The sequence below is a fragment of the Kogia breviceps genome, chromosome 1, assembly GCF_026419965.1.
Source record: "Kogia breviceps isolate mKogBre1 chromosome 1, mKogBre1 haplotype 1, whole genome shotgun sequence".
NCBI classification, from domain to species: domain Eukaryota; kingdom Metazoa; phylum Chordata; class Mammalia; order Artiodactyla; family Physeteridae; genus Kogia; species Kogia breviceps.
Genome location: NC_081310.1, coordinates 133536872 through 133681050, shown reverse-complemented (window position 1 = coordinate 133681050; position 144179 = coordinate 133536872). Strand labels below are relative to the sequence as shown.

Below are 144179 nucleotides of genomic sequence, written 5' to 3'. Positions count from 1 at the left end.
TACTTAATATATATGATTTTGAAGTCATCAGATGATAAAGGAGAAAAATGGCTAAAGAGTGTTGAAACATTAACATTTCACAGTTTTAAAAGTGCCTGGAAAATAAACTAGACTTGAGTATTTCAAAATGAGTTTATAATAGCCTTGAAAATATCTCTTTCCACTGTCCCACATAGAAATATAAGCAAATTCTATCTAGATTAAACACAGTGTTGATGGTTTGGGTCATCATTTTAGCAATGCAGTAGCCAAGTGGGTTCAGCTAGTTGAGAACAGACAAGTCTTATACTTGGTGTTATCTCACCATTGTGTTAAGTACACAGGAAGTGATGAGTGAATATTTGATGAATTTATTAACATTTCAGTCCCCTATTATAAATACCAGTTTTTGAATGCCAAATCTAGTTTTTCAGATATTCAAAATTGCTTCTGTGTTAGGTAAACATCTAAGAATTTATAGTCTGATTTAACTCTTGTACATTAACCAAATGAATCACTGTATATCAAAATCTGTATTTTATCTTGTGCTATGTAGCTTGCCATATTGTATAATAGTTAAGAGCATGGGCTTAAGAGTTAGAGTGACCGGGTTTCAAATTCCAACTCTAGCACTTAATAGCTGTGTGACCTTGAGCAAATTACTTCATGTGTAAAATGAGGATAATAAGAGTACCTATATCATAAGGTTGTTGAGAGAATAAAATGAGTTAATGCATGTAAAACAGCACTCTTTGAAAGACATTTTTACACATGTTGTTCTTCCTCCTCACCTCCATTTACTCTTAAACCTCTTCCAATCTGGCTTCTAGCCCCATCACCTATTGAAACTTCTTTTGTTAAATTCACAAATGACCTCCATGTTATATTGATTTTTCTTTGTTTCTCCTATGCTCAACATCTTAGTAGCCTTCCTCTTTTACTTATCTTTATTTCTTCCAAGGTTATTTCACTCTCACCTATGATTTTAAACACTGTCTACATGCCAACCATCTCCAAATGTGACCACATGAGAAATGTTTGCAATGTGGTACAAGAGAAAAGTAGTCTACACGATAGCACACAGTGTGATCCCAGCTTTGCATATTCACACAAATTCACACTTAGGGCCCCACTTGCTCCCTTTGTTGGGCACCTAAACAGCCACATACGAATGCCCTGCAGATCAAAATATTGTTGGCGCTTATCTATACATACTAAGATTATATAAATTGTATAAACAAAATTTTAGGTCTGAAGACCTGGGTTTGAACCTGACTTCATAACTCACTTTCCAGACTTTCTCATAATATAGCACAAAGAACAAATTACAGTATTTAGTATTTAATATATATTGATTTATATATAGTATGTAGTTCATAATATATAGTACTTAGTATAGTATGTATACTAATATACATAGTATTAGTATAATATAGTATATATTAGTTTAATATAGTATTTAGTTGTTGTTGTCAAAGTCACCAGATATTTCCACTTTCCTAAAAATCAATTCTTAGAACTTTATTTGACCTCCTGGTAGCACTTGTCATAGTTGATGACTTTTTGTCCTTACCTTTACTTTTTTTTCTTTACTTCCCCCCCCAGAATATCACATCTGTCTGGTTTGCCTTCTACGTATCTGCCGCTTCTTAGTTTTGTATTTTTTTTTTCTGTTCCCTCATCATCAACCTGAACTCAGTGTAAAAGCCCTTCCTCTTCTTACCTCTGTCTATATTTATTACTCCTTTGGTGATCACATTTCCCTAGTTTTAAGTATAATCTATAGGTAGACAATCCCCATATTTACATCTTTAGTCAGATCTCCAGGCTTATGTATGCAATTGCCTGATCAACACTTTTACCTGTAGTTCTAACAGGCATCTAAAACTTACCATATCTGCAACTGAATTCCTGTCTCCCTCACCAAACCTTCTCTACCCCTAGTCTTACTTTTCTCAGCTAATAGAAACTCCATCCTTTAGTTGCTTTGGCCAAGATCTTGGAGGCATTTTGGCTCTTCTTTCCGCTCTGTGTCAAATCCATCGGTAAATCTTACTGACTCTACCTTCAAAATATGTTCAACCATTTCTCACATTTCCACCACCGGGTTCCAAGCTACGATCATATCTTTCCTGAGCTAGTCTGGTTACCTCCAAACTGGAGACCTGAAGTATGAGAGGGAGTCGACAGAAACACGGTAAGAGCAGTTACACCAGAGGGAACAGCTAGTTCCAGGGCCCAGGTCTCCTCCGATTAGAATGAAAGCTCCCCAAGGGAAGGGATTTTGGTGTTTTGTTCACTGCTATATTCTCAGAGTGTTACCCAATGCCATAGCAATGCCTCAAAAATTATTTGTTAAGTAAATAAATTTTCACTTTTAATGATATCTTATGACAGGGAACCTACGGATTTCTGTTTTACAATTTTTTATAGTTATGAAAATTTTGCAAATAATTATTTTTGTCAATGTTACTTCTCTCTCTGCCTTGACTATCTTATTCTTTTTTATTCTACCTTCTAGTATGTTTTATATTTCTATGATCTTTCCACAAACTATTTTTTTACTTCGAAAAGGGAAGGAGAGAGAAGTATGGGAGTGATATTTTATGATCCAATTTTTTGCAACTTGATATTTTATTCTTAAGTGTGCATATTAAGATTTGTAATATTCATTAAAACATAATAGGATAAGTTAAAAAAATTTATCTTCATGAACATATTTTTTCTTCATGAACATTTATCTTGTCATTTCTTGGGAAATATTTTCAATCTAATCATAATATATGGTTTTATTTCTAAATTTTTGAACTTCTACTTAAAAAATAATAAGTAAAACATATTGCTATTAGCTAAAATTCCTAAATTTCCATTAGCCATTGATAAACTGTGTTTTTTAAACAGCAAAAAAGAAAATCTAATTAGAATCATACATATTTTCAGGTTTTCCTTTGATGAACAATGAAAAATGACTTTTTAAAATGGAACTTTTTCATCTCTTCCTTTTTTTAATCGGGGAAATGAGAGTGAGACCCAAGCATTTGTTTGGAACCTTCTGCACGTCAGTTCAGAGACGTTTAATACTCACTTCTCCCCATAGACCCTGTGGGTTGGGAGAATGGGACCGCTCAGTGCCAGACTTCTGCCCTGCCAGGTCAGCTGCCTGCAGCTGCTGGGAACAGCCCGAATTGGGGGGATCCTCCCAGAGTCTTTGGACTTCTGTTTTCTGTCCCTCTGAATCACTCGGTCTACATTCCTGAATTTTCTACAGATGCTGGTAAATGGCTAACATTATTTTTCATATTATCCCTAAACCTTTCTTTTCTGGAAGATGTCCAGAGAATCTAGGCTTTACTTTTTATAAAATTATCATCTCGAATCTCATAAAAATACCAAGGAAGAATTTTTTTTTCAAGGAAGAATTTTGAGAGCTATGAATCATAAAATCTGTCTTCAGTGCTTATAGACAGAAAATGCTGGTGAGCATAGTAATAGCTTCACAGTTAAGATTGTTGCTGCTTCAGTAATTAAAAATCTTTTCCTTAATTGTTATTTGGTTTTAAAAGAAAGTGAATTCATTTGAGCCATTGGTTGTTACTTCTTATTTGTAGCTGGTTATTTTATCGTGTACCAGTTTCAGCCTACCTCACCCTCCACACTGCACACACAAACGTATGAAAATTTTGTTTTTGAACTTAGATCCCTGGTAACCATTAGGAGAGAGAAAATGGTGTCACGTTATAAATACAGTTTTTTGAGTAATTTTAATATGAAATGTTTTTAAAGATTGAGCTATACAAGTCAACTTTTTTGCTCAAATATTCAATCTAATACTTAAAAAAAAACCCTCTCTGAACTATTATTTTAAAACTTTACTTTTTATTGGTGTTAAAGAGCTCTTACTATTTAATTAAGTTCTTATTGGACTCTAGAGAAAAGACACTTTAAATAAACATTTATTATGTTAGAAAAGATCATATTTTACACTCTGAGAAATATAACTGTATCTACACATACCAGCATCACTTGTTATTGGATGTACTCTTAACCCCTTCATATTTGTAATTCTAAGAAAAGCTATTTGTTTTGTATTATTAATATTAATAAGCTCATATATTTACAAATGAGCTTTTCTCAGAGGGATTCTTCTCACTGCTTGACTTTCACTAGTCTGAGAAGCACTTGCTTTGTCTTTCAAATAGCCTGAAGAATTGATGTTATGTATGGGTTCTGGCCCATTGGAATGGATTCAGGGCACAGAGCTGGAGCAGGGTAGTCAGGTTTCCGCTATTTAAAGCGTTAGCTTTTCAATGTTTACATTTAACGTTTCCGATATAGAGGCGACCCAGGGGGTGTGGCCTGGGTGGAGGCTGTGTGCATGGGCACTGCAATGCTTGAGTTGGCAGCTAGTTTCTAATGGCATGAAAGTATTTCAATGTTTTAAGAGCCAGATCTCCCATCCTGGTGCATGTTGAAGAGAATTAGTACTAGTGGTAGCTCTTTTATTATCCCCCAATTTGCAGTTAAGGAAATCAAGGCACAGAGAGATCAAGTACCTTGCTGAGGGTCACAACTAATACATGATGAAGCTGGAGTTGAAACAGGAATGTTGGTGCCAGGACCTGTGCTCTTAGTGTGTAATACAGCTTCAGAGAAATGTGTGCTGCTTATCCTTTTTTTTTCTTTATCAGTTTAAAATTTTGCTTTATTTATTTTTTAAATTGAAGTATAGTTGATTTACAATGTTGTGTTAGTTTCAGGTGTACAGCAAAGTAATTAAGATATATATATTATATATATTTATATCTATATATCTATATTCTTTTTCAGATTCTTTTCCATTATGGGTTATTAAAAGGTATAGAACATAGTTCCCTGGGCTATACAGTAGGACCTTGTTTTTTATCTATTTTGTATATAGTGATTTGTATCTGCTAATCCCAAACTCCTAATTTATCCCTCCCCCACCCTCTTTTCCCTTTGGTAACCATAAGTTTGTTTCCTATCTTTATGAGTCTGTTTTTATTTTGTAAATAAAGTCATTTGTATCATTTTTTAGATTCTACATATAAGTGATACCATATGATATTTGTCTTCCTCTGTGTGGCTTATTTCACTTAGTATAATGATCTCTATGTCCATCCATATTGCTACAAATGGCATTATTTCATTCTTTTTTATGATTGAGTAATATTCCATTGAATGTATATACCACAACTTCTTTATCCATTCATCTGTCGATGGACATTTAGTTTCCACGTCTTAGCTATTATAAGTAGTGCTGCTATGACACTGGGGTACATCTAACTTTCTGAATTAGAGTTTTTGTCTTTTCTGGATATTTGCACAGGAGTGAGAATACTGGAGCATATGGTAAGTCTATTTTTAGCTTTTTAAGGAAACTCCATACTGTTTTCCATAATGGCTGCACCAATGTACATTCCCACCAACAACATAGGAGGGTTCCCTTTTCTCTACACCCTCTCCAGCATTTATTTGTAGACTTTTTGTTGGTGGCCTTTCTGAATGGTATGAGGTGATACCTTGTTGTAGTTTTGATTTGCATTTCTCTAATAATTAGCATTATGCCTATCTTTTAAAAATAAATTTATTTATTTTTTGGCTGTGTTGGGTGTTCATTGCTGCACGTGGGCTTTCCTCTAGTTGTGACGAGCAGGGATTACTCTTCGTTGTGGCACGCTGTCTTCTCATTGTGGTGGCTTCTCTTGTTGTGGAGCACAGGCTCTAGGCATGCGGGCTTCAGTAGTTGTGGCACACGGGCTCTAGAGAACAGGCTCAATAGTTGGGGCACACAGGCTTAGCTGCTCCGCGGCATGTGGGATATTCCCGGACCAGAGCTTGAACCCGTGAGCCCTGCATTGGCAGGCGGATTCTTAACGACTGCACCACCAGGGGAGTCCCATGCTTATCTTAAGCTTCAATAAACAGCGCAGGGATTGAGTGGAAGGGAGACCAATGGACTCTAAAATGGACATCGAGCTTCTTGATTCTTTACCCCAAATGACGTCCATAAGAAATTCAGTGGTGAAATGACCTTCAGAAACCAAGAAGGAAAAAATTGCAATAGAATGATGTCTGGCATATATTTTTTTAGTTTGCAAAAGTATGGAAGACTATTTATAAGTCCATGTTTCACACGGAAACAGGTTGACTTAAAAAGAAGTGAGAAGGGAGGAGCTTCAAGATGGCGGAAGACTAACACACGGAGATCACCTTCCTCCCCCAAAATACATCAGAAATACATCTACATGTGGAACAACTCCTACAGAACACCTACTGAACGCTGGCAGAAGACCTCAGACCTCCCAAAAGGCAAGAAATTCCCCACGTATGTAGGTAGGTGGGGCAAAAGAAAAAAGAAAAGGCAGAGACAAAAGAATAGGCACGGGACCTGCACCAGTGGGAGGAAGCTGTGGAGGAGGAAAGGTTTCCACACACTAGAAGCCCCTTCGCGGGCGGAGACGGCGGGTGGCGGAGGGGGAAGCTTCGGAGCCATGGAGGAGAGCGCAGCAACAGGGGTGCGGAGGGCAAAGCAGAGAGATTCCCACACAGAGGATTGGTACCGACCAGCACTCACCAGCCCGAGAGGCTTGTCTGCTCACCCGCCGGAGCGGGCGGGGGCTGGGAGCTGAGGCTCAGGCTTCGGTCGGATCCCAGGGAGAGGACTGAGGGTGGCGGCGTTAACACAGCCTGAAGGGGGCTAGTGCACCACGGCTAGCCGGGAGGGAGTCCGAGAGAAGTCTGAAGCTGCCAAAGAGGCAAGAGACTTTTTCTTGCCTCTTTATTTCCTGGTGCGTGAGGAGAGGGGATTAAGAGCGCCGCTTAAAGGAGCTCCAGAGATGGGCGCGAGTCACGGCTATCAGCCCGGACCACAGAGGCGGGCATGAGATGCTAAGGCCGCTACTGCAAACACCAAGAAGCCTGTGTGTGAGCACGGGTCACTATCCACACCTCTCCTTCCGGGAGCCTGTGCAGCCCTCCACTGCCAGGATCCTGTGATCCAGGGACAACTTCCCCAGGAGAACGCACAGCGCGCCTCAGGCTGGTGCAACGTCACAACGGCCTCTGCCGCTACAGGCTCGCCCCGCATCTGTACCCCTCCCTCCCTGTGGCCTGAATGAGCCAGAGCCCCCAAATTAGCTGCTCCTTTAACCCCGTCCTTTCTGAGTGAAGAACAGACGCCCTCAGACGACCTACACGCAGAGGTGGGGCCAAATCCAAAGCTGAATGCTGGGAGCTGTGCGAACAAGGAAGAGAAAGGGAAATCTCTCCCAACAGCCTCAGGAGCAGCAGATTAAATCTCCACAATCAACTTGATGTACCCTGCATCTGTGGAATACCTGAATAGACAACGAATCATCACAAATTGATGAGGTGGACTTTGGGAGCAATGATATATATATATTTCCCCCCTTTTTCTCTTTTTGTGAGTGTGTATGTGTATGCTTCTGTGTGAGATTTTTTCTGTACAGCTTTGCTTTTACCATTTGTCCTAGGGTTCTGTCTGTCCTTTTTTTTTTTTTTTACTTAAAATTTTTTTTTCTTAATAATTATTTTTTATTTTAATTATTTTAGTGTAGTTTAGTTTATCTTCTTTCCTTCTTTCTTTCTATTTTTTTTTCCTCCCTTTTATTCTGAGCAGTGTGGATGAAAGGCTCTTGGTGCTCCAGCCAGGTGTCAGGGCTGTGCCTCTGAGGTGGGAGAGCCAAGTTCAGGACACGGGCCCTCAAGAGACCTACCAGCTCCACCTAATATCAAACAGCAAAAATCTCCCAGAGATCTCCATCTCAACACCAGACCCAGCTTCACTCAACAACCAGCAAGCTACAGTGCAGGACACCCTATGCCAAACAACTAGCAAGACAGAAACACAGCCCTACCCATTAGCACAAAGGCTGCCTAAAATCATAATAAGGGCACAGACACCCCAAAACACACCACCAGATGTGGACTTGCCCACCAGAAAGACAAGATCCAGCCTCATCGACCATAACACAGGCACTAGTCCCCTGCACCAGAAAGCCTACTAACCCACTGAACCAACCTTAGCCACTGGGGACAGACAGCAAAAACAAAGGGAACTACGAACCTGCAGCCTGTGAAAAGGAGACCCCAAACACAGTAAGTTAAACAAAATAAGAAGACAGAAAAACACACCGCAGATGAAGGAGCAAGGCAAAAACTCACCAGACCTAACAAATGAAGAGGAAATAGGCAGTCTACCTGAAAAAGAATTCAGAATAATGATAGTAAAGATGATCCAAGATCTTGGAAATAGAATAGAGAAAATACAAGAAACGTTTAACAAGGACCTAGGAGAACTAAAGAGCAAACAAATAATGATGAACAACACAATAAATGAAATTAAAAATTCTCTAGAAGGGACTAATAGCAGAATAACTGAGGCAGAAGAAAAGATAAGCAACCTTGAAGATAAAATAGTGGTAAATTTAAGAAAATTGAAATTGTATCAAGTATCTTTTCTGACCACAACACTGTGAGACTAGATATCAATTACAGGAAAAAATCTGGAAAAATACAAACTCATGGAGGCTAAATAATACACTACTTAATAACCAAGAGATCACTGAAGAAATCAAAGAGGAAATCAAAAAATACCTAGAAACAAATGACAATGAAGACACAATGACCCAAAACCTATGGGATGAAGCAAAAGCAGTTCTAAGAGGGAAGTTTATAGCAATACGATCCTACCTTAAGAAATAAGAAACATCTCAAGTAAACAACCTAACCTTACACCTAAAGCAATTAGAGAAAGAAGAACAATAAAACCCCAAAGTTAGCAGAATGAAAGAAATCATAAAGATCAGATCAGAAAAAAATGAAAAATAAATGAAGGAAACGATAGCAAAGATCAATAAAACTAAAAGGTGGTTCTTTGGAAGATAAACAAAATTGATAAACAATTAGGCAGAATCATCAAGAAAAAAAGGGAGAAGATTCTAATCAATAGAATTAGAAATGAAAAAGGAGAAGTAACAACTGACACTGCAGAAATGCAAAGGATCATGAGAGATTACTACAAGCAACTCTATGCCAACAAAATGGACAACCTGGAAGAAATGGACAAATTCTTAGAAATGCACAACTTTCTGAGACTGAACCAGGAAGAAATAGAAAATATAAACAGACCAATCACAAGCACTGAAATTGAGAGTGTGATTAAAAATCTTACAACAAACAGAAGTCCAGGACCAGATGGCTTCACAGGCGAATTCTATCAAACATTTAGAGAAGAGCTAACACCTATCCTTCTCAAACTCTTCCAAAATATAGCAGAGGGAGGAACACTCCCAACCTCATTCTACGAGGCCACCATCACCCTGATACCACAATCCAACAAAGATGTCACAAAGAAAGAAAACTACAGGCCAATGTCACTGATGAACATAGATGCAAAAATCCTCAACAAAATACTAGCAAACAGAATCCAACAGCACGTTAAATGGATCATACACCATGATCAAGTTGGGTTTATCCCAGGAATGCAAGGATTCTTCAATATATGAAAATCAATCACTGTGATACACCATATTAACAAATTGAAGGAGAAAAAACATATGATCATCTCAATCAATGCAGAGAAAGCTTTGACAAAATTCAGCAGCCATTCATGATAAAAACCCTGAAGAAGGTAGGCATAGAGTGAACTTTCCTCAACATAATAAAGGCCATATATGACAAACCCACAGCCAACATTGTCCTCAATGGTGAAAAACTGAAACCATTTCCACTAAGATCAGGAACAAGACAAGTTTTCCCACTTTGACCACTATTATTCAACATAGTTTTGGAAGGTTTAGCCACAGCAATCAGAGAAGAAAAATAAATAAAAGGAATCCAAATCAGAAAAGAAGAAGTAAAGCTGTCACTGTTAGCAGATGACATGATACTATACACAGAGAAGCCTAAAGATGCTACCAGAAAACTACTAGAGCTAATCAATGAATTTGGTAAAGTAGCAGAATACAAATTAATGCACAAAAATCTATAGCATTCCTATATACTAATGATGAAAAATCTGAAAGTGAAATTAAGAAAACACTTGCATTTACCATTGCAACAAAAAGAATAAAATATCTAGGAATAAACGTACCTAAGGAGACAAAAGATCTGTATGCAGAAAATTATAAGACACTGATGAAGAAATTAAAGAAATTAAAAGATATTAAAGAATTAAATTAAAAGAAATTAAAGATATTATAAATAGATGGAGAGATATACCATGTTCTTGGATTGGAAAAATCAACGTTGTGTAAATGACCGTACTACCCAAAGCAATCTACAGATTCAATGCTATCCCTATCAAACTACCAGTGGCATTTTTCACAGAACTAGAACAAAAAATGTCACAATTTGTATGGAAACACAAAAGACCCTGAATAACAAAAGCAATCTTGAGAAAGAAAAACGGAGCTGGAGGAATCAGGCTCCCTGACTTCAGACTATACTACAAAGCTATAGTAATCAAGACAGTATGGTACTGGCACAAAAACAGAAATATAGATCAATGGAACAGGATAGAAAGCCCAGAGATAAACCCATGCACATATGGTAGCCTTATTTTTGATAACAGAGGCAAGAATATACAATGGAGAAAGGGCAGCCTCTTCAATAAGTGGTGCTGGGAAAACTCGACAGCTACATGTAAAAGTATGAAATTAGAACACTCCCTAACACCATACACAAAAATAAACTCAAATGGATTAAAGACCTAAATCTAAGGCCAGGCACTATCAAACTCTTAGAGGAAAACATAGGCAGAATACTCTATGACATAAATCACAGCAAGATCCTTTTTGACCCACCTCCTAGAGAAATGGAAATTAAAAAATAAGCAAATGGGACCTAATAAAACTTAAAAGTTTTTGCACAGCAAAGGAAATCATAAACAGCACAAAAAGACAACTTTCAGAATGGAAGAGGATATTTGCAAATGAAGCAACTGACAAAGGATTAATCTCCAAAATTTATAAGCAGCTCATGCAGCTCAGTATCAAAAAAACAAACAACCCAATCCAAAAATGGGCAGAAGACCTAAATAGACGTTACTCCAAAGGAGATATACAGATTGCCAGGAAACACATGAACGAATGCTCAACATCATTAATCATTAGAGAAATGCAAATCAAAACTACAATGAGGTATGACCTCACGCCGGTCAGAATGGTCATCATCAAAAAATCTAGAAACAATAAATGCTGGAGAGGGTGTGGAGAAGAGGGAACCCTCCTGCACTGTTGGTGGGAATGTAAATTGATACAGCCACTATGGAGGTTCCTTAAAAAACTAAAAATAGAACTACCATACGACCCAGCAATCCCACTACTGGGCATATACCCTGAGAAAACCATAATTCAAAAAGAATCATGTACCAAAATGTTCATTGCAGCTCCATTTACAATAGTCAGGACATGGAAGCAACCTAAGTGTCCACCAACAGATGAATGAATAAAGAAGATGTGGCACATATATACAATGGAATATTACTCAGCCATAAAAAGAAATGAAATTGAGTTATTTGTAGTGAAGTGGATGGACCTAGAGTCTGTCATACAGAGTGAAGTAAGTCAAAGAGAAAAACAAATACCGTATGCTAACACATATATATGGAATCTAAGAAAAAAAAAAGTTCATAAAGAAACTATGGGCAAGGTGGTAAGAAAGACACAGCTCTACTAGAGAATGGACTTGAGGATATGGGGAAGGGGAAGGGGAAGCTGTGACAAAGTGAGAGATGGCATGGCTATATATACACTACCAAACGTAAAACAGATAGTGGGAAGCAGCCATATAGCACAGGGAGATCAGCTGGGTGGTTTGTGACCACCTAGAGGGGTTGGGTAGGGAGGGTGGGAGGGAGGGAGACGCAAGAGGGAAGAGATATGGGAACATATGTATATGTATAACTGGTTCACTTTGTTATAAAACAGAAAGTAACACACCATTGTAAAGCAATAAAGATGTTAAAAAAAAAGAAGTGAGAAAAGGTTATTAAAGTTTTCAATGAAATTGTAATGTGAGAAAAGTTATGAATATATAAAGTATATTAAATATAAATAATATACATTGCATCATTAAAATTTTAATGCGAGGAAATATTATGAATTCGTAAAGTGTTGTATATCATAAAATGGGTAACAACATGCAGTGATTGTGCTCTAAGTTTTGCTAGATCCTTTAATTCTTACTCCTCCTGACCATATATTATTTCATCCTTGACCCCATATTGGTTTTATTAGAGAGAATGAGAGTGCAGCTGCTGTGTGTGAGGTTAAGCTCTGAGTGAGCACCTAGCAGTGTCCTAGCTTGTGGACTCATTAGTTATGAGAGGACATTCTCATGTTCCATGTCTAGCACAGCACCTAGCTGGTGGGTGCTCTATAAATACTGGTTCCAAGTACAAATGTTTGAAAATTTGGGATGAACACAGAGGCAGATGAGCTAACCTTTCAGGGCACAATGTACAAATTCTTCAGTGAGAAGAATTCCATTCTTATATATTGCCTTTTTCTCTTTTGATCATTTCAGTTTTGTTAGAACAAAATGACAGTAATAATATATTCCAGGTTTTTCTGACATATTAGGTGTGGGGTTAGTTAGCAGAATTTGATTCAGAATGTAAGCTCTGGATATTACTGCCTGAATTTGTCTCTCAATCTACCACCTACCAACTTTGAGACCCTGGACACATTACTTATCCTCTTTGTAATTTCCTCATCTGCAAAATTGGGATAATAATAGCACTTGCCTCATAGTACAGTCCTGAGAATAAAATGTGTTAGCGAGTTAATATAAATAAAGTACTTAAGAAAGTTCTTGGGACCATAGAAAAGGCTCAAAAATGTTGATTACTTCTGAAAGTTCAAGCAGGCAGATGACCACCTAAAGTTTACTTATGAAAACAGGCAATGTTAAGAATTTGCAAAGTGTGCAATACTCTGTGAGAACCATAATTAGATGTCTGATGAATGATTGAGAGAAATAAAGAGACTGCTCTAATTAAATGAGATCTAACCATCTTGTTAATCGCAGAGCAGGAGATCAAGACAAAGTGGCAAAACAGGGGGCCCAGCTTACTGTGCTCCTGATGATTAAGGCTGTGCTTCATTACTAAGTTCGTGCGATAATAAGACAATGGCTCTGCCTAATGAGGAGATCAAATGAGCCACTAGAACAGAAGCATCACATTTAGTCAAACATTAAGTTTAATTAATTCTTTTCACTGAATTGTTTTTGAAGGTCAAGTGTATGCTGCAGCAGAGCAGTACTGGAGCCATTCTCCTCATACATTTGAATGCACCCACCAACCACAACTCTCCCAGCCATGGAGAGTTATTGGCTACCTCCCCACTCACACACTCTCCCCTACAGAGTGAAGATCTTTTTATGTTAGTTTTGCCATAATTACCTGAGGATCTTGGACAAGTCCCCAGTGTCTTCTGGGACTTCTTTCTCCATCTTTAAAATGAGGAGTTACATTAGATGTTCTCTCATTGAACTTTCCAGTCTGCTATTATTATAAGGTTATGACAATTTGTTCAATCAAATTAGGAGAGAACTAGAGTTATCAGTTACTTCCTTGTTGGGCTTGTTTACACAAGCTACTTAGACTCTCCGAACTTCAGTTTCTTTAACTGTACAATGAAGAACAGAATAGTATTTTCCTTATAGGGTTGTAGTGAGGATTCAATGATATGTTATGTGTGAATTACTGGGAACAATGTCTGGCTGTATGGCAGACACTCAATAATATTAGATATTACCGTTATTTATAGCAAAGTTGGCAATATATTTAGAAATTGTCAAATTAATTCCAGCCCATTGTTATTAATACAAAACAGTACACTAGAAACTCACATTTAACTTTAAGCTTCCAGTTAGGTTCCCAAGTAGGACATTTATCTTAGACATAAAATGCTAGTGGATGTTAATAATAGCCAAGATTGCTTGAATCTTTTGGTGCAGTGTCTATCGCTGTGCCTGACACACTTGCATCACTTAGTCTGTACAGCAATCCTTTAAAGTAGATATTGCTATCCATGTTCAATTGCTTTGCATGTAAGACATAATTTACTCTTTACAATAATACTCTTAGGTAGGGACTTAAAAAAAAATCTATTAACAGGTGAGAAAACTGAGGCTTACAGAGTTTAAGTAGTGGGGCCAGTTTTCAAACCCAGATCTTTATGACTCTAGTGTGCTTATTCACCTTTGCACATTACATGTCACATCATGTTATGCATCTCCCATCATGGTATTTCTCATTCATGTGCTAGGAACAGTCCTCGCCCCCCACCTTAAAGAACTGGCATTTCTCCCTTCCTTCTTTGTCTGAAACAACTATATGACTATTTCTTCCTTTACATGAGACCTACTAAGAAGCTTAGACCCAAATATGAGACTCAAATACAGTAACTCTATAATGCTGATAAATTGCATTAGAATGCTGATAAGTTTCCCTGGTATTGATATCCTACACTTTTATTTGTATTTTGCCCAGCCCTGATTTTTAATTCTAAGCTTGTCTTTTTTTTTTACATCTTTATTGGAGTATAATTGCTTTACAAGGTTGTGTTAGTTTCTGCTGTATAACAAAGTGAATCAGCTATATGTATACATACATCCCCATATCCCCTCCTTCTTGAGCCTTCCTCCCACCCTCCTTATCCTGCCCCTCCAGGTGGTCACTAAGTACCGAGCTGATCTTCCTGTGCTATGCAGCTGCTTCCCACTATAAGCTTGCATTTTTTATTTAACAAACTATTAGATATAAAATAAACTACAAAGATACATTGTACAACTCGGGGAATATAGCCAATATTTTATAATAACTATAAATAGAATATAATCTTTAAAAATTGTGAATCACTATACTGTACACCTGTAACATTTAATATTGTACATCAACTATACTTCAATAAAAAATAAGTTAAAAAATAAACTTGCCTTTTTATTAGCCATCTGTTTATTAAAACAACCCCCTTTAGGCTACAGTCAGATCTTTTGTGGAGCAAGATGAATGAATAAATAAATAAAGCCTATATCCATAGCTTGATAAATTGCTTAACAGGGTGGATTAAAGATTCAATAGTTATTAACGGAGAGTGACCACTGATCCTGGTTGTTTCCACAACATTTATGAGTCTCAAATAATCAACTGTAAAATATACATTTTTTAGAGTCAATAGTGTGGGTTATTATCTGGAGTTGGAATTCTGTGAGGTAATAAACATTTTAAGAGCATGCCAAGACTAATATGTCATTCAATAACTGTTGACTGGTTAGTTAAACATTCTGAATTAGTAACTCTGAATGTATGTACCCTGAGAAGTAGTACTTCACAGAGACTGTACAGTAGTACATAGACAAAATGAAAAGGTGGAATAATTTTTTTTAAAAAGGAAACAAAAGGGGGTCATATTTCAATCTAATCATTCAGGGGTGATTCAATTCAATAGAGACTTCATTTCTTTCACAGAACGAAATGTTCTAAGATGTGGCAGAGGTAAAGTAATTATGTGAATAACGCTAGGTAGTATGGCTTCTTCGGATGCCTTTACCACATTGTGAAATTCTCTGTGAATGCTTCTCAAGATCACATATGATACAGTCAAATTCTGAACTAAATATTTTAAACTACTTGTATGATTCCACCTTATACAGTTTAACTTTACTAATGCAACTGGTATTTATAGAGTCCTTACTGTGTTCCAGGTTTGGGTTGAGATAACCTGAGGGAACAAAACAGACAGAATTCCTATCCTCGTTGGGATAGGCTGAGAAATGCCCACCAAAGAAGTTGACATCATAGTCCCAGGAAGCTGTGAATATGTTACTTTCTGTGGCAAAGGGACTTTGCTGGTAGGATTAGGTTAAGGACCTTGAGATGAGAGGTTAGCCTGGATTATCCCTGTGAGCCCTAAATGTGATTACAAGTGTCTTTACAAGAGGGATGCAGAGAGAGATTTTCCTTCAGGAGAGGAGAAGGTGGAGATTGGAGTGTTGTGCTATGAAGATATAGGAAGGGCCCACAAGCCACGAAATGAGGGTGGCTTCTAAAAGTTGAAAAAGAGAAAGAGATGGATTCTCTCATCAGAGCCTCCCTGCTGATACCTTGGTGTTAGCCCAGTGAAACTGGCTTTGGACTTCTGACCTCCAGAACCATAAGAGAACACATTTATGTTGTTTAAGCCACTAAGTCTGAAGTAGTTTGTTATTGCAGCCGTGGGATACTAAGGCATTCACGGAGCTATCATCCTAGAGGGGGAGAGAGCAAATAACAGTTACAATAAAGAAAGAAATCATATATTATGTTAGAAGTTAATAAATACTATGGAAAAGAGACAAAGTAGTGCATGGTAAGAGGGATGGAGAGGGCCTGATCCATGCAGGGGTGCTGGTGAGGCAAGGGGGGAACAGTTTACAGTATAACTAGGAATAGAACTCATTGAGAAGGGGAGATTTGAACAAAGATATGAAGTTGGTAAAGGAGTTGGCTAAGCGGATATCTGTGGGAAAATTATTCCAGTTGGAGAGAACAAAAGTACACATGCCCTAAGGTAGGAAAAAAAGCCAGGGTGATTAAGATGACAAGGTAGAGAAGGATGATTAGAGAGGTAGTTGCAAGCTGATCGTGTAAGCCACCGGAAAGTCTATGGTTAGGAAAACGAAACCATTTTACAGATTTGCTAGGAGGTATTTTCTAGAAGATAATAAATATCTGGTCAGTTAAGTTAAATAGGCTTCAATTGAAAAAAATTATTGATAGGATAAACTAGGGGATAACCCTAGACCCAGAGACATCTTCTAAGTTAGTTTCGAAACACCAGTTTGGAAGAGTGAAATCAATTAATTGATGATGTGTGTGAGACAATAGTTTTCCATTGCTTTTGAGTGTAAATACATAAGGACTGTACTTAAACTGAATCTCAGAGGATATCACTGCCTGTTTTTAGTTTATAAAGTTTTGATTGATTATTTTAAGGTCAAACTTCACAATTCTGATGAAATAATTTCTTCTTAATGTTTTTCTTCTTCTAGCATATGGTTTTGGATTACAGTGTGCAGTTTTGGTGTAGTCCATATCTGGATGTAATGTACCTGAAACTGGCAGATTCCACATGTGAGGCAGGGGTAACTATCAATACATTTTAGTTGGATGGGTCAGCCACAGGCCCTCATGGCCGAACAGCCTGGACTGACCAATTTGAGCAGATGTCTTGGTAAATTGAAGGCACAACGACACAGTGATTGCCAGCCTAATCCTGGCCCAGTGGTTCATTTCATATTCCAAGTACCTTCAGGCTTTCAGTGGCAGCCTGGTTTACCCAAAGTGTTTTCCATACCACACCCTGATGTGGTTAAGTTCTAAAATCACCTGTAGATGTGGTGTGATTATGAGCTCAACTCCTCTTTCTTCTTCACATGTTATATTTGGGTGATGTCTACCATGCCAATTCTATCAAAGGTCTCTTGCCCACCTAAATTTTAGCTATATAACTTGATGGCAAACTTACTCCAGAAAGTCTGGAATCATTGCATCCAGAATTTTGTGCAAGCTAAACCCATAAACATTTGTTGAATAAGTTAGTAAACCAGTGGTAGAATTAACAGGGAGTGTCTGTCTTTGTTAGAATCTTCTCTAGCAGATTCCTGGGCTTGTTCTGATGGAGTCATCAGTGGACTCAGACCACAAGCAAAGGGGAACTGGAGTAGACCTTGCCCATGGGGTACGTGGGAAGAGTCCTAGGCACTTGCATGTCCGGTGGGCTGACTCACACTAATTCCACTTCATTCACCCACGCTTTACAAACAGGCTTTTCCCTTGGTTTCTTATTCTGTCCTCTAGTTCCTTGTGTGACTGGTTCTCTCTGTGGTATGCTATCTAACTGCTGGTGCCCTGACCACCCATATGGTGTATGGGAGGGTTGTTTTCATGTGGATGCCAAGCAGTAGGATTAGGATTTTGTATCAGGGTTCTCCAGAGAAACAGAGCCGCTAAGTTGTCTGTGTATATGTATATACATTGAACACCAGAATAGAACAAAAAAGCCAGGCGTCCCCAAGTGAGAGGGAATTCTCCAGCGGTCTGCCTTTAGACTGGAACTGGAGCATGGTCCTTCTGGGTCTCTGCCTGTGGGCTGAACACTCATGTAGTATATTACATATATATGTATATAATATATACTTTATATATAATTTATATATATAACAGGTGTAATATATATATGTAGTGTATATATGCACACACACACGCATACAACAAGTGCACACACACACACGTTATTGATTCTGCTTTTCTGGAGAACTCATACAGAATCCTAAAGAGTATTCTAGCCTAGTCATTTCTCTTTTCTGTTCCCTTGCCTGTTGTTCTCCAGTGTGTAGATGAGACATCTGAAGATCAGAGGAGTCCAGTGACTTGTCCAAGATGATCAGCTAATTACTGACTGAGTTGGTATGTTGAGCTATCGGTGGGGTAGGGAGAGAGGGGGCATCAAAGATGACTAATATATTGACCTGCTGGATACCTGGCATTGTCTAAAAGAACAGAGATGTCAGGAGAATGTTCACATTTTGGGACAAAGTTTGACCCTCATTCAATTGTGTTTAAACCATGAGCTGTGGCAGAGACGCAGAAGGCATTCAATGTGCAAGAGAGGTGCTCTGGGAAGGGAGACATCTCTGTCTGATGATTGTCCTACTGAGAATAGAGATTTATTCTCATTTATGATGATGTGAAAGAACAAACTCTCAGCATGTGTGAAAAGAGCCAAGTTTCTATTTGTCAAGGACGCGGCGTTCTAACAGCAGCGTTGTTCCCTCTGATTAGTGAAAAATGGCTCTGGCTGACACTTTCACAAGATGAGAGCCTCTTACAGTCAGAAAAGTCACACTCTGAAAGCCAAAATTTTTTTGAATTAAAAAAATTTCATGACCATACAGAGCTTTCAACTTTCAATTTGATTTAAAAAATTTTTATGGTAGAAGAAGAAACAATGCCAACCACATTAGAATAAGTTCTAACTGGCCTTTTTGAAAATGAGATGTGATGCCTCAGCTCTGCCTGGATAGGAAACATGCTGTGGAGAACGTGGCTAATTAGTTGTACAATTCAGTCTGAGAACGGCTTTTCCTCTCAATCTTTTTTTTCTGCCTTGTGTGTTGGATAACTTGAGAGTATTTTTTTGTTTTAATTTATTCAGTCTATAATTTTGATCTCCACTTCACATTGTCTAGAGAGATATGGTTACTGAGACAAGGGAAAACACAAATGTATGTGGTGATTCAATACACTCTAATGATCATCAGCAAAGGAAGTGTGCTAAGTTTTAGGGAAGATACAAAAATATAGATGACACAGCCTCTCTGTCAGTTTAGTAGGTAGAAAGCTTTTAGTGCTGTAAGGGAAAGGTTGTTACAGGAATTTATTCATTCACTTACCAAACGTTTATTGGTTGTATGTTATAGCCTAGGGGTACCCAGATGAGTAGGATCCAGTGTTCAATGTGTGTAAGCTGAGAAAGAAATGCAAAAAGCAGAAAAAAGGGCAAAGGTACTAAAATATAAAGCTTTTCCTTCTTTTGTGGTCTGTCTCTGGCCTTGTCTTGGTGTTGTTTATTTGCTATTTGATGTTCTAAGAAAATAGAAACTAAAATATTACATTACTAGCATGAATTTTATTGTTCTTTATATGGTACAATGCCAATGCAAATACAAATATCACATTTCACTTTGGGGTGGAGTCACCGAAATTACACAATTTGTATTTTGTGGCTTGTCCTTCAAGGGTGCCTCTAGCTGGTCAGAGACAAACTCAAGACTGAATGAGGAAGGTTGGAAGGAAGAAGAGAAAATCCGGCAGCCTGGAGCTGGCTGAGGGGAGCCCTCGGGGCATAGGGGCCAGTGCAAAACCCTCACAGATACCCAAGGGTCCCGTTCCGTGATTTGAGGTGTGTGTGCATTTGCTGGGGCCTGATGGCTACTGGGTTCCTCCTCCCCTCAAACAAGCAACCCATGTGCAGTGTCCCAGAAGGGGACTTGGGCCAAGGGAGTCTAGCCAGGTGGCTCCCTGTTTCCACAGGCCCACTGCCCCAACCCACGGTAGATGGGAGACCCCTAAAGATCTTAAACCTCTGTGCCAGGATGTGCTCAGTACCTGGTTGATGGGGTGAGAGGCTTGTCCTGCCCTGGCCCAGACAAGTCTCACCTGGAGTGGGAATGGCAGCCGCCATGCTTGGCCCAGAGATGCCAGAGTGCGTGCCTGATCTCCACCCTAGCAAAGCTCATGGCCAGGCCCCTTCCCAGGTAAAGAGGGGCAACAGTCACCTGCTGGGGCTGTCAGAGGAGACTGGCTGAGGTCTGGGACAGGGGAATGGGTGGCCAAGAACCCATCCCAGGGAGGTCCATCACAGGGAGGTGGGACTGTACAGGAGTTGGAGGTCTAAGCCCTTGGTGCAGGCTCTATTGTCGCACTGGACTTCACTTAAATACACAAGTTCAAAGATAAAATGATTAAGAAATTTCAAGGTCGCACTGGCTGCATGCCCAAGAAGGCAGTCCTACTCTGGAGTTCAGCTTGTGGCTATTGTTTCCACAGCTGAGATGGCTCCGTCTTTCAAGAAAAGCAGTTTCCCTTTTGTGCTGAGCTGGAGGAACAGTGAACCTATCACTGTTTTCTTCTTCAAGCTCTCTTCACTTAAAGTGCAGTTCAAGGGACTCACTTTTAATGTTTTTTTAAGGGGAGCTTTTCTTTACTTTAGCAAGGACGGTCGCATCATCTTGCACAGTGGTTTCAGACTTGCTTTGGATTTGGGTGCGGGTGTTTTGAAACTTCACTGAAGCAACATTCACGTGAAAACTCTGGACAAACACTGAATGCAGATGAGGAATCAAGATGACCCCTGATAACTACTTAGCCACAAAAGGACATTCCGTGACAGCTGCCAATACTGGGAAAACCCTGTGTGTCCAACCACAGCGTGCGGGGGCGTCTTGACTGCTTATCATTTTCAGGGAGGCGGTCGGGCCAGGGGTTAGGGTCAAGGAGTTGAACAGACCTGGTACTGAGTTCCTCCTCCGCCGTTAAGCAATTTAACCCCTTAATCTTTCTGTGCCTCAGTTGCCTCTGTGCAAAATGAAGATCATCATTTTGCCTTTTTTAATAGAGTTCTAGGGCAAGTTAATTGAATATATATGTAAAGTGTTTAGCATTAAGACACAGCCAATTCTCAATAGATATAAATTCTATATCTTTTCATATGCAAGCTTGCAAAAAAAAAAAGTGAAGGAGGCAAAGTTTCTTTGCATAACACTGTCTTCCTTTTTGGCCCCTGTGGGGTCCCCAGTGCCTTCAGGCATTTCTGTGATGCTGCATCTGGTCCATTCTCTCCCCTGATGCAAACTCTTGCTTGCCACTTTCATTTTTGTCAAACACTGTATGTCTTGTGTCTCACCTGCTCAGGGCCATTTAAAAATGATAGTTTACTGAGTGGATTAAATTTGCTTCTTAGTTGGATCCTAGCTATCTATATGAAATATTGAAGTCAAATAAATCAGGAAGAAAAGTATCAAAAGGGCAAATGGGAGCCAGGAAAAGGATGAAGGTGAAATGGAAAGAAAAGTGAAAAATCCGTCATTAACAAGAACTAGCATGCTAGTCTAGATTTTAAGTTTCTGGAAGGCAGAAGCTGGGGCTACATGATCCCTGCATCTGAAAAGTCCTAAGCATAACACCTTTCTCAGTTGGAGTCTAATAAATTTGTAGAATAAATAGTGAATGGTGATAGGCACCCAGGGCTCCAGAGGGACCAGCCAGGGGCAGGGTCCAGGCTGATGGGGAGGTGTGGGAATAGACAAGAGTTTTAAGAGGATCTGCATGGCCCCCTGTCCCTGAATGAAGCAGAAATTGCTGAGCATCTCATGGTTTGGGTTGCATCTCACTTTCATCATAGCTGTGTGATCTTGGACAAAGAATTTATGTTTTGGGGGCTTCAGTTTCCTCATTTCTCCTCTGTGTAATGAGGATAAAATGACCATCTGGTGGTGTTGATGTGTGCATTTAAAGAACCTGTCACAGTGCTGGGCACAGGGCAGGAAATCGATAAATATTATCTTTCTATTCTGTTTCCTTCCCATCTTTTCACCTCATAGACTTTCCATTCTGTCTGTCTTGAAGAGTTAACAAAAACGTCAGTGCTAAAAAAGTGGCATTGTGGTTCTTGGATCTTGTGAAAGGATGTAGATGGATTATTGAAAAACTTCTTGCACCAAAAGAAAAACAATACAGGCATCTGTCCTTCTGGTGGTAGGCTTAGCAGCAACAAACCCTGTGCATAAAGGACAACACTTTATGTTTTATTAAACCCAGAGGCAATACGAAGAGTTGGTAAGAGTATGGGTTTTGTGGTCAGACAGACTTGGTTTTGTCACATGTACTTGCCACTCTAATCAGGCAAGTTACTTCTTTGTGCTTGGGTTTCCACTTCTGTAGTATGTCTCCTTCATTCATTCATTCATTCATTCACTCATTCATGAGCACTTCCACAGCGTGTGCAAGGTGCTGGAAATACAATGGCAATGATAGACATGCAGTTAGCATGATGTACAGAAACCACAATAACTTTTGAGCACTGAAGCCTGAATAGGGATCAGGCAATGTGTGAGCGGTTGGAGGAAGATTGCTAAAGATAAAGGTGGCAGAAGGCCAAGGGACAGGTTGTAGGAGTTGAGGATGTCAGTGTTGCTGAGGCAAAGAGTTTGAGCAGTGGGGAATGAGAGTTAAACCTTGGGGCAGAAGTAGGGGGATAGATTAGGAAGAGCCTTGAAAACCACCCTTAAAGAATTCAGAGTTTATTCTAAGGATGACAATAGCACTTCCCAAATAGTACTTCCGAGGGGGACCAGAGTCCAGTGGGAACCACTGAGCATGATAGGTCTGTCAATGAATAACAATTTCCCCATGCATATATGGAAACTCGGTCCATGAGAGATATATATTTCAGATTAGTGGGGAAGGGAGGATGTACAAATTTGATAGGGCTGCCATAACAATGTACCACAAACTGGGTGACTTAAACAACTTAAATATATTGTCTCTCAGTTCTGGAGGCTAGAAGTCCAAAATCAAGATGTTGACAGCATTGGTTCATTCTGAGGGCTCCTGAGGGCAGCACTGGTTCGTTCTGAGGGCTATGAGGGTTATGATTCTCTTCCAGGCCTCTTTCCATGACATGTAATTGGGTCATCTTCATGTTCACATGGTGTTCTCCTTGTGTGTCTGTCTCCAAATTTCCCCCTTTTATAAGGACATCCAATCAGATTGAATTAGGGCCCACCCTGATGGCCTCATTTTAACTTGATTACCTCTGTAAAGACCTTATCTCCAAATAAGGTTATTTTCTGAGGTGCTGGGGGTTAGGACTTCAATATTTGCATGTTGGGGGACACAATTCAACCCATAATAGTGGGATTATTTAATAATGGCACCACAAATGTTGATTATCCATATGGAGAAAAACACTGGATTCCTACTTCACAAATACTCAAAAATAATTATCTGAAGGATTAAAGACTTAAATGTGGAAGGCAAAAATGTTAGAACATTTAGAAAATTTATAGTAGAATATCTTTATAATCCAGTTCTGGAAGGCGTTTTAAAATGTGACACAAGGGCTTCCCTGGTGGCGCAGTGGTTGAGAATCCGCCTGCTGATGCAGGGGACACGGGTTCGTGTCCTGGTCTGGGAAGATCCCACATGCCGCGGAGCAGCTGGGCCCGTGAGCCATGGCCACCGAGCCTGTGCATCCGGAGCCTGTGCTCCGCAACGGGAGAGGCCACAACAGTGAGAGGCCCACGTACCACACACACACACACACACAAAAAAAAAAAAAAAAAAAAAAAAAAAAAATGTGACACAAAAAATGCTAGAGTACAGCATAAAATATGAGATTAAAAATATTAAAATTTGACACCATTAAATTAAGCACTGCTTGTTAAAAAAATGATAGCAAAGAAATGATAGTAAGGAAAATGAAAAGGCAAGCTGTGATTTGGAAGAAGATGTTTGCTCTACAATTGATAGAGGATTAGTATCTAGAACACATAAGGAATTAATAAGAAGGCAATAACCCAATAAAAATTTGGACAAAAGAGACAAACAGATATTTCACAGAAGAAGAAACAGGAATGCAAAGAGAAACATAATTTAGTTCCCCAATGTGGTATCACTTTACAACTATCTGGTTGGTAATAATTAAAGAGATAGACAATTCCAAGTGTTATCACAAATGTACAGGAAAACTCTTAGGCACAGCCTTATCTTGGCAAGTTAGACATTCTCATATTCTATGACCCAGTAATTTCACTCTAGGTATATATCCTAGAGAAACTCTTACACAAAGTGATAAATACAAGATTATTCATAGTAGATTATTTCCTAAGAACAAAAAACTGGAAATAATCCCAATGGTTATTAATAGGATGATATTCTAAAAATTTGGATATCCAAACATTGAGTGACTATAGAATTTTGTAAATGAATAACTATTACTGCATACAATATGTGTGAATCTTATAAATCTTGCATTAAAAAAACAAGTTACAGAAGGTTAAGTTATAAAACAAGGAAAATTAAGTTACATACTGGTTCATCTGGTTATTTATGTGATAAAACAATAAAAGGCAAGAGGATGATGACAAACAATTCAGGATAGGGGTTATCTCTGGGGGCGGGATACAGAGGAATGAAATGGAGGCAGAAATATGCAGATAGATGTAACGATATTAGTAATGTTCTACTATAGCCCTTGTTATGGATGGAATTACTCCCCCCCCGCCAAATATGTTGAAATCCCAACCTCCGGTATCTCAGAGTGTGACTGTATTAGGAAATAAGGTTGTTGAAGATGTAATCAATTAAGATCAGGTCGTACCAGAGTAGGGTGGATCCCAAATCCAATGTGACTGGGCTCCTTATAAGAAAATGGCCATGTGAAGACAAAGAGAGAGAATGGCTTGTGAAGATGAAGGCAGAGATTGGAGTGAGGCATCTAAAAGCCAAGCAACGATAAAGATTGCCAGAAATTCATCAGAAGCTAGGCCAGGGTTATGGAACAGATTCTCCCTCACAGCCCTCAGAAGGAACTAACCAACACCTTGATTTTGGACTCTAACCTCCAAACTATAAGACAATACATTTCTGTTGCTTAAGCCACTCAGTTTGTGGTACTTTGTAACAGCAGTCCTAGGAAATTAATGCCATCCTTAAATTAGATAGTAAGTGCATGGGTGTTTATTTTATATTATAATTCACAACTTACAAATGCATTATGTATGTTACTTTTCGTGTTTCAAAGAGTTACATAATAAAAATAAAAAAACAAAAGAAGTTGTTATTAGTTTCATTACTACCAAACTGGGCGTAGTTTCTAGTATTAATGTCAATGGCAAGTTCCAGAAAAGTTTTCCTAGACAGTTTTATAAAAACTATAAAAATCAACTTCCAACACTTCCTTTAATTTTTATGGAGTTTTAATTTCAGCCTCAGTGTCACTGAGTCCCAGTTTCTCTGACTTTAATTATAATGTGCACACTCTTCTGAACAAAGTGTTCTGCATCTAATCCTGAATGAAGGTGATTGCGAGGTACACGCTTGTCATGGTATGTTATCTCCTTGTAGACAGGCTGACATCAGCTTTGCCTCCATTAAAGGGAAGCCACCAAATCACATCAGGGTTTTGGACACATGCTCCACAAAAGGAAGTACCCTCCCCTAGCCTAGAAGCCATACCGGAGCAGGGGCTTGGATTCTTTGTCCACACAGCTGTACCTCTGACACTTAGAAACAGTGCCTGACACAAAGTAGGTGCTCAAGAGATTTGTTGAATGAATGTATAAATTAAGAGTTTTATGTGCGTCCACTTAGCAGTAACAATACCAACTACCACTTTTCAGAAGAGTTTATCAGCCATCCCCTCCCCCCCACACACAGTTTTTGATCTGTTTGTTTCTCTCATCTGCTGATTGGCCAGCTCTTCTTCCTTATATAAACAGTCAGAGGCTGCCACTGGGAACTTGGAATAGGGGATCAGATTTGGGTGTGATAAGGCCAGACATATATTTTTTTTCTTTTAAGAGTAGTTAGTTAGTTGTTTAATCTTCCATATAAATTAGTAGTTCTCTACTAATACTAATACTTCTCTACTGATACTAATATATTCTTTCTATCTTGAGAAGAGATGTAGATGCTTTAGAATCTTTTATTGAGACTCAGGTGAAATGTGTCTTAATTAAGGAATGGATTCTAAAAAAGGACTCCAAGAATACATGTGAAGTAGATGCTTTTTTTAAAAAAATAGGATTTATCTAGTACTTTGAAAAATAAATTAATAATGTTTTGACTATATTACATAATAAATATTACGACTTGAAATTGCATTAATGAGAATTTTCTTTTTTTATCCAGTAGATTGAGCAGCTGTTAGTGAGATGTGCCAGTGAGAGATGGGGACTGTTCAAGATTTTGAAGTGTGATACTGGAAATGTCGGTTGTAACATTGATGAATTCAGACAGCGTTGGATAAGTGACCAGGCACAGTCCTGGGTGAGGATGGAGAGATGAATGAGACTTCTGCAGGAATTCAATTCAGTGGGAGAGACATAAATAAATAGGTAATTGCATCTAATGTGATTAAATGCTGTTAATCACTAAAGGAAAGAATAGTTCTCCATGTCATGCACATTTTCCATGTGGTTTATTACATAGTTGTTTTTTGGACACTGGTTATCCAGATGTAATATTTCTCTACTAACCAGAATAGTTGGTTAACCAAATTTTTCAATTCCCTGACCATACCTGAGTAACAGTTTATTTTATAAGTGATGATCATATCATTAAAAAAACCCCTCAATATCTACCACAGGGGAAAGCCGTGCAATCATTCTTTTCTATAGTTAATGGCTAATTTATTTTATCTCACTGTAGCACTGTACGATCCTTTCCAATTTCTAGGAAGTTAGAGGCCCTTTCTGATTTTAGAATGGAGAAAAGAGGGTTTATTTCCATGTGGCATTGGTTTTTCACAAAAGCTGTGGCAATATTTTACTGATAAAAAGAGCAAAGGTCAGTAATAGATTTCCATAAGTGATTAGCTATAAAAATGAGATCGTTAATAGGTACAGATCAAAACAATATTAGCAAAAAGTGGTTACAGCATTAAAATGGCTCAAATTATAATTCCTAATGAAGTAGTGGATTTTTCTTTACTTGATCATAAAATAATCTCCACAAAATTTAAGAGTCACATCTCTTTGGGTAAACATACCACTAGAAATTCTCTCACCATTGGGCTTTTTTGATCATTGAAATGTTACTAATGCTTTATCTGCATGTGTCCTGTGAGAATACTGCTTATCCCTTTCCCTTCTCACATTCTTTAGAAAGCTAGGAACAGTCCAGTCCTCTAAGTGACAGTGAATCCTAAGGCAGTGACTTTCCATTGACAACACATGGCCCGAATACCTGTTTTTAACTTCCTGGGGATATCGGTCCCTAAGCCCAAATACACTATCTCTTTCCTTCTACCTGGTTTCTTTATTCTTTTTTGAGCTGGATTTGGGATGAATTGTCTGCAAACTACAATCTGACAGTTCAAGACGCTGTCACGACAGCTTTCTGCAGGCTTTCCTCAGCTCTCCTGGTTCCTGTTTTACAGCCGTAGAAATGGCGCCTTTAGCTGGAGAATGAGTTTAAAACAAAACTTTTCCCTAAGTGGTCGGGCAGCTGAGAGGGCCACTCTGATGCTGAGGAGGGGGACGTAGCATCCTAGTGCGGTGCTCAAGTCTCTCCGGGTCCGGCTCTGGGCTCAACGCAAAAGGGGCGGAGAGGAAGGGGCGGAGGTCAACCGCGCCCTCCACCCCGCCCAGGCGGTGAGCGCCTCTAGGTGCTAAAGGATCAGAGGAACCCAGCGCACCCGCACCCGGCAGGTTCCGTGCTGGGAGAGCGCGCGGAAGCACGCGCGGCGAGACAGAGTCGGAGCCCGGGCCGGAACCGGAGCAAGAGCGCGGCGCAGAGCCCCAGGAACCGGCGGCAGCGACGGAGCGGAGCCGGGCGCGGAATGGCCCACGGACCCACGCGCTCTTCTGCTCCACCTAGAGCCCTGTTCGCGGCCCGGGATGCCAAGGTAAACACCCCTTCAGCGGCTGGATTCCCACGCGTTGGCCACCCGACTGAGGTTTAGCCACCGCACCTCGGACGCCCGGCGGCAGCAGCAGCCGGCGGCACCGGAGGGCACCTTTGGCTGAGCTGGCCAACAAGTTTGGACCAGATGCCCCAAGCTGGGGAGACCCGCAGAGCAATGGCTGATCCGTCTGAAGCCTGAGGTGCGCGCCTGGGGACCGGGTAGAACGGATCTCAGAGGAGGGAAACGGGTAAAGGAAAAGATCCCCTTCTCTCTCCTTGCTTCCCCGCCCGCAACACTTCGACTCCGGCATCCTGGCCGGCGCAGGCCTTTGGCGCCCCCCGGGGTGGGAGGGAAACCGGCCTCTGGCGTTTAAGCAATCGCAGAAAGTTTCAGGCATTTGAGAGGTTTGGGAAGGATGTTGCAAGCGGAGGCCTGGGGGCGGTGGGATAGTAGTGATCGAAAGTCGAGCTGTGAGTAAGACCCGGAGGAGGCGGCCGCCCTCCGGGCAGTCGCGGGCGGCCCCACTTGGGCATGTCCCAGGAAAGGCTGGCTCCGGAATTCCTAGCCTCCCGGAAAGCTGCTGGGGAAACGCCGGCGGAAATAGCTCGGGGCGGGGTGGCAGTGGTGGACGGTATAGAGGGTCTGTGACTCAGGCCTCAACTCACTAGGGAAAGAGCAACAAACAAATAATTCGCCTGGGATGTAGCTACCCTGAAGCTGTAACTTAGATCAACAGCATCTAGGCAGATGCTCCCAACAGTGAGGGCGGCCCACCTTCTTTGCTCTCATCAGCCAACATTTCTGCACAGGTGGTAGCTGGACCAGAAAATCTTCCTAGAGACTCAACACTGAGCCTTCCAGAGGTCACTGATGCGTGTGGTTTGCTGTTATTTGACCTAAATCAAATAGTTTTAGAACTTATTCAGAGAAGCCCCATGCAGCGTCAGTGGGCTTCTGGCTCCACTTTGCACCCTCCCAAAGTTTGGAGAAGATGATTTTGTTTGCCTGACAGTCATAGGTCCCAAAGGAATAATCTGCACTTTGGGGACAAAGCTCAACAGAGAAAAAAGCAGAAACTTTAGAAAGTCACCTAGTTAATAAAATGGACTATTATACTTTAAAAACTCAGCTGGGTTTAAATCTAGCCTTGTTAAGCGACTTCATAAACCTTACGAGTTTTAAGGTGTCAGTGAAGTGTCAGAGGCAGTTTAGGAGGTGCCCAGTGGCAGAGTAGCCATAGAGGTTAACCAAGGGGTCTCAATTCTGGTAGCTTCTTTACCTTGAAAATGAAATGTGGAACTGCAGGCAGATGTGTGCTGTTTTCAGTATGATTCAACCTTGCTCATGACAGTCCAGATAAATCTGATTCCCGCCACAGGGTGCTGGGGTGCTTTGGCCTTCAATGTCAGATGAACAGTTATCCAGGGCTCATAATTTCTCTGTCTTTATGCTACAGATCTCTGGACCGCAAGCCTGCACTGTTTTGAGAGGGAGATGACTTGAGTGGCCAGCTCTTAATCTCCACAACAATGTCCACGAACAATTCCAAACAGCCAGTGTCTCCTGCAGCTGGGCTCCTTTCAAATACAACTTGCCAAATGGAAGAAGAGCTTTCAATATCTTTTTCGATAACCTTCATGACAGTGGGAATCTTATCAAACAGCCTTGCTATTGCTATTCTCATGAAGGCATACCAGAGATTTAGACAGAAGTACAAGTCATCGTTTTTGCTTTTAGCTAGTGCTCTGGTAATCACAGATTTCTTTGGGCACCTCATCAATGGAGCTATAGCAGTCTTTGTATATGCTTCTGATAAAGACTGGATCCATTTTGACAAATCCAACGTCCTTTGCAGTATTTTTGGTATCTGCATGGTATTCTCTGGTCTGTGCCCACTTTTTCTAGGCAGTGTGATGGCCATTGAGCGATGTATTGGAGTCACCCAACCAATATTTCACTCTACGAAAATTACATCCAAACATGTTAAAATGATGTTGAGTGGAGTGTGCTTTTTTGCTGTTTTCGTAGCTTTGCTGCCCATCCTTGGGCATCGTGACTATAAAATTCAAGCGTCGAAGACCTGGTGTTTCTACAAAACAGATCACATCAAAGACTGGGAAGATAGGTTTTATCTTTTACTTTTTTCTTTTCTGGGGCTCCTAGCCCTTGGTATTTCATTTTTTTGCAATGCCATCACAGGAATATCACTTTTAAGAGTTAAATTTAAAAGTCAGCAGCACAGACAAGGCAGGTCACATCATTTTGAAATGGTCATCCAGCTCCTGGGTATAATGTGTGTCTCCTGCGTTTGCTGGAGTCCGTTTCTGGTAAGGACCTATGGTTTTGACAATTTTTGCTTTGTTCAGTTAATTAATATTCAATACAAGGTTTCTTGTCTTTTCAAAGTTGGTAGTCCTGATGGGCAATGCTGTTTCATCTTTTAAATGCTGGAATTTACTTCTACTCAGAACTTACTTTAGTTCTCAGCTCTGGCTTAGAATTAAGCTATTTATGACATAGATGGTTATTTCCCCACAAGCCCAGAATTAAATATCTCCCTAAACAATTCTAACCATAGTGTTACCTGTTGCAGTGTGGTATAAAGTAATTTTCACAGAAGTAACATAGTTTTAATATACTGAATATGATTAGTTTCTAAAATGTGAAAAAAAAAAGGCTATAAAACAATACTAGAATGGACTCCAGTACGTCTTGATAGAAAATCACATGGACTTGTAATTTATAGACTGGCTGCTTCTCAACACACAATGACCAGGTCTCAGCTTGCAAAGGGAGGTGATGAGTTGAGATAGTTGGACAGTGCAGGTGAACTAGATGGGTAGATAAGGTAAAGAATCACTAGTTCACTAACCCAGGATGATAGTAATGCAGGGAGGGGTATGATAGGCAGGAGAGCCAGGGATTCTTCTCTTATCATTTCATTCCTTCCTCTTTTTCAATTTAGCCAGCAGCTATATTTAACATCTTGGTATTTTTATTTGGAAATGACGGCTAAGTTTAAAGAATTAGCAACAAACATAAATCATTTATATGACTTTCTAGGTAGAAGACAAAATACTTATGATTGATAAGTATGACCATAACTCTCTCCAATAGTTTACTTTATGATGGAAAAAGTGATAACATACAACGAAAGAGAAAACATCCTTCTGTATGTAGCTCCTGATGGCAGTAAAGATTATTTTCATCCCTTTTTTTGTACCAGTGGGGAAACAGATTTGTATCCAAAGATAGTAGGTGATGCCCAGGTAGAGGTAAAGCAAAAGGGTGAAACAAAGGTAGACATAACACAAAGGTCACAGTCATACCTTGCATTGTGTTATGCAGGTGCTTGTTAATAATGCAGTTCTTTTAGGCCCCCTTAGGTCCATTGTCCAAGAATTGTTGCCAGTAGACTTTTAATAAACAATCCTGATGGTCCTGGTGAACAGAAAAGTCTTTGAGAGCTGTTGCTGCAGATAGATCCTATGGTAGTTGATTTTATTCTGCAAAAAGATTTCTACTTTTAAAATATTTCTTTATTTCTATCCCTGTTATTTCCTCACAATTTGAATTTGGCTTCTGGAAATTTTGTATCATTTAAATATTTTTTTCATGATGTTCCAGAACTGGTCCTAGGGGCCCAACCGAGGAGAGGATAGGCTACATCTGTCAATGGCAAGTCAACATTTTGAGGTTGGCTTATTGTCAATTTAGGAGGCCTTGGGTGACCCCAGTTAGGGGTCTCATCTGAGCTCATGGTTCAGTTGTTTGACTCTGAATAGCAGAGATGAGTTCTATCAACACTTCGAGTCATTTCAGTGTTCATTCTTAGAGAGTTGAATTTATGCTACTTGACAAAGGAAATTCCCTTAGAATAATGCTTCTCTTCTTAAACTTTTAAATAGAGTAGCTTTTAAAAATAAACAGTGAGTCTGAGCAAAAACAAAATTAATTTGAGGGTTGGAAAGGGAATACTAAGAAAGGGAGAAAAGAGGTAGCTGAAAATATTTAAAGAAAATGTAAAAATGAAGGTCCTAGCTCTGGAGAAAACCTGAAAACCATGAAATAGTGAACTTAATGAGAGACAGATAATCTGGACAACTGGGCTAATCACTGGTGTTTTGGTTTTTGCTTGTTCTGAGTCACCTTTAAAATTCTACTTAGTTCTGGCTTTTGACTTTGAGAAATAGGAGTTATAGGTTAACTACTGTAAGGGAATGGAAAGTAACAAACTTTCATCCTCACCGTGGATATTTTGAATTAATGTTTTTCTCTAATTTCTTTTCCTGAATTTTTGGTTTTCCTTACTGTTAAAATAGATATTACAATTTAATTCATATTTTGAACATATTTCCTAGTGGGATATAATTTTATTTTTGTGAAACATTTTCTGAGGTCTACGTTCTATTTAACTGTGAATTATTGCTACACCTATGACACCAATGTATCAATACTTCTAAAATGCTTTTTAGTGTGGAAAATTATTTCTGCATTAGATGTGTAGTAGGTCTACCACAGATACCCCTTGCTGGATTGATGTCTTAAGTTGTTTCAAGCATTATTTTCAGTTTCTCTTGGGTCTTCATGGCAATTTCTGGCTGAAGGATTTATAACTTGTGGCCTGGACATAAGTGCCTTGCACATTACATTAAGACCACCAGACAGCTCTAAATGGAACCTGAGTGAAAAACCCAGGCTTGGGAATGCCAAAATAACACCCAACACTGATTCCTCTGTTGATCCATTTCTCCTTTACTACCTAAGTGCCCGGGAGGAACTGCATAGGTATTAATGACTGAGCCATTATTCCCCACCCTATATTTTAAAAGCTTCTTAGTTTAAAAAATATCTCTGAAACCAACCTTCTAAATTCCCATAGATGCGCTATAATTGTGACACCTTCCATGTCAATGGCCTACTTTACACCATGTGCCTTCACTCTGTGATTGATGAGGATGAAATGTTGGATTTGTCATTTGAATGAACATCTGAAGACACTCTTTAACCTGTGTTCCCTGTCATTTTCAAGACTCAAACTGGAATGGGGTACAGGTGCATACACTAAAAGGAGGAAGTGAGTAATGCGGATGATGGTGTCTGGGTTTGGCAGGATTTACTGCATCAAAACATCAATAGTGGCATAATTTCTAAAACTTTAAAAATTTGTAGCTGATGAAAAGGGGGATACTTTATTAAGTTTGATGATTGACTTTAATACGTAGGTAAGATGATCATGATGTTTGTTAGAAATCTCTCTTTTAATAGACTTAATTTTTCTTTAGTAGTTTTAGGTTTACGGAAAAATGAGTGGAAAACACAGAGTTCACATACAGCTCCTCATGTCTCCATCCCTCCACCTCCCAGTCATCCTTATTATTAACATCTTGCATTGATGTAGTACATTCGTTACAATCGATGAGCCAATACTTGTATATTATTATTGACTAAAGTCTGTAGTTTATATTAGGGTTCTCCTTGTGTTGTACAGTGTGTGGGTTTTGATGAATGTATATTGACATGTGTCCACCATTAGAGTATCATATAGAATAGTTTCACCGCCCTAAAAATCCCCTATGGTGTTTTTATTAAATGTAATGTTTTGTGGGTTTTTTTTCCCACAAAGGGGGAAGTGTGTGTGTGTGTATTTTCAGGAACTGAAATTTAGAAATGTAGTACAATTGTAATATTAGTTTAAAATATAACTTGTTAATGACTTTAAAAAATTTTCAATATCTGAATTTTATAGTTTTAAACATGGTTAACTCATATAAATTCATTTAATTATAATCCCAACTGAAAAATCCAGGAAAATACAATAGGTACTTATGAGCTTACAATTCCATTTAGCAACAAGTTAATACAAAAATCTTTGAGAGTCAAATGGCAATTATAAAATTGTCTTGCATGCATTCTAGGTAAATCACTTTTTCCAAATAAATAAATCTTGAACATTTTTTCTGATGTTTCTAGAGTGACGGGGAAAAAGAAGACTTTTAACAGCACTTCTAAGTAACATTTCCTTAATAGTCTTTGCTTCTGTCTTTCTACAGGTACTGATTCTTTTTAATGTTCCATTTCTAGAATATGTAGTCCTAAAAGGAATTTATTATTATTGCTATGCTTATTTCAGTAGTTTGGCAGAGCATTAAATACTTGTTGACTGCTTGACTGTAACTTAAGTAGTATGAATGTCAAGAGATTGGAAATGATTGACCAGAATGTGGATTCTGAGTTCTGTAGGTGACCGTTAATTAAGCAAATATTGAAACCAAATGGTAATTTTTAATCTGTTCCTTAAGTCAGCAACTGTCGAGTTATGACACAATTAAACTTCAGGGATCTTTTCTGGAAGGCTGTTTAGTTTGTTTACCTTCTCTTCAAGGGTAGAGGTTCATTTTGAATTGGGAAGAGAAGTATAAAGTATATGAAGAGCAAAATGATATCTTATGTAGGTGAGTTTATCCAAGAAATGTGTTTTCTTGTGTAGGTAGAGTTTGAATTTGATTTTTCTAAGGTTGTTACTCTTCTGCTAGTATTTCTAGTCATATAGTTAAACATTTGGTCACTCAGATGTTTGTCAGATATAAATCAAAAAACGAATGGTTAACTGAATTCTACTGAATTACTAAAGGTATTGGCATCATAATGACCAGGTCTTACAGGGCTAGTGGCAAATGATGGAACAACACAACAGAATAGAACATTTTGACTATTAGTGAAGATTGCTTTCTTTGAGAGGCTGGCTCTCATTATCGTATGTAAGACTTGTGTAATGGAAATCTATGTATATGTCTTGTGCACCTGCCACTACACCGAAAGGATGGTGAACAGATGTATAGTTACATGCTTCAAGTGAAAAGAAAAATATGAAAATGTATAAATATGTATATACATAATGTGTACATGTTTGAATTATTTCCCAAACTAAAAAAATTAACTAATTTTAAAATTAGTTAAAAAATTTAACTAATTAGATCCATCATTGGATCTAACTGTACCAAATAAAAAGGGCTTCGAATGGGTTTCATTCTAAAATTAAAAACAAAATGGACTCTCACTCTCAAATAGTTTTATGTCAGATCTTTTTGGTTATTCTTGCATTGCTGCTGATCTTAGAGGTGATTTGTTGGAAATTGTTTTAGCTGGTTTCCTTTGTGAGGTGGGAGTGCTCCCTGGTTTGGAATGTGGAAGCAGCAATGATGATGTCTGGAGAAAGGACTGGTAAGACTTAGGTTCTACTTTTAGGAAACTCATAAACAACTCAGACACAGGCAGCTCAAAATTCATATCCAGAAGAAAAGGTATGTTTTAGAGATACATTAAATGTAGTTTCTATGACGGGAATTCAGGCTGCTCTTGTGTTTGGGTAGACATGGAGTACGTGGTGTGAGGTCAGTGACAGGAGCTGGCAGAGGAGCAGTTCTGAGAGATTTGGGAACATATTCCTGTCCCTGAAGCCTTGGTGTTCTCTTGCCTGGAGTACTCTCCTCCTGACATCCATGTGGCTCTCCCCCGACTCCTCTCTTAAATATCATGCTGTCTAGGTAGTCTATCTTAAAAAGTACCCTTTCTCTTCTCTCTTCCATTGCTCTGCTTTATTTACTCTCATAGCACTTAGCAGTATCGGATAACATGGGGTACATTTCTCTGTTTATTTGGTTGTTTTTTGGCTTCTGTCTCTAGCATGTAAGCTCCTTGAAGGAAGGGACCTCGATTATTGCTGTGTCCTCAGTTCTGAGACCAGTGCCTGGCACAGAGTTGAGCTCAGTAAGTATTTGCTAAATGAATCTCACATAAAGGAGGGCTCAGTGGGTAATGGCCCTCATTTCCACTTTGGAGCCAGTCTGCTGATGAGGTCAGGACTTAACTGGTCGGCCTCTGGAATACTTCCAATACTTTGAATTGGGATTTGGATTGGAGAAGTCCGAGAGGGGAACATGTTTTCAGAGGTTCCCCAGGAGTATTAGTTGGAAATGGTGTCCTGGAGAATCCTGAACATTCTACAATTTGAACTGGTGCTAGAATTTAGGAATTTTGTCAGTATCATGGATAAACTAGGAATGATATTATTTTGTTATGATGTTTACATGCCAATTTCCTCTGTTAGTCTCAATGGTCCTTGGTAGCTAGGAGCTATATTACTGGTTTGTGTTTTAGTTTCTACAAGTAGTAGTTTATAAATATTAAATATAAAGTATTGAAGGCAAAGGAAACACTTAGGTGATATAACTTATTCATAGTTAGTTTTGGCCCATTATTATCTTTAGCACCACCTTTTTCTCTACATGCACACATTTTTTTCTCCCAAAATGTATGTATTTTTAATTGGTGTTTTATCTTTGAGGGAGTCACTTCAGGAGACAGAAGGAAAAAAAAATGTCTTTGAGTAAAGACCTGCAGATACTGGTTGTACATTGTCATAAATAAAATCTCCATAGTAAATATTGAAATTTCTCTATAAAATAGGCTTGCTTACCTCAAGCCTTTGCCAGCTGACTGAGTGATTACATGGCTCAATTTGTATTGCTAATCAGACTAAAAGATTGGGTAGGTCTTATATTCATGGAGGATTCTTTCTCAGAGAACTCCAACAGACCTGCTTAGTAGACACTGGTGCCCCACCCAGATCCCCTTTGGGGTGAGTTTTGCCCCTGGGGAAAGTACCCTCAGCCAAGGGAGCTGCCTTGCTCATGGTTGTGCCCCCCTCTCTTTGGTCATTTTGTGTACAATGACAGATGGGTGTGGGGGTCCAAAGCCCTTACCCCCTTGCCTCATTTGGGACATTTCTGAAGGGTCATATGTGCTTCAGAGTTTGTAACTCCATTCCAGCTCCGCTCCTCCCTGTGCCAAATCCTGCTTTCCTCATCACCTCACTGTCCTCAGAAAAATGCCTGCATGTAGATCTCTGTCTCAAAGTCTGCTTCCCGCAGAATCCGGTTTAGGACCATTTTCTAGAAGTCCATTTGTTCACACATTATGTAAATATAAAGTATATTACACATAGGTTTACAGTGTGATTTGGTAAATATATTGAGTTATGCATAGACCTTTGGAATTGAACTCATTTGAGTATATGATCTCCCTTCATGGAAAAGTATGGTGCAAAATTGGACCAAAAGTCAATCAATTAAAAAAAGACACTGCTAGGTTGAGAATTTACACAAAAGTCTGTTGATTTAGTTGTGCACGTTCTCTGGAATACTTAGGTATTTTCAGTTTATTTACTTTTGGCAAAATATGGCTTCCTGTTTTTAAGGAGAGAGACATAAAAACGCCCAAAGATATCAGACATTGAGACGGCACTTGCAAAACACTACTTGAATGATTCAAGTGTAAATGAATCAGAAACATGTGGATTAAATTTATACCCTCATGGATCTAAAACTCTTCTGGCTTAATGTGTTTTGGGGTTTTAAATTAAGCCCCCAAACATTTCAGGAACAATTCAAGATGTTGATTTGCCCCAAATCTCTCTGGGTTGCCAGTTTTAACTTTATTTGCTTAGTCTCATCCTTACAGGAGGTATATAAAATGCATTTGCATTTATGTTTGCTTCAGAAATCATTTACAGCCACACCAGATTTTACCTGTTATTTCAATGCCATTTATCTGTATTTAGAGAGGATTTCATTCAATAGGAGAATTTTGTTTTTTGATATTTGCAAATATTACCTTTCAAAGCTTGTGTAAATTTGTCATTCTGTCAGTCCTCCGTCCTGGGTGTCAGGATGGTAATGCCACAGAGGAGTGGGTACAGTTGTGGCTTTATACAGACAAGGAGGTGGTTTTTCTCACTCCTGCTAAGCTACTGAATCCCCAAATTAAATTCAGACTGTGAAATGCCACAACAGAGTATGGCTGCGGTGTGATGGCAAAGGAGACAGAGACAACTGGATTGTGTAAAAGATTCCCTTTAGCTTTTAGTGCACAGTCCCAAATCAAGCGTTCCTTTTAGAATGCTCTAGTTATTTAAGCACAGGCCGGGGGCAGGGTCCTAGCCCCACCATCTCTTAGCTGTGACCTGGAGTTACTCTAAGCCAATTTTGTACGTCTGTGAACTGATTATAATAATAGATCTTACTTAAAAGTACCACTGGAAAATATGATTTGTCCTCCTTACAATCTCATAACATAGTGATTGGCATACAGTAAATGCTCAACACAATCCCCAGATCCTCAAGCATCTATTGCTGTTATTGCCACCTGCCATCTCAATTAGAAATAGTCATCTGTGTTTAGTCCAGATGTTTTCCATTTCTCCTCTCTTGATAAGGTTTGGTCACGCTGGGATCAGAAAACGTTCCTGAACAATTTCCCTCGAAGGTTCAGATTACTGTGCCTCATTTCCCTGTCTCACCAGAAGTAAAGATGTTTCGTGCTAATCTTTCACATCTTATTTGAATTCAAATAATCTAATAATGTAGTATTATAATTATAATAATGTATTAGATATTAACTTATACATTATTGAACCAAGCTAAAATTAGCAAAAAACTATTGAGACTGTTATGTATAAAGCACTACTGTTGGGGCTGTGCCCGTTCCAGGAGTTAAAAGATAAAGCTTTTTCCTCGAAGAGCTGACAACTTAGTTGGAGTAAAAGATATACTCGAGGAGCTAAAATATTGGCTCAGTGTCATGTAGTAGTTAAGAGCCTGGGTTCCCGTCCTGTTTCTTCTGGTTCCTGTGTGTCCCTAACCTCTCTGTGCTTCAATTTCCTCACATGTAAAATAGGTAGAGAAATAGTATCGCTTCATTGGGCTGTTGTGAGGACTAAACAAATGAATAGATGTAAGTTAAAATAGTGCCTGACATAGTACCATATGCTTCATTATTATACTATTATCGTTATGTTGCTATTACTGGTAAATATTAATGCTGCCGACCAATAAAAGCCAACAAAAGATCATCTGTCAACAAGCTGATCAAAGGCACTTTTTAATTAGTTATCAAATGAATAAGGGTGCTATAGTAGGAAGCTGTTACTTCCAATTTGGTGGTCCACGAGGAATTATTTGTCTACTTATTTGACAAATGTTTATTGAGCACCTACCAGGTGCCAGGCAGTGTTCTAGATGAAGAATAACAATCTCTGTGATTTAATTGGTCACTATATCTATGGCCTTAATTAACAGTATTTATAGAAAAGGAAAAAGGAAGACATATATAGAAAATTGAAACATGAAGATATTTGATTGTACTTTATGTTAGAATAAAACAGCAGGTGCATATCAATCCCAGACTCCCTAACTGTCCCTCTGCTATGTTTAAAATGGATAACCAAATAAATGCTTTTGCTTGAAAAAACTACAATAAAATAGCTATGGCAAAAAAAAAAAAAAATAGCAGGCATACTGTTATGAATGTAGTGGATGAGATTATTTTTGATAACTTATAAATATCTGTAGCATATCATTTAGAAGGAAATATTACTGGAAAAAATTGTGATCCAAAGTCAAGTAATGTAAATTGTAAGGTAAAACAAGGAGAAAAGAGATAATAATGTATATAATTTCTAGAGATATAAAAGTGTACAAATAACAAACTCTTTAATATTTGGAACAGGCTCATACAAGATTAGAATACAGCAGGTTGTAATAAATTAATATTAAAAGCTAGAAGATTTTTCAAGTAATGAAATATGAGTAGTAGAAAAATTAAATCAGATAATAAAAATTTCATAATTCAAAGTAGTATTTTATACTATCTTTTGACAAGGGAAGTGACTCAGGATATAGAAGAGAAATAAATGTTGGTGAAATGAAGCATCACAAAACCCAATAATTCCTTCCAAGAATTTAGGTTAAGAAAGTGTTAGCAAGGACTGAAGATAAAGAAAAACAAGTTGCTATGAACATTAATAATATAAATGAAGAAAATAAAAAAATCATTTATTCTTTAATCTACTTGTTAATTTACTCACTGATTTATTCTTTGAGCAGGTTTTTACTGAACAAAAGGCTGGGTGTTTCTCCAGGTGGAGAGTAAAGCATAGAGACAGACTTGACCTGGGAAAATTTTCCTGAGCCAAATTCTAGGAATCATATTTTCTAGCTCCTTCAATTTACCTAGAACCTTTGTGCTTGCTCCTCCAATCTCTCTTATGTGCGTCCTCCTTTTCCTTCTCTTTCTTCTTTTAGTATGACATAAATAAAACTATTTGTATTTTTCTGACCTTGCCTGGGAGCAGGGTAGAGGGTTAATTGCTTTAGTAATAGTGGAGGAACCTCTGGGCCCAAAGGTGTATTAGTATTAAATAATAAATAACATTGCTGTAGCAGCAGCAGCAACAGTAATCGTTGTTATTACTTTGATTACATCTTCCCCTATTTTGCTTCTCGCATTTTTGTTCATGGCAGAGGACCAGAAAACAAGGAAAATAAAAACCACACAAATGACAGAGAGACAGAATGCAGGATGGGGAGTGAAGCAGGGATGAAGCAGCGAAGGCAGCAGAAAGCTGGCATATATAGATGTGAGGGTGGAGAGGCACTCTCATGTTATAGGAACTCTGTTGGAAAGGAAAGACTTCCCTTTATTTCCACGGGCATCTTATCCTTATTAAGGAATATTAAATTTCATGTGTTATATTCCCTCAAGCTACTTTTAAATAATGCAATGTTTTCTTTAACTATAAAATTTTATTGTAAGAAAGTACAGCAAACTACAAATTAAAATTAAAAAAAAATCTTCCAAATCTGACTACTCAGCGATAAACACTGTTAACATACTGGGTGCATCCTTTTACTCATCTGATACAGAATACATATTAGTTTAATTTCTTTGATTAACGGAGTGAACTTTTTTCCTTATATTATTGGGCATTATCTCCTTTCTCTTGTGAATGTGTGAGTATCTGTAAATGATTTTCAAGAACTTTTTGGATAACAAAGACCAGATAATGCTAATATATAAAAATAATTATAAAATCAATTGTTATAAAAGCAATTGTTTTTCCATATTCATTGTTCGCCTTTTAACTTAGTATTTTAATTATACAAGTAGTGAATGAATCAATAATTTCTTTCGTAGTTACTGCTTTCTGTTTCATGTTAAGAAATACTTTTTCAGGGGCTTTCCTGGTGGTGCAGTGGTTGAGGGTCCGCCTGCCAATGCGGTAGACGTGGGTTCGTGCCCTGGTCTGGGAGGATCCCACATCCCTCTGAGCGGCTGGGCCCGTGAGCCATGGCGTCCGGAGCCTGTGCTCCGCAACGGGAGGGGCCACAACAGTGAGAGGCCTGCGTACCGGGAAAAAAAAAAAAAAGAAATACTTTTTCAGGCTAAGATGACATTGGTATTCGTTTCTTTTTTCTTCTAGCTCTTTTGCTTTTTCATTTTTTTGTATTTATGTTTTTAATACATTCATAGTTTGTGTTGGTTTAATTTTCAAGTTAATAACATGAATTTTCTTTTGAATGGTTAGCTAGTTATCCCGAATCATTTATTAAATGGTCTTTCTGCAGCTGTTCTAAATTCCTACCTTTATTATATATGAAATTCTTACATGTGTTTGGATCTTTCTATACTCTTTATTTCATCCTATTAATCTAACTTTAATTTTACGTACAATTACCATTTTCTTCACATTTTATTTAGACTTGTGTTCGGTTTATCAATTACAATATAGAGTGTCCCCTTTCGTGATCATAATCATGTTTTGAATAATAATTTTGTAGTTTCATCATAACACAAAATTTGAAATTTTTCTTTTAAATTAGTCTTTCCAGAGGGCTGTTTAGTTTAACAGTTTAAAAATGCCTTATATCCTTTGTCAGTTGCTTCACCATTGTAAAGCAATTATACTCCAATGAAGATGTTAAAAAAAAAAAATGCCTTACATCAACTTACAAATCTTACTGTTTTCAAGTTAGTTAACTTCTTGGTTTTTTTTCTTTTTTTCTTTTTAGTTAACTTCTTATTATCAGATTTTGTAAATATCCTATGGGCATTTGAAAAGAATTTACACTCTTTTAAGTTACATAGTTCAATACATAGGTATTAAATCAAGATTATTGGTTACAGAATCTTATTTTCTTATTTTTCTTTCTAATTGCTCTGTCAAATAATGTGTATGAGAACTTGGAATTTTATTATATTTGTGTTTTGTTAGATTATATTTGTATTTCTAATGGTTTTCATTGGATTTTGATGATTTAGATTTCAACGTAATGTCATCGGGGTTAATTCATGTCTGTTATATCTTTGCTGTAAATTATTCCTTTTATAAACATAAAGCAACCTTCCCTCTCACTTTTAAAACAGTTTGCCTTGAATTCTTCTTTATCTTATACTGAAGGTGAGCATTATTAGTGCATTGAAAGCAATAGACTTTTTGGGTATTTTGCATTTTGTTTGTGCATTTACTATTATTGGGATAGTCTAAGAATCTTTTTGTGTCATTCTTATTAATGGAATACAGCATCATCATAACATTCAAACAGAACAAGAACAGCTTTTCTCTCCCTCTCTGTCATGCCCCCAATACCTCTTGGCTGAGCTCTAGAATTCTGACATTGAAGAAAATACAACATGGGGAGTAAATTTTCTGATATTCTGTAGTCTGTATTCTGGTGGATGCTTTAGTTCTGCTACTTTGGGAAACATGAAGTTGAATCTGAAGGGGGGTCAGTGAAGGGAAGAGCATGGCTAATTTCCAGTTTAGAAAGTAGGTCAGTTCTACCTGTTGCCACGAATTTGTTACAGACCACAGTCGACCTCAGCACCTGTAACTGGCCTCTCCCTGCTCCAGGTTGTAGTTTGGAATTGCCCAAGACCTATGCACTAGGAAGAAAGTTCTGAGAATATTTCTCCAACCCAGCATATCCTGTGGATAGGCTTAAATTAGAAATGCAGTCTTTGGGGAAAAGCCAGATTCGAATTGCATATAGAAAAAAAAAAAAAAAAAAAAAAACTGTGTGAATGCCTTCTTTCTCCTCATGTCCTAATATGAAAGCTTATTTCCAAATTGCAACACAGAAGTAACAACACATATCTCTATCATTATGCTTGTGTTCAGTACAGTGAACAGAAAATTAGTTTCTGATACAGTTTAATATTTATATGCTTTTATAATGACATTTTTGTGACTGACCATTTCAGTGTTTCTCTCATATACTATTTCTGAATCAGAAAACGACCTGACATACAAAAGAGTTAAAAAAAAATTCCATAGTCTTTATAATCTTTGCTAGCATGAGGTGGTTTTGAAGCTATTATAGGATGTGTGGTGATTGATTTTTCCATTGAAAGTCCAAAGACAGCTAAGGCAGACTGTTTCTTATTTCAAGGGAATATAAAGAATTGCTGTTTTCAATCAAGAAAAAAAATACTAAGCAGTTCTAAATGCATGACATTTAGAGGACATCTTTGCCTTTCTAGTTCATCTCTCTAAGCTTGTAACAGGCTGATCTGTGGATACGGATGCCAGGGCCAGCTTGCTAAAAGCGTTCCTGGTTGATGGAGAAGACAACAGTATGCCGCAGAGTAATTTCCATTGTGTGCTATTGACCTTCTCCTGATTGCCCACTTTAGGTTTGTCTGTCTAAGATAAACACTTTAGGTTTGTCTGTCTAAGATAAATGGTAGTAATACAAAAGCTAGCCTGCTTATTTCGATGGTTTTAGATTGATGTGGATTTCACGGTGGATTTGGCAAGCCATTTTATATTTGGCTGTTACGATGAATGAATAACCAGGTTTACCTATATCAGTGCCCTTGTCTCAAATACCTGCTTTGAGTATGAATTGGCTTAAGCTATAACCACAGCATTGGAGTCACCTTTCTCTTGGACTTCTTCGTTTGTTTTACATGGTTGCTGAAAGCTCAAGTTCATGTCAGTTCAACTCGCCCAGAGCTTATTTATCTGCTAAACAGGATAATGAGACAAGTAAGCAATCAGTTAAAAATCATGCATCACAGTGATTTCTGAAGGATGCCCTGTATACTCAGGTCCTGAGCAGAGTAACAAAGCCTCGTGAATCCTGAGGAGTTTCTCTGTTACCTCCACCCCACTACCCACCCTTCTCCAACAGCCAAAACCAAAACGTTTCAGCTTGAAGGATGAAGGTGTGTATTCTGGAATTAAGCTCATTTTTCCTGTCCACTGAATGCCACTGGCATCTGTGGGAAACAGGAGCCTTCTTTGTGGTAGGTAGAGGGAAAAGTTTGGCTTCCCTATTCAGTGACAGATTACCACCCAGCCTGAGGAGGGGACGGAGGAATTAATGTGCTAGCATGACTTTAAGTACCGGTGAATACAGTTCCTTAAATAATGCTTTTATAATTAAAATCAGAACACTCATATATGAATGTTGATTAAGTAACTTATTTTTCCTTCCAAAATTTCTTGAAGAAAGTTTAACGTTTCATAAATGAAATGCTGAAATTGCATGGTTTAGCATGAAGTATAGTCAAATGTATATACGGCTGTTGGCTAAAGGTCATCTCTCTAGAAGAATATGTCGCTATAGCATGTTACACTGATGCAAATCTGATTTTCTTTTTATTAGAGAAATTACAATTCTGGAAGTCTTGAGTTGCTTTTATTTATATCTGTAATGATTTTCTTCGTGAAACCTGTTCTGATTATTCTACCCCACATTTATCTCACTTTCTATGGATAAAGTATAGCATCAAAATCTATATAGTTGTAAATTTGCACTACTTGTCTTGTGACTGTCTAGTATCTCATATGGACAGGGAGCCCCTAATGACAGAGTCAAGGCCATATGTTTCTACTCTATTTCTTGTGGTGCGTGGTACACTACTTGGAGAGGTTCAAGGAAAATGCAGCTCATCCATTGGAATCCTTTCATCACAAAATAAATTAGTGAATGAAGCAACATCCTTATAATGATGGTTATTAAAGGCATATGATGTCACATAAGGATTTTATTTTTAAATGTTAGTTTTGGAAGAAGCAGTAAAGTTCTTGAAATGTAACTAGAAACTATAACTGTGGTGATCATTTTAAATGTAAAGTTTTTGCCTAGAAATTTCGTTTTGTAGTGTAAGAATTAATTAAAACCCCTCATCTGTATAGCTCCTGCCATATGCCAGACAATGCTCTTAGCACTTTACAGATGTCAACTCACTGAATGTCTATTACCTTTTCAATTGTGTATTTCTTCAGACATGGAAACTATTTACGATTCTGTATGTTCAGAAGGTTTACCCAAAGAATACAATCGTATTCTTGGACATTATTTGCATTTAACATCATGAGCAGTTGTAACATCACTGGCCATGTGTTACAATGCAAATTTTATAGAGTTAAAATTAAAATATCTTCAGATTTAAGTCAAGATTTACAGAGAAGAGCTCTGACATGAAGATAGCTCAAAGACATTGAGATGGTGTAATTTGTGAAGAAAGATGAACAGGATTAAAAGGAGGATTATTTTTGTACTCTACTATTTTTCTGACATAGGCCTGACTGGGAGTAAGTCTTTGAACAAATTTGCTAAAAAAGTCTGCCTTAAATAAATTAGAAAAAAAAAATTTGCTTCTCTTCTCCCTATTGATAATATCCTTAGTTTCCTACATTTCTCTGCTGTCCCCAAGCTAAATGGGTCCTAATTTATCTGGGTAAATTAAAAAAAATAATAATAGCAGCTCTGTTAGTTGGTATTGAATATCAATAATAGCGTGCCATGAAGAGTCAGTTTCAGAATTTTGATTACAGCAAAACAAAGTTTTATCCTGAAAATGTGTTTATCTCCCAGTGAACAGCCTCTTTGTTCCAAATGTCTTGCAGTCATAACCAGGCATGTTTGCAGCTGGAATAAGCCATCATCCTTGATTTTTAGAGAGAGCTCAAGATATGGCCTTAGTGAAAATTCACTCTAAAAAAAACCTAAAATGCATCCGTAAATATAATATGTTTAGAAATGTTCATTTATTCAATAAATATATATATATATATTTTGTGGTATGCAGGCCTCTCACTGTTGTGGCCTCTCCCGTTGTGGAGCACAGGCTCTGGACGCGCAGGCTCAGCAGCCATGGCTCACAGGCCCAGCCGCTCCGCGGCATGTGGGATCTTCCCGGACCGGGGCACGAACCCGTGTCCCCTGCATCGGCAGGTGGACTCTCAACCACTGCGCCAGCAGGGAAGCCCTATTCAATGAATATTTTTCTTAGAGACTTTCATGTGTCAGAGACTGTTCTGTGTTCCAGGAGCATGGTGCTGGATAAGACAGGCAATATTCCCTCTTTTATGGAGGTTACATTCTTCTGAGGGTGGTGGTAGCCAGGGGTAGGGACTATTTGGGGAGAGAGAGAGAGAGAGAGAGGAAGAAGAAGTAAACAAAGAAATTAACAGAATGACTTCGTATAGCTGTATGTGCTATGACATATGACAGAGAGGGGGCTGGGGCTCTTTTCGATTGGATGGTCAGGGAAGGCCTCATGATGAAGTTAGCCCTGGATGACAAAAAGGAGTCAGCCACAGAAGATATATGGGCAGGGTGGTCCGGTAGAGGAAACGACCAGCACAAAAAACTCAGTGGTGGGTATAAGCTTTTTGTAATGAGAAACAAAACCATTTATTTTGGTTTACCTAACCACAGGTAAGGGTGGTAGAAGTTGAGGATGAAGAGGAAGGCAAGGGTCAGATTTTCGAGGACGTTTTAGGTCACTGTGAGTTTGGATTAAATTAGGTTGAAATGCTTTCTTAACAAGAGAAACATGTGATCTGATGTATGGCTTTAAAAGATCATTTTGGCTGCTACATAGAGAATGGATTACAACAGAGCAGGAATATAGCAGAAAGTTGTTTGAAAAATTTCATTTGAAATATAAGTAATGTATACATTGCTTTTCTAGAACTTATATTGGGAAGTAAGGTAAATAATAAATCACTATTAAATAAAGATTAGCTTGTGAGTAACAAAGGAAACATTTTCAAAACAATTCTCCTTAAGGCTCAGAATACAATTATATTGTGTGGCAAAAGTTTTAAAGGAAACATTTAGTTACATCTTCTCTATTCTACTTGGTTTATAATCTCAGTACAACTTCTTTGCTGCCTTAGCAAAGGGCATTTTGATGAACATTCATTTGGTTGAAATATGCAATTATCCATCCTATTTTGCTTTTGAGATTAGGTTATTTGGCTTTCTTTTAATCCTCTTTATTATTGTAATCTTTTTTGGTTTTGGTTTTGCACAGCTACACACACACACACACACACACACACACACACACACACAATCACACTCACAAATTTGATAACTCCATGCTTTAGTTACAAATGATTTTCTGTTTCTTGACCCTAGAACAGGGGTCCCCAACCCTTGGGCTGGGGAAGAGGCTGTGTTTTTTGAGTCAAGATGCTTAACTATTCTCTAACTTCTGTTGCTGGGAAGAAAGGATCAGTATTCATTCCCTATTGAATGGCATAGTTAGGACCTCATTACAATTCTTTGACTTGGAAATATTGTTGAGTTTCCCACTTTAGTTCTGAATTCACTTACCAAATATTTAGCAGGTACCTACTATAGTCAAAGATGTCTTGATTTTTTATGTTGTCTACATCAATGAGTATCTTCATCAGTGTTGACTCCACAACATAATGACTATACTGAGTCTCTGTAGCCTATACTTGAATCTCTACTTCTAATTAGGTGAGTTCCCATAGCCTATTGTAGTGTGCAGAAATTTCTTTTTCAAAATTTTTAAAATTTTATTGAAGTATAGTTGATTTACAATGTTGTATTAATTTCTGCTGTACAGCAAAGGGATTCAGTTATACATATATATACGTTCTTTTGCAGAAATTTCTCACTACCCAAGTTTGGATATGCTAGCCACATCTCCTTTGACAAATTATTAAGGATTTTTGTAGGCTTCAATTTTTACTTCTGTAAAATATGGTTAACAGTACTGATTATATCTATATACTGATTTAATCAAGTAACCTGTGAATTTTCACATGACATCTGGTAGGCACCCAGTGAAAGGTGCTGTGTGATTGTTTTGATTATTATTATGACCATTATTCCAAATGATGCTCTAGTGAAACTCAGTGGTAATTTGAAAAACATTCACTAAGTGCCTTCCATGAGCATTTATTTGCACATGTGCTACATGGGTAGAGAGACATGAATACAATGAGATCCTAACTTCAAAGGAATTTGTAGTTTATTTGGGGAGGCAGGAGCAGAACTGGCTCTATTACAAAAGAACCCTGTGAGCAAGTGCCCATGACCTTCCAAGGAGGAGCTTTGCTGGAAACTTCATCTATGTTTAGTCTACACCAAACAATGGAGGGTAGAGAGTTCTTGACCAAAGCCCCCTTGAGTTCAGGCTTATGTGGTCTCTGGTAGTCTTTGGGTTTAGTGAAATAGGTGCTTAACTACCAATCATGAGACAGAGTTCTCTACTAGAATTGCAATTCTTGTCTTTTGATTCAATCATTGATTTATAAACTTTCTGTTTTCTTTTCTTCCTTGGATTAAATGGTCTCATCTTTTCCTTACACTGATTTCTTTCCATAAACTTGTAGTAAACACCATTTTCGGTTTGTACCGCCTTTCTTTTCATGATGTGCTTCTTAATATGAATGTATTTAATAAGGTCAATTCTTCTCGAAGATGCCAACGTTTCACCTTTTGGGATTTTGGACCTTTGCAATTCAGGGTTTTGGATCTTGTATCTTTCACTGGTTAACCCAACCAGGGAAATCTGAAGGCTAGTTCAGCTCTTCTTTATCAAAACACTTACCTGAATGCAAAGCCTTAGTTCTTGTTGATTACATATGTTTATCTCCTCCTGTTTATTTCTGGTAAAAATCATGTTCTTTTAAGTGAGGCCATTTTTGTGGTATTATTTGCAAAACCGCTTAGGAATCCAATGTCTTCTATATAACCACAGAAGAAGGGCTTGGCTTTCTGGTATTGCAAATAATACCACAAAACTTGGTAGCCTGATGGAAAAAATAACAGAGAATTTATATACTGGAAAGAAGGGAGTGGCATTAGAACCAGTTTGACAGTACTGCCACGATGAAATTTCCTGAGCATTTGCTGACAGTCTCCTAAGGGAAGAACAGTCTTGATACCTTTGATAGTCATTTTCAGACCTACTAGACCTTTCTTAGTGATATGAATGAATCATTAGTGTAATCTGGCAACAAACTGTCTTCAGTTTGGGATCAATCATGATTAAAGTATACACAGGGTGTCTCTATTGCCTTCCTTGAATGTGATTATAAAGTGAAAACAACTTGACCTCTTTGGTTATCTTTTTTTGTGTGTGTGGTACGCGGGCCTCTCACTGTTGTGGCCTCTCCCATTGCGGAGCACAGGCTCCGGACGTGCAGGCTCAGCGGCCATGGCTCACCGGCCCAGCCGCTCTGTGGCATTTGGGATCTTCCCGGACTGGGGCACGAACCCGTGTCCCCTGCATCGGCAGGCGGACTCTCAACCACCACGCCACCAGGGAAGCCCCCTGGTTATCTATTTGAAATATAGTAGTGTGTACATGTCAATCCCAAACTCCCAGTCTATCAATCCCCCCACCCTGATGCCCAGTAACCATAAGTCTGTTCCCTAAGTCTGTGAGTCTGTTTCTGTTTTGTAAAGTGGATCTTTGCATTACCTCAGTTTTAAATATTTTATGGCTTTGTGCAATGCCAACCATTGTTAGTTAGGCACCACTGATGTTGTGATAGTGAACTAGCTGCACAAATAATATTTCAAAAATTATCCAAAGATGGAAAGGAATAAGTGCAAAATTCTGAGATAGTATTTTTTAGAAGTCATTTCTAAAACAATTCTATGTTAAGAGGAGAAACAGACTATCTGTTGGGAAGACCAGTATTGTGATTTTAAAAAAAAACAGCAATGTGACCTCTTAAGCTGCTTTTTATGTTAAATTTACTTACCACTCTGGTGGATTTTGTAAAAGTACTTATTTAGTATGTTGACATGCTTTAATTACTATCTTTTGATTGCCTCTGGGGTCTGAAAATCAAGCTCCAAGGATTTTTACTCTGGTCATTTCATAATTTGAAGGCAGGTAATGGCAAGGTCCTCAGCATTTGCATTCTCTGAAGACTGAGTTCATGTGGGGAGATGTAATTTGAGCTACACGTTTTTACTCTGTCCCCTCAGGCAGGATAGGATGGTCAGCCTGCTGGTCACGTGGGGGCCACATGGGCTGGTTGATTTCTTTTTTGTTTTTTGGCTGAGCTGTGCAGCTTGTGGGATCTTAGTTCCCCAAACAGGGATTGAACCTGGGCCACTGCAATGAAAGTGCTGAGTGCTAATCACTGGACAGCCAGGGAATTTCCTGGTTTTGTTTTCTTACTTTCCTATTCGCTATCCCTGTAGACATGTCCTTCTCCCTTCTATGCCAGTTCTGTTTTTTGTTTCATGCATTTTTAAAGTAAGCCAGCTTGCCTTGTTGATCTAATTGCACTCTCTTACCTTTCTTTGTAAGTACAGGAAAAAATAGTTAATTGAGAGAAATTCTTCAAAGAAAGTGGAAGGCTGAAGTTTGTTCTTCCCAGCCAATTCAGGGAGAGAAATATGATAATTACTTAATTAATAATTATAAGTCATGAAGCTCTTCTTCACCTGGCATATAACTGTATGGCTGAACTACTTCTTTATTGCCCGTGCCATTCTAATTGATTGGTACCAATGTTCTAAACATTTTGAATATCACCATTGATATGGTATATTTTTATTAGCAAAGTAATATGTGTTCATTAAATATGGTTTGGAAAATACAGAAAAAGGAGAATTGAAAAATGTGAGCCCCTTTAAAGGGCTTGTTTATTTCTTGATTAAGTAAATTCCTAGATAGTTTATAATTTCTATGCTATTTTGAAAGGTTTTTTTTTTTTTTTTCTTATATTCTGTGGTTGCTAATGTTAGTGAAGAGAAGTGGTTTTTTTTTTTTTTGTTTTTGTTTTTTTTTTTTTTTTTGCGGTATGCGGGCCTCTCACTGTTGTGGCCTCTCCCATTGCGGAGCACAGGCTCCGGACGCGCAGGCCTAGAGGCCATGGCTCACGGGCTTAGTTGCTCCGCGGCATGTGGGATCCTCCCGGACCAGGGCACGAACCCGTGTCTCCTGCATCGGCAGGCGGATTCTCAACCACTGCGCCACCAGGGAAGCCCAAGAGAAGTGTTTTTAATTTTTCTGAGTTGGTCATGTATTCAGCAACTTGCTGAACTCTTTTATTGGTTTCAGTCATTTATTGATTCTAATCATTTCTAGACAACAAAGGTTGATCCCTTTTCTTCTAATTCTTATATACCTTATTTTAAAAATAGCATTGGCCAGGAATTATAATACTAAGTTAGGCAGTGGTAGTAATAATAGATGTTCTTATTTTGTTCCAGATCTTAAAATGCATCTATATTTTCTCCATCAAGTATAATGCTGTTGTAGGTTTTTAATACACAAATTTTAGTTTCCTAATTCTAAGTCCCTCATAAGTACTGTATTAGTTTTCTATTGCTAGATAACAAAGTCCTACAAACTTAGCAGCGTGAAATTGCCCACTTTATTATCTCACAGTTTTGTAGGTCAGAAGTCTGGGTGGGTTCAACTGGGTTCTCTGCTCAGGGAATTGAAATCAAGGTAAGAGTGAGGCTGGGCTCCAACCTAGAGGCTTGGGGGAAGAATTCTCTGCAAAGCTGATTAGGTTGTTGTCAGAATCCAGTTCTTGTAGCTATAGATCTGAGGTCCCCATTTCCTGGCTGGCTGTCAGCTGGGGGCTGCTCTCTGGTCCTAGAGGCAGCTGAACTCCCTTCTCATGCGGTCTCCTCTATCAACAAAGCAGAAATGGTATACTGAATCCTTACACTTGGAATTTTCGCTGGCTTCTTGTGCTACCTGCTGAAGAAAATTCTCTTTTAGATGAGCCCCTGTGGTTAGATTAGGTCCACCTATGATAGTTGCACTGTGTTAAGGTCCACTGTGCCTTTTAATATAACATAATCATGGGAGACATATCTCATTGTATTCAGGGATTGGGTTGGGACATCTTTGGGGAGTCATTCTATTGTAAAAATTTTGCTTACGACAGGTACATACCCAACCTCTCTTAAGTACTGTTGATATTCTTCCATGCTTTTCTCAAAGCATATACACAGGTATAGAGAGACTGTATTAAGGGTGTGATTTTGGGAGTCAGATTATCTTTACTAACCATTTGACCTTGGGCACGTTAATTACCTTTATCTCTTTTTCCTTATAATTAAAATGGGAATATTAGTAGTACCTATTTCAGAAGGTATGTAGTAATTATGCAATAAGTTTCAGCTATTATAATTATTATAGTAATCAAACTAACATGCTACTATTTTGTAATCTTTATTTGCTTAACTACAATATAAATGTTTTATCTTATCTGTAAGCATTCTTAGGCAACATCATTTTAATGGCTACAAACTGTTCCATTGTGTAGGTATCCTATAACCTATTTTACAAAATCCCTGCTTATTGAGGCTGCTTCTGCTTTTCTGTTTTATAAACAACACTGAGATGTGCATCCTGTGGATTTTTGCACACTAATTCTATTTACTTCCTTAGAATAAATTCATAGACATGGAATTGATAGTTTCAAGGGGAAATATCTTATGAAGATGTATGAGGTATTTTGCCAAGTTGTCCTACAGAAAGATTGAACTAGTTTGTACACTTCCCTCTCCTTTCTCCCAGAAGTCTGACTTACTTTTTAAAAAAGTTAAAATTATGGAATAATATCTTTAGGGAGTGAGCCCAGGGTGGTCAGTACCTTGAAGCAGTGGAAAGAGGAGCATTAGTACAATTCAGAGCTCATGGGGAAGTGGTCAGGGATAGAAGTCTGTGTTGGAGAAAAGCATCTGGGGAAAAGAAGAATGTGAAAGACAAGTATAAGTACCTTTGGACTACCTAGGAAATTGGCAATCTAGGGGTCAGAACACTACATAGCTTTAAGATATGACATAAAGTTCCATTTAGAAAATAACTCTTTTTTTGTGTGTGTGTGTGAGGATTACTAACATTGCAACAGAATTTTATTTTAGTTAATTTTTTGTGTGTCAATGGCACAATATTTTAAACAAACTTATATAGTAAGTAGATTCTACATTGTTATGTGAGCTATCTGTATTCTGTGCTCTAAAAAGTAACTGATAAATGAATGCTATTTCAAAAGTTTGTAAATCAGGGACTTCTATGGTTTGTTTAAAGAAGTGATCCAGAGGGTTTTTAAAGTACTCAGGTCACTCATTAGTTCAAATGTTGTACTGATACACTCCTAACTCTTGGGGACTGTATTCCTAGCATGTATAAAAGTGGCCTCCAATTCAGCAAAAATATCAATACCAGATTTCTGGAAACAAAATCTCAACATCTCTTTGGAACACAAAGATCTGGTTGTAATTGATAGCATAAAACAGTGTATGGATTCCTTAATCTTGATGGTGCCTTTTAGGCAGCTGGTGTAGTAGCTTATTGAGTATAATCATCTATTCATTGAAAAAGAATGATATAACTTGATGAGGGCATTTGTTAGAGGCTGGTGAAACCTTCTCCATCTCTGTACTTGCCCTCTTCAACCTCCACACTCAGCACACTCAGCAACTGCACATACCTAGGCTTGATGAGTTAGTTTACCCCAGAAGGTATTAGAGCCAGTTTACTCCATCTGACTCCAACAGAATGAGGAAGAGAGTAAATATGTGCTATCTATAGTATTACTGCATTTTTATTAGTTCTTGAAGTGACTCCAGAACCAGAAAATCCTAATACTATCAACAATAATAATGACATCTTTAATAATTATGCTAATGCTCATAAGCAAATACTAGATGTAACTTTTTAGGGATTTATTATGACTGACATAATACTAAGTGTTTAAATATTTTATTTAACCTTATTCACTTATAAACTTGTTTTTATTATTCCCATTTTACTGATGAGGAAAGTAAAGCACGATTAAGGAAGTTGCCCAAGGCCACATTGCTAGTAAGAAATAGAACTATCTTTTAAACCCAAGACTCTGACTCTAAAACCTATATTCCTTTAAAACAACAACAACAAAAACAAACCAAAAAAAACTATACAAGGTTTTTTTTTTTAGTTTAGATTTACTAAATAGTTGCAAAGATGTTAAGGAGAGTTTATATCTATCTATCTATCTATCTATCTATCTATCTATCTATCTATCTATCCCCTTCACCCAGCTTCCCCTAATGTTAATATCTTGCTTTGCCATAGAACAATTATCAAAACTAAGAAAATCACATTTGTACAAGATAATTAACTTAAATATAGACTCTATTTGGATCACTGGTTTTTCTACTATGCCCTTTTTCTGTTCCAGGGTCCAATCTAAGATCCATCATTACATTGTTGTGACTCCTTAGTCATGTCTCCTTAGTCTCTGTGACAATTTCTTAGTCTTTCCTTGTCTTTTTTGACCTTGACACTTCTGATGTATTCTTATCTTTATTTTGTAGGATGCCCCTCAATTTGGCTTTGCCTCTGGATAGTAAACTGATAGTCTTAATTGCTAGGCCTCTTAAAAAAGACTGAATTCATTTTTTTGTATCATTAATTTATACTTGTGTGTTTGTTTTGATGGACTTTATCACTCTTCGTCCCTGGAATCCTGAGAAGCTACCCAAGGATTACATAAGCGGCAACATGCCTCCCACTGTTTCTTATAGAACTGGAGAACTCCATGCTGGAAGGACTCCTGCAGCCAGAAATCTCTTACTTGTTTTCCCCCCAGACAGTGCCTCAGTGACTCAGTGGGCTGGAGGTCTGCGAGGGATCTCAAATGTGCTTACATGCTCAAGTGGGTGCCTGATTCCTTTACTATCTGGCTCAAATTCCTTCGTGGCCCTCACTTGAGACAGAATTACAGAACTGAGTTTTAACTGTTCAGACAAGGAATTGGTTATACCTTCTTTATCATAAGACTTCTATAATAGGGGCTAAACAATACTAAGTTAGAGTGTATCTGGCCATCTTCACAGTTTTGGTGAAACCATTGTGGTTGCTGAGGCATGTAGAAAGAAAAGCAAGATCTTCAAGCAAGTTGGCAAGGTCATGTCCCATGTATGCCTTAGGGAAGGTTTTTTGTTTTTTTTTTCTGTTTTTTGTTTTGTTTTGCTTAAAACCCTTTAATGGCTTGTCAGGCCTACAGAATAATGGCCAAATTCCTTAGTCAGCCAGAAAAGACCCACCCATGATATCCCCAGCTTTCTTCTCTGTGAAGGATGAAGTTCTTCTCACTAGAAAAGAGGGGCTTAATAAATTAATCTTGATATCTCTAAGTACCTAGTACTGATTTATAATAGATGCTTTATAAATGCTTATGAAATGAGTGAATATCTGCATTGGCTACCTCTTTTGTTAGGTAAGTCAGCAGAAATGTAAAGAAGACATGAAAAGGGCTACTTTTTTTTTTTTTTTTTTTTTTTTTCCCAGTATGCGGGCCTCACACTGTTGTGGCCTCTCCCGTTGCGGAACGCAGGCTCCGGACGCGCAGGCTCAGTGGCCACGGCTCACGAGCCCAGCCGCTCCGCAGCATGTGGGATCTTCCCGGACCGGGGCACGAACCCGCATCCCCTGCATCGGCAGGCGGATTCTCAACCACTGCGCCACCAGGGAAGCCCGAAAAGGGCTACTTTAATGATCAATAGAAGAAAGGCAAAATATGTGATTGTATCCTGCATGCTATTTTTTGCTCTCTCTCTCTCTCTCACTGGCAAGACAACTAGACTAAAATCGATCTGCCTCAGTAACTGAATATGTTTTGCCACAAGGAGCTTGGGAATCACAGTATGATTTGAGATGTTGCAGATCTAGTCCCAGCTCTGACACTAAATAGCTATTGGGCAAATCACTTATCTCCTTGGCCTCAGTTATTTTCTTCCCTGTGAAATGAACAACTTAAGCTACATGATTTTTAAGGTTCTTTCCAATTCTAACCTGTTATACTTTTCTATAATAAAGTATTTGTCTTATGTCAATCAGAGAGGGATCATAATAACTTTATCTAAAACTCTATACTTTGAACAAATGCAAGAATTTTTTTGCTACAAATTATGCCTAGGGTATCCACCATGGCTTAATTGAAAAGTTCATGTTATATCCTCCGACTGCTTTTTAATGGTATGAAAATGGTATCCCAATCACCAGTTCCAACATGTAAGATCAATATCAGGATGCCTAAAATGAAGCAGTCCACGGCTATTATAATATTTCTAGCCTTACTTAACCTTTATCACACTTAACGTGCTTGAAGATGTAACAAGGGACCTGTAATGCAATTCTGATGCTGACTGGCCAGAGTTATTTCAGATTTTACAGATTAAGGGCACAGTCCCCTGCAAGACTGCCCTTACTTCAGACACTAACTGCAAGCTTGGGGATTCTCAGGCCACCTGCATTTCTGACCAACTGGAAATAAATTCAGGCATTCCTACTACCTCCACAGGTTTGATAATTCTCTAGAATGACTCATAGAACTCAGGAAAGTGTTATGTTTAATGTTTTACTGTAGAGGATATAAATCAGGCTAGCCAAAGGAAGAGACCCATAGGGCAAGATCGGGGGGGTCCTAAAAACCAAGCTTACATATCTTCAGGATGTTACACCCTCCCAATACATCAAGGTGCAGCACCAACCAGGAAAGCTCACCCAAGCTTTCGATGTCCAGAGGTTTTATTGGATTTCATTACTTAGTAATGATTGACTGAATCATTGACCTTGTCAATCTCCAGGAGGTCAGGCTGATCTCATGTGGTACAAAGCTCCAACCCACTAATTACATGAGTGGTCTTTCCAGCATGGCCTGACCCCATCCTGAAATTATTTATGGGTCCACCATGAGTCACTTCATTAGCATAAACTCAGGCCTGATTCCAGGGGCCCATCATGAATAATAAAGACAAAACTATCATTTGGGAAATTCTAAGGGCTTAGAGGCTTCTGCCCAGGAACCAGGGGACAATGGCCACCCAAATTCTTTTTTATATTACAGGACCAAAGGTGGTATTACAATATTTTGTTTGCTGTTCTGAAATCTTAGAAACTGTTTCAGTTTACTAGTTATAAATTGTAAGCAGTCTTCTGAAATTAGTGATAGGCTTATGTAATAAATCTACATAATGATCGCACCAAGGAGTACTATTGTTGATTTCGGTCTATTACTGAGACTTATTTATATTAGATTGGCAATATGCCTTTAAAAGCAAAAACATACAAACAAAAAATCCCAGGTCCTGCCCCATACTGCAAAAACTATACACAATTTATTCACTGGAACTAAAAACTTACTGCTAGATCTTTATTTCAAAGTGGTGTCCTATTCAGTGATAAACAATTGAAGACAACCAATACATTTTTCCGAGAGGCTGCTTAAGTGTAGGGTTGACATAGCATCAAGTTTAACACCACACTGAGAGTGGAGAAGGCAGGAACATTCCTGAACCTCCATTATAGGCATGATTCATTTCTACAGACAGTCTTAAATGAGGTGACTGAATCCTGCTAGGCATGTCTTAGTGCTCTTGCCTTTTGCTTTGTTTGACGTCATTTGTCAGCAAGGAATGATAGAAATGTGTGCTGTGAGCGGACAGAGTAGAGGTAGCCTGGATAGCGCTAACATCCAGTTTGCCACAGACATCCAGGGTCCCAAACAGTTTCACCTATTGGTCCTCCTGAACACTGAGGGGCACGACAAGAACACCAGTGATTTTATTGGAATGAAGCCAGGTCACCAGCATTTTCATATACTCTTTATGATGTAGATCCTCATTTGGGAAAAATAGAAAGAATGGGGTCACCACCTATATCATTCTTTGGCAATCTACCACTGAGGCAGTAAGCAATACCTCAGTCAGTAGCATGGCAAGGAAATGCTCATAACAAACATCGTGACTCGTGAGAGTAATGTGAGTGGAGTGTCTTTGGTGGAGCAAAAGTTTGGGGTCAGTAGTGAGTCGAGGAGATGTTTCATGGATGGGTTGCAGTCACCCATTAAAAGGGATAGAATGCACTTGTGCTCATTGCAGAGATAACAAGGACTTACCCATAAAATAGGTGGAGGACACAATCTGCTTCATAAAAGGCAGATCTCACAAGGCTGTGTAGCTCTTGTTAAGGACTAATGATAGCATGGCTCATGTTTCTTTTCTAGTAGAACACTTTGGCAAATTCTCAAAGTCTTTTTTTCTTATACTTTACCAAAAGCCATACACTTCAGCCACAAAGGCAGCTGATATAATTCATATTATCAACTGTGAATTTTTAGGTAAGATAAAATGCTTTATAAAAGACAGAAATGTTGCAGTCAGTACTTTTTTTTTTTTTACATCTTTATTAGAGTATAATTGCTTTATAATGGTGTGTTAGTTTCTGCTTTATAACAAAGTGAATCAGCTATACATATACATATATCCCCATATCTCCTCCCTCTTGCTTCTCCCTCCTACCCTCCCTATCCCACCCCTGTAGGTGATCACAAAGACCCGAGCTGATCTCCCTGTGCTATGCAGCTGCTTCTCACTAGCTAGCTATTTTACATTTGGTAGTGTATATATATCCATGCCACTCTCGCCCTTCATCCCAGCCTACACTTCCCCCCTCCCCATGTCCTCAAGTCCATTCTCTATGTCTGCATCTTTATTACTGGCCTGCCCCTAGGATCTTCATAACCATCTTTTTCTTAGATTCCATATATATGTGTTAGCATACAATATTTGTTTTTTGTTTTTCTGACTTACTTCACTCTGTATGACAGACTCTAGGTCCATCCCCCTCACTACAATTAACTCAATTTTTTTTTTTTTTTTTTTTTTTTTTTTTTTTTTTTTTGTGGTACGCGGGCCTCTCACTGTTGTGGCCTCTCCCATTGCGGAGCGCAGGCTCCGGACGCGCAGGCTCAGCGGCCATGGCTCATGGGCCCAGCCGCTCTGCGGCATGTGGGATGTTCCCGGACCGGGGCACGAACCCGTGTCCCCTGCATTGGCAGGCGGATTCTCAACACTGCGCCACCAGGGAAGCCCCTCAATTTTGTTTCCTTTATGGCTGAGCAATATTCCATTGTATGTATGCGCCACATCTTCTTTATCCATTCATGTGTCGATGGACACTTAGATTGCTTCCATGTCCTGGCTATTGTAAATAGAGCTGCAATGAACATTGTGGTATATGACTCTTTTTGAATTATAGTTTTCTCACAGAATATGCCCAGGAGTGGGATTTCTGGGTTGTATGGTAATTCTTTTTTTTAGTTTTTTAAGGAACCTCCATACTGTTCTCCAGAGTGGCTATATCAATTTACATTCCCACCAACAGTGCAAGAGGGTTCCCTTTTCTCCACACCTTTTCCAGCATTTATTGTTGGTAGATTTTTTTTTTTTTTTTTTTTTTGCGGTACGCGGGCCTCCCACCTCCGTGGCCTCTCCCGTTGTGGAGCACAGGTTCTGGACACGCAGGCTCAGCAGCCACAGCTCATGGGCCCAGCTGCTCCACGGCATGTGGGATCCTCCTGGACCGGGATACGAACCCATATTCCCTGCATCGGCAGGTGGACTCTCAACCTCTGCGCCACTAGGGAAGCCCAGGTAGATTTTTTGATGATGGCCATTCTGACTGGTGTGAGGTGATACCTCATTGTAGTTTTGCTTTGCATTTCTCTAATGATTTGTGATGTTGAGCGTTCTTTCATGTATTTGTTGGCAATCTGTATATCTCCTTTGGAGTAATGTCTATTTAGGTCTTCTGCCCATTTTTGGATTGGGTTGTTTGTTTTTTTGATATTGAGCTGCATGAGGTGCTTATCAATTTTGAAGATTAATCCTTTGTCAGTTGCTTCATTTGCAAATATTTTCTCCCGTTCTGAGGGTTGTCTTTTCATCTTATTTACAGTTTCCTTTGCTGTGCAAAAGCTTTTAAGTTTCATTAGGTCCCATTTTTTTATTTTTGTTTTTATTTCCATTACTCTAGGAGGTGGGTCAAAAAGGATCTTGCTGGGCTTCACTGGTGGCACAGTGGTTGAGAGTCTGCCTGCTGATGCAGGGGAAACATGTTTGTGCCCCGGTCTGGGAAGATCCCACATGCTGCGGAGTGGCTAGGCCCATGAGCCATGGCTGCTGAGCCTGCACATCTGGAGCCTGTGCTCCGCAATGGGAGAGGCCACAACAGTGAGAGGCCCGCGTACCAGAAAAAAAACAAAAAAAACCCCAAAGGATCTTGCTGTGATTTATGTAATAGAGTGTTCTGCCTATGTTTTCCTCTAAGTTTGATAGTGTCTGGCCTTATATTTAGGTCTTTAATCTATTTCGAGTTTATTTTTGTGTATGGTTTTAGGGAGTGTTCTAATTTCATTCTTTTACATGTAGCTGTCTGGTTTTCACAGCACCACTTATGAAAGAGGCTGTCTTTTCTCCACTGTATATTCTTGCATCCTTTATCAAAGATAAGGTGACCTTATGTGTGTGGGTTTATCTCTGGGCTTTCTACCATGTTCCACTGATCTATATTTCTGTTTTTGTGCCAGTACCATACTGTCTTGATTACTTTGTTGTATAGTCTGAAGTCCGGGAGCCTGATTCCTCCAGCTCCGTTTTTCTTTCTCAAGATTGCTTTGGCTATTCAGGGTCTTTTGTGTTTCCATACAAATTGTGAAATTTTTTGTTTTAGTCTGTGAAAAATGCCATTGGTAGTTTGACAGGGATTGCATTGAATCTGTAGGTTGCTTTGGGTAGTGTAGTCATTTTCACAATGTTGATTCCTCCAATCCAAGAGCATGGTATATCTCTCCATCTGTTTGTGTCATCTTTAATATCTTTCATCAGTGTCTTATAGTTTTCTGCATACAGGTCTTTTGTCTCCTTAGGTACGTTTATTCCTAGGAATTTTATTCTTTTTGTTGCAATGGTAAATGAGAGTGTTTCCTTAATTTCTCTTTCAGATTTTTCATCATTAGTGTATAGGAATGCAAGAGATTTCTGTGCATTTATCTTGTATCCTGCAACTTTACCAAATTCATTGATTAGCTCTAGTAGTTTTCTGGTAGAGTCTTTAGGATTCTCTATGTTTAGTATCATGTCATCTGCAAACAGTGACAGGTTTATTTCTTCTTCTCCGATTTGGATTCCTTTTATTTTTCTTCTCTGATTGTTGTTGCTAAAACTTCCAAAACTATGTTGAATAATACTGGTGAGAGTGGGCAACCTTGTCTTGTTCCTAATCTTAGTGGAAATGGTTTCAGTTTTTCACCATTGAGAATGATGTTGGCTGTGGGTTTGTCATTTATGGACTTTATTATGTTGAGGTAAGTTCCCACTATGCCTACTTTCTGGAAGATTTTTATCATAAATGGGTGTTGAATTTTGTCAAAAGCTTTTTTTGCATCTATTGAGATGATCATACGGTTTTTCTCCTTCAATTTGCGTATATTGAAGAATTCTTGCATTCCTGGGAAAACCCCACTTGATCATGGTGTATGTTCCTTTTAATGTGCTGTTGGATTCTGTTTGCTAGCATTTTGTTGAGGATTTTTGCATCTATGTTCATCAGTGATATTGGCCTGTAGTTTTCTTTCTTTGTGACATCTTTGTCTGCTTTGGTATCAGGGTGATGGTGGCCTCGTAGAATGAGTTTGGGAGTGTTCCTCCCTCTGCTATATTTTGGAAGAGTTTGAGAAGGATAGGTGTTAGCTCTTGTCTAAATGCTTGATAGAATTCGCCTGTGAAGCCATCTGGTCTTGGGCTTTTGTTTGTTGGAAGATTTTTAATCAGATGCTCAATTTCAGTGCTTGTGATTGGTCTGTTTATACTTTGTATTTCTTCCTGGTTCAGTCTTGGAAGGTCGTGCTTTTCTAAGAATTTGTCCATTTCCTCTGGGTTGTCCGTTTATTGGCATACAGTTGCTTGGAGTAATCTCTCACAATCCTTTGTATTTCTGCAGTGTCAGTTGTTACTTCTCCTTTTGTATTTCTAATTCTGTTGATTTGAGTCTTCTCCCTGTTTTTCTTGAAAAGTCTGGCTAATGGTTTATCAATTTTGTTTATCTTCTCAAAGAACCAGCTTTTAATTTTATTGATCTTTGCTATTGTTTCCTTCATTTGTTTTTCATTTATTTCTGATCTGATCTTTATGATTTCTTCCCTTCTGCTAACTTTGGGGTTTTTTTGTTCTTCTTTCTCCAATTGCTTTAGATGTAAGGTTAGGCTGTTTATTTGAGATGTTTCTTGTTTGTTGAGGTAGGATTTTATTGCTGTAAACTTCCCTCTTAAAACTGCTTTTGCTGCATCCCATAGGTTATGGGTCGTCGTGTTTTCATTGTCATTTGTTTCTAGGTATTTCTTGAATTCCTCTTTGATTTTTTCAGTGATCTCTTGGTTATTAAGTAATGTATAGTTTAGCTTCCATGTGTTTGTATTTTTTACATTTTTTCCTGTAATTGATATGTAGTCTCATAGCGTTGTCGGAAAAGATAGTTGATATGATTTCAATGTTCTTAAATTTACCAATGCTTGATTTGTGACCCAAGATATGATCTATCCTGGAGAATGTTCTACGAGCACTTGAGAAGAAAGTGTATTGTTTCTGGATGGAATGTCCTATAAATATCAATTAAGTCTGTCTTGTTTAATGTGTCATTTAAAGCTTGTGTTTCCTTATTTTCGTTTTGGATGATCTGTCCATTGGTGAAAGTGGGGTGTTAAATTCCCCCACTATGATTGTGTTACTGTCGATTTCCCTTTTTATGGCTGTTAACGTTTGCCTTATTTATTGAGGTGCTCCTATGTTGCATGCATAAATATTTACCGTTGTTATATCTTCTCTCGGATTGATCCCTTGATCATTACATAGTGTCCTTCTTTGTCTCTTGTAATAGTCATTGTTTTAAAGTCTATTTTGTTTTATATGAGAATTGCTACTCCAGCATTCTTTTGATTTCCATTTGCATGGAATATCTTTTTCCATCCCCTCATTTTCAGTCTGTATGTGTCCCTAGGTCTGAATTGGGTCTTTTGTAGACAGCATATATACGGGTCTTGTTTTTGTATCCATTCTGTCAGTCTGTCTTTTGGTGGAGGATTTAATCCATTTACATTTAAGGTAATTATTGATATGTATGTTCCTATTACCGTTTTCTTAATTGTTTGGGGTTTGCTATTGTAGGTCTTTTCCTTTTAGGTTTCCTGCCTAGAGAAGTTCCTTTAGCATTTTTTGTAAAGCTGGTTTGGTGGTGCTGAATTCTCTTAGCTTTTGCTTCTCTGTAAAGGTTTTTATTTCTCTTAGCTTTTGCTTCTCTGTAAAGGTTTTTATTTCTCCATCAAATCTGAATGAGATCCTTGCTGGGTAGAGTAATTTTGGTTGTAGTTTTTTCTTCTTCATCACTTTACGTATGTCCTGCTACTCCCTTCTGTCTTGCAGAGTTTCTGCTGAAAGGTCAGCTGTTAACCTTATGGGGATTCCCTTGTATGTTATTTGTTGTTTTTCCCTTGCTGCTTTTAATACTTTTTCTTTGTACTGAATTTTTGGTAACTTAATTATTATGTGTCTTGGCATGTTTCTTCTTGGATTTATCCTGTATTGGGCTCTCTGCACTTCCTGGACTTGATTAACTGTTTCCTTTCCCATACTAGGGAAGTTTTCAACTATAATCCCTTCAAATATTTCCTCAGTCCCTTTCTTTTTGTCTTCTTCTCTGGGACCCCTATATTTCGAATGTTGGTGCGTTTAATGTTGTCCCAGAGGTCTCTGAGACTGTCCTCAATTCTTTTCATACTTTTTTTTTCAGTCTGCTCTGCAGTAATTATTTCTACTATTTTATCTTCCAGGTCTCTTATCCGTTTTTCTGCCTCCGTTAGTCTGCTATTAATTCCTTCTAGAGAATTTTTAATTTCATTTATTCTGTTGTTCATCATTGTTTGTTTGCTCTTTAGTTCTTCTATGTCCTTGTTAAACACTTCTTATGTTTTCTCCATTCTATTTCCATGATTTTGGATCATCTTTACTATCATTACTCTGACTTCTTTTCCAGGTAGACTGTCTATTACCTTTCATTTGTTTGGTCTGGTGGGTTTTTACTTTGCTCCTTCATCTGCTGCATATCTCTCTGTCTTCTCATTTTGTTTAACTTACTGTGTTTGGGGTCTCGTTTTTGCAGGCTGCAGGTTCGTAGTTCCAGTTGTTTTTGGTGTCTGCCCCTAGTGGCTAAGGTTGGTTCAGTGGGTTGTGTAGGCTTCCTGGTGGAAGGGACTGGTGCCTGTGTTCTGGTGGATGAGGCTGATCTTGTCTTTCTGGTGGGCAGGATCGTGTCTGGTGGTGTGTTTTGGGATGTCTGTGACCTTATTATGATTTTAGGCAGCCTCTCTGATGATGGGTGGGGTTGTGTTCCTCTCTTACTAGTTGTTCAGCATATGGTGTCCAGCACTCTAGCTTGCTGGTCGTTGAGTGGAGCTGGGCCTTAGTGTTGAGATGGAGATCTTTGGAAGAGCTTTTGCCGTTTGATATTATGTGGAGCTGGGAGGTCTCTGGTGGCCAATGTCCTGAACTCTGTTCTCCCACCTTAGAGGCTCAGACCTGACAACCGGTTGGTGCACCAAGACCCTGTCAGCCACATAGCTCAGAAAGAAAGAAAGGAAGGAAGGAAAGGAGGGAGGGAGGGAGGAAGGAAGGAAAACATAATTAAAATAAAAAACAAAATATAATTATTAAAAATTAAAAAAAATAAAAATTAATTAAAAAAAGAAAGAAGAGAGCAACCAAACCAGAAAATAAATCCAGCAATGATAACAAGTGCTAAAAACTATTCTAAAAAAAAAAAAATAAGAAAGGACAGAGACAACCCTAGGACAAATGGTAAAAGTGAAGCTATACAGACAAAATCACACAAAGAAGCATACACATACACACTCACAAAAAGAGAAAAAGGAAAAATGTATATCGTTGCTCTGAAAGTCCATTGTCTCAATTTTGGGATGATTCGTTGTCTATTCGGGTATTCCACAGATGCAGGGTACATCAAGTTGATTGTGGAGATTTAATCCGCTGCTCCTGAGGCTGCTGGGAGAGATTTCCCTTTCTCTTCTTTGTTCGCACAGCTCCTGGGGTTCAGTTTTGGATTAGCCCCCTCCTCTGCATATAGGGCGCCTGAGGGCGTCTGTTCCTCGCTCAGACAGGAAGGGGTTAAAGGAGCCGCTGATTCAGGGGCCCTGGCTCACTCAGACCACAGAGAGGGAGGGGTACGGAATGCGGGGCGAGCCTGCGGCGGCAGAGGCCGGCATGACGTTGCACCAGCCTGAGGCACGCCATGAGTTCTCCCGGGGAAGTTGTCCCTGGATTACAGGACCCTGGCAGTGGCGGGCTGCACAGGCTCCCAGGAGGGGCAGTGTGGACAGTGACCTGTGCTCATACACAGGCTTCTTGGTGGTGGCAGTAGCGGCCTTAGTGTCTCATGGCCGTCTCTGGGGTCCGCGCTGATAGCCGCAGCTCGCACCCGTCTCTGGAGCTCCTTTAAGCAGCGCTCTTAATCCCCTCTCCTCGCGCACCAGGAAACAAAGAGGGAAGAAAAAGTCTCTTGTCTGTTCGGCAGCTTCAGACTTCTCCCGGACTCCCTCCCGGCTAGCCAAGGCGCACTAACCCCTTCAGGCTATCTTAATACCGCCAACCCCAGTCCTCTCCCTGCGATCTGACCTCGGAAGCCCGAGCCTCAGCTCTCAGCCCCCGCCCGTCCCGGCGGGCGAGCAGACAAGCCTCTCGGGCTGGTGAGTGCTGCTAGGCACCGATCCTCTGTGCGGGAATCTCTCTGCTTTGCCCTCCGCACCCCTGTGGCTGCGCTCTCCTCTGTGGCTCCCAAGTTTACCCCCTCCGCCACCCGCCGTCTCCGCCCACGAAGGGGCTTCTAGTGTGTGGAAACCTTTCCTCCTTCACAGCTCCCTCCCACTGGTGCAGGTCCCGTCCCTATTCTTCTGTCTGTTTTTTCTTTTGCCCTACCCAGGTACCTGGGGAGTTTCTTGCCTTTTGGGAGGTCTGAGGTCATCTGCCAGCGTTCAGTAGGTGTTCTGTAGGAGTTGTTCCATGTGTAGATGTATTTCTGATGTATTTGTGGGGAGGAAGGTGATCTCCATATCTTACTCCTCTGCCATCTTGAAGGTCCTCCAGTCAGTACTTTATTTCAGAAAGATCATCAACTCAACCTAATAACTGTATATACTGCATTGTAGAGTTTTGGTTTTATTTAAAAGTTGAATTTTTATGACTTTTATAAAAGTTATGGGATTAAAGGTTTAATTGGTATAAATGCAGTAATTTTTCATATTGTCATAAAGTGGTTTAGTTTTTAGACAATGATTGCTGGCCTCTCAGTCTTAACTATATCTTAAACTAACAAAAGAATTTATTGTAATTTTTGATGATGATGATGCTAATACACCAGTAAATGACAGCCTTTCTGAGGTCTTAAGGAAGTGATGATTAATGGAATGCAAAAAGGTCATTTTAATTGCATTCCCCAAATCATGTCAAAGAGACACATCAATGACATGCTCATGCCAAACTTTTAAGGTCTAAGTTTACCATTTCAAATAACTGAGTCTCTTACCTAAAATAAAATAAAGTAAAATAAAATAAAATAAAATAATAAATTTAAAAAGATCCTCTTTCCCCAAACCCTACAACCCATTAATTCTGCTTCTATTGGATGCTGAACATAAAATTATCATGAACTTGATGAATGTTGGCTATTCATTTATTTATGATATGATGTGGCCATTGCAGCAAATTGGGATGGTTTTCTGCATTACTGAGAAGACTGTATACCAGTTCACAGTTAGGCACTCACTGTGTGCCCAGCGCAGTGTAAAATAAGAGTCATGGTTTGTGGCCTCCATGGACCTAAAATTTCTTCTCATTCATTATTTCATTCGGTATTTATTGAGCACCTGTTATGTACCGCACATTGAACAAGGCACTTGGGATAAAGAAGTTCATAAGACAAAAGTCTTTTTCTTGATAGAATTTACTGTTTAGTGGAGCCATGGTATGTGCTTCTGAAACAGTTGAAAATTGGGTAATACATAACAAAGTGTGACAAGAAAGAGCCATGTGGAGTATAATGATTGCACTAGATTGTTTCATAGAGGAAACAGATTTGGAACAGAGCTTTATGGCTAAGTGTTGAAAATCACATGGGAGTGAACTTGTTTGGATTTAGGCCAGTAGACTGTTATCTAGAGAATGCTAGTGTATACACTGACTTATAACTAAGGAAGACAAATTTTAGTTTGCTACTTAGATACCCCAAAGAAAAATTAAAAGTGTAACTACATCACTCCAGAGAATAAGTTCAGAAAGTAAAAAAAGAAATCTCAATGATTAACGAGTCGTATTATCTTGGTGACCAAACAACCAGACTGACTCAAGTGCTGCCATGAAATGGAATTATTTTTAATTAAATTGACCAGATAATTTGCAAGGCCTGATTTATTTCCCGACCAGAAGTATGTGTTGATTTCATTTTGAACTATACTCATATTATGCTTTAGATTTAAATAGACATTGGTTATAATCCTGACCCAGACTCTACCTAGTTATGTGTTCTGTGTCTCAATTTGTTCATCTGTAAAGAGTTTGTAATAAACTTACCAATAAGGTTGCTGATAGCCTTTGCATTTGGTCTGTGGGCTTAGGTTGCCTTTTTCAATGACTGATTTTCTCTTAAAAATTGTGGATGCTTTTTCTCTTTAAAGGGACACTCATTACATTAAAAATTCCCATTACATAATAAATTATTGTGCTAGAGCCTAGAGAGGCTTTAGAAAATCTTTCCGAACTTTTGTAGTAATAAACCGACTTTGCCTGTAGGAAATTTCTCTTTGGAAAAACATAATGTGTTTCAGGGCAGATGTTTTACTGAAACATCTTAACATCCGTCCTGAAACACCTTACTGCTACAGTCTGCTTTTGCTATTAAAACAGTGTTTCCACTAAGTGTCCATTGACAGATGAATGGATAAAGAAGACGTGGCACATATACACAATGGAATATTACTCAGCCATAAAAGGAAACGAAAACTGAGTTATTTGTGGTGAAGTGGATGGAACTAGAGTCTGTCAAACAGAGCAAGTAAGTCAGAAAGAGAAAAATAAGTACCATATGCTAACACATATATATGGAATCTAAGAAAAAAAAAAGGTTCTGAAGAACCTAGGGGCAGGACAGGAATAAAGACACATGTACAGAATGGATTTGAGGACACGGGGAGTGGGAAGGGTAAGCTGGGACGAAGTGAGAGAGTGGCATGGACATATATACACTACCAAATGTAAAATAGACAGCTAGTGGGAAGCAGCCACATAGCAAAGGGAGATCGGTGCTTTGTGACCACCTACAGGGGTGGGATAGGGAGGATGGGAGAGAGACACAAGAGGGAGGAGATATGGGGATATATGTATATGTATAACTGATTCACTTTGTTATAAAGCAGAAACTAACACACCATTGTGAAGCAATTATACCCCAATAAAGATGTTTTAAAAAAAGTGTTGCCAGCAGTCAAACAAAGTAGTCTTTTATTCCCAAAACAGTGCACCTCCAATACTACAACTGATTTCCAACCAGTTGTTCTCTCTTTAAATCATAGGTGAGTTGTTAATAATTATCTTAGTCATGACATTTTAGATAAACATTTCTTGATTAGGATGAAAATATCTTATGCATCTCTCGTTGCTAATGTTTAGAGCATAAACAATATTTCTTTAGCCTAACTATGGGTTTAAGGTAGATAATCATAGCTAGAAAAAACCAGAATTTACAATACTGCTAAAAGCATAATTCAAAGTAAAATGCCTCAAATCACTTTTATAACAAGGTAGGAGATATAAAGAAACATACATATTTTCATACACGTTTTCTTTTTCTAAGACCTAAAATTTTCTCCTACCGATTTTTTATCTTCAGTGTTGCCTAAGAACAGAAATGATCGATTAAGGATAACAATTAGAAGTGTGGATTAAAAAAATAATTAAAAAAAAATCCAAAAGGGTATTTGAAGACCAGTCAAAAGGATGAGAGGAAAGAGACTAATAAAATCATAATCATGCCATTTATCATGGGGTAGATAAGAAGAAGAAGAAAAAAATACGATGCTGAGCTTTGTCTGTTCTATCACTTTACATCTATTAGTTAATATTTTAAAAAATACCTTTCCCTTCTGGATAAATAGCTCTCCTCTGCCCTTGCAGCTTTTTGACAACCGTCCTTCTGAGACTCAGTTGGTACCCAACTCATATGACTTACCTGTCAGTTACATCTGTTGTTATGGCACAAGAGGTTTGGAGCAATACATTTATAAGCATATGTTAGCGATTTAAACAAAAGTTACTAGTGAAAGTATATTAATAGAAATACCGGGTGACAGAGTGCTAGAATCAGATAGAAAGACAACTAGACATAGGCAGACAGAAATAGAAACCTAGAGATTTTAAAATGATACCTACCAATGCCAGGGAGACCAGTACATGAAGCCCTATTCACCATCTCCCGCTCCTCAAATCCTGACTCCACCACATTTTAGTTGGGTGACCTGGGGCAAATTACCTAACTTCTCAATGTTTCAGTTCCTTCATCTTAATATAGGGATAATACTGCTTTCCTCAAAGAGTTAACAGGTTTAAAAATGATATTAGGTATAAAGTGTTAAAACAGTGCCTGGAACATAGTGACTACTCACTAAATGTTAACTGTTATTTTCTTTTTATCTTCTTGTTCATGAATGTAACATAGCACTACTGGTCTCATTACTGGGAATGGTAAAGATCACAGGCTTTGAAGCCAGATAGACTTGGATTTAAATCCTGTCTCCGCCATTTACCAGCAGTGCAAACTTGGGCAAGTTAAAGTCTTTGTGATTAAGTTTTCTTATCTGCAGTATCAGAAAAATAGTAACTACCGTTGGGAGTTTTGTTAATATATATCAAGCGTCAACATGATTTTCCTTTCCCTTTCTATCCTCCATTGAAGACAGAATGGGGTAAAGGAATTCCATTATTCCTACTATGCCCAAGCCACCTTAGATGGGCCTGGTCTTCCTGTACCACTCTTGTGACTGGAGGTGTCAGACACTGAAAGGAATATCCAATGGCCAGCAGTAGGTGGTTTCTCTAAAATTAAATCAAACTGATTACCAATGAGTTTGATTTAACAGTGGTTGAATCTAACAACTTATTATGTAGAAAGTGTGGGAATGGCACAAGCTCTCTCTTTTTTTTTAAATGGTAGTAAACATTACATTCTTTTTCAAAGAATGATATATATATTTTTAGACAATTTTTGAAATCTTTTCTTTGAGTTATAGTTGATGTACAATATTATGTAAGTTACAGGTGTACAATACAGTGATTCACAATTTTTAAAGATTATACAATTTATCTGAATGAAGGTAAAAATTATTTTATCACGGTTTCAAAAAAGTTTTTCATTTTGACTTTTTCAGTTTTATTTGTTTTGTCTCCTTTGGAATTACTGTTTGCATTATGTTTTGATTTGGTTCAAATTCAAAAACTTTAAAAAGGTAAGTCTCTCTTACTCTTTTCCCATCCCTGACAGACAACCACTGATATTAGTTTCTTATTTATTCTTCCAAAGACATTTTATGAATATGCAGGTAAACATATGAATAAATTATTTTCCCCTTCATACAAAATGTAATATATGCTTTCCTGCACCTTGCTTTTTTACCCTTAACAATGTGCCATGGAGACAGCCCTATTAGAGTATATCAAGAGTGCCTCACATCTTTTTTTTTTTCTTATAGTACTTTCTTGTATAGATATACAATGTTTCTTTTTTGTTTGTATTTTTGGCGTTTTTTTTTTTTTTTTTTGTGGTATGCGGGCCTCACTGTTGTGGCCTCTCCCGTTGCGGAGCACAGGCTCCGGATGCTCAGGCTCAGCGGCCATGGCTCACGGGCCCAGCCGCTCCGCGGCATGTGGGATCTTCCCAGACCGGGGCACGAACCCGTGTCCCCTGCATCGGCAGGCGGACTCCCAACCACTGCGCCACCAGGGAAGCCCTTTGGCGTTTTTTAATTGATTTAAATTGAAGTATAGTCCATTTACAATATTTCAGGTGTACAGCAAAGTGATTCAGTTATATATTCTTACATATATTCGTTTTTCAGATTCGTTTCCATTATAGGTTATTACGATATTGAATATAGCTCCTTGTGCTATACAGTAGGTCCTTGTTGTTTATCTATTTTATGTATAGTAGTGTGTATCTGTTAATCCTAAATTCCCTATTTATCCCTCTCCCCCTTTCCCCTTTAATAACTGTAAGTTTGTTTTCTATGTCTGTGATTCTATTTCTGTTTTGTAAATAAGTTCTTTTGTATTATCTTTTTAGATATATATAAGTGCTATCATATGATATTTGTCTTTCTCTGACTTATTTCACTTAGTATGATAATCGGCACAAGCTTTTTAACCTCTAAGACAGAGAAGTCTCTATTGTAGTACCTTGAATGCACCCATTCCCCCTACCTCCCATTTCCAAGCTCCCACGTCCTTCTGGGATCTGGCCAGTGGAAATCTCTGCATCTGTATCTCTCCTCTTCACCCTCCCATATCATTCTCAGTTTTGACCAGAGACTATGACCCTTCCTTAAGGACAGGAAAGATTTCTGGGGAGATGTTTGATTTCTAACCTTAAAAAAATTAAATATTTAAAACTCAGTGTAACTAACCAGGTCCCTTTAAGTAAATAAGCACTTTTGGGCAGACTAAAATTTAATGGTCTCAAATATCTGAGGCATTCCTTGAAACACATGTCCACATAAGCTTTCTTTTATGTCTGTTGTTTTTCACTTTGAATCCTTGACTTGGATCTGGGGTTGTCAGGCCTGCTTTCTGCTTAAATCTCTGAACTTCTGTTCTTGAAATTGCCTGTTTCTTCTTGTCTTTCTCTCCTAAGCTGTGGGAGTCTTTTCCCTATTGTCCTGTGTAAGGTGGAGGAGAAGGATTTGAGAAAGTGAAAGACATAAGTCCTATCCTCAAGGCACTTACAATATAATTGAAGGACTATTATACATATACTGACATTATCTCATTATATTTTTCATATTACACTGATACTATGTCTGTCAATGCTCATGAAGTGGTGCCAAGCATGATGGGAATGTATTTAGAATGAGAGATTACCAAGCTATAGAGAGCTTAGGGAAGGCTTCCTGGAGAAGACGGGGTAGGAAGGATAGAAGGATAGGTCATTCCCAGTGAGGGAAGGACAGGAAAATGACATATTTTTGGCATTTATGAAATATTTGATAAAAGAATAAAGAAGTTGAAATAAGGTAAATGAATAAATAAAAAAGTTGAGTCTGGAAGACCAGTTAGGAGCCTGTAATATGGTTTTTAAGTGATAAGATACTGAAGAGGGAGCAGGATGTGGGTTTGAGGGACATCATCAAAGTGGATCAAAGAGTGTATGCATTGGTGCTGCCTCAGGTTTGACATATGAGGCTCTGGAACTGGATGTTTATACCATGAAGTAAATCCACTGACAGAGTCATAAATCTGTGACTCTAACTCTGCATATATTTAGATGTATGAATATATTGATGTATATTTATATATTCATACATCTAAGTGTGAATAATTTGGAAAGAAGCAGGGAAAAGTGAAGGTTATCTTACTCTACATACTCATTAAGAGTATAATTAATAAGTAAGAAGCTTATTTCCTATAATGTGCTAGGAGTTAGGATCCATTCATAGGCTGCATGCCAAGGAGAAACTAGCTGACATACTCCTGGAAGTACAGGTAGGTAGTTTGTCCAGATCACAGGAAATGATTGTTCCGTTGAGCTTTGTACTTACTGGACCATTTATAGAATGTTAATTTTATTTCTGACCAGTGCAATTTTTAAAAGGAAGAATGAAACTAGGGTATAAGAGGTAGACAGCCAGGAGTTTGCAAACTGTGTTATATGGGGAGCAGTTGAAGAAATGAAGAAAATATAAGACCAGCGTTATCTTTAAGGTATGTGAAAGGCTGACATTAAACAAGTGCACTTATTCTATGATGCTCCGGAGAGGAAAAATTAAGATACATAGAATAAATTTTAGCTTGTGATAATAGAGAATATTCAACAACTCACACAGTTAAAATGGCAGAGATTCTTTCATGAGTAGTGCTGAGTCTTTCCCACTAGTTACTTAAGGACACCTGCAAGGAATTTGTGCTTTGTGGAGAAGACTGGACTAGATAAAGGAAACTTTCCTGTGTTCACTAAGACTTTGTGATTCTGTCTTCTCAGGTGAAGTGATATAGACAGGTACATATGTACATAATAAATGAAGCAGATTTTGTTTTCCCTTCTCTCAGGATCAATTAAATTATGTTTTTGCCTTATTTGAAACATGAATGTAGGTCTTAGTGGTACTGATCACAAAAACACATAATCATTTACTGTAGCTCATGACTAGATTTGGGCCGAGAAACTTTAGCATAGTTCCTTGGACCCCTCTGACTCAGAGACATCAATCCTAAACCTTGTTTTATGGCCTCTGCTTTATTCTTGGCCTCTCATAGGGGCAAGTTGGATATATCTGTGTTAATCTGAAGGGAAAAAGAGAAGGGCTTCTTCAGGCATTTTTACAACTGGAGCAGGGCTTCAATCCTGCACCGCTTTCTTCTTCCATTGCCACCACTGCCTCAGGGTGGATGGAGAGGTTGGCTGGAGCAGCAGATTCCAGGGGCCGCCTTCTATAGGCCTGGATGTGGTGAGAGCTCTGTTCCCTCAGGCAAGAGTCTCTCTCAGTGTCTCCCACTCCCTAGGAAGGTTTGTTTACTCTCCTCAGTGAAGTTTGGTAAGAATATTGAGCAAGTAAATCGCAGGGCCCTTAGGCAGTCTGGTGTAGTAATTAGAAGGACAGGCCCTGGACATGCTTTCATTCAGGCCCTGACACTTAACATGGACTGGTCCTTTATCTTATTGAACCATAGTTCCCTTATCTGTAAAGTGTAGATAACAATAGTACATATGTCATAAGGTCATTGTGAGGTTTATTTGACCTAATACATAAAAAGAGCTTTCCTAGCACAGGGCAGTACTCAATTCTAATTAGTTGTTATTATTTGTGGCTGTATCTCTCACTCATAGGAGTGAGAGACTTACTTACTCATAGCATGTTGCTCTGGTTAACAGGAGACTTTCTCCCTTTCCCATGATTTAGGATCCCATAACTGCCAGGATGACCAGTTCTTATGGCCTGATGCTGGCCTATGTTTTGATTGTGGTCCAGTTCTATGATAGAGTCTGCAGTTGTAATAAAGATGTTCTCTTAACTGTATAGTTTGTTCTCATTCATTTATGAGTAAGTTTCTCTCACTGTAGCTCAATACAATCTCTATTTGGTTTGTAGAACATATCTTTTGATTGTATTCATTTCACATTTCCTATATTTTTTTCCTTAAAGAAATCACATGTGATATATATGTATATGTGTGTGTATATAAACATTTTATTTATTTAAAAATTTTGTTACATTTTTGTATTCTGGGATAAATGACTGTATTTTATTCCTTTGAAAAGTGTCAGAAAAAAAATACAACTTTTTTTTTTTTGGTAAGGCCTAGCAGTAGGGGACCATGTGGACGATTATTCTTAGGAGTTCTGGCATAAGTTTTCCCTCTAAACAGACTCAAAAAAAAGTGCAGGCCTAAGAAAAGATACTGGAATAGAAAATGAAAATACACAGATTCTACAAATGAACCTTCTCTAGAAAGATTAATATTTTGTTTTTTCAAGTATTATACTTTTTTTTTCTCTATGTACTGTTCAGTTGAAAATTTTTCCCGCTCTTCATTTTGCACCTGATTTCCTCAGCCAGCATGAAGCAGCAAAGATGCATACAAAATATTATGATTTAGGACAGTCCCATTCTAGGGGGGGCTATCTTGATATAGCATGCCCTGTTTTCTCACTTCTTTGTAACTGTCAATGTCTTTAGGCAGAGACAAAAATGTGCTGTCAATCAGACCACTGGTTAATCCTCTATCAACAAATCAAACAGAAAAAAATTTATTGTACAGTGTATTTTGCATCACTGATGTATACTTTAGGGGTAGACAACATTTCACAGCTGTTCTAGAGTTGTGGTAATAATAAATACCACATGTTTTTGTCTGTTTCTCCCCGCACTATAATATTTCTGTCTCACTTATCTCTGAATCATTCACCATATGCAAATACTGTCTTAATTTTAATGAGTATTCAATAAATAGGAAATGATTGAAATATTACCTTCTATATTCAACAATGTAGAAATTTATAAAGTTCCGGTATGGGAAAAGTTCAAAGTTGAAAGATATATCCTGTTAGAGCCTCTACATTTCAATTTGTTACTTAAAAAAAAATCTATTATTTGGGAGTTACACTAGAGTAAGTTTTTTTCTCAAGGTTCTTGTAGTCACTGTTGCAGAGATAAAATATTCTATTTTAAGAATAAATGCTACAGAGTTAAATCACCACAAATATATTCAACTCTAAAAGTTACCTGTTGTATTGAGATGGATTCAGTGATTTATATAGTGTACCTTTTCCAAAATTGCCATTAAGGCAATTTAAATGAAAATGAAATGAAATGAAATGAAATTTCTAATTTGCAATACTCATAGGTGCCGTGACATTCAAAAATCATTCATCTATACCTGGTTCTTTACTCACTAGTTATCCAAATTAACACATAGGTTGAACTTCCCAAACTTGGAGGTGTAATGAAATGGTTCCTTGGTAAAGCTTCCAGATGGACCATTGTCATCTCATAAGACTGGATTGTAATCGCATAATCACAATTAGTCCCCATCTCTGTGGTTATTCAAGTGCCAACCCTAAAGATCAGTCACGGGATGACCATGCTATAAGGGACAATAACTTGCAAATAAGTGAACTGTACTTCTGTGTATGCTTTCAGTCCCCAAAGAAAGTGTCCCTGAACTAAATCTTTTATGATGACAGAAAGGAGGAAAGGGATGGTCTGCTTCTTGGAATAAGAAAGCTATGTGTGAAAATACCTGCTTTAGTGACTAGATGCATAGACACTGTTCATATGAAAATAGATGTTAATAAAATGCTAGAAAAATGGCTTGGTATCTAAAGAAGTTGGACATTCTACCAGAAATGGTTCTTTGATTATGTATTCATTTAAATTTCCTTAAAAAATGGTGCCAAGGAGAAATACAAACTCTAGCAGAAACAAAATTCAAAATTAGTCAAGTCTGAATAAATGAAGTTTTGATGTACTATAAAAATTGCAAAAACTCATCATTTTAATTACTGCATCTGTGATCATGTACCAGCAAATAGCTCTGCCTGTGGTACATTTTACAAATTATAACTGTTTGCTTTCTTGTCAGTCTCTCATCATAGGGACTTCATTCATTTGATTCATTCAACAAATACTGACCTGCCCTACTCTATGCCAGGTGCTGGGGATACAGCAGAGAACGAGATAAAAATACATGCCTTAAAGATGATATTTTAGTGGCAGAGACAGAAGTAAAAACTAGATAAAGAAGCAAAATATATCATATGTTGGGATTTCTCTAAATATTGTTCTTTGCATCACTAGCATCTACCACAAGGCCTGGACGTAGTAGACACTCAAACTACTCACTGCTGGCTTGATTTACTTTCGTGATTACTCCAAGGAACAGAAGTATAATTCTTGAATTTACCATTGCTTTTAATTGTGAACAGCCACTGGAGTGCTGATACCAGTCAACAAATATACAGACTTAGGGTAGGGGATGATGGAGTAACTTCCAGAATAAAACTTTACTGACCATGAGCTCTATTATCTGTGAGTAAAGCAGCCTGGTAGATTCATTAATTTGGTGACCTTAACAGTTGATATAATTGTACTATGGGGCCCAAGTAAATGGAGATTTTATTGTAACATCTGTCTGTTTTGCTCTTTGCAGCTAGCAATGAACATAAACACTCTGGCCCATACACGTCTTTGATTTCATTATTTCTCTATTGTCTTAATGTTGAGTGTCTTGAGAAGTATCAGGTTAATTCATTTATTTTTTCATAGAATATCCAAACATTTGGCCTTTCCACTTCTCAGTTAGAATTCTAATCATAAACAAAGAAGACCAATTGTAACCTGCCAAGGTCCAATGGAAGATATTTTAGAAAATAACACATAATAGTCACATGTCGGGTAGCTCTTTGAAACTAGATGAAAGGCTGTGTGTGTGATGAGAATCTGTGCATGGCTCTCTGGAATCCAAGTTCCGGTGGGCTGGCTGGAGAAGAATTCTTTCAAGACTTGTGAGGTGACTGTTGATGGAGCCTAGGGAAAATGGTAGACATGCCTGTTCTTACCCCAACTCCCAACCTTCTATGAGGCTTAACAGGGCTGAAATTCCCCAGCAATTCTGCAGCACCTCTCTCACATACACATAGACATTCATAAATGATTAACAATAGCTCTGATTCTTTAATACCATAGTACAAGCTTACCTTGGAGATATTGTAGGTTCGGTTCCAGACCACTGCAATAAACTGAATATCGCAATAAAACGAGTCATGAAATTATGGTTTCTCAAGGCATACAAAATTATATTTACACTATACGGTAGGCTATTAACTGTGAAATAGCATTATGTCTAACAAAACAATGTACATACCTTAATTAAAAATACTTTATTGCAAAAAAATATGCTGACCATCATCTGACAACACAAGGTTACCACAAACCTTTAATTTGTAAGAAAAAAATGCAGTATCTGCAAAGCGCAATAAAGCAAAGCACAATAAAACAAGGTACGCCTGTATATTTCAACAAATTACATGGGAAAAAAAGATACACATTACAAAAGCAATGCACAATCTATCTAACAAATTAGTAAATTAGAGACAAACCAAAGGAGAAAATCAAAATCCTCTGTAGTTCTACTATCTGGAGTTAAAGGAAAACATTGAAATACACCCCAGGTTTTTTTTTTCTATGCACGCACAAAATTATGTATTTTATTTTTCAAAATTGGGATCATACAGTTAATATAGTTTGTTAATTTGCGGGACTTCCCTGGTGGTCCAGTGGTTAAGACTCTGCTTCCACTGCAGGGGGCATGGGTTCAATCCCTGGTTGGGGAACTAAGATGCCACACATGCTGTACGGCGAAGTTTGGTAACTTGCCTTAAAAAAAATTAAGACTGAATTACAAACATCAATGCTTGCATTTTTTCCCATTACATGAAATTACCATTATTTATCCTTTGTTGCATACTTGGTTGTCCTGAATTTTCAATAATATACTGTTGTCAACAATATACTATGATCTTTCTTTTTCATGAATACTCCACCCCCATCTTTACTGGTGGGTAAGTGGTTGGTGCTTCTCCCAAGCTAGGCCCTAGAGCAACGTCTCTTCCAGGTTGGGGCTGGGGGTCATGGGAGGGAGAGAGAGGGAGTGCCTGGCCACTGCCCTAGTGTTCTGGAGAGAAGCCTGGGTAGGCTGTCCTCAGCAGAGGACTCAATGGCTTTTCATGGCTGGTGAACACACTGCTGCTTGCAGGGAGGGAGGAGAGTGAAGTCAGAGAAGTGTGTGTCATGTAATTCAGGCGTTTTTTTTTAAATTTTTATTTTATATTGGAGTATAGTTGATTAACAACGTTGTGTTAGTTTCAGGTTGTTTCTAAACTAGGCCCAGCTGTTCCATGCAATTGCACCAAGCATCTTTGTTCCTGACTACACAGAGCCATGTCTTGGCTGGGCTCTGAGATCTCCAGGAACACACCTCGTCAGTAATAGGAAATGAATTCACTTAATATTCATGAGGCAAGAGAAAGATTGATTCCTTCATTCTTGAACCAAAAAACCCCTCCCAAAACTCAGCAAATAGATTTTAAGTTTTATAAGGGCAGGAAATATCTGCTTTGTTTGCCATTGTATCCTCAGCATCTAGCACATTTCCTGGCACATAACAGATAATCAACACATATTTGATGAGTAAAGAAAAAACATGAAGTGAAAATATTGGGCTGGCCAAAAAGTTTGTTCAGGTTTTCTTGTAAGATGTTATGGAGAACCTGAACGAACTTATGGCCAACCCAATATCTCAATCCGATAGCCAATTGGGGCTTGGCTCTGTTTTCTTCTGAGAGAAACAGGGCTCATATAGGCTTATTTCTTCAATCCCGCTGGCTAACTTGGGGAGCAGGGATATAGGACACTGGACCTGACCCAGGTACTATCGTATGCGGACTAATTTTCTCTGTGTTGAAACATGGCCGGCCTCATTTAGCTAGAGAATCATTAAGCCTGCACTTTGATACATTTTTCCCCTACAAAAGGACCCATAAAGGAAAGAACCATTTCCCAAAGGATCTGTGTGGACTGCAAGATCTTGTTCCTTTTAGTGGCAACAAACCACCTTGGAATCCTTTACTAGTGGATGGTGTTGTGTTAAAACTTTTAGAAGCATTCTGAGCCTCAAAATATTAGACCTCTGTGATGGATGAGCAGATGTTTCTCTGATGACTAGTTGTTGTGCTTCTAGAAATAGCCTCGATGAATTAAAAATAATACAATTTTATTCATTTCAGCACTTACTAAGAACATCTTAGGTATCAGCTTTGTACCAGATATTAGAAATAAAAATAAAAAGGAGAGATGATCATAGATATACAGGATAATACATAATTATCAGGCAGTGTGGCAAGTGATACAACTGGGTATAGACAGGGTGCTGGGGCAGCACAACTTGCTAATTCATCTCGGTGAAGTCGGGGGAAGTTTCATGGAGGTGAGCCCATTTTGACCTGGGGTTTGAAGGATGGGTAGGAGTTTGTCAGGCAGAGAAAGGGGGAGTAGAAGTTCAAAATGAAGAGACTTACACAAGCCAAAGTTCAGAAGGGAATGGTGCATTTGGGACAGATGAGGCCTTTACAGTGGTTGGAGCAGAGAGTATTGGCAGGAGAGATGAGGTTTAGAGGAGGATTTCAGATGCATCATCAAGAAGGCAATTAAGGAGTTTCTACTTTGTTGTGTAGATAATGAAGGTTTTGGTAAGGGACATTTTTCCTTCAACCATTAGTATCACCAGGCCAAATTAAGATATTTCTTCTTGATAATGATCCATCAAAAAGACCAAGAAGACTTGATTTTCTTTTCATTTGGGTTTTAGGCTTTTACATCTTCTCTTAATCCTGGTGGCATAATAATCTAAGTCTCCCTTAAGTTTTCAGCTTTACCTTTTGTTCATTTATTTGTTATTTGTTTTTATATCCAAGGTGTTTTCAAAGATATCGTGTTTGTTCTACAGTTGTTCATTTAGAAGTTAAAGCTGGGCTCAGTGATTAGACCAGTTCTAACCTAAAGCTGGGACCATTTATGGAACTTATTCTACAAAATGATCTCTTTAACATCATAAGTGGTCAGGAAATGGACACATGAGACCAAAATCTACATTGTAATTGTTAAGTCTCAATGGTAATGAAAAGGGGGACCCATTTCCTCAAAGCCCTTAGGAAATCCCATTGCATTTTGGAATATTTTAGCCAAGTTAAGGCTAGGGTAAGAGGTGAAGGAAAGGGAATATGAAAGAGAAGACATTGGTATCATTGTAGTTACCAAGCAGAAAATTCTAAAAGTAACTAACATTCCAGAACAATATAACACACCATGTGCACATTAGTACCAGATGCTCTAAATAATTTTTTAAAAATTCTATAGTTTATCCAAACTTTAGCTTATCTATACTTTATTTGCATAAATAAACTTTAGTTTTTTCATTGAAATTTACAAATGTGTGTTGGCTTTGAATTTTCTCTTCCCAGAAGTAAGAAAAGGTCTGTTACTAGGATCAGTGTTTGTTCTCTCTTGGGTCATTCTATTTGTGCACATTTGACTTGCCAGATAAGTTATCATTTTTGTAGTTCTGATGTCAGTTTGGATTCAAAGGATTCAGATGTCTAAATCAATGTTTCAGTGACTGTTCATTTCTTTTTCTCAGTATTTTGCAAAATAACATCACTTTGTGAAAAGTGAAATGAATAGCATAAAGCAGTTTGTTCAGTTAAAAAACTATAGGACTGAGCTTTGTGACCACCTAGAGGGGTGGGATAGGGAGGGTGGGAGGGAGACATAAGAGGGAGGGGATATGGGAATATATATATACGTATAGCTGATTCACTGTTATATAGCAGCAACTAACACAACAATGTAAAGCAATAATACTCCAATAAAGATGTTAAAAAACAAAACAAAACTATAGGACTGAGAAAATGTCTCTCAGCTGATTTTCGTATTTTGTTTTGCAGGTGACAATGGCCAGCATTGGAATGAATAGGCAAGATTTTATAGGTGCCTGTGAAAGAACCCTTTTTACTCTTCGAATGGCAACATGGAATCAAATCTTAGATCCCTGGGTGTATATTCTTCTACGGAAGGCTGTCCTTAAGAGTCTCTACACATTTACCAGACGCTGTTGTGGAGTACATATCATCAGCTTAAATGTTTGGGAACTTAGCTCCATTAAAAATTCCTTAAAGGTTGCTGCTATTTCTGAGTCACCAGTTACAGAGAAAGTAACTCAGCAAACAAGCACCTAGTTCAGTAGGATGGTAAATCAGTGTAAGTCTAGGACCAAATTAAGGAAAGTTTTGGCAATATTTCAGTTAATGTATAAATATAGAAAGCCTAACTGGAAAAATCAACCCTCAGCCAGATAGTTTGGGGGGCACTTTTGTCAGATTTGGCTTTTGAAATTTGTCAAATTAACTGTATAATTGTGCATTTTCACATGTTTTTGTCAACTGGAGGTAAACGTGATGAAATAATGCCACAGGAGTCAAACTGAAAACAATTTTGGGCTTATCTGTGTTACTGATGCTTTTGGAACAAGTGATTCTCTTGAAGCCTGTAGCATTTACTTGGCCTACTACCTGTGCAGTGAAATGGCTATTTGGGGGTGTCACTGCTCTATAGCAGTTCCTTATAGACTAGGCACAGTGAAGCAGAGTGCCCTCTTTTGATCTGGTCTGTTTTACCCCAGATTATGTAGCCTCAGTTAGTGTGTTGTCATGTCACAGTGGATTCGTTGTGGCTTTTTATAATGACTTCCACATATGTGAGGTGTGGCTGTGTTTGCCTGATCTCGTGAGCCTGTTTAGAATGAGCCTATCCTTGTCATATTTGACAGATATGACTGCTTGCATTTATTATTATGGAGGTCAAATGTTGTTTGAAGATATTCTTGTTAAGTCATAGTTTTCAAGTAATCACCATTTCCTCTGAAAATTCTACTGTATAGTCAATAATTTTTAGAGAAACAAAGGCTCTGTGAGCATGTGTATAGGTGACATGCATTATAGCAGTTCCTAAGAAGCTCTGCCATGGATAATGCAAACAAGTAGAACTTAAACCCCAAGTGATAGGTGCAAAGAACATTGGCAAATGCGCTTTACCTTTAGTCATTGACACCGTGTCATTTCTATGTCAGGGAACAAAAGAAACACAACCTCTAGAGAATAATATTCAAAGACCATCTGCAGCTAGTGTGGTTCTTTCCACTTACACACACACACATACATACACACACACACACATTCTCACACACACACAAAGAACATCAGAAATTTCAGTTGAAGAGGGCTCCTTAAATCTGTAATGAGGCATCTTCTAAAGCCTGTGCTACCAGTGCCAAGGAGAGGGCTGGCAATTAGCAGGCATTTTGAGACCCTTATAATGGCTAATGAAGAGATCAAGGGTTGAAATTTTCCCCCAAATTTCTCAGTGATATTTTAAACTTTATCTTTCTTGTTTGTATAACTTAACCCAAAGAATTTTAGTAATCATTCAAAATGTCATGGGTCTATCACAGCATAGGGTAGCTAGTTCTTTAGAATAGGGAAATGCATTTCTGTAAAAAGAGTCCCTTCATTAACTGGGGTCTGTTTTAAAATTAATCTTCCCAGTGAGACTGATCTTAGATTCTCTAGGAAATCTGTGCAGTTCAATTAGACTTAAATTATTATTTTCACCAATTTTTGCTTTTGACTGGTAATTTACTTGGAAGTTATTGTTAACTTTGGTCAATGTTGGTAAATTCTAATGAATACATTAAAAGAAATTAAGCAAATAGCCTCAGTGAAGATTTAAAGACAACTATCTTTTTTTCCAATGAATTTAAAGTAGGGCAACATACATATACACACTGGCATATGATATTCTTAGTTTATGACCAGTAAATGATGAATCATACAAATGCAGGTCATTCTCATTTAGAGTACAGAGTAGGTGCTTGATACTTGCCAAAACTGGAAAGAATTTCTTGGTGCAAATGAGAATGGATGTGCAAAGTTTTTGTGCATTTTTAAACTGGCAATTACATACTGATTATTTTAAGATATATATATATATATCTATATACCTTCAGTGTATATACTTTAAAAAAAGCCATTGCAGTTTGTTATCGTTGTTGTATTACATAAATGTTCTCATGTGTTTTAGGAGCATTTAAAGACTAAAAGAACTTGTCAATGGTTTAGAGGAGATATGTATCGCCTACAGTTGCTTGAGAGAGTGTTGGTGTTTTGTGAGATGAGGCATAAGGAACCAAAGCTCCATCCTTTCTCCTCAGGCTGGGTAGCACGCTGCAGTGAATACTCCCGTAGAGCCTGATCTGGGAGAGACGTGGAGGAGAAACCCTCATTCAGAGTTTTAGGCCTCTTCTCCTTGTTGCTTCTACTCAAATGACAGAATTGTTGCTCTATTGCCATGATGTCACTCTGGCCTTGTGTGTCTGCATTGAGGAGATATTGTGACATGACCATGTGTGGGAGAGTATGAACTTAGCATGAAAAATTTTGGGGAGTGACAGGGTGGTCATTCTCTGCGTAACCTTGAAGGATTATCTCTATTATCTGAGCATAGGTTTAGGGTAACTAAATTGGTTTTATGATGCTGTTAAACTAAATAAATAAACACCAAAAATTGAAAAAAAAATTAGTCAAAGAATATGTGTGTTTACATTGTGTTAGGCTTTTTTGTCCACAGAAAATGAAATAAAGTGAACACAACAATATGCATATCTGACTTCAGAATTTTATTTCTGTTATTATATGTATTTCAGTGTAGTTTGACAATTTATTGTATAAGGAATAATAAATGGAGCATCTACCAATAACTTTCATATATTTGTTCAAAGTACTGGAAGTAAACAGTGTTCAGCAAGTTTACCAGTTTTGAAGTTTTACACTCTATTTTAAAATTTATCATTAGACCATCAGAGTAACTGAATTTCCCTTCTCATTGGATAAAGTAGTAGCTAGGCAACATCACATGCAGTTTGATCAAATTATTTCTGGGGAATTATATTACTCTAGGCAAATTACTTGAAAATACCAGACTTTTTCTGATGTTAGTGAACTTTAAAAAAAATGAGATCAAAAAACCCCCAACAGCACATGGGTTTTTGTGCTTGTGAATGCAGAGACAGATAACACTGATTCATAATTAGCTGTAAGTGTATCCCAAAACATCAGATTTTTTGCTGATGGATTTAACTAGGTGATAGAAATATGTTCTTTAAACATTTTTTCTAAAGGCATAAAGTTGCTTCTAACTATCTGTATTGCTGAAGTGGAAAATACTTAAAAGTTAACACACACACACACACACACACCCATACACACATATACATAGATATATCTGTCTTGTAAAACAGATGGTCTTGTTTGATCATTTTCAGTCTTAAAATGAAAAACCTACTTTAGTTTTGTGCTAATCTGAGTTTAGAATCCAAATAAGATTATTTGTTAAATAAATAAAGTGAACTTTTTGTGAAACTTATTGCTAGCATCACCTATATCACCATTATTGCTGTAAATTAATTGTCTAGGGTGAGAATATAAAGGATGGGAGTGTACATTTTCCTGCTTCTTCATCTGGAGGTCAGAATAATTTACCACCTGGTAAAGAATAGTGTTGGACTTCAACTTGTTATTGACATTTTAACAGTAGATGAAATGTGTTACGTGAATAAATGTATTTTGTTCTCTTCATACTTGTTGGATTGTATAAGACAGTAAAGAGTGATATGTGTATTTTGTGGCTTCCATCAGTATGCAACTCATGTAATTTTAGTGCTTTGACTAGTTTAAAACTTTAAACAAATGATTTAAAAAAAATAAACTTGGACTGATGTTTATCAAGAGTGGTTATTTTTAGGACAATCATATAAAACTTGGAACTCTTGAAGCTACCTAAACTTCCATTTTTACCTGCTATTAGATGGGAAGAATTTCAGCTTGTTTTCCATTATTACATTTTGCTATCCCTTTTCTGTCCACTCTTCTGTGACATCTACTTTCTTTTTCCTGTGCCTCATTTTATGTAGATAGGTCATAATTCTGATGGGAATCTGATCATTTCCAAAACACAGTGGCCCAAGTATACCTGTGATAACAACCTGCAAATCTCAGTGCCATAAACCCAGAAAGGTTTGTATCTCACCTGTGGATGCTCTCCACTCAGGGGAGCTCTGCTTACCGTAACCACTCAGAGACCTCAGGGGACAAAGCAAACATCATCTTATATGTTGCTGTCTGCAGTGCTAAAGGGAACAACAGCCTGGTGAATCATGCACTGGCTCTTAGAGCTTACACCTGGAGGGGATACATATTACTTTTGCTCACACATTTCTGGCCAAAGCAAGTAGTATGGCCCCACTAACTTCAAGTGAGGCAGGTAAATGTAATACTATAAAATGTCCAGGAGGAGAACTGAAAATAATTGGTAGATAGCACTAGTGATTTCCACATTAGGTAATTTTTTTTTCATTATTGCCTTTCTAATGGCATTCAAACTGGAATCAGGTTTAAAAAAAATTTTTTTTTATTTAGAAACATCGTGGTATTAAAAACATTTAGGTCTCATTCACCTAAGAATCTTGTAATCTATAAAGATAAGACAGAATGAATGCCATTATATATTCCACAAGCTTTTTGAAATTAATAGAAATTTTAGATGACAAAACAAAACAAAACACCATAGAATAAAAAGTGAAAAACTGGGTTCTTAAAAATGCAGGGAGTGGGACCTTTTTGTACAATGCCTAAGAATAGCTTAGTTGCAACACTGTCTGAAATAGTTGCTTTTCTAATAAATGAGGATATTTGAAATTTATTTTTGCATTTTCAGTCTCCTTATAATTGAATATCTTGATACCTTGATATACTCTTTGCCACTGAATTTTATCAAACTTTCAGAAAACCCGAAGTAGTATAATAGCACTAGAACAAGATTAAACTACATTTCTTTTCTTTTTCTCCAAGTCTCTCCATTTTGAACCCAAACATGACAGTATATGAAATAAATCAGAAACTTGGTTAAATTTAAATCTTAGAAATCTTGAGATGTAAGTTCATATATACCAAGTGTCCTGTTCAAAGATTCTGTAGGGAATTATTGCAAAGAATTTCCGGCAGAGCTTTCTGCCCTGCAAAAATATCAACTGAAAGTAATATGATACAGATATGATATGCAATTATGAAAAAGTAGTTGGAATGTTTTTACATTATCAAAAATCTCATATATGTTAAAGTATACTTTTTAGTTAATAATCTAGATATTTTATGAAAGAATAATGAAAATACTGTTTTATATACATCTTATTCATAAAAAGGTAAGGTAGAATTATTGAAATCTAAAGGAACTATATTTTGGATTTGAAGTACCCTTTACATTTTTACTTAGGATGTACACTCAGTCTTAGAGTTTTTAACTTAATTTCATTTGAATTATTTTTAATGTCTGATTGGTAAACTCCAAATTAACAAAGTGCATCCTGCTGTTACAGTGCTACCTTTCCCACGTTAAAGGAGGCAATTCAACACTAGTATACGCCAACATCATCTTAGCTTTAAAAAATGAGATCATGAGACATCAATTGTGTTCTGCACTTCTTAATGTCAATTGTCCATGTCAATATATTCAGAATACTCTTCTTTAACAGCTAAATAGTATTACATAATATAAATGTGCCATAACTTAAATAAACAATTTTCCTATTGAAGGAGAGTTGTTTTTGTTTCCAGTTATTTCCCTTTTTCAAATAATGCTATTTTGATATGCACACCTTTATACTTTGTGTGTGTGTATATTGTGGAATTGCCGGCTTAAGACATGCTCATTTTCAATGTTCATATGCATTGCTAAATTGTGCAGTGTGTACAGCCATTCTCTTCTAAGAGAAGAAGCCCTATTCCTGACATCACCTACTGTGTATTCCAGCAATCTTTTTATTGTCACCAATCTTATTGGCAAAAATAAAGCATATTTAAGTCATCCTTTAGGTTACTTGCCTTTCACTTTGCTAATGAAGATGAGCATGTTTTCATACATTTATTAGTCATTTGTGCTTCCTCTATAAATTTCCTGTTCCTGACCTTTATCCATCTTTAATACACTCATTTTTCCCTCTTGACTTGCAGGAAGACTGTGTATATTAAGGATATTATCTTTGTCAGCTTGGGCTGCTCTAATGAAGTACCATAGACTGGATGACTTAAACAACAGAAATTTATTTCTCACAGTTCTGGAGGCTGAGAAGCCCAAGATTAAGGTGTCAGTCAATTAGATAACTAGTGAGGGCTCTCTTCCTAGCCATCTTCTTTCTGTATCCTCATATGGCAGAGAGAGAGAGAGAGAGAGAAAACAAATTGTCTAGTCTCTTCTTATAAGGGCACTAATCCCATTATGAAGACCTTGCCCTCATGACCTCATCAAAACCTAATTACCTCCCAAAGGCCCCATCTCCAAATATCATTACATTGGGGGATAGGGCTTAAACATAGGAATTTTGGGGGGTGGGCAGACACAATTCAGTCCATAGCAGGTATTAATACTTTTTAATATATGTTACAAATACTTTTGTACCAGGCTGCCATTTTCTTCTGCACTGAAGGTGTCTTTCACTATATAAGAATTTTACATTTTTACTTAGGTAGAACTAACCTTTTATGGATTCCTTCGTTTGTTTCTTGTTTAGAAAGACTTTCTGTCCTCAAAGGTTACAAATATATCCCCCTATGTCATTTTCTACAATTCAAGTTTTGTTTTTTATCTTTAAATTGTGTAGTTTTCATGGAATTTATATTTTTATGTCATGTGAGATGGGTATTTAACTTTTCTTTTTAAATCCCAAATGTATAACCAATAGATCCAACATCATGCTAGCAATTTCAGAATTTTTTTTTTTTAAGTTATATTCTTGAAGTCTTATCTTGGGTAGATTTCTAGTAGGTTTTTTGAAATATTGCACTCAGCTCACCTGGCCTCTATTATTAACTCAGGATGGAAAACAGTCATCTAAACCACACAAAAGTAATACTACCTTTAGTATTCAACAATACCACTAAGACCTATCACAAGTAGGCCTCAGCCTTTCAACTGTTTTTCCAGTAAAGAATATAATTTTAGGTAATGCCATCTTTCCTGTTTGCCATATGTTTTCTGTGACCATCAACAGTTTCCAGCTTAAGGTTAAATGGGTTAATGAGGAGGTGTATTATTTTGCTGGGGCTGTTATAACAAAGGACCACAGACTGGGTGGCTTAAACAACAGAAATTTATTTCTTCACATTTCTGGAAGCTAGAAGTCTGAGATCAAGGTGTCAGTTGGGTTGATTTCTACTAAGGCCTGTCTCCCTGCCTTGTAGATGGCTGTCTTTTCCCTTTATCTTCACATGGTCTTTTGTCTGTGTCTAATATCCTCTTCTGATGAGGACACCTGTAATATTGGATTAGGGCCCACCTTAGAGTTCTCATTTAACCTTAATGACCCTCTTTAACCATCCTATCTCTAAATTCAGCCACATTCTGAGGGACTGGGGAATTAGGACTTCAACATACGCATTTTGGAGGGACACAATTCAGCCCATAACAAGAGTATAGTCTGAGACATTAAGATAAAGTTATGGTAGATGGACCATACAAGAGTTGAGTCTGTTACCTCAGGTTTATTATCCAGCAGTTCTCAAATGTTAGTATGCATCTCTTTTACATAGAGGTCTTGCTAAATCAGATTGCCAGGCCCCATCCCAGTGACTGATTCAGTAGGTCTTGGGAGGAACCACTGAATTTACATTTTTAACAAGATCCCAGGGGAAAGTCCCTAGGCAACGCTGGTCTGAGGAACACACTTTGAGAACGACTGGCCTAATCAACTAGGCTAACCAGCCACAGATGGCATGATATGAAACATACAAAGAACTATGAAGCTTTTTGACAGTGCAAAACTGTACCACTGTTTTAGTACTGGCATTTTAATTCTTTTCCTAAACACATTTTTTGCTCTAACCCCAAACAAATTTGACCTGAAAAATGTAAGAACTATCCAGAAAGTGGCTAGAAGAACATGGGATAATATAGATTGACAGTAAAAATTGTATACAAAAAGACAAAGCAGGGCTTCCCTGGTGGCGCAGTGGTTGAGAGTCCGCCTGCTGATGCAGGGGACACAGGTTCGTGCCCCGGTCCGGGAAGATCCCACATGCCGCGGAGCCGCTGGGCCCATGAGCCGTGGCTGCTGAGCCTGCGCGTCCGGAGCCTGTGCTCCGCAATGGGAGAGGCCACAACAGTGAGAGGCCTGCATACCACAAAAAAAAAAAAAAAAAAAAAAGACAAAGCAGACCTAAGTGAGGCCACGGTTTAGATGGCTATAAATTTCTTAGTGGTGTCAAAGGAATTTTTGTGTTATGTTGTAGACTGGCAAAATTCCCATAGTCTGAAAATATTGCTTACTTTTTAATTCTAACCAAAAGCTTTTAACAAGGTTGTTTGGATAAATTTTATATTTTCCTCCCCACACGTCCAGTGTTTATAAACTTTTTTGATCCCTGTATTTTCTACTCTTGCTTGAGTCCAGTTGATCTTAAAATAATTCCCTGCTCTGGTAAAATAAATCTTAAGTCAGTTTTTGGCTTCCCAGAGGGGTACTGAGACTTTTCCGTTTCCAAATAAAATATAACACTAATACTTTTGGGTCAAGTAAATTATTAGTGTTTTTTTTTATCAAAAAACAATTAGAATATCAGTAAACAATAAATGGACCAAAACTAAATAAACACACTTGAACACAAAATCTCATTCTAAAGGCATTAAAATACAAGGTCTTTTTTTTTTTTTTTTTTTTTTTTTGGTATGCGGGCCTCTCACTGCTGTGGCCTCTCCCGTTGCGGAGCACAGGCTCCGGACGCGCAGGCCTAGCGGCCATGGCTCACGGGCCCAGTCGCTCTGCGGCATGTGGGATCTTCCCGGACCAGGGCACGAACCCGTGTCCCCTGCATCGGCAGGCGGATTCTCAACCACTGCGCCACCAGGGAAGCCCATACAAGGTCTTTTATACAAGGCCAAATAAATGGTATTTCTAAGGTAAAGGGGAAAAAAGCTACAGAAGCAAAAGTCCAGGCTGTGCGTTTTCAAAACACAGTTCTACCTAGGAAAGTTCCTCTCCCTCTTAAGAATAATATATCATTGGTTACTGGGAGACTTACAAAGAATATCAAACATAAACACAGATAAAAATGTTTTAAGTAGCTACTTCTTTAAATAAATATATCATTCTGAAATCTCAGTGCCAAATGTACTAATTTATAAAACTTGGACTATTAAAAGAGTGGAAAACAGCAACTGGATATAGTTTATTGAAGATTGTGACATTTGTCATCACTTTATGATTTTGGTTTTGTAAGACTAGTGATTTCCTCACAGCAATGCTCAAAAGAAAAGGCAAAACAGAGAGCTTAAAAATGTCCTGAGAATTAAAGAAGCTAAAGTTAGAAGCACTACATAGCTATTTGCTTTCCAAATTGTGGTTGGGGGCTTCCATGGTGGCGCAGTGGTTGAGAGTCTGCCTACCAATGCAGGGGACACGGGTTCACGCCCCGGTCCGGTAAGATCCCACATGCCGCGGAGCGGCTGGGCTCATGAGCCATGGCCGCTGGGCCTGCGCGTCCGGAGCCTGTGCTCCCCAACGGGAGAGGCCACAACAGTGAGAGGCCCACGTACCGCGAAAAAAAAAAAAAAATTGTGGTTGGGCAGATATTAAAATTGTCATTTAGTGATGCTTTCAGTAATGCCTTAAGAAACAATGGCATTTCCCATGAGGTAGCATTTGCCAGATGATCTAGCTGAGGCTCCTGTGGGTCCTACTCTCTTTCTGGTTTGTGGTACACACCTCCAGCCCTTATTAACTGCACTAATCAGAAACTTGTGGTGTCTGGGAAGAGTGTTCCAAGAAGAACTCCATGTGCCAGGGCCTTGAGGTGAAAAGCAGCTTGGATCTGTGTGGTGGTTGTAGTTTCGTGCTATAATAAAGAGGTATCAACTGGCTTTGAGGGTGAGTTGTTAGCCCTCTACTGATTTAAGCCCAATATAGCTTATGTCCAACTAAAATAGAAATACATTTTGGACCAGCTTGCCTTTACCTGTCCAGAGAACCTATCATCGGTTGTGATTCAGTTCAGAACTGATTAAGCAATTCAATCTGACCTAATGAAGCAGCACCAACCACTTAGCTTACGGGCTGGTGTTGCAGTCATTCACCTATACGTGTTTAGAAACTTCCCATAATTTTGATTTGTGGGGAGTAAGCGTGAGGGGAAAAGAATGATTTTAATGTCACTAGCTTCAGAAGAAAAACATCTGCAAGAATGGAAGATGATCCACCATCACATTACAACACTGCTCTTGGAAATAATTCAACTCTCATAAGCATTGCCAGTAATTCTTTATAAAATTATGACCACCCTCCTGAAATTCAGCATTTCACTTGTAATGCTGAGTAAATTCTGCAAGTAGGTAAGAGTGTGATTATTAAATTTGTAACTATTAATACCATCTGAGCCTGTGTGGTTCGACCTTCACTTGCCCAATGACACGTTTCTTTACGGATATAAATCATTCTTTCTCTGATGATTAAGAGAGGGTAGATGGCTGCTGAGTCCCAACATGTAAGCTTTTAAATTTTGCTCTTCATTACAATCATCACTGCAAGGCAAGTATCACATTTTACCTGATCTATAGCTGCCTAGCTGTTTTTTTTTTAAACCACTTTGTTTCCCAAAGAGTCACCACTTTGACCATTTACACTGAGTGTAGAATTTTCTTTCTAAAAATAAGTATGACTATTTTACCTACCTGCTTTTCAATTATTTCCATTCTTTGCCTTCAAATTTGGTCCAAACTACTTAGCATGACAAACAAAGCTCTTCACTATCTTGTCTATAGTGGATCTTTTCTGGAGAGTCTGAGCAATCCTATAAGCCATCCTGCCTTCACTGAGATTTCTGAGTCGCCTTTTATCATTTTCAGAGGTTTTTACCAATAACTATTGTACTCTGAGACTAATTGAATCTGACCACAAGTAGACCTCTTTATCAAGTTCTGAAAATCGGATTCTCTTGCCTGAAATTTTAGATTCATATGCTTATCAGTGATCTAATTTGATCCTTACTTGGTATTATTATTCCATTATATTATTATGTCATTTTATTTATTTATTTATTTATTTGTGGTACACGGGCCTCTCACTGTTGTGGCCTTTTCTGTTGTGGAGCACAGGCTCCGGACACGCAGGCTCAGCGGCCATGGCTCACGGGCCCAGCCGCTCCGCAGCATGTGGGATCTTCCCGGACCAGGGCACGAACCCGTGTCCCCTGCATGAGCAGGCGGATTCTCAACCACTACGCCACCAGGGAAGCCCTATTATGTCATTTTAAATAGACAAAATCTATAGCTTGGTGAAACCGTTTGTTTAAGAGCACAGAGAGAGGATTAAAACACCAGTCTCTTAAAATTGAGGCTACATTGCTGCTGTGAAAAATAATTTTTAATGTGGTGGTATAATTAAAGAGCCACATGAATTACCTAATTTATAGGACTGGACATTGAAACCATTATTAAGAATTCCATTAGTCTGATGTTATTTAAAAGTATTAAAGGATTCTGGATAAAGAAGATGTGGCACATATATACAATAGAATATTACTCAGCCATAAAAAGAAATGAAATTGAGTTATTTGCAGTGAGGTGGATGGACCTAGAGTCTGTCATACAGAGTGAAGTAAGTCAGAAAGAAAAAAACAAATACTGTATGCTAACACATATATATGGAATCTAAAAAAGAAAAAAAAGGTTCTGAAGAACCTAGGGGCAGGACAGGAATAAAGATGCAGATGTAGAGAATGGACTTGAGGACACAGGGAGTGGGAAGGGTAAGCTGAGATGAAGTGAGAGAGTGGCATGGACATATATAAACTACCAAATGTAAAATAGATAGCTAGTGGGAAGCAGCCACATAGCACAGGGAGATTAGCTCGGTGCTTTGTGACCACCTAGAGGGGTGGGATAGGGAGGATGGGAGGAAGACGCAAGAGGGAGGAAATATGGGGATATATGTATATATGTAGCTGATTCACTTTGTTATAAAGCAGGAACTAACACAACATTGTAAAGCAATTATACTCCAATAAAGATGTTAAAAAAAAAGACTCCATTGTGAAATAAACCATAGTGCCAACTACAACTGTGGTACAAAAATATGCATGTTACAAAAATTAATGTACCAGAAAAAAGACTGAAATTTTCACTGAGCTTTTTTTCTAAATGAAAATAAAATATGTGATATTGCTGTAAAAAAGAATGATGAATTAAGTGAAAAGTTCCCCAGTCATCACAATCTTTCTACAGACAGTAAATTTATAAAAGAGTGGTCATGAAGTACAGATCTATAATTACTTTGTTTTCTCTCATGTTTCTGATGTTGAAGCTCAGTGTTCAGTGGGATTTTAAACATGTCATTAGCTGTATTCTAAAGGGACTAAGAAAATATAGTAATGTGCTATCAGATTCATTAAGGGAATGAATTGGCTTCTTAGCCAATCACTTCAACATTGATACGCAGTACTTACTAAGAGTATGCTGCCCCAAATTCCTTTCAACTAGTGGGAGCCCTGTAACTAAATTCTCGTCCATGGATATCAGTACAAGTGTTTTGTAGGATTTGAGAAAAATTGACTGAAAGGAGTTACTACAGTTAGTTGGAGTCCATTATTTCCTGTTATACCTTTCCTCCTTCTGCAACTCAGAAACGATGACTGAAGCTCTTCCTACCATTTTGGATTGTGCAGTTACCTGCCTATGTTTTCCTCTAAGAGTTTTATAGAGTCTGGCCTTACACTGAGGTCTTTAATCCATTTTGAGTTTATTTTTGTGTATGGCGTTAGCAAGTGTTCTAATTTCATTCTTTTACATGTAGCTGTCCAGTTTTCCCAGCACCACTTATTGAAGAGGCTGTCTTTTCTCCATTGTATATTCTTGCCTCCTTTATCAAAAATAAGGTGGTCATATGTGTGTGGGTTTATCTCTGGGCTTTCTATCCTGTTCCATTGATCTATATTTCTGTTTTTGTGCCAGTACCATGCTGTCTCGATTACTGTAGCTTTGTAGTATAGTCTGAAGTCCAGGAGCCTGATTCCTCCAGCTCCGTTTTTCTTTTTCAAGATTGCTTTGGCTATTCGGGGTCTTTTGTGTTTCCATGCAAATTGTGAAATTTTTTGTTTTAGTCTGTGAAAAATGCCAGTGGTAGTTTGATAGGGATTGCATTGAATCTGTAGGTTGCTTTGGGTAGTATAGTCATTATCACAATGTTGATTCTTCCAATCCAAGAACATGGTATATCTCTCCATCTGTTTGTATCATCTTTAATTTCTTTCATCAGTGTCTTATAGTTTTCTGCATACAGAAAAAGACAGGTTTTTTGTCTCCTTAGGTAGGTTTATTCCTAGGTATTTTATTCTTTTGTTGCAATGGTAAATGGGAGGGAGTGTTTCCTTAATTTCTCTTTCAGATTTTTCATCATTAGTGTATAGGAATGCAAGAGATTTTGGCACATTAATTTTGTATCCTGCTACTTTACCCAATTCATTGATTAACTCTAGTAGTTTTCTGGTAGTGTCTTTAATATTCTCTATGTATAGTATCATGTGATCTGCAAACAGTGACAGCTTCTCTGATTGCTGTGGCTAAAACTTCCGAAACTATGTTGAATAATAGTGGTGAGAGTGGGCAACCTTGCCTTGTTCCTGATTTTAGAGGAAATGGTTTCAGTTTTTCACCATTGAGGACGATGTTGGCTGTGGGTTTGTCATATATGGTCATTATTATGTTGAGGTAAGTTCCCTCTATGCCTATTTTCTGGAGTGTTATCATAAATGGGTGTTGAATTTTCTTGAAAGCTTTTTCTGCGCCTATTGAGATGATCATATGTTTTTTATCCTTCAGTTTGTTAATATGGTGTATCACACTGATTGATATGGGTATATTGAAGAATCCTTGCATTCCTGGGATAAACCCCACTTGATCATGGTGTATGATCCTTTTAATGTGCTCTTGGGTTCTGTTTGCTAGTATTTTGTTGAGGATTTTTGCATCTATGTTCATCATTGATATTGGCCTGTAGTTTTCTTTCTTTGTGACATCTTTGTCTGGTTTGGTATCAGGGTGATGGTAGCCTTGTAGAATGAGTTTGGGAGTGTTCCTCCCTCTGCTATATTTTGGAAGAGTTTGAGAAGGATAGGTGTTAGCTCTTCTCTAAATGTTTGACAGAATTCGCCTGTGAAGCCATCTGGTCCTGGCCAGATGTTGGAAGATTTTTAATCACACTCTCAATTTCAGTGCTTGTGATTGGTCTGTTTATATTTTCTATTTCCTCCTGGTTCAGTCTTGGAAGTTTATCTTTTTAAGAATTTGTCCATTTCTTCCAGGTTGTCCATTTTATTGGCATATAGTTGCTTGTAGCAATTTCTCATGATCCTTTGTATTTCTGCAGTGTCAGTTGTTACTTCTCCTTTTGCACTTCTAATTCTGTTGATTTGAGTCTTCTCCCTTTTTTTTCTTGATGAGTCTGGCTGATGGTTTATCAATTTTGTTTATCTTCTAAAAGAACCAGCTTTTAATTTTATTGATCTTTGTTACTGTTTCCTTTATTTCTTTTTCATTTATTTCTGATCTGATCTTTATGATTTCTTTCCTTCTGCTAACGTTGGGGTTTTTTTGTTTTTCTTTCTCTAATTGCTTTAGGTGTAAGGTTATGTTGTTTATTTGGGATGTGTCTTGTTTCTTGAGGTAGGATTGTATTGCTATAAACTTCCCTCTTAGAATTCCTTTTGCTGGATCCCATAGGTTTTGGGTCATTGTGTTTTCATTGTCATTTGTTTCTAGGTATTTTTTGATTTCCACTTTGATTTCTTCAGTGATCCCTTGATTATTAAGGAGTGTATTGTTTAGCCTTGATGTGTTTTTATTTTTTACAGATATTTTCCTGTAATAGACATCTAGTTTCATAGTGTTGTGTTCAGAAAAGTTACCTGATACGATTTCAATTTTCTTAAATTTACCAAGGCTTCACTTGTGATCCAAGATAAGATCTATCCTGGAGAATGTTCCATGAACACTTGAGAAGAAAGTTTACTCTGTTGTTTTTGGATGCAATGTCCAATAAGTACCAATTAAGTCAATCTTGTTTAATGTGTCATTTAAAGCTTGCGTTTCCTTATTTATTTTCATTTTTGATGATCTGTTCATTGGTGAAAGTGGGGTGTTAAAGTCCTCTACTATGACTGTGTTACTGTTCATTTCTCCTTTTATGGCTGTTAGCATTTGCCTTATGTATTGAGGTGCTCCTATGTTTGGGAGCATAAATATTTATAATTATTATATCTTCTTCTTGGATTGATCCCTTGATCATTATGTAGTGTCCTTCTTTATCTCTTGTAATAGTCTTTGTTTCAAAGTTTATTTTGTCTGATATGAGAATTGCTACTCTAGCTTTCTTTTGATTTCCATTTGCATGGAATCTCTTTTCCCATCCCCTTACTTTCAGTCTGTATGTGTCCCTAGGTCTGAATTGGGTCTCTTGTAGACAGCATATATACGGGTCTTATTTTTATATCCATACAGCCAGTCTATGTCTTTTGGTTGGAGCATTTAATCCATTTACCTTTAAGGTAATTATCCATATGTATGTTCCTATTACCATTTTCTTAATTGTTTTGGGTATGTTATTGTAAGCCTTTTCCTTCTCTTATGTTTCCTGCCTAGAGAAGTTCCTTTAGCATTTGTTGTAGAACTGGTTTGGTGGTGCTGAATTCTCTTAGCTTTTGCTTGTCTGTAAAGGTTTTAAATTCTCCATCAAATCTGAATGAGATCCTTGCTGGGTAGAGTAATCTTGGTTGTAGGTTTTTCCCTTTCATTACTTTAAATATGTCCTGCCATTCCCTTCTGGCTTGCAGAGTTTCTGCTGAAAGATCAACTGTTAACCTTATGGGGATTCCCTTTTATGTTATTTGTTGTTTTTCCCTTGCTGCTTCTAATGTGCTTTCTTTGTATTTAATTTTTGATAGCTTGATTAATATGTGTCTTGGCGTGTTTCTCCTTGTATTTATCCTGTATGGGACTCTCTGCACTTCCTGGACTTGATTAACTATTTCCTTTCCCATATTAGGGAAGGTTTCAACCATAATCTCCTCAAATTTTTTCTTAGTCCCTTTCTTTTTCTCTTCCTCTTCTGGGACCCCTATAATTCGAATGTCGGTACATTTAATGTTGTCCCAGAAGTCTCTGAGACTATCCTCAATTCTTTACATTCTTTTTTTTTATTCTGCTCTGCAGTAGTTATTTCTACTATTTTATCTTCCAGGTCACTTATCTGTTCTTCTGCCTCAGTTATTCTGCTATTGATTCCTTCTGGAGAATTTAAAATTTAATTTATCATGTTGTTCATCATTGTTTGTTTGCTCTTTAGTTATTTTCGGTCCTTGTTAAATGTTTCTTGTATTTTCTCCATTCAATTTCCAAGATTTTGGATCATTACTCTCATTACTCTGAATTCTTTTTCAGGTAGACTGCTTATTTCCTCTTCATTTGTTTGGTCTGGTGGCTTTTTATCTTGCTCCTTCATCTGCTGTTTCTCTGTCTTCTCATTTTGCTTAACTTACTGTGTTTGGGGTCTCCTTTTTGCAGGCTGCAGGTTCGTAGTTCCCTTTGTTTTTGGTGTCTGCCCCCAGTGACTAAGATTGGTTCAGTGGGTTGTGTAGGCTTCCTGGTGGAGGGGAATGGTGCCTGTGTTTTGGTGGCTGAGGCTGGATCTTGTCTTTCTGGTGGGCAGGACTGTGTCTGGTGGTGTGTTTTGGGGTGCCTGTGACCTTATTATGATTTTAGGTGGCCTCTCTGCTAATGTGTGGGGTTGTGTTCCTGTCTTGCTAGTTGTTTGGCATAGGGTGTCCAGCACTCTAGCTTGCTGGTTGGTGAGTGGAGCTGGGTCTTATCATTGAGATGGAGATCTCTGGGAGCGCTTTCACTGTTTGATATTACGTGGAGTGGGAGGTCTCTGGTGGACCAGTGTCCTGAATTCAGCTCCCCCACTTCAGAGGCACAGGCCTGACACCCGGCCAGAGCACCAAAACCCTGTCAACTACATGTCAGGTATGTGGGGAGTTTCTAGCCTTTTGGGAAGTCTGAGTTTTTCTGCCAGCGTTCAGTAGGTGTTCTGTAGGAGTTGTTCCACATGTAGATGTATTTCTGATATATTTGTGGGGAGAAAGGTGATCTCCACGTCTTACTCTTCCGCCATCTTGAAGGTCTCTTCACAATGGAGTCTTAAGTTGTGCCTTTTTTGACACAGAGATACTTTATTTAAACATGCATTCATTTGATTTTTATCTTGATTTTCCTACTTTTGACAGGAAAATGGCTTTGTAGATGCTGCTGTGTTTCTCCAGCCACATCCTCTCCACCCTTTGATTTTGGAAGTGACTGTGGTGGATACTTCTCTGATTCCTACTTCAAGCCCCAGCAGTATCGCTCAGTTTTTTCTGCGTTAAGGCTTTCCCCAAAGCTAAGGGAGCTGATTCTGCCCAGAGTTGGGTGGGGCAGGGAGTGGGGTGGTGGAATGAAGTGTCCCTAGCTGCAGCCCTCAAGTAATGTAGAGAGGGGTAAGCAGTGGATGAATACACCAGCTCCCATTATTTGAAGGAAAAATTCTGAGGTGGCATCTTCACAGTTCTCAGAGGTCATTGGGGAGGATTGTACCTCCATTATTTACTGCAGTAACCAGTTCAGTAAAGAATATTCCCCCGTTTTTCTCTCCTTTGCTTTCTCAGTCTTCCTAACTCCCTCATTCTGGCTTCCTCATTCCTTCCCAAATAAACTCTCTGCGTTCAAGTCCTTGTCCTAGGCTGTGCTTTCTGAGAAACCCAACCAAGACTCACATTTACAAGGAATGTTCTACTTTTCTAACTCTGTTATTAGAAAAACTATATCAACAACAGCATAAGAACACTGATGTTTATCCCTTCCTACTCAGCCCTAGTTTTTGAATAAAACAAGGAGTAGTGCAGATGAAAGTAAACTGGAAAGAGTATTTCCTATGCAAAGGCAACAGTGCAACTTAGTTCCAGCCTATTGGTAATTTCTAGGAATGGGCTAGATCTCTTAATTTTTCAAAAGGACATGGAATATTGCTAATTGAAGTTTTTGAAATAAAGTATTCAAAATAATTATATTTAGTATGGATTGCTTTTAGTCTGGATTCAGTCTTTGGATTACCAGTTAATAAAATAAAATTACAATGCCAGTAAACAGCTTTCCTGCAAGATAGCCAGACCAGTTGGTGTCAAGTAACTAGGAATAAACATAATAAAAATGTTCAGAATCTAAATGAAAAATACAAAGTCTGATTGAGAGACACCAAAGAATGTTTGAAAATTGTTAAGATGTAAATTTTCCCTAAATTAACCATTAAAACTAGCGCAATACTAATGAAAGTTACATCAATTTTTTTCAATCTGAAAAAATATAAAGGTAATTTAAAAATAAACAAAATTAACCTGATTGTTTCAAAACTAGGAAAGATACTTGCTAAAGCAGAGAATATTAAATTTATTATAAGTTTGAGTAATTAAAACCTTGTGGAACCACAATAAGATATCATTTCACACCCATTAAGATGGCTATAATAATAATAAACCAGGATTAACAAGTGTGGTGGGGATGTAGATAAGTTTGTGGTGGGAATGTAAAATGGGGAAACTGCTATGGAAAACAGTTTGGAGTTTTCTCAAAAAGTTAAAACATAGAATTAGCATATGACCCAGAAACTCCACTTCTAAGAATATACCCAGAAGAATTGAAACAGGTATTCAAACAAAAACTTGTATACAAATGTATCACCAAAAAGTGAAAACAATGCCCATCAGACATCAGTTGGGGCCAATATTTACAGAATATTGAAGAGAAAAGTTTTGATCAAAGAAAATTATATCCAGTCAAGGTGTTGGTCATGTGAGTTGCTAATGAAAAAATAAACTCAGGTACACAATAGTACAGAGAATTTACCCTAAAAGGATACTTTTTGAGAAATACTTCAAGTCATATGTAAGTCAACAGAAAAATAAATAAAGGTTTATAACCCCCAAATGAGTAATTTGTGGTGTTAGAGGAATGGGATGAGTGTGAAAAACATTTCAATATAAAATAAATTATAAGCAATTATTTTAAAATATTGCTTTAAATAATGTAAATATCAAAAGTAATTCTTAAATGAAAACACATGCAATATTAAAAATGATAATTTGATATGACTAATATATATTGAACTCCTAGATTATATTTACAAATATAGATTGGGGAGAAAAAAATAAGTAAATTCCCATTTTACTTGGAGTGGGGTAAGGCAAATTCATTATTGATTTTGGTAATCAGAAAATTATAGTATTTTTATTTTTTAATCTTAATGTGATTAGCAGCATATTTTAAAGCAGGATATATCATTGTTAAATCACTAGAGTAGATAAAAGCTAAGAATATTTAGCCTACGCAATAAAATGCAAAAGAAATGAGTATTTTTTTAAAAAGTATGAAATAAGAGAACTGTTATATCAGTTATGAAAATGGATACAAATAGGTTAATTTCCCCTATTACATAGCAACATTTCATATTGATTTAAAAAGGATGTTTCAACAACAGGCTGCTTGTAAAAGCATATCTAAAGTAATGACACAGGTGATTGAAAAACAAAGGATGATAAAAAGTAATAAGGCAAGTAGAAACAAAAAGCAAAGGAAGAAATATTAAATTTCAAAGAAAAGACAATTCAAGACAAATCATTAAGCAAGATAATTTTATATCAATAAGCACGGTTCACAATGACCATATAATAGTCATGAACCATTTTAGCAGAATATGTAACCTTGCAATATTTCATGTAAAAAGGTGTTAGAAATATACAGATAACTTGATAGAAGTAATAATTTTAGAATACAATAAAGCACTCAACTAACTAAAGAAATTATACCCAAAGGCCAGATATTTCAATAACAAAGTCAATCATTTTAAAATTTGTACACATTTTAAAATTAAATTATTATGCACTATCACCTAAATTACTATTGGATGTAAAATACAATTCAGACTCAACTTCATACTATTTAGAGAAAGTAAAAATGAAGTTTTCATATTAAAACATGAAATACATCATCTAAAGATCTGCTCAAGAGCAAATTCAAAACTTTAAATATTTTGAAATTTAAAAATAATGAATTAAACATTTATCAAATGCATTTGAAAATGAACAACAAAAATATATTGAAAGCACTATGAACTAAAGGGAAATGTGTAGGAAAGGTAAAACTAATCTCATTCCTAAAACTGAGAGGATGAGCACAACACCAAAAATAATAGAAAGTACAGAGCAAATAAGAAATTAATAACTCAGAAAGTAAATAGAACAAGGAAACTGATAAAAATCTAAAAATTGGTTGCTTGTCTGAGGGAAGGAAACCCAACAATCTAATATTCTTGAAAAGCCTAGCAAACAAAATTGAAATAAAGAGGGAACTACTAAAAATCAATAGTGAGAAACTAGATATAGAGACACATATCTAAATTATTTTTAAAAATTAAGAAATGCTGCACACAATTCCATGCTTACAATATTAAAAACCTGGATAAAGTTGATTATTTCTATTCAATCCAATTTCTCCTGCCTCAACAAACATTGTAAAAAATGAATAGTATTTTACAGTGTACAATACTGTTATTTTACCTATAGGTATTATGTTGTATAGCAGATCTCTACAACTTATTCATCTTGGACAACAGAAACTTTGCATATGTCCAAACTCATGAAGAGTTTGCATGAGTTTACATGAAATGTGTACAGTATTTTTATGTATAAATTATACCTCAATCAATCTAAAAATAAAAAGAACAGTATTCAACTAATTTCTTATAATGGCACAGGCTGAATTAATTTCAGAATATAGACTCTATTACTGTTTTACTTTTGTCAAAACATTGTTTAATTGCTTTGTTTCCAGTCCCTTTCTCTAATAATAATTTTATATACTACATCTCTTTCTATCTACTTATCAGATAATGTATCTATCTTTAATCTCTTCTTTCATAGAGTGTTATATATATAAGCCCTCCAATATTTGCAAAACTCTTTTAAGCTTCCTGGAAGCAGTTTGCTAGCTCCTAAGGTGAAGATAAATTGGAGTCTTATTGCAAACACCAAAATATACACTTATTCCGGTAGGTGTAAGTGTAAATTTGTGTGGTCTTACATCTTCCCCCAAATGCATTATGCTTCAGTGGTCTCAGCTGGATATCTGGGTTAAAATAAAGAACGAGAAGCCCATGCTTCATTTGATCTCAGCTTTCCTAAGGTCATAAATAATGAAAGACAAATTGTGCCTTCCTAGTATTTCCAAAGAGTCATCAGGCATAAAGGCATGGCAGTGCAACAGATCATTAGAATATAATCAGGCTATTTGTATATTAACAGAAGCAACACCTGTTGATCCTGATCTCTGAACTTTGTGTTCTTCAAAATAGGTGCTTAATTTTCCTGTGCTAATAACTCTATAAATTGTAACATTATATTATCTTCATGGGAAATACTGATCTTTCTTTCCCTCTTAACAAATATTTGTTAAACACCTTTCAATATGTCCTAATTTTAAAAGCCATATGTTAAAACTATGTAATAATAATTAAGCTCGTGGCAACTGAGTGGTCAATGTTCCTTTCATTAAAATAGACAACATAATGGGAGTTTGAAGTCTATATTGGCTATTATTAATTTAATAACACCTGGTAGTTTTAACCATAAAAGAATTTGTCCTTGGATTCTTTTTTTAAAAAAATAATTTATTATAGTTGATTTACAATGTTGTGTTAGTTTCTGTGAACTTAGCAAAGTGATTCAGTTATACATATATATGATAGTTTGCATATGCTAATCCCAAGCTCCCAATCCATCCCTCCCCCACCTCTCCTCCCCCTTGGTAACCATAAGTCTGTTCTCCATGTGAGTCTGTTTCTGTTTCATAGATAAGTTCATTTGTGTCATATTTTAGATTCCACATATAAGTGATATCATATGGTATTTTTCTTTGACTTGCTTCACTTAGTATGATAATATCTAGATTCATCCATGTTGCTGCAAATGGCATTATTCCATTCTTTTTTACAGCTGAGTAGTATTCATATATATATATTCATATATATATATACATATATATATATATATATATATATATATATATATACACCACATCTTCTTTATCCATTCATCTGTCGATGGACATTTAGACTGGTTCCCTGTCTTGGTTATTGTAAATAGTGCTACATGTATAAGGGTGCATGTATCAATATCTTTTTGAATTATAGTTTTGTCCAGATATATGCCCAGGAGTGGTTTCTTATAAAACATGAAGCTCATTGATTAACGTAATATGAATATATCTTTCTTTGATTTCTTGGCTCAGACACATTATTTAACTCTTTTGAACCAAATTTTCTCATATGTAAGGTGGAAATATCATTTATATCCTGGGATTGTTTAATGTTTTAATAGATAATAATGATATGTAATATATGAACATCACTAACATGTTCATCATTTCTGTTGGTGATATCAGAACAGATTTTTGCAGTTGTCTGGCAGTTAGTCTAGGAGAGGATCAGAATGAACAATAATGAAAGCTTAGTCCAGGCATAGGAAAGAGTATATTCAAAGATATATCCATGTGTAAAATCATGGTGTGTTAGAAATACTGTGTCACTCGTGCTTAGGGTGAGATAGTCAAAGATGAATCTGGAGAGTATGGTAGAGCCTGGGCCTTACTGAATTTTATGTCATCCTAAAAGCCATGAAGAGTCACCAAAATGTTTTACATGACAAATCACATAAGATTTGCATTTTAGAGAGTCCTCTCACAGTAGTGAGCAGAATGTGTCGAAAGGACTGTTGCCCTTGTCTAGTCGAGGGCAGTGTTATGAGCCCTTGATGAGCCCATTGACGATTCTAAGAGGGACAGTGACAGTGAAGAAAGAGAGAGAAGGACAGAACAGAGGGCTAGTACATACGAGGTAGATTACCAGGATTTGGTGACAATGGTATTTAGAGGGCAAAGGGAAGAATAAAGTTTAATTTCAATGACACCGATTTAGATAAACTAGGAGGAGGCTCATGTTATTCTCCAACTTAGAGAACAGAGGAAGATCAGGTTTAAGAAGGAAATGGTGAGTTTAAAGTGCCTTATCTTCACCACAGATAAAGTTCATATTTCCAGTTGCCAGCTACATACAAGAGTCTTGGGTTTAGTTGGGTGTATGACAGCCTTCAACATGTATGTCATAATTGAAGCCATGGGAATGGATGAGATTTCTTAAAGTGAGATGCCAAAGGCTGTGTTCTGGGGGTCATTGTTATTAATAGTTAGGCAGAAGATAAAATAGAAACCAAAGTGATTCATTTAAATGAAATAATGGAGGAAAATAATTTAGTAGACATAGTACACTGACATTAGGGATCAGATGAAACGGTGGATCTTATTGCTTCATGAGAATGTTTCATTCCAGCAGTGCCAGAAATTATATTCTGCCTCATAGAGAAAAGTTAATTAACAGTGGTTAACTAAAAACAGCGAGATTTTTTTCCCCCTTAGGTAATGAGAAGGTAGGAGGAAGGTATTCTAGCTGGTATAGCAGCTCTAACATGTTGTTAAGATTCTAGCTGTCTGCCCTGCCACTGTTAGATGTGAGTTTTCTTCTTGTTTCTGCTACATAAGTGCGAGATGGTTCTTCTACTTCTGGCCATTTACTTGCTTCCTTAGGGAAACTGCTCTCCCCAAGGTGTGGCTGAGGAAAGCAAGGGTGACCATGTTCCATGCCTTGTAAACTTATTGGCCATGTATGATTGTACCAAGATGAACACTTTTAAGATGGCTTGGAAAGTGTTGATGGTAGTTAGCAGGTCCCACTAGATTCATTCATTATCAGGAATTTGAATAGGGAAATATAGAGAAAATTACTTAATTGGTAGCTCGAGGGGAAATGGACATAGTAACTGAGCCATGTTGGCAGCAGAAAAACGAGAGTGATGCAGGGACTCTCACAGTGGGAAGGGGTAAAAGTTGACCAGATTTTTACAGTTGCCCTGGTGCCTGAAAGACGTTTTGGTGCCATAAGGACCAAGAGCACTGTGGTATCTCTTCTTCCTGTACGGGCTGGGTGCTTGGCTTTTCTTGAATTTCCTTGACAACTAATCATGTGCCTAGGATTCTTACTTTCTTCATTTCCCTGTGCATCCTACCAATTAGATCCTCATTAATTAAAATAACTTGACTCTGTATTTTGCAAAGAGAATCACACACAAACATATGCACACATACTTTATTCACTATTCTTTGAACATTCTTGCTAGATTCTAACCAATGATTTTAAGGAAATAGCCAATAAAGTGAAATCAAACACTCATGAAATGATGAGAGCAATATCTCTAAATTTAAGACAAGTAATGAAGTGGAAACCATTCTGAAAGTTAGTGAATTCTCACCAAGGTTAATTACCTTATATAGAATGGGAAAAATATAATACTCATATTTTGAAAAATAATAGAACTATGGAGTATACAAAAGTTGATTTCTGGATACTTTGAAATTTTAACTGAAGCCATGTCAAATAAAATCAAATACATTTAATATTATCTTAGCAAAGATATTAAGAAGCTGGAGAGTATAGCTGCCTATAAAATGAAATTATAAAGATCTTGAGCTTTCATAAATTATCTATTGTGTGGGAAAAAGAATAAACACAATATTTACTCAGTATATGGCCTATACACAAAACTGAATTTTCCAGAATAAATTATGTCAGACTATGCTTCATCAATCATAGATATAGGATTATAAGGTGAGTCAGAAATACTCTTATTGACTAGGATTTGAGAAACTTAAAGAGATTGAAAGCAAAAGATTCTCAGATTCAATGTTATCACCGCACATGTCTTTCAAGTGCCAAAGATTTGAGAGGACACTAGGAAACAGATTTATGAGTTATATCTCAGAACCACTGGCTAGTATGTGGTCTGAAGTCACTGCAATCCAAAGATTCTGACAATGTTGTTCTTCTCTTTCTATCCATCAGTATGTGTGAACTAATCCCACCGTATCCCAGCTTGCAGATTTTCCATCTAACTGGATTCAACCCTACTCTTCTGGGACTATCTTGATGAATTTAAAAAATAATTTTGTTGAGTGAGGGAAAGATTGGTGATTTAAATAGTCATAATTATTATCTGTAATTTATACATTTTTGTGCGAATGTATTTTCAAGATCTGTGTCCTGCACTGCGTGGAAAGCTCTGTGAGAGCAGGGACCATAATATTTATTCTGTACACTTCTCTCTCTTCAGTGCTTAGCTTAGTGATCAGGCACATAAGAGATGGTCCATAAAGATTTGGTACATTAATAATAACAGAAAATAGTTTTAAAATTTATCTGCCCAATTCTCCAACCCTGCCATTTTTATCAGCTGTTTATTCTTTATTTCTTGACCCTTAATGGCATGGTTTAGATTTATTGGAATCTGATGCAAGATAGTAGGGAGTATACGAATAATACAAATGAAGAGATACTTTAAAATTTGGCTTTCTAGAACACTGAAAATTTAAGCTTAATCAGTATAATTCTCAAAACATTCAAGTTTTTTGGAAGTTCTTCAGGAGATTTAGTAAGTAGAATTTTGATTATTTGCTGCAGTAGAAATATGAGATAGGATTATTATTTGAAAAAAATATTTGTTGACTGGAACTAAATGGAACTAAAGATTCCAATGCAAGTCCTATTAGTTGCAAAGAGTAATTTTCAATACACCATGGTGTTGTCTACAATATACTATTTACCACTGAATTGAAAATCAGACTTTCAAATAATAAGAAAAACTTTTATTTATATACATATATTTTCTATTATCATTCTTTTCACATTTTTGAATAGTTATAGGGAGCTATGTTTGCTGATCTGGTGGAATCTGAAATGCCTTTATTTAATTTCAAGAAATAAATGAATTCACAACTATCTTATAGAAAGAAAAGAGAAATTTACTTATAATTCTTTTAACATCTGTTATTTTATAGATGGTTTCCAAGATAAGAAGTATACTTATTGCTTGTGGTAATGTCATTATTAATATACTTTTATTATTTTGACTGAATAGTGTGTATATAATTCACTGAACAAACTGTAAAGCTGAAGATTTTATTCACAACACATTTAAGATCTAAAAGCTAGTTCCCAGCAGTCCTAAATGCTTGTAAACAAATTGGTATATTTGTCTGTAATCTGTTTCTTCCTCTTTTCTCTCTGCCTCTCTGTCTGCTTCTCTCTCCCTCCCTCCCTCTCTCTCCTAGCCTTCTCATTATGCTACATTCGGACTAAAATTAAAACGTGGATTTTTAGAAGCAGTTTTCTTTACATCAGAAGTGAAGTCATTAGGTGAGAATGATATTTCAGTGGTGTCCAATTCCACTCTAGGTAAATCATCGTCTATTTTGCCAAACCGGTTTGGCTGTTGGGATTTGAGTTGACCTATCAGGTTAGTGGAGGAAACAAACTTTTAAGTCAGGCAAATGTTGGATATCAGCCTTATTAAAAAATTGTCAAAGTTTTGATCTTTTGAGCTGGCTTAGGAAGTGTTTTTATTTTATTTTATTTTTTTGCGGTACGTGGGCCTCTCACTGCTGTGGCCTCTCCCGTTGCGGAGCACAGGCTCCAGACGCGCAGGGTCAGCGGCCATGGCTCACGGGCCCAGCCGCTCCGCGGCATGTGGGATCCTCCCGGACTGGGGCACGAACCCGCGTCCCCTGCATCGGCAGGCGGACTCTCAACCACTGCGCCACCAGGGAAGCCCAGGAAGTGTTTTTAAAGTGATAACATTTGGTTTACATAACTTTTGTTTAAATAATCTTTTTTTATATAAATACTAGCACTGGTTCAGGTAATACAAAAATGGACAAAAACCAGTTCCTGATTCCTGACAACAAGCAACGTTTCCTGGTCCCCAACAGCGTTCTACAATATGTAAGGGAGAAGTTACACTACACTCTCTATCTTCAGTAATGGCTGTTTGGGGGCATGTTAGGCTGTGGGGCAGAGGGATGAAGCATGGAACATTATCTAAATACAACCTGGGATACGCATTCCACTGGAGTTTCCAAAAATCAGCTCACAGAGAGAGAAAAGAGAGGGGAAGATAAAGGAATGAACAAATGGTGAAGTGACAGGAACACCGAACGAGTTCCTCAACACTCATATGTCTAACAGGCAACTGAAAAATGCTACATAATTGTTTAACATCTAACTTTGTATACTCAAAGTGGAACTTTTGGATCCATGTCCCAAATCTGATCTTTCCTCAGTTTCCAGTTTCCCTTTGGCTCAGAAAATGACACCTTCGTAGAGTCAATTTCTTAAGCCAAAGCTTTAGAAATTGTTCTTTGTTTCTCTCTTTCTGCCAGTCGCATATACAGTCCATTAGCAAGGTCTCCTGGCTTTACCTCCAAAATATTCTTCCTACCTCTTCATTTATTTTTATCCTGATCACCACCACCCTAGGCCAGTCCATCATAACTCATTTGGATAGTCACCCACTTCTGCCACCTTTTCCTGCCATCCCTCTTCTTTTCAGCATACATAGTGATGCGTTCAATCTATCAACTAGATCATATCTTTCTTCCATTGAAAACCTTCAATGGCTCCCTATTACACTTGGGATGAAACACAAACTCCCTGACATGGCCGATCAGTCCACACTTGCTCTGGTCCTTGCCAACCTTACCCGCCTCATCCACACTTCTCCTGCTGTTGCTCCCTATACATTACTTTGACGTTCTTTCTTTTCCTCATCATGCTTGTTACTGCCTTAGATCTTTCTTTGGTTGCTATCTTCTGTTCTTGAAACTTTTTTCTTTTGGTCATTTTTGTGGCTCGTTCCTCACAATTCAGGTCTTAACTCAAATGGTACTTCTTCAAAGAGGTCTTCCCTGACCACCCTATCTAAAGTATCTCCCTGTAACTCTCTAATACGTAAGTTTGCTTTTATTAGCTTATCAGAACTTTTGCTATGCGACATTAACTTGCTAATTTATTTGTTCAATTATTTATTTTCCATTTTTCTCCCACTGAACATAAAGCTCCTTGAAAGTAGGAACTTGTCACATTCAAGGTCCCCATCCCAGCTTCTAGAAAGTGCAGAGCACCTTGAAGGCACTCCATATATACTCGACAAATGAATGACTGAATGCATGAGCAGACAAAATTATAGAGGGAAGTAATGATCACTAGGTACCATCATAAATTAGTCAAAACCAGGTCTTGGCAGAATAATCTAATTCTCTTTGTGAAGTAGGTTTGCTTGACCTAAAGACTTGGGTAATGCTGTAGACATAAAATATATGGATTTCAGAAAAAAAAGGAAAAATATTATAAAATATATGTAGACAAGATAGAGAAATGTAAATTAACTTTATAATTATTTGGATTCAAATTGCTCTCTTCTTGAATACATTATTTCACCTAATTGAATTAAATGACTATTATTGAGTTATTACTATATGCTAAGCACCTTATGAAGTAGGAGACATCCATTTACATTTGTAACACAAGACTTGTGGAATCTAATTTGAAAACCAAATTAGATTAAAAATAGCATGATAGGTTGACATAATTGTCTAAATTTAACAGAAAATTAATAAGGATTAACATAAGGATTACCAGAGTCCTGAAACGTGTTTGTACAAAAGATTAAACATGACAACACCCAGAAAAAAAAATCTGTGGGTGCTACCCAACTGTCAGTTTAAGAAGTTAGAGATAGCATGTAGCTGATAAAAATACCTCAGTTGCCTTAATAGAAAGCTTATACTCTGCCCAAAACAGAGAAATTCAGTCCTGAGAGGCAGAGCAAGAACAAAGGCTAGAAATGACAAGGGATAGATTTAAATATTAGATTAGGATACACTTTCTAGTAATCAGATTAAGAGTTTGAAGAAACATCTTCCACTACTTGTTGGATGACCATTTTTGGAGTAATTGTGGAGAGGCTTCATGCTATATTCTATTCTGTAGATTTATAGATTTTCAGTAAAGAGTGTGCCTTGTTGAACCCTTCAAAGATAAATAGGTAAAATGCATCAGAATACCAAGAGAATCTAGAAAATATGTAGTGTCATAAGTAAAGGAATATAGCAAGGGAACCCCCTTGTGGCAGGAGAATATTATTCCAAACGAAGACTGTAACTAGAATTCGTAGATTTTTCTTATCTTATACCCAATACATTTGAAGTATGAGTTAATTGTACCATATTCATTAATTTGATGTCATTATGTTTGTTTTTGTTTCCTTTTCTCTCTTTTAAAAGCAACTTATAGAAGTATAACACATACAGAAAAGTATACAAATCACAAGTGTATAGCTCACTAAATTATCATAAATTGAACATACCTATGTAACCAGCACCCAGATCAAGAATAAGAATATTACTAACACCAAGAACACTCCCCTTGTTCCTGCTTCTAGTCACAGCTCCTGCAAGGGCGGCCACTATTCTGATTTTTACCACCACAGGTAGGTTTTGACTATACTTGAACATTGATAAATCATACACTATGTATTCTTTTCCAACCTGGCTTCTTTCACTTAACATTGTTTGTGGGGTTCATCCAGGTATGAAGATATCATTCTTTGGCTCTCATTGCTGTACAGTATTTCATTTTGTGAATATACCATAACATATTTATTTGTTCTATTGCAAATGGGCATTTGAGGAGTTTTCAGCCTGGGACTATTACAAACAGTGCTGCTATGAACATTCTTGTGCGTGTTCTGTGATGAATATGGACAGGAGAATGCATAGGTGGTAGAATTGCTTTGTCATAAGGTACCCTTATACTCAGCTCTCACTGATATTGCCCATTAGTTTTTAAAGTGGTTTTACCAGTTTATACTTCCACAACCAGAATTGCCATTGTGCCACTTTCTAGCCAACACTTGGTTGATCTTTATCATTTTGGTCAGTCTGATAGGTGAATAGTGATATCTCATTGTGGCTTTAATTTTTACTTTCTTGATGATTGATGAAGTTGAATACTTTGTATATGTCTATTCACCATTTATGAAGCACTCATTTTTCTATTGGTTTGTCTCTCCTGATTTGTACTTGTTCTTGAAATATTCTGGATATGAATCTCCTCTCCAAATTTTTGAGATGTATTTTCATTCCTAGTGGTGTGTCTTTCGATAAGAAATCCTTAATTTTAGTATTTTTCACTTTATCAGATTTTATAGTTACTGCTTTTTGCATCCTATTTAAGAATGCTTTGCCTGCTCCAAAGTCTGGAAATGTTCCATATAGTTTTCTTGTAAAAATATGATTGTTTTACCTTTTACATTCAGATTTGTAATCCATTTAGAATTAATTTTTGAGTAGGGTCAAAATTAATTTTTTTCTGTTTGGTCTTCTAATTGACTCAGAACCATTTATTGAATGAACTATCCTTTTTTCACTGTACTGCAGTGTGTGTTTATCATTAATCAGGTGACTGTGTATGTGTGAGTCTGTCTCTGTAGACTCTATTCTGTTCAACTGGTCAGTTTCTCTATTTTTCATCAATCACACACTATCTTTTTTTTTTTTTTTTTTTTTTTTCTTTTTGTGGTACGCGGGCCTCTCACTGTTGTGGCCTCTCCCGTTGCGGAGCACAGGCTCCGGACGCGCAGGCCCAGCGGCCATGGCCCACGGGCCCAGCCGCTCCGCAGCACGTGGGATCCTCCCAGACCGGGGCACGAACCCGTGTCCCCTGCATCGGCAGGCGGACTCTCAACCACCGCGCCACCAGGGAAGCCCTCACACACTATCTTAATGATGGTTTTACAATAGTTTTATAATAGCGAGTCCTCCAGTTTGGGTGGTGTTCTTCTTCTGTTCCAGTTATCAATTTATTGCCTCCTGGCTCCAAATTCACTCTTTATTGCCCAGTCTCTGAAGAAAATTGTCCTTTTAAATGTTTTCCCTTTGTCAGTTGGTATGAAGTTGAGCATTGTTAGTAGAGGGCACTGGAGAGACATTGCAAGAGAAGGGTTTTGCTTCCTGGTTCTGCAAATTCTGAAGCGTGCATGGCTTCTCCCGGGTCCAGCTCCTGCAGCACGCACAGCTGGCTATTCCAGTACCAGGCTCCTGCAGTGCATGGCAGCCAGAAGCACCCAGCAGCCTGGGGCGTTCCCCAATACCCCACCTCCGGCAGTTTTGTAGCAGCATGACTCCAGTGAGACACCGCTGTCTGAGCAAATTTCCCGAGCACCCCAGAGAGTGAATTTCCAGCAATTTCCACCAATGCACGCAACAGGCATTTCTTTGTCATTTAGAAAGCCACTGCCATACTTAAGATCTGGGGTTCTTTGACCTACTGGGACTTCTGGCTGTGTGTTCTAATTCATCCTAAGGGTATGACTGTTCCTTATATCTGTTATTTATATAGTTTTTAGTTTTTACTTCTAGACAATCTCTCATTGTTACAACCCTCTGTTACTATAAATAGTTCTTTGTATTAAACTTTCCCAGATTAAATTACAGTGTGCTTTCCTTCTCCTGATTTTATCCAGGTTGACATAATATCTTTAAAATAAGGTCTTCCATTCTGAACATGGTACGTTTTTCCATTTAATTAGTTTTATTCTTGTACAACAATTGATAGATTTATTACTTTTTTTAACATGCATTGTTATTGTAAATGTTATCTTTTATATTTTAGCATTAATTTCGTTACTGTTTTACAGGAATCTAACTGATTTTTCACAATTTGCCTTTTATTCACTGAGCTTGCTAAATTCACATATTATTGCTAACAGTGTGCCTGCATAGTCTTCTGTATTTTTCCACATACACATTTAACACGCAAATCACTGAATTTACTTTTTCCTTCTAATTCTTATGCCTTTTATTTCTGTATCTTGACTTATTGCATGTTTACATTTAACACCTTCAATACGAGGTTAAATAGAACTGGTAATAGCAGATACTCTTTTTCTTGGAAAAAAATTTCAGTATTATACCATTAAGGGTGATGCAAGCTGTAGTTATTTATCATTAGATACTCTCTATTAGATTAGGAAGGTTCCTTCTATTCCTAGTTTTTTAAGGATTTTATTATTATTTAAAAATCAGGAGTGGGTGTCAAATTTTATTAAGTATTTTCTCTTTGTGTAGATCTTATATTATTTCAAAACTTTTTGTTTATTAATACGTCAAATTAGTTGCTTTTCTAATGTAAAAACACTATTACTGCAATGAACTGAAGTCATTGGGATGTACTATCCTTTTTATTCATTGATAGATTCAATTTCCTAAATACTGTTTAAGATTTTTGTATCTATGTTGATAGTGGTTTATAGTTTTACTTTCTTTCTTTTTTTTTTTTTTTTTTGTGGTACGCAGGCCTCTCACTGCTGTCGCCTCTCCCGTTGCAGAGCGCAGGCTCAGCGGCCATGGCTCACGGGCCCAGCCGCTCTGCGGCATGTGGGATCCTCCCGGACCGGGGCACGAACCCGCGTCCCCTGCATCAGCAGGCGAATTCTCAACCACTGCGCCACCAGGGAAGCCCCCTTTCTTGTCTTATAATGTCCTTGTCAAGTTTTGTACATAGGTTATTCTGATCTCAAGTTTTGTATCTATGTTAACTGATCTCAAGATTTGGGAAGTGTTCTTGAAAGTTTTGTATAATGTTTGTGTAATGTTTCTTCTTATATTTAAAAGATTTCACTAGCAGAACTACCTGGGTTTGGGGTTTTCTTTGTGAGATTTTTCTTTTAATTTTTATTTTGCAATAGTTTAGACTTACAGAAAAGTTGCAGACACAGTACAGAGAGTTCCTATAGAGTTCCTACATACTCTCAACTCAGTTTCCCTTAATATTAACATTTCCCATAATCATAATACAATTATCAAAACTAGGAAATTAACATTGGTATTATACTATTAACTAAGTTACAGACATCATTCAAATTTTGTCAGTTTTTCTACTAATGCTTTTGTCTCAGGATCCATCTAAGATCCCACGTTTTATTTAGTTGTCTTCTTAGTCTCCTTCAGTCTGTGATAGTTCCTAATTCTTTCCTTGTCTTTTATGACCTTGACACTTTTGAAGATTTCTGTTCAGCTTTTTTTTTTTTGTAAAATGGCCTTCGATATGACTTTGTCTGATATTTTCTTATGAGTAGATGAAAGTTATGCATTTTACCAAGAATACCATAAAAGTTATATGTTCTTCTCAGTGCATGATAACTAGGAGTACATAATATCAATATGCTTACCCTGGTAATGTTAACATCAATTACCTAGTTAAGATGGTGTCTGCAGAATTTGTCTACTTTAAGTTACTATTTTTTCCATCAAAATTAATAAATATCTTGGGGGAGATACTTTGAGATTCTGTAAATGTCCTGTTTCTCCTCAAACTTACACTCATTAATTTTAGCATACATTGATGGATCTTATGGAATTTACCTAATATTGATTTTCTTTTTTCCTACACTTATTAATTGGAATTCAGAGCTGTACTTTGTCATTCATTTATTTACATATTAAATTATTTATTTATATCAGGATGAGTTCATGGTTATTTATTTTATTCTATGGGTTATAAACTAATACGATTATTATTTATTTTGCTTCTCAAATTATTTCCCCTTCAGTCATCCTGTGTCTTTTTGACATTTTTTTGGAGCATCGTCTCATGTTCTGGCACCGCAAGATAGTCCTTTCTTAGTTGACGGATCTAGGAATATATGGTGCATACTAATACACACATACACATACATCTATATTTCTGTATCTGTCTATCTGTATGTGTGCTTACACCAATTTCTGCAATTCTAATACAGCACTACAGGATTCCTGCTAGCCTTCTTCCTTTTCTTATTTGTAACTTCTTTGGCAAAAAGAAGCATAGTTCTTATTGTTTACAATATATTTAATTTTCCTTCAATTCTAGTTGGAACAAACATTAATTTATTTCAAAATTGCTAACCCAAACCCCTATTGCTAACACATTTAGTAACCAGAATAAGGTGTTTTACAGTTCTTTTTGTCTTTAGCGTTAGAGTATTTAGTCAAAGTACTGTTTTTCTCAGTTATCTAGGTTAGTTCTTTTCTTCCCCCTTCCCTCTCCTTCAATGTGGTTCCATCATTTCTGGGCACATGGTTAGGTTAGGTTCCTTTGCTACACTTCATATTGTATTTTGGGTTTCTCCCACATCTTGATTGATTTAAATTGTTTATTTATTTGTTTTGGTATGTGAAACATTACTATAGTTCTATGAGTAAGAGGCAAACAAAAGGACATACTTAGAGAAGTGATGTTCCTTCCTCATACCTACTAATCCTTTTTCAGTCCCCCTTTTACTCTACTCCTCCCCCACCCATTAGTAATCAATCCCTTTAGTTTCTGGTTTATCATTCCTGTACAGTCATCTCTTGGTATCCCTGGGAGGATTGGTTCCTGGACCCCTAGTAGATACCCAAATCCACAGATGCTCATGTTCTATATATAAAATGGAGTAGTATTTGTATATAGCCTATGCACATTCTCTGGAATACTTTAAATCATATCTAGATTACTTATAATAACTAATACAATATAAATGCTATGTAAATGGTAGTAAATACAATGTAACCACTATGTTGCTGGTGTGTGGCAAGTTCAAGTTTTGTTTTTTAGAACTTTCTGGAATTTTTTCTGCATATTTTCAGTCTACATTTGGTTGAATCTGTGGATGTGGAATCCATGAATATGGAAGGCTGACTGTATTTCTTTTCACAAATGAGTGGATATGTATATTTTCTTACATTCTTTCATACATGAAAGGTAGATGACTATAGATACTCTTATTTGCACTTACTATTTTCACTTAATAGTAAATTCTGGAAATTACTTCATATCAGTTCATAGAGATTTTTTTATACAGCATAATTCTCCATTGTGTATTGTACCATTTCTTCACCTGATCTCCTATATATAGGCATGTATGTTGTTTCTAACATTTTGCTATTACAAAGAATGCTATAATGAATAACCCTGTGTATATGTATTTTTGCTTTGTTGGAAGCATATATTAATGGTAGATTCCTAGAGGTGGGATTGTTGGCCAAAAGGTAAGGACACATGTACTTTTCTTACCTATTGTTCAATTCTCCTCCTGAAAGGCTGTACCAGCTTGCATTCCCACCAGTAATATATGAGTGCTTGTTTCCCTCTAGTTTCACTGACAGAATGTGCCATAATTTAAATTTTAAAAATTTAAATACAAGTGAGAAACGGTATAGCAGTGCTTTCTACATTTTCATTTCTCTAATTATGAGTGTTTTTGAACATCTTTTCATGTGTTTGATGGATATTTGTATAACTTTTTGTCTGTTCATGATTCTTTGTGTAAAGATTTTAAATAAAAGATTTAATTTCTTTATTAGAGAGTGGAAATTTTAAATTTTCTATTTTTTCTTCTATCAGTTTTAAGTTGGGTTTTTCTAGAAAAATTTCCATTTTATATATATTGTCAAATATGTTGATGTAAGCTGCTAATAATATCTTTATTATATTTTTAATATCTTTAGGATTAGGTAAGTACTGTTAGTGATGCCTACTCTTTCATATCTAATGTTGATCATTTGTGTTCTTTACCTCTCATTCTCTCTCTCTCTCATTCTCTTGATCTGTCTTGCTAGGAGTTTATCAGTTTTGTCTTTGCAAAGAATCAACTTATGGCTCATTATACTGTGGGAAAGCCAAGAAACCATGTCAGAGAAAATCAAGACTTCTAGCCAACAGCCCCAGGAAAGCTTCTAACCAGCAGCCAGAAACAACTTCCAACTTCCAGCCTTGGGAGTGAGGTCATTTTGGACTTCTGGCTGTTCTAAACTGCAGCCAAAATCAAGTGAAGCAGAAGCACTTAATGGTGAATGCATAGAATCCTGAGAAATAACTGTCATTGTTTTAACTCATTAAATGTTAGAGGTACTTTGTTATGCAACAACAGGTAACCGAAACACCAAAATAGAGCTTGCATCACTATCTAAGTTAAATAATAGTCTACACTAGGGATATTAGAGAGAAAAATATCTTGTAGTGACAGCTTTGCTCATAATTTGGATATGGAGTGAAAAAAAAAAGAGAAATTAAGAAGAATTCCTAGGTTTTGTCTGAATAAACCTAGATGGGTATTGGTATCCTTAACTAAAACAGGAACTACTAGGGGAGAAGTGAGGTCATGTTTGAAGGCAGGTTTTGTAGGCCTGTTAAAAACTTAAATGCTTTTTAGACATCCAGTAGAGATATCAAGTGGTCAGCCTGATGTTCTGGGAAGAGGTCAGGACTGAAGACATGCATTTGAGAGTCCTTGGCATATCAACATGTGTGGTATTTAAAGTAAGGGACTGTTTGTTTTTTGGTATTGAGTTGTATGTGCTGTTTGTATATTTTGGAATTTAAGCTCTTGTAATTTGCTCATTTGTGAATATTTTCTCCCAGTCCATAGGTTGCCTTTTCAACATGTTTATGGTTTTCTTTGCTGTGCAAAAACTTATGTTTGATTAGGTCCTATTTGTTTACTTTTGCTTTTATTTCTTTTGCCTTGGGAGACTGACCTAAGAAAACATTGTTACGATTTATGTCAGAGAATGTTTTGCCTATGTTCTCTTCTAGGAATTTTATGATGTCATGTCTTATATTTAAGTCTTTAAGCCATTTTGAGTTTATTTTTGTGTATGGTGTGAGAGAGTGTTCTAACTTCATTGATTTACATGCAGCTGTCCAGCTTTACCAATACTACTTGAAGAGACTGTCTTTTGACCATTGTATATTCTTGCCTCCTTTGTTGAAGATTCATTGACTGTAGGTGTGTGGGTTTATTTCTGGGCTCTCTATTCTGTTCCATTAATCCATATGTCTGTTTTTTGTGCCAATACCATGCTGTTTTGATTAGTGTAGCTTTGTAGTATTGTCTGAAGTCTGAGAGGGTTATGCCTCTAGCTTTGTTGTTTTGGCAATTCTGGGTTTTTTATGGTTCCATATGAATTTTTTGATTATTTATTCTAGTTCTATGAAAAATGTCATGAGTAAATTGATAGGGATTGAATTAAAGCTGTAGATTGGTTTGGGTGGTATGGCCATTTTAACAATATTAATTCTTTCAGTCCAAGAACATGGGATATCTTTCCATTTCTCTGAATCACCTTCAGTTTCCTTTACCAATGTTTTATAGTTTGCAGCATATAAGTCATTCACCTTTTTGGTCAGATTTATTCCTAAGTAATTTATTTTTTTGATGCAATTTTAAAAGGGATTTTAAAAAACTTTCTCTTTCTGATATTGCATTGTTAATGTAAAGAACTGCAACAGATTTCTGTATGTTAATCTTGTATCCCGCTACCTTGCCGAATTTGTTTATCAGTTCTAATAGTTTTTGTGTGGAGTCATAAGGATTCATCAAATCAAAAAATGGGCAGAAGACCTAAACAGACATTTCTCCAAAGACATAGAGATCTCCAAGAGGCACATGCAAAGATGCTCAACATTGATAATTATTAGAGAAATAAAAATTAAAACTACAATGAGGTATCACTTCACACTGGTCAGAATGGCCATCATCAAAAAGTCTACAAATAATGAATGCTGGAGAGGGTGTGGAGAAAAGGGAAACCTCCTACACTGTTGGTGGGAATGTAAATTGGTGCAAACACTAAGGAAAACAGTGTGGAGATTCCTTAAAAAAATAAAAATAGAGTTACCACATGGTCCAGCAATCCCATTCCTGGGCTTATATCTGGAAAAGAAGAACACTCTAATTTGAAAAGATACATGTGCCCCAATGTTCATAGCAGCACTATTTACAATAGCCAAGACATGGAAGCAACATAAGTGTCCATAGACAGATGAATGGATAATGAAGAGGTGATATATATATATACACAAACATTGGGATATTATTCTGCCTTAAAAAAGAATGAAATAATGCTTTTTGCAGCAACATGGATGGACCTAGAGATTATCATACTAAGTGAAGTACGTCAGGCAGAGAAAGACAAATATGATATCACTTATTTGTGGAATCTAAAAAAAAATGATACAAATGAGCTTATTTATAAAACAGAAACAGACTCACAGACATAGAAAACAATCTTATGGTTACCAAAGGGGAAAGGGGGCAGGGGAGGGATAAATTAGAAGTTTGGGATTAACAGATACACACTACTATATATAAAATAGATAAATAATAAGGACTGACTGTATAGCACAGGGAACTATACTCAATATCTTGTAATAATCTTTAATGGAAAAAAATCTGAAAAAGAATATATTATATATATATATGTATCACTGAATCACTTTGCTGTGCACTTGAAACTGACACAACATTGTAAATTAACTGTATTTCAATAAAAACACTAATTGTACCATATACAAAAAAAAAAAAAAAGAAAAGAAAAATAGAGTATGGGACCAAATCAAATCATCCAGGATGTAAGAGTGTTAATAGAGAAGTAAATGCAGGTTTGTTAGGGTTCTATTGTTATAAGCAACAATAGTCAATGCTCATTGACTTAAAGAACAGGAATGTGTTACATGGATATCAACAGGGAAACTGGAAGTAGCCTTGTCCAGTAGTCAAGGGAGAAGGGGCCCAGTCAAGCTCCTGTCACTGGGACAGTTTGCTTAGGACACATGCCCTAACTGCTTCAGGATATGTATTGTCCTGCTGCTGGATTCAATGTCCTTGGTCCAATTCTGAAAGTGAAGAGTTCCCCAAATGCCAGAGCATAAATTCCCAACACTCTGGGAGAGGGATTCAGAAATGAATAAATTGATTTAAAGAAAATGATGATTTAACACACTTGAGTTGCAAGAGTGAAATTTGTATTTCTTTAAAATATATTTCTATTTTATGCTCATGATTAGTGTGAAAATTTTATTATGCAACATTCTTTTTCATTTAATAATAAAAATGTTAAATGTAGTAAAATTGGTAAATTTGACATTTTTCATACCACAGTTTATTGTAGCCCCAAATAAGCATTGTAGGCTGTTCTTCCTGAGCCTTAGTCTCAGTATCATGTTAAAATCAGTTCACTGTTTATCTACAATGCAGAATAATAAGAAATCAATAAATGAATAGTTGTATGTTTAATCATAAGGAAAGGAAATTATTTAATCATAGGAAAATATTTATTTTCATTATTTTTATTTTCTCAGAGACATTTTTCTTTAAATATGCTCTACTTTCTCTTTAGAAAATGGGTCACAATGGTCATGACCAGGCTCTTCTTTAACCTTGGGGGTTTCTAAATTGTCATGTATCTGTTTAATTTAATTCATTCTTCAAATGTATATTAAGCAGCTGAGGAATAACGAGCAGAAGTGGAGACTAACCACAGAGGAGAAGGAAGAAAGCCAAGGAAGGAAAAATGTTGAGGAGGAAGAAAATAGAAAAGGAAGGCATTATGGGATGAGGAAGCAAAATAAGTGGAAAGAAAACAAAATGTTCAAAGCAAGACAGTACTGGGAAGCTAGAGACTCTGAGTCTGTATCCGGAAGAGGCTGCAGAACAACAGGAAGCACGAAGAAGAAGGAAGGCAGGGCCATACCTTTCTGTCCCTCGGGTGAGGCAGCCGTGGCTCTCTGGTCTTCCTGACTATACACAGCGTGGGATGCTCACTGCTTTTGGAGGTGGCCCCCCTATTCAGCTACAGGAATAACTCAAGTGACAAAACACTTTGGCCATTTCAGTCTTTAAGGCCTGAGTCTAGGATTTAGAGTCTTACTCTAGGCAGACCTGGTAATCTTTTTTATTTTCCTGTTTGACTAAAATTTTTTTTAAATTGAAGTATAATTGGCTTACAATGTTATGACAGTTTCAGGTATACAACACAGGAATAAGAAGAGCAAATGGGCAGCAATATGGATGGACCTAGAGAGTAATATACTGAATGAAGTTAAGTCAGACAGAGAAAGACAAATATTACATGATATCACTTATATGTGGAATATAAAAAATAAAACTATATGCAAAACTGAAAAAGACTCACAGACATAGAAAATAAACTTGGGGTTACCAAAGGGGAGAGGGAAGAGAGGATGGACAAAGTATGGTTATGGAAATAACAGATACAAACTACTATACATAAAATAGATACACAAGGATTTACTGTATAGCACAGGGAATTATACCCATTATCTTATAATAATCTATAATGGAACATAATCTGCAAAAATACTGAATCACTATGCTGTATACCTGAAACCAACACAGTACTGCAAATCAGTTATACTTCAAAAAAAAAAAAAGAACAGATAGATGAATGGATGAATGATTGAATAAATAAATAAATGCAAAAGGCTAAAAAGTGGTCTCTTTGATCTCAGTCTTGCCCTTTGTGATAGTCAGAAATCTATGATGGCCCCCCCATGACCTACATCCTTGTGTAACTCTCTACCCTTGAGGGTGAGAGAGATCTAAAAATGATGGGATATCACTTCCATGATTACTTTATTGGCTTTAAAAGAGCGATTATCTTCAGTAGGTGGGCTTGATGCAATCAGGTAAACCCTTAAAATAAAGGGGCTCTTTCTGAAGGAGATTTGACATGAGGGAGATTCTGCTGCTGGCCTTGGAGGATTCTGTTGCCACCATGTCTTGTAAGCCTCAGATGAGTAAGACTATTGGCAAGGAACTGGGAGCATCCTCTTGGAGCTGAGAGTAGCCCCAGGCTGGCAGCCAGCAAAGAACAGGGGACCTCAGTCTTACACTTCGTCAGAACTGAATTCTGCCGTAACCGGAAAGAACTTTCCCAGAGAAAGATGAGACCACTCCTGGCCAACACCTTGAGTGAGAGACCCTGAGGAGAGAATCCAGTTGAGCCATGCTGGTCTCCTGATCCATGGAAAAACTGTGCCATAATAAATGTGAGTTGTTTCAAAGCCTCTAGGTTTATGGCATTTGTTACAAAGCAAGAAACAACAAATACACTTTTCTTTCTAAGACATTCAATTTTGACCACGCCACTCCCTGATTTTAGAGTCTGAATGTTGTCTTCCTGATAAAAATTTAACTTAAATAAGACTTTTTCCCCCCCCAGGTGTGTATATATATTTTTTACTTCGTACATTTTATTTTATTTAACATCTTTTTTGGAGTATAATTGCTTTACAATGGTTTGTTAGTTTCTGCTGTATAACAAAGTGAATCAGCTATACATATACATATATCCCCATATCTCCTCCCTCCTGCGTCTCCCTCCCACCCTCCCTATCCCACCCCTCTGGGTGGTCACAAAGCACCGAGCTGATCTCCCTGTACTATGTGGCTGCTTCCCATTAGCTATCTATTTATATTTGGTAGTGTATATATGTCCATGCCACTCTCTCACTTAGTCCCAGCTTACCCTGCCCCCTCTCTGTGTCCTCAAGTCCATTCTCTACATCTGCGTCTTTTAAAACCCTGATCACCTCCCTAGCCTCATTGCCTGCCAATCTGATGTTGTCACTCCATTCCAGTCAGACTAAAATAATTGGAGGTCTCATAACACTGTGCTCTCTCTTGTTTCACTTCTTCCTTGTAATTCATGTCTCAGTCTAAACTTTGATCTTTTAGCAGGCTTTTTCCTAGTGCACTAAGACTGGGTGAGGCTACCGTCATCCTGGTCCCCAGACAATCTCGTTCTAATTCCACTTGTAGCCCTCGGCACACTAACGTAATTGTCTGTGTACCCGACTGTCTCCCTGAGTACACAGCATGGTCCCTGAGGGCAGTGGTGTTATCGTACTTAGCATTTTCCTTCCCAGGATCTAAGTCTGTATTGAATGAATGAATGTATAAACAGGAAAAGAGGCTGCACACTGCCTTACGTATGCATTCAGGAAAAGCCAAATAATAATCTGTTTGTTCCAGTGCAGAGTCTGGGTTTTGAATACCAGCTGGCTGCACCACTCTATCAGCTCCATTACTTTGGGCAAAGTCTCTTAATGTCCTTAAGTTTTATTTTCATACTCTGAGAAATAGGGATGCTAATAGTGTTTACTGTATGAGATTGTTTTGAGCAGAAACTAGGAAAATGCAGGTAGGTGCACAGTGCCAAATACAGTTATATGCACAAGAAATTATTAACTATTAGTTTTATCACAATTTTTAATTAATAATTGCCATTTCATGCATGCCTAGATGTGGGCTGCAGAGGGGACCAAAGATCTTTTTCATGTGCTCAACAGGAATCCTTTTTTTTTTTTTTCTCCTTGTTTTCTGTCTCTTTTTTACTAGATAAAAAGAAATTTAACAGCAGGTGGCTTGCTGTCTCCTGATTGTTTGCTGCTTTGAGTTTCACTTTCCTTTCTTATGAACAGGACACCACTGATCTCAGCAGAACCTTCAATGTCCCAACTGTGGCTGTTCCATAAATCAGAGAGAGCAGTTTAAGCAGCGTCCAACTCTGAAAAACTGGTAAGTGACTTGCTGCCATCCAATGTTTCCTAGCTGTGTGCGAAGAGTTGCCTGTTTTTCTTTCTTTAAAAAAGTTTCAGAGTGAAATCACTGCTAATGATCATGCTTTTCTCTTTCACTGGTTTTGTTTTTTAATGAATATTTCAAAAACAGGGAACTATAGAGAATAAATGAACTCTACTGTAATCTTATACAGTTCTATCTGATTTTTAGAATAATTTGCTTTATTTAATTAGAATGGTTTGGTTTTTTTTTCCCTTGAAAACCAAAGCATTACAGATCCTGTTGAAATTACCTAAACGTCTCTCCTACATTCTCTTCCCTTCTCTTCCTTCCCAGAGGGAAACACTACCCAGACTTTGGTATAAATTATTGTCATGCTTGTTTTTATGCTTTTACTGTATATATGAATATATCTAAAATGATCTCTAGTATTGCTTTTTGTATTAACAGTTTATTTATGGTATCATACTAAGAGTCTCATTCTCAACTTGCTTTTTTCCAATTAATTCTTTGAGCTTTATCCATGTTGATACAAATAGGTCTAGTTCAGTCACTTCAACGCCCTTTAGTATTTCCTTGTATGAATATGCCAAAATTTGTACATCCAATCTTCTAACATCACCATAAACGATGCTGCTATGCATATACTTGCTTTCCAAAATGTTGCATGCCCATCAGGACAATGTAAGTATTCTTGAGTTTCTATGTCCTGGTCAACTGTTAGTATCACTGGACTTTTATTTGATGTGAAATAATATCTCATTATTGTTTAATTTATAGTTCCTTGTCACTAGAACTATTGAACATTTTTTTCATATGTTTATAGCCCATTTGAATTACTTCATCTGTGAATTTCCTGTTCACATACTTTGACTACTTTTCTATTAGGTCATTTGTGGTTTTCTTATTGTTTATACATTGGATAATATTTGTAGGATAAATGTGTTTTAAAGTTGCATTTGTGGGCTTCCCTGGTGGCGCAGTGGTTGAGAATCCGCCTGCCGATGCAGGGGACACGGGTTCGTGCCCCGGTCTGGGAAGATCCCACATGCCGTGGAGCGGCTGGGCCCGTGAGCCATGGCCGCTGAGCCTGCGCGTCCGGAGCCTGTGCTCCGCAATGGGAGAGGCCACAACAGTGAGAGGCCCGCCTAGCACCAAAAAAAAAAAAAAAAAAAAAAAAAAATAAAGTTGCATTTGTTGTATCTTTTATTGTAAGAAAAATTTGTTTTAATGTAGTCAATTTATCTTTCTTTCCTTTATAGTTTGTACGTTTACTATCTTATGTTAGAAATCCTTCCCAATAGAGAGGTCATAATGATACTCTCCAGTATTTCCTTCTAACACTGTGCACATTTAGTGCCTCACATCAACTGCAATTTACTTTTAAGGATGTTATAAGATTATGAGGATGATATGATTTAATTAAAATTTTTTCCCTATAGAGCTATTACTTGCTCTCCAAGCTGAGTAATCAGTTGTGTCAACTTGGTATTTGGTCAAGTCCTTCTTGATTTCACTTTGTGCTTTACCTCATGTTTATTTCCCTGGATTTGCACCCCACAATAAAGCCTTTGCATGTAAACTTGGCCTTAAGTTTTGTTTTCCAGGGGACCCTGGCTATGAAAGTTGGTCAGTCTCAGGGCTCTTGATTATCTTGGTGCCACTCTCACATTCTCCTAATTATCATAATTTTATATAAGTCTCAACTTGTTTTTCTTCAAAACTCTCTTGGCTCTTCTTTGCTCCTTGAAATATAATGTGAACTTTCAGATCATCTTCTTACATTCAACGGAAAGAATGTTCTTGGGCTTTTGATCGAGCTTGCACTGAATTGAAAGATAAATTTTGGAAGAATTGATATCATTTTTAAGAAGGCTTTTCTCATCCAAGAAAGTTGGGTAGGTTTTTATTTTGGGGTCATTTTTCATGTCATTTATAACATTCTTCATATAATTATCTCTTCAGAAGCTGCTCACATCATTTAAAAAATTTACTCCTAGGAACATTATTTTATTTGCTGCTTTTGCGAATGAGGTTTTAAAAAAAATCTGCTTCACTTCTTTTTTCTTTAGGTTTGCTAATATTTTGCTGAGGATTTTTGCATCAGTATTTAGGAGTGAGACTAGCTTGCAATTTTCCTTGCTTATAATGTAATGTGTTGGTCTCTAAATTAGTCTCTTGAAGTGTTTGTCTAAGATTGTAAAGTTGATCCCTCAAAGTTTGGTTTAGCTATTGGACTCACTTATCCTTGAGTTTTATTTGTGGGAAGTCTTTAATGACGAATTCTGTTCTTTAAAATGGCTATAAGATTATTCATTATTTTTCTATTTATTTTCATATCAGTTTTGGTAAGTTTTGTTTTTCTCAGAATTGGCCCATTTCAAATTTGCCTATTTTCAAATTTATTTTTAAAAAAGTGTTCAGCTTAAACAATATTTTTATTGTTTGTAGCATATGTACTGATGTTCTTGTCTATGTTCTTGACCTTGGTACACTGCCACCCCACCACCTTTTTTTCTTTATCAGTATCCTTGACCTTGGTACACTGTCACCCCACCACCTTTTTTTTCTTTATCAGTATCAGCAATGTTTTACACATCTTATTTTTCTTTCTAAAAACTAACTTTGGTTCTGTTGATCTTCTCTTTGTATACTTATTTTTGCGTTATTAATTTTTGCTTTTACTTTTATTATTTAATTTCTTCTTTTTTCTTTGTGTTTAATTGGATTTTTTTCTTGTCGTTGTGAAGTTGAAGTTTATATAATTCATTTTCAGCCTTTCTTCTTTTCTAATACATGTATTTAATTATATACATTTTTTACAGTACGTTTTAGCTTCATTTCACACGTTTCGACAATAATATTTTATTATCATTTATTCAATTTTCCAGATCTCATTAAGTTTTCTTATTTGATCCAGGGATTTCTTAGTAGTAGATTTCTTTATTTTCTAATGTATTAGGGGATCTGTTTTATTTTTTTTTTCTGATTTCTAGCCTATATTCTTATTCAAAATTATAGTGCTTTGAAATACTTTGAGACTTGCTTTTCGAGTTTTGTGGGACTATTTTAATATATGTTCTATTCCTTCCTTCTCTCATTCTTAGACTCTAGTTGCACAAATGTTAGCTAATTTTACTGTACCCTCTAGTCTCTTTTGTCCTTTGTTTTTCTTCCTCTTCTTTTTGTCTCATTGTTTCAGTTTGATATAGTTTCTTCCAACTAATTATTCCTTTTAAGTGTGTTTATTAACCTTCAGTTATCTTCCAATTTTTAAATTTCAGATATATTTTTTTAAGTCCAGAATTTCCTTAAAATTTTTTTTTCCATTTTACTGTCAACCAATCTTATCTTTAACTTATTTGAACACACCAAGCTTAGTTATTTAAAAATTGCTGTGGGTAATTCCATTATCAGTATGGATTTGTTTCTATTTTCTTTTCTGTTTTTTCTCTTGGTTTTCTATCATGTTGTTTTGTCTGCTCCCCTGTGTTTATGATGAGTGTGAGACATTGAATATCAAGAAAATGTAGAGGTAATTTAAAGTTAAGAAAATGTTCTCTTCATCCAAAGTTTATTTTGCATCTGTCCTGTAGCTAGAGACACTGGCATTCCTCATTTGTCTTAATCTGATTATAGATTGAGAAGACTAGAGATGAAATTAAGTCTATCTCCCAGTCCACTGGTGCTTCTTCTCTGTAGCTCTTCATAATTGTCACGCATGGCCTCGGGGAGGGTTGTGAAGGCACCCTCTTTGTTGTGTTATATTACCCTAGCTTTATGAATCTAGCAAAAGCTTTGCTGAACTTCTTAGCATCTTCTAAAGTTGACAGATGCATCAAATGCCAAGCTTACTCTCTGTCTTCACTTCTTTTCCAAATCTCAGCTAATAACATAATTCTTCACTGCTTTTTTTTTCTCTTCAATACTTTCAAATATATCTGTTTTACAGTTTATCCGGTGTTTCTAATTTTTCTTATTGAAAGAATTGGTGTGATGGCTAATGGTCTATTTTGCCACTTAGGCAAAATAGACCATTTTAATCCTATTTAATTAAATAGGATTTAATCCTATTTAATCCTCTCATGTTTCAATTTCTTTCTTTGTACACTGTTTTCTGAATTAATTTCTCATTTCTATCTTCAAATGCATGGCTTGGCAAACTATGGCCTATGTGCCATCCATCTATTTTTGTAGAAAAACTTCTACTGGAACACTGTCATGCACATTTGTTTAAATATTGTTTGTGGCTGCTTTTGCCTTACATTGGCAAAGTTGAGTCATTGTGGTAGAGACCTTATGACCCACTTAGCCTAAAATTTTTACTATCTGTTATTAAGAAAACGTGTGCTGATCCCTGTTCTAATTCATGAATTTTTCTCTATTTTTTTAATCCAGTCTGTTTATTTTTTCTACTGACCTTAAAAAGTTAATGATATTTTAAATATCTAAATTATCAATTTTTCATATCTACCTATAGTTACATATATATATGTACATATATGTATGTATATATGTGTATGTGTGTGTATTTTATATATATATATATATATATATATATATATATATATATATAATCCTTATAATCCAAATCCAAATAACATGCTTTAAGTGGGCGAGAGGAAAAAATAACTCACTGGAACTAGTATGGCAGAAACTACAATGCTATACTACTCTCTCAAACTATTAATTTTTTTTCTCACTAGATACAGAACAATGTCAGTGACAACCACACTGACATGGAATGAGGAAAAGAGTCTGCAAAAGCTGTTTGCAAAAGCTTCTTTGAGACTTCTTTATAAGTCTAAGTATCCACGGAAACAGAATTAGAAATATGCATAATAGGTGCATTCCTCAGGGATCCACTATAACAATGATTTATCGTCCCAAGAATATTTTTGGTACCTTTATGCTTGGGCATTATCCTGAAATGTCTGAAAGTTTTAGAGAACCAAATACTTCCTTCTGTTTTTCATTTCAAAAGAATAAAACAATGGAAATGACAGTTGCATTTTTAAATTCAACATCGGAAATTAGCGATGACCAACTGGTATTTCAGTTCTCTATTTCTCCCTATCAGTATTTATCTCTAGATTTATACAATAGAATCATTGTTATACCTAAACTTTTAGTGGAAAAATTAGGACTAAAATCTGACTTAGGCTCCCGATTTTTGGAATGTGAAGTTTTTCGAGTGGAAGGTAAGTTAAATTAGATAATCCTACATTCTGGTTCTGGTCTTTGTGTTTGGTAGGTCATAATTAATCTATGTGAACACGGAAAAAGGAGATAGACAATTGAATTTCATGCCACAAAATTTTTTATAAGCTCAAAAATGAAACCTGGAAGGCCTAAAGGTTATGGGGTTATTACCCAGAAAGAATAGGCAGCTTTGATCAAAGTAAGTTGAGACGCGTGAGTGAAGAGATGGAGATGGAGATGGAGAGAGAGAAAGGGTGGGGGGAAGGCCTCAGTATTTTGACAGGTGACACCTTTGGGGTCAGCTCGAGGACCTCTAGGCATAATTATATGAGTTTGCAGAGTGACTTAACGTACAAAGAAGAAAATTTTAGCTCCTCCTCATCTCGTTATGCTGCCGACCCTAACTCCTAACCCAACAGCTCAGCTGGGTTATGCAAGAAGACTCAATACCCTATTTAGAAGGTAGACATGGCCACACTAAACCAGACAAGTTTAAACATTATTATGCTGTGTTTATTTCCTTTAGGAATTAAGGATGATGAAGGCTACATAAACAGGATAATAAGAGCCACACAGTAAGTTAGTTTCTTGGACTATCTATTACTCATTTCATTATTCACCAACTGTATAAATGGCACCGACAAATAGTAAAATTAAAAATTGTATCACTTGGAGTGATAAAAATCGGTTATAGTGTTCCTGACATAATGTGTTCAAGACAATTTAGAACAGCAACAAAAACAAAACCACTACCAACTGAAACTTTTAAGATCCACCTGATGACAATTTGACTTCATGTTTCACTTCGGCCCTGTTACATTCAAAGTTTTCCAGACAGAGTCGAGATGACCATTTTAGATAATTCCTCTGAATCCTTTCCTTGAGAATAAAGTTTTTGGGGAACCTCGAAAAATTTTAAAAACAAAGTCCCTTCTCCCCAGTTTATAAACACCTGTATTGCATATATTTTATTTTTACTTCTCCTTAATATAACCTTTTTACTGAAAATTCATCTTCACTGTTACTGTTATTTCTTACTAGATTTGTATGGTCTAAGGTTAACAGTTTAGCAATGATTTGGTTGCTGGTTAATGTTTAACTTAGATATAGATAAGTGCATTTTCTTTAAGCACAAAATGTATAACTTTAGACCCTTTCAAGTCATATGATAGATGTTAATATCAAAATAATAAGTAAGCATTAAATCATACTTTTCAGAGGGAAGAAAAGCACCAGGAGAATTGTATTCTTCCTTATGGAAATTTGCCTGTTGTATTTAACTACTGCATTTTTACAGGCACAGAAATAGTCTCCTAGCAGACCTCAGAGCCTACAGGCCCTATGCAGACTTGGTTTCAGAAATCCATATTCTCTTGTTGGGTCCAGTGGGGTCTGGAAAGTTCAGTTTTTTCAATTCAGTGAAGTCCATTTTCCAAGGCCATTTGACTCACCAAGCCATAGTGGGGTCTGATGTCACCAGCATTACTGAACAGGTAAGTTATTTCAGGATTTCCTGAGGATTTTGTTTTATGGATTACAATTATTATTTTATAAGAAATGACCATGAGAAGCAAAACAGCGATTTAAACCTTCACAGGGGTAAATCAATCTATCAATGCTCCTATAAAGACTATCTTATTGGTAAATAAATAGATTTAAGGAAATAAGTATAATACTAACACCATTTTTTAAAATGTTACCTGAAAGACCTACCAATTACAGTGCAATATTTATCTAGAAACTTCCATTCTGTGCTTGTCAATGTTATCATACAAACAAAAAGAATAAAGGGAATTAACAGAAAATTTCATAATCAAGCTGTGTTTTTCTATGATTGCTACAGTCTAATATTGTTATCTTCTGATTGGGAATATGTTGTACATTGTCAATGTATAATTTAGCATAAGACAGCAATAGCTCATTTTCGTTTTGTGTCACATTCAATAACTGAAAGCATTTTCTAGGACTTTCAAGAATCACATCTTATTTCTTGATGTTGGCTATATTCTATCCACTTGAGTGGCTTTATTATGATACATCAGCCTAGCCTTAGGAGCCAAGGCAAGATACCACAACAGCAAATCAGTACATTAAGCATTGATTGAAATGTTTATGTTTGCTAAATACTGTGCTGCAATAGAGACCTAAGTGCAAATAATACTTGGTCCCTTTACTGAGGGATCTCAGGGACCAATGCAGGTAATAAAAACAAATAAGTAGTATTCAATGTGATAGATGCTATAATAGAAGTACTCATCAGGACAGAATTTCTCTGCCTTCTTTTTATGTTGAAAACTCCAAAAGCATTGCTTTAAGAGAAGATGTAAGTCCTGAATTCCAAATAGAATGCAAATACTATATACACTGAAGGAAAACAGGACAGAGTATTTGTGAAGGAAATGGAATATTTTATTGCTCAGAGACCCTTCTTTCTGAAGAATTGAAGTAAAGGAAACAGGTTAATGGTTAATGGCACTATGAATGTACCTATTGATCTTGAAATTTTATAATGTACTTTAAGTATCTAACTCTAATGCTTCATGTAATTCCTTTCATGTTGAGGTACCAGTAAACCCCATTCACTTAGATCAAAATCTCCAGTGGGATTGCTCCTAGGCATTTCATGGAGCAATGGGAGCTTTGACTCCATCACAAATTACAATAGGTTGAGATTCTTGGGAGAACTGAATAAGTGATTGGTTGGGCTGTTGAGCAGGGAAAGAAAATAACCTCTCATTTAAGATATTAGTCATTGTTCTGCCGAGATGTGGCATGGCTTTAACTCCTGATCTTAAGAGTCTTATCTTGAGTGGTACAGACTGTAGAAATTTGGAAAAGGAGTAAACTCGTGTATGTTGGTCTCCACTAATTCACATCAAGTTGAAAGGATCGTCGACAAAAGGAAAAACAAAAAAGGGAAGACAGAATATTTGGTTCGGTAGAAGGGCTACGATGGTGAGGATAACACCTTGGAGGCGGAGCAGCACCTGGTGAACCGAGAGGAGTATATCTACGATTTTAACAGGCTCCACACCGAGCAGAGGGAGGGCACCTTCAGCAGACCCAATCGAACCTCCCCGAACAGTGCTAGGAAACAGATTTCCAGACCCACCAACAGCATCTCTTCCAAGACCTCTCCTAAATCACTAGTGGTCAGCAAAGAGCACGAGCCCAAGACCAACCCGCTGTTTGCCGCCAGCCAGAAGTTCAGGAAGAACCCAGCCCCGCCCCTCTCGAACCGGAAGAACATGGACCTGGCCACGGCAGGTAGAAAGATCCTCGTGCCCAAGAGCTCTATCAAAAGCAGGACCGCGGGGGACAACTTTCAGAACGAGTGCCCCGAGAAACTGGACCCCGCCGAGCAAGGGCAGGACGACACGGTGGCGCTGGAGGTGGCGACCCCAAAGCCGGTCGGGGCTCTGAGGGCCGCGGATGGGGGCCGGCCCAGGATACACCCAATGGTGCCTCAGCTGTCCGGCCCCCTGACCGCGGCCACGGCCACGGGGCTAGCCGTGAAGCGGAAAGGTTCCTTCCCGTTCACGGACGCGCTGACACCCAACAAGACCACCAACCTGCACACGTTGGTCACGGGAGTGACGGCCGGGAGGAGGAAATTCATCGACGACGGACGAGACCAGCCCTTCGGCCAGCGGCAGTGACGCTGCCGGAAAGCACCTACAGGTACAGGGACATCGTCGTCCGGAAGCAGGAAGGCTTCACCCACATCCTGCTGTCCACGAAGTCCTCCGAGAACAACTCATTTAACCCAGAGGTGAGGACGGAAGTGCAGAGCGCCCAGAGCACAGCCGCCGCCGAGACAGCAAGCCGGTGCTGCTCGGCGGCCCGGGCAGTGTGTTCTGCTGCAGCCTCAACTTCATTTACTTCATCCGGCGGCACCTGACGACAACCGGAAGAGGGAGAGCACGAAGATGGCCGAGGCCTTCAAAAACTTCGTGAATACTTTCATTCAGTTTAAGAAGCCTATCATTGCAGCCGTAAACGGCCCAGCCATTGGACGAGGAGTGTCCTTACTGCCTCTCTGTGACGTGGTTTGGGCCAATGAAAAGGCTCGGTTCCAAACACCCGATACTATCTTCGGACAGAGTCCAGATGGCTATACCACCGTTATGTTTCCCAAGGTAATGGGAGGAGCATCTGCGAATGAAAGCTGCTCAGCAGGCGGAAGCTGACGGCGCAGGTGGCGTGCGGCAAAGGCCTGGGCTCCCAGGTGTTCTGGCCGGGGACCTTCACCCGGGAAGTCACGGTCCGCCTTAAGGAGCTCGCCTCCTGCAACCCGGTTGTGCTCGTGGAATCCAAGGCCCTCGTGCGCTGCAGCAGGAAGCTGGAGCTGAAGCAGGCCAACGAGCGGGAGTGCGAGGTGCTGAAGCAGATCTGGGGCTCGGCCCAGGGTATGGACTCCATGCTCAAGTACCTGCAGAGGAAGATCGATGAGTTCTGATGGCCGGGCTGCCCCCAGACGACCCTGGAATCGCACAGCGCAGGGTGGCTGGGGCTCCCCGGGGCCCGGACCCACCCTCACAGCCTGAAACACGTTCACTTGGCGCTCACGCTTGGAAGCAGGACTTGAAATAGACAAGCAATTAATTACCAAGGAGTTACTAAGTACTGTATCTTTAAAATAAATAACTACAAAGCTCCTTTGTCCAAACGTCATTATTTTATACTTAATACATACACAAGTATAAAAGTATAATGGAGAGCTCTGGGCTGCTCTTTGAGGCTCTAATTTTTGTTATCTTTGGCTCAGACTGTATAAAAAAGAAGTGTGTTTTCCTGGTTTGGGTGTCAGAAAAGTCTGGAATAATGTTTGTTTTCCTTGTTTTTTCCCCTCTAGAAAACAGAATCTAAAGAGGTGTTAGCCAGCCTGGCCTCCCTTGCCCCAAATAGAAATACAGAAAAATCTGAGGCATGCCCTTGTCTCCAAGAAGGTACAAAACCTCAGAGATGGAAAATTCTAAATCAATAGGAAGACTTCTCTTTCAGGGTAAGTATTTCTGATTAAACACCCACTGATGAACATACCCCCAGACTAAAATGCACGTAGGATTCACGCTGAGGAGTCAATTGATTCTCCCTTCTTTTTTAAATATGTCCTATTCTTACCCAGTTGACAGGAAGAAACCACTCTCTCTAGGGGAAAGCTTGTTTTGCTGTATTAGTGAATCACTGAATAGCGGTAAATATATCTAAGTTTTAAGTTAATCTTAGTGGGTTTATAATTAGTTTTTTCTGACCTTTTTGAAAAATAACTACATAAATGCTTGTTGTTGCTGGGTGAAAACTACTACTTTATATACAGTTTTGGATTTCTATTTGCAGATATGATTGATGTATTATACCAAAAATAAAAGTATTTTTATGTTTATAATGTGTAATTTTTAGGTTCACTTAGAATATATTTTATTTAATAAGTTAAAATTCTTTTGGCACACTATTAAATGCAGAAACTCCTTTTTAAGAGAAAGAACTACCTTATATCTACGTTTAATGTTCTTGGTCTCTGCTTTCACGTCAACACAATATACTAAGTACAGATTGCCATCTGAAGAGTGCCCTGTGTAAATAGACACCCGCATTCCTGCCAGGAGTGGGGACTGATTCCTGATTCCAGGTGCCTACCGTTCAGTAGGCTTCTGAGTTTGCAATCATCTGGAATGTATGAAGAATGAAATAAAATTAAAACCTTATTTTGTACAGTTTTGACGTTTATACTTAAAACTGACCACCTCCTGGCCTCAGAGAGCTGTACAGCATGTAAATCTGCCTTTACCTTGGATTGGTTGGTGCAGTAATTTTGCATCTTTGGGACCTACTTTTTTCGTTCAGTAGTTTGAACTATATATAAAAAGTACAATCAGTAAAGTTTTTATAGAATAAATATTCAGCTGTGAAAACTGGTTAAATGAAACTAATATTTCTTAACACATTTGAAAACAAACAAACAAAAACACAAATTACAATAGGCTACAGGGGGATTCTCCACTTCCTTGTTTAGAGTGGGAGAACGGTGATTAGAGTATTGTCTGGTGTCTCTGAGAAGTCCTTTTCTTTGTGATTCTTCCCAAATCTTCCATAGTTTTGTCTATGTTGGAAATGTATTTGACCAACAAGTAAATTTTTGAGTTTGAAATAAATTTCAGAGTTTTCCTGAAAAATAGTCTTGGGATCAGATTGAGTGTGTCTAGAAAAGAAGCTTTGTTAAAGTAGTGCTTTTTTTTTTTTTTTTTTGCGGTACGCGGGCCTCTCCCATTGCGGAGCACAGGCTCCAAACGCTCAGGCTCAGTGGCCATGGCTCAGGGGCCCAGCCGCTTCACGGCATGTGGGATCTTCCCAGAACCGGGGCACGAACCCATGTCCCCTGCATTGGTATGCAGACTCCCAACCACTGCGCCACCAGGGAAGCCCAAAGTAGTGCTTCTTAAAGTGAGGTTTGTGGACCCCTGAGAGTCCCTGAAACTCTTTTAGGGGATCTGTGAGCTTAAAACTGTTTTTAAAACACTAAGATGCTTTTTGCTTTTTCTAGTGTATTAACATTTGAACTGACCAAACAAATATCATTTTATCTGTTGGCACCTTAGCATGAATCAAGCAATGGCACCAAACACTATTACAGTCACTGTAATCTTCCCTTACCACTGAGTTTGCAGTAAAAACAAACAAAATGCCTGTTTCACTTAAAAATGTCCTTGATGAATCAGAAACAATTATTGATTTTATTTAAACTCAACTTTTAAATGCACATCATTAAAAATGTTGTATGATGAAATGGGAAGTGCATATAAAGTGCTCCTAATGCATGTCAAAATATGGTGGTTGTCTAGCAAGGGCACTAGTGCAATTGAGTCGTAAGCTGAACTTTTCTCCTATAACATTTTTGATTGAAAAGACAACTGAAAGACTTGCTGATTCATACTTGGGTATTTGGTAGACATTTTTGGGGAAAATGCACGAAATGAGACGTCACTTCAAGGACAACAACTCACAGTGTTTGTTACCAAAGATAGCATTTGAGCTCTTAAGAAAAAAATTAGAACATTGGGAAACTTGTATTCATCACTTTGAGCTTGAAAACTTAAGAACTTAAAGACTTACCTAATGAGATTGATTATGGTATTAACAAATGCGATGTTTTAATATTGTACAATGAAATGTGCCATATTTGGACCATCTAGATAAGCCAGTGAACCAATATTTTCAAATGACCGATGCATCAGATTACAAAATCATGGATGGATAAAAGATATATTCAAAGTGTAAGATAGATCAACGAACTTAATGTAATAGTATGAAAACATCACGGATTTCACATTGCAGCTAATCTTTGAGAAATTATCACTTGTTTAGCTTTGATGTATTATTAATGAGGAATGTCCATAATTCTCTGAAAGCTGTTAAATTAAATACTCCCTCCTTGCCTACTACATGTATCTGTGAGGCCAGATTTTTTTCATATACTTCAACCAAAACAGTATATCACAACAGATTGAATGCAGAGGCAAATATGAGAATCCAGCTGTTTTCTATTAATGTAGACATTAAATAGAATTGCAAAAAGTAAATCAGTCCCACTCTTTTCTATAATTTTTTTGGAAAATATTTTTTTGTAAAATTGATAATTCAGTAACAGGTTCATAATTGTATTTTTAAATGATATAAGAAATGTTTTAATTTTTTTGTTTTAGTTTCTAGTATGTTACATGTCAATAGATATAACTCACATGAATAAAATAACTTTGGGACTCTCAATCATTTTTAAAAGTCTAAGTTGATCCTGAGACCAAAATGTTTGAGGACCACAGTTTCAAAATATTAACCAGTTTCTATTTTTCCTATTGTTATGTCTTGAAGGCTAGTTGAAGAATGAACTTTTATACTTGGTGTATTTTGTTTTACGGTATAAGATATATTCTATTAAAGATGGAAAAGATGGTAAATCTCTGCCATTTATGTTGTGTGACTCCATGAGGCTGGATGAGAAAGAGGGAGTAGGCTTATGTGTGGCTGACATACCCCACATCTTAAAAGGCTGTGTGCCAGACAGGTATCAGGTAAGAATCCTTCAATGTCTAAAACATTTCAAATCATTTTCATCAATGCTTTTCATTGACTTTTTACCCCAGGCAGTTTCAACTGTCATAAAGTGGTTTTAACACCGACCAATGCTACTGTACTTTAATAAGTATTCATGTAAGGAAAGTAGATAACAGCTCTTGTTTTCTATAGCATTAAGAAATATAGCGAAAAGGCAAGATTCTACTCATATAGGTTCCAGGGAAAGTTCAGGAGGAACTGTGTTTATATCATTCTTTACAATGATGTAAAATAGTAGGAAAGTAGTAGTATAATCTCTTGAACTTTAATAATCACTTAGGTAAAATATTGAAACAATCACTTTTGTTGAAGTGTGATGTTATACTGAAAATAATCAGGCTTCCCTACTTAAATACTTAGATTCAAAGGTTGGCTCTGCCACCAATTAGGTGTGTACCCATAAGCAGGTTACATACATGCCTCTGTAAGTCTTAGTTTTTTCATGTGTTTGTGAAATGTAGATAATGCTAATGCTCATCTCATAGGTGGCTAAGAAGATTAAATGAGAAGATGTACTCTAAGTTCTCAAAAAGTTAACCATTATTATCACCTTTCTTTTAGGTACAATAAAATCAGCCTCAGTTTCTCAGTTTCTTCCTTTGCCTCTCAATTGTGCTTGATTGGAAACCTTAACTATGCACTTATTTATTTAAAAACTGTTGATTAAAAACCTAATTTGTGTCAGATACTACACTAGTTTTGAATATGAACATAATCCTATCCTCAAGAAGCTCACGATCTAAAAAGACATAAAGATACAGGGAGGAGGAGTAGGGTAGAGAAATGGGAGAAATCATGGACATATGAGCACCTTCATTTTTCACAGCACAGTCAATCAATTCAGTCCAACATTGAAACATATAGTTAAAAAAATAATGAACACAGCCTTGTATTATGTTTTGTAATTATTTTCTTAACCCTGGAAAGATTATTGTCTTGTGGTAGGGAGATGTTAATTTAAAATTTGGTATTTTTTTCACTTTAGTTTCTTTTTCTTCTGTAAAATTAAAAGAAATGATAGTGTTTTAGTTTAAATGGCGTTTTCAATATATTTTTCTCTTGCCTTTTCTCTCAGTTAGTCCATTTAAGTATGCAAAAGTTTTGAAATTAGGTTTTAAAAAAACATTATTTGTACTTTTCTGAAATATTTCCATTATGGATAATTAAGTTATAATCACCATTTTTGCCAAAGCAATGGAGTGTGTTGTTTTATAAAAAAGACATAATGGCGCCCTGCTAACAATGGAGAGGCAGTATGAAAGGGGTGCTACTAACTACTCTGGGGAAGGAGTATTGGGGGGAAGGGAAGGTTTTGGGTTGGAGGTTAGTGGTGGGCATGTTTGAAACATGAATTGTATCTGAAAGAATTCAGCAGAGACTCTCTAAATGTTACCGTATGTTTCTATAACAGTTTAGTCCCCATAAACCAATTACACCCAAGCATCCTACTTTCGTCACCTCTCCATCAGTGAAAGACAGGATTCACTGTGTGGCTTACATCTTTGATATCAACTCTATTGACAATCTCTCCTCTAAAATGCTGGCAAAGTTCAAACAAGTTCAGAAAGAAATATTAAACTGCGGTGAGTCTCATTGTACTTATTAAAATATTTTTACTTGGAAATAATGATATATTCACAGGAAATTGCAAAAAGAGTACAGCAAGGTCCCATGTCCCCTTCATCCAATTTCCCAAGCCCTTGGTTAGTTGATGGCAACAGCAGATGGAGATCATCCAAAGGCTTTACTGAAAGCAGGACCCTAAATCCTAGTCTTTATTCCTTAAAGATTAGAAAGGCCATAGTTTTTTTTGTCATGTGTGATTTTCCTGTGGGTAGATAGGGGAGTCATCTCCCCACATTATGTGACTAGACCAGAAAGAGTAAAACCGGGAGATATAACACTCTTATAACGTGTGGTATAGCTTTGTTATTTTGTCACATGTGTAGATTCGTGTAACTGCCACTACATTCAAGATACAGAACTACTCTATCACCACAAAGTCTTTGTCATGGTATCCCCCAATCCTCACCATCCATAGTTTTTGGCAGCAACTAATCTCTCCTCCATCTCCATACTTTTGTCATTTTGAGAATGTTATACAAATGGAATCCAACAGTATGTCTGATTTGAGACTGGCTTTTTTCACTCAGCCTAATATCCTTTGAATTCCATCGAAGTTGTTGTGTATATCAATTGTTCATTCCTTTTTATTGTTAGTAGTAATCCATGGTATAGATATTCCACAGTTGTTTTAACCATTCTTTATCAAAGGACGTTTTGATTACTTCTGTTTTGACTATTGCAAATAAAGCTCCTTTGAATATTAGTGTGCAGGTTTTTGTGTGGACATAAGTTTTCATTCTTCTGGAATAACTCCTCGAAGTTGTGATTGTTGGGTCCTATGCTAAGTATGTGTTTAATTTTTAAAGAAACCATCAAACCACTCTTCAGAATTACTGCACATTTTATATTTTAACAATATACGAGAGATCTAGTTTCTCTGTATTCTTGCTACTGTTTGCCATTATTGCTATTTTTTAAAAATTTAACTCTTCTAATAGGTGTATAGTGATAGCTAATCATGGTCTTAATTTGCATTGCCCTAATGATGAATTGCATTGAACATCTTTTAATGTACTTATTTGTGTGTCTTCCTCAGGGAAATATATCTTCATGTCTTTGACCTATTTTCTATTCAGACACTTTGGTTTTTTACTGTTGAGTTTTAAGAAATCCATAAATTCTAGATATGAGTCAATTATAAGATATATGGTTTGCAAATAATTTCTCACAGTGCTCAGTTGTCTTTTCATTATCTTAACAGATACTTTCACAAAACTAAATTTAAAAAATTTTGGTGAACTCCAATTTATCTATTTTTTTCTTTTAAGGATCATGCTTTTCATTTTGTGTCTAAAATCCTTTACCAAGCTTTAAGTCCCCAGATTTTTTCTATGTTTTCTTCTAAAAGTTTTATAGTCTTATTTTTTACATTTGAATATATGATTAATTCTGAATCACTTGTGGTGTAAAATGTGAGGTATAGGTCAAGGTTTATTTTATTTTATTTTGCCTATGGATATTCAATTGCTCCAGCACCACTTGTTGAAAAGATTATCATTGCTCCATTGTATTGCTTTTGCACTGTTGTCAAAAATTCATTGTCCTTGCTTTTGTGCATCTATTTCTGGGTTCTGTATTCTGTTCCCTTGATCTATGTCTTCATTCTTCTACCAACACCACACAGTCTTTATAACTGTAGCTATATAATAATAAAAATATAGGTCATAAAATGGGTAAAATAATTCCTCCCATGTTATTCTCATTTGTCAAAATTGTTTTAGCTATTCTAGTACCTTTACATTTCCATGGGAATTTTAGAATTAACTTGTCTATTTCTACAAAAAATCTTGGTGGGATATTGATAGTTTGTTAGCTCTAGGAAGATTTTTTGTTGAATTCTTAGGATTTCATGCCATATCAGATGGGGACAATTTTATGTCTTCCTTTTCAATTTGTATGTGTTTTATTTCCTTTGCTTGTCTTACTGTCCTGGCTAGGACTTCCAATACTATGTTGAATAATAGTGGTGAGAGCAGATACCCTTGCCTTGTTTCTGATCTTAGGAGGAAAGTATCCAGTGTTTCACTACTATGATGTCAACTATGGGTTTTAAATAATAGTTCTTTATTAAGTTGAGGAAGTTCTTTATTCCTACTTCTCTAGGAGTTTTTTTTTTTTTTTAAATCATGAATAGGTGTTGAATTTTGCCAAATGGTTTTTCTCCATAGATGGATATGATCATGGGAGTTTTTTCCTCTTTAGCTTGTTTGTATCATGGATTATATTGACTGAATTTGAATCTTAAGCCAACTTTGTCTCCTTAGGAAAAAAACCCATGTGTTCATGGTGCATAATTCTTTTTATGTATTGCTGAATCCTGTATAATAATATTTTATTAAGAATTTTTGCATCTATATTTATGAGGAATAATTATCTGTAGTTGTTGGGTTTTTTTATTTTTATTTTTTTAAAATTTCTGCAGTCTTTGTGAGGTTTTGGTCTCAGGGTAATATTGGTGTTATAAAATGAGTTGGGAAGTGTTCCTTCCTCTTTCAGTTTTTGGAATAGATTGTGTAGAACTGGTATTAATTTCTTTTTAAATGTCTGGTAGAATTCTCCACTAAAGCCATCTGGGCCTGAAGATTTCTTTTTCGGGAGTTTTTAAAACCACAAATTCAATTTAAAAATAGTTTTAGAGTTATTAAAATTATCTATTTCATATTAGATGAGTTGTGGTAGTTTGTAGTGTGTAGTTTTAGTCTATTTCTTCTAAGTTGTCAAATTTATGCATGTAGAGTTGTTTGTAGTATTTTCTTATTCTTTTTATGTCTTTGGGGTTTGTAGAGATATCCCCTCTGTCCTTCCTGGGGAGGCAGTTATTAGTAAAGCAGAACTTTGATTCGGTTAGGAGCTGAGTGTGATTTACTCATCTGATCTCTGTGGTTTGAGGGAAAAGGCAAGAGGTCCTTAGTAGAACTTTGAAATCAGTGTACTTTGCTTTTATAAATGCTCACACACAACCCTCCTCACTTTCTCTTTCTCGGGGTTCTTTTGTAGTCTTCAAGATTCAGTAACCACTTTTACCCCCTGGACACTTTAAAACACACTATTTGAATGGGATAGTAGCTGATTGCAACTTAGTGTGAATTTAATTGCATTTAGAAATGATCTCTCACTTTGGAAGGAATCATTCATTTCTCCTGTTAGAAGAACTTCAAGTCCCATATTGAGATTTCTTGGGGATATTGCATTCTCCTGATCTTAAATTTACGTTAGAGTACTGTTTACACACATATTTAATTACCTTGTTGACACACTGCGGTTTGTGATATAAAATAACTGATTTATCTATTTGATATAGGTGTAGCACATGTAGCATTGCTTACTAAAGTGAATAATTGCTATGAAGTTCTTCAAGACAACTTCTTAAAGATGAAAAATCTATGATTTCTCAAAGCCAGGTAAGGAATACTTTTTGCAACTAGATAGTATTGTAATAGTGTTGTACTCTGTGTGTGTGTGTGTGTGTGTGTGTGTGTGTGTGTGTGTGCGCTCACACTACATATTCACTGGTAAATGAAGAAATGGATCAATTGCCTGGTTGATTCAAGTTTATACCCCACTTTAAAATAATGATCTGAATTATAATTATATTCAGAAAATACTTTATTAAGCCATTGCTTTTTTCTGTTTCTTGGATTATATTTAAATCAGTCAAATTTCAGGTATGACTTATGCTTATTAAATTGATTTTTCCACAGATACAGAATGCCAACAAGATGCTAGGCATTCCTCTTTCTAATATCTTGGTGATTGAAAATTATGCTTCAGAGCGGGAGATGGATCCTTTAAAGGACATTTTGATCCTCTCTGCACTGAAGCAGATGTTCTGGGCTGCAGATGACTTCTTAGAGGATTTGCCTCCTGAGTAAACAGGTGATCTGGCCCCGTTCTGCTCCTCTCACAAGCTTTTGGAAAAACTCTAAGCTATACCTCAGTTGGATGGCTGGTACCCATCTGCCTGTTCTAGTCCTGACAGCCATGTTACAATATGTGCTTTGTTTTCACTCTTTATATGTTTTGTTTTCAGATGCAATTGTGGGAATGTTCCAGCTCTGCATGCGACATCAGTTGCCTTGATTCAGACACTTGGCCCAAATCAGGGTTGCTGACAGCCTCTTCGAGACTCAGCTTCTATTCATGTTTTACCTTCTGTCTCTGACAACACCTAACTGATGGTTCCTTCTAGGATCAGTCACACCTCAAGTGCAAAGGCCAGCCTTGAGCAGTGGTGGGCCAACATACACTCTATTGCAAACCACCCTTTGTATTTCTGCACTATTTACAATTTAATTTATATGACACCTTTCTAAATCTCCTCAGCAAAATTAACTATTCCCTTATTATTTATCCATAACACTTAATTTAAAACTCTATGCAAGTACTAATCACATTGAGTATAAACTGGTTACATAGTTATCTGCTTTTCTAAATAAATTGTGAGTCTTTTAAGAAACAGAGTTTGGATTTTACTTATCTTTGTATTCACAGAAATTAGCATAGTGCCTGGCAGGGAGCAAGCATACCTGCTATTAAGCATCTCTCTCAACCTCCCCAGAGTGATACCATGTATTTAAAATTTTCTCCTTGTAGAGGAGAAGACTGGGAGAGAATGAAATGCTGGAGATTAATAAAGGAGAGAGAATGTTTCACTTATCTCTGGATGACAATATGATTTGTTAATTAAGAAGAACAAGTATTTCTAAAGGACTTACATTTTGTTTCTGTAAAAAGAAACTTTTTCCTCTAATGAACCCATGCCTGATTTTCATTAATTGAATTCCAAACCATCCTAGCCATGTTCCCAAAGTAGAGTGATCAAATATGTTTACTAGTGCAAGTCAATAACAAAGTTGTCTTATACAGGTACTCCCAAATGATTCTAAAGTTCTCTGGGTAGCTGAAGAAGTTAAGACTATTAATAAAGACAGAAAAGGAATTCCAGAAAATAGGTTTCAGGGCTTTTTTTTCCTTTCTTTTTTCTCTTAACTCTCTTCTTCAAATTTCTAAGTCTTTTTCAAATGAATATGCTTTGGCTCAATAGTTATATTAAAGCAGTCTAATTTACTTATAATCAGAATTATTATCTTT

The 144179-nt window shown here is 37.3% G+C and overlaps 2 protein-coding genes and 1 pseudogene across 3 annotated transcripts; all 3 read left to right on the top strand.

Moving 5' to 3' along the window:
* Nucleotides 1-27906: 27906 nt before the first annotated feature.
* On the top strand, nucleotides 27907-85400 carry PTGFR (prostaglandin F receptor). Of its 2 annotated transcripts, none has more exons than XM_059075388.2 (3): nucleotides 27907-28202; nucleotides 29659-30529; nucleotides 81513-85400. In XM_059075388.2, exons 2-3 carry the CDS (start codon nucleotides 29732-29734, stop codon nucleotides 81801-81803), a joined length of 1089 nt encoding a protein of 362 aa, XP_058931371.1. In that variant the 5' UTR covers nucleotides 27907-28202; nucleotides 29659-29731; the 3' UTR covers nucleotides 81804-85400. The 2 variants fall into 2 exon arrangements, with proteins under 2 accessions (XP_058931371.1, XP_066898114.1); XM_067042013.1 differs by lacking the exon at nucleotides 27907-28202 and adding an exon at nucleotides 28249-28401.
* Nucleotides 85401-128864: 43464 nt separating this feature from the next.
* On the top strand, nucleotides 128865-142960 carry IFI44L (interferon induced protein 44 like). The gene is given in 9 exon segments (XM_059075377.2): nucleotides 128865-128954; nucleotides 128956-129349; nucleotides 129877-129925; nucleotides 130648-130839; nucleotides 137263-137419; nucleotides 138874-139045; nucleotides 142390-142461; nucleotides 142464-142489; nucleotides 142790-142960. Coding segments are annotated over 9 exon segments (1323 nt in total).
* Nucleotides 132599-133809, top strand: LOC131763298 (chromodomain Y-like protein pseudogene; annotated as a pseudogene).
* Nucleotides 142961-144179: the final 1219 nt, after the last annotated feature.

Coding starts and splice junctions, on each gene's coding strand:
- PTGFR (XM_059075388.2), top strand. CDS start 29,732: ATGTCCACGAACAATTCCAAACAGCCAGTGTCTCCTGCAGCTGGGCTC. Junction 30,530..81,512: donor TTTGCTGGAGTCCGTTTCTG/GTAAGGACCTAT, acceptor TTTGTTTTGCAG/GTGACAATGGCCAGCATTGG.